Source organism: Amyelois transitella, chromosome 24 (assembly GCF_032362555.1).
Source record: "Amyelois transitella isolate CPQ chromosome 24, ilAmyTran1.1, whole genome shotgun sequence".
Taxonomy (NCBI): domain Eukaryota; kingdom Metazoa; phylum Arthropoda; class Insecta; order Lepidoptera; family Pyralidae; genus Amyelois; species Amyelois transitella.
The window spans coordinates 2550977-2662196 of record NC_083527.1 but is presented as its reverse complement, the minus strand read 5'-3'; the positions used below and the strand labels follow the sequence as shown (position 1 = coordinate 2662196).

General features: G+C 35.8%; 2 protein-coding genes across 2 annotated transcripts; one reads left to right on the top strand and one right to left on the bottom strand.

The window, feature by feature from the left end:
- Window positions 1–3354: 3354 nt before the first annotated feature.
- Window positions 3355–109222, bottom strand: LOC106135818 (inactive dipeptidyl peptidase 10). Its single transcript, XM_060951164.1, has 19 exons — window positions 109076–109222; window positions 93440–93550; window positions 57073–57286; window positions 38352–38446; window positions 35362–35489; window positions 30195–30424; window positions 21133–21275; window positions 19807–19949; window positions 17176–17299; window positions 16449–16684; window positions 16198–16318; window positions 15515–15653; window positions 14753–14925; window positions 10907–11049; window positions 9591–9782; window positions 9122–9279; window positions 7489–7700; window positions 6850–7025; window positions 3355–6364 (listed from the first exon to the last, which is right to left on the bottom strand). Exons 2-18 carry the CDS (start codon window positions 93467–93469, stop codon window positions 6882–6884), a joined length of 2625 nt encoding a protein of 874 aa, XP_060807147.1. The 5' UTR covers window positions 93470–93550; window positions 109076–109222; the 3' UTR covers window positions 3355–6364; window positions 6850–6881.
- LOC106135819 (trypsin-like) lies at window positions 69197–85007 on the top strand. The gene is made up of 7 exons (XM_060951223.1): window positions 69197–69281; window positions 71973–72135; window positions 76137–76233; window positions 76500–76661; window positions 77247–77369; window positions 79903–80343; window positions 84933–85007. The coding sequence occupies exons 1-7, from the start codon at window positions 69197–69199 to the stop codon at window positions 85005–85007; spliced, it is 1146 nt and encodes a 381-aa protein (XP_060807206.1).
- Window positions 109223–111220: the final 1998 nt, after the last annotated feature.

The window sequence follows — 111220 nt, the reverse complement described above, 5'->3', positions numbered from 1 at the left end:
AGTTATACTCAATTGGTAATTTTGTTATTCAAATCACTCAAGAATAAATGAAACGTTGTTGGACCCTAGGATAGTTTTAATAACAATGAGATAAACAACACAAAATTTTTTGAAGCATAAGATGCTTAAGCCTATTTAAAATTACAATTAATTAATCACAAAGCGATTGCACCATTGCCTTTTTATATAATCTGCATTTTGCTAAAACTTTATTTAATCTAAGCCCAGTTGCACAAAGGCCATCGAAATTTAAGCCTTGCTTTCTTAGATGTAAAGTTTAAATTTCAAGGTAATTTTTCTACTTTAAAGTCTTTGTGAGACCGAGTGTTTTATAGATATAGATTTAGCAAAAAACAGAGAGTACCGCAAAAAAAAAAAAGAACTTTAACACGAAACATCAATAAGGCAAAAATCACGTTATGTGCGTAAATGTCATCGTGCGAAGCGGGGTGCCCAAACTTATCTAGAGAAGCACATTTGTTTAACCCACTCTCTCAAAAAAGTAAATTGTTCCTGTTTCCAGTATAATATAAATAGTTCTGAATGTCTTCGTGGATACACTATGAAACACTCGAACAACTAACGAGAAATCTTTATACTCTATAAAAAAAAAGTATTAAAAAAAACTGACGACTCAAATCAATAAAAATGAAACTAATTTATTACCACTTAGGTAATTTATCCAATTTATTCTATAATTGTTTTTGTTTAGCTATTGTTTGTGGATATAGCAATATCCACAAACCATAGCTAAACAAAATTAATTAATTAAATCTTTTTTTAATTTATGTCCCTGTTAATTTTCCTAGTTCCTTTTAATTTGAAAATATATTGTAATTTCTCTTGTCGTCTATGAGAGCGATGAATTTAAAAAAAAATCTAAAACTAAAAAAGAATAGAACAGATATTCATTTGAATTCGTATGGGGCCCGCCTATTCCGTTATATCGGTTGCACATTTGTTCCAAATTCAAGTATTTGCTCGCATGTGCCGCGCTGATTGCCCTAGCGTTTCCAATTTTGGTCATTTCCATTTTCCAACTGTTTGGACTCAAATTTGTGTCCGCTTTTATAGCTACGGACGTGAACTGTCCCAAATGGCGTTACTTACATTTCTTTTATGAATAGTTGTCAGCGGATTTGTCCTTAAAATGCCTTTTACGGCATCGTTTACTGGACAAACAAACGGGATGTACGTACGCTAGATTTTATCCAGCATTAACATTTTATCTTTATCAACTCAAATTATTCAAAGATTCTCAGATCACATTTATCGTTAATATTTGATCAATAGATAAAACAAAATTAATCTAACTGCCAGTAATATTTTTTATATTCGTGCGAGTTTCTGAAGAGACTTTGAATTTGGATTTCACTAAAGACAGTTACAGACTTGCCAAGAGATTACAGTATCAGTCGCGCGACCGCGAAATTCGGTAAGCTTGAGCACTACTTATCTATTTGCTCTTGGTAAAGATGAGAATACACAATCGAAAATGTTCTACCTAAATACATGTTTTTATCACGAAATTTAAGTTTGGTTATATGTATTCTCTTTTAATAAAATATTTATTTTGGAAGTAGAAATAAAAAAAAGCTAATGACTAGAAATACAAAAATATAAAAATTAAATACTGAATAACTTGTAGATAATAAAATTTTCAATTGAAGGTATCTTCAAGTAAACCTCTATTTAGATCTTTGTCTGTAAATAAAAGAAAATAAATTGGATCGAGAGACAAGTAGTTGATATACCCAACAAATATTTTTAACATCATCAGAAATATTATTTTCGGTCGTGTAACCACGCCTTTAGGCTCCCCGCAACTAGTCTATCGGCTTCTCCAGACAAGTTTGGACACTTACAAAATCCATTTGTGATCAATCTTACACCCGTATTGATTGATTGATCCGATAAAATTATTTTTTTCTTTTGAACTTATGCTTAATTATTAAACCAAATCTTTTTAGACATTAGGAGCGGTTTAATAAACTTGTAAAAATGTTTATGAAGTTTAAAAATAACATACCTACTTAGGAGAAAAAAAATACGGGTGTAAAAAAGAAGCAAGAAAAATCACACATTTCTTTCTGAACATGATTAAATCTATGAAGAAAATAATTGTACGCTCTAAATAAGCATGGAGTTTGTGACAAAACGATATTTGTAGAATTATGAGGGTTAGCAGTGCGATAATTTTTTATTTTTAAAATTTTAAAACAGAATATATGTTGTCGAGCGTAACCTGACAGCACCTGTTGAGGTCACACGTGCTTTTATTTTTTCTTTAATTCAACTTTTATTTTATGACAATAAAATCTTTTTTACGCTTTATTCAAGTAAGCGTAAAATTTCACAAAGTCGGTAAAAGTGTTGGTAGGTTTGTCGTATTACAGTTACTCCAAAGTTTTTTTTGCATTACATCTAAATATTACGCATACTTTCATACTACTTATTCAGGCCTCACTTCTTAATGCACTGGAGAGTTGTAAAAAACGTTTTTTAATTCAGTTTACATAAAAATCACCATTTTTACAGAGAAATTAAAACATTAATCGTTGATAAAAGTTCGACTGTAAATATGTCAACTGACTACTTACCTGCAAATGTCCATACACTTTTTCACACTTTAAAAAACTTCGCTTAATCACAAACCCCGCTGCGCCTAAACTTACATTACTAAGAGAAACGTTAAAGATAACGACGCATTTGGCACTTAGGTCTTTGGTATCATTTTCAGATCAATGCATACAATGATTGTCGACTAAAGTATGTTTCTAGTAACATCGTAATAATTCTGCCTATCTTGGAAACATACTGTATGAATTATTATAGAGTGCTTATACATTTCTAAATGACAAGGTTAAGTTTTAGAATTTTTAATATTTTTTTCTTCGACTTAGTATTTCAAAATGAGTTTAATATTCTAACAAAATTAATAAAATAATTCGAAAAAAATTATCTATGTTCCTTTAGGATCATTATTTTTATAGAAATAGAATATCTGTCTACCTACTATATACTTCAGGTCATATTTTATCAAAGAGTAAGTTAATTCATAAAGGTATTTGTTTAGGAAAAGGACAAAGAAAAAATTTTTACAAATTTATGTAACGAAATCTGTTTTGTCATTCAGAAATAACTATAAACAGCCTTAACAATTATGAAATAATTTTTTAAGTTTATGGGAAATTATTTTCAAGTTTAAAAAACTATGTTATGTTGAATAACAACCTGTGCTAAACTGGAAGAGTGCTTATCTTAAGAGGTAATTTAGCTAAGTATAATTTTATTGCTATTTTTAATTTAATTTTATTTCAAATTTACGATTTCAAACAAGTCTAAAAGCGTCAATCACGATACCTGTTTGTAATTTTTATTCTCAAATCAAATCAATTTTACCAAAAAATGTAATCAGGGATTACCTTCATCTTTGAATGTTAACACAAAAATATTTTTAACGATGTCTGACAAATTCGTTGAAAAAACACAATTCAATCAATTGACCTTCATGCGATTTATTTTAATGATTGACCTTTAGGTGAAGGTAAAAAGGTTTATATGAAATGACGTCATTTCATTTTAAAATGATTGTAATCCCCCTTACTTACCGGGTTAGTTTCTCACGTCGGATGAGTACCTCTGGCCACAATCCAGATAAGTTCTCCTGTATGACCTTTATGACTTCGGTAGCAGAGTAACTAAACCCGGCTACAAGTAATTTTAAGACATTCCATAAAAATTTCAAAAAGGTTTCGCATCTTCGCAGATAATGCACTAAGTCTTACATAGTTCAAAATTTCATCTAATTAGGTTTAAACCTTATTTTTATAATAAAATATTTTTAACATGCTATTGGTCTTTAATAAAAATTCTTTTAATACTAATCAATGCTTAAATGGAGACGCTATAGAAACATGCAAAATGTTAAGATGAAAATGAGCAATTTTTAACTTACACGACTTTGAATTAGAACGTCAAAGTTTTTATCTTATACAAAAATATCTAAAAATTGTCGGAGTCCTAATTAAGAACGTTTTTAAATTCTTCCACACTAATTTTTTTTACTATTACAACATTTTGTGTGTGTGGAGAAACAAAATGAAATAATATAATATTAATTCTATAACGCATCGTAAGGTAGAGATAAAAAATATAGCATAAAAAAACACAAAGGTGATCTAAGGAGTAATATATATAGTTTAGAGCCTTAGAATCCCCACCTCCCTTAGAGCGTCCTTTAAAAAAAACCAATATTATTAGGGAGCGAAAGTTAAGGCATAGATATAATTAATAAGTTCTATGATAAACAACAAACGATTTTTTTAATCTGAAAAATCTTTGGAAAACAGAAATATTGAATGCCTATGTAAAACTTATTATCCCTAACTAATACTATGAAAGCGAAAGTCTATATGTCTGTTCCGCTTTCACGGATAAACCGATGGACCGATTCGAATAAAATTTTGTATGCTTACGGTTAAATTCGCGTTCTAACAAATTATTTTTTTGATCAACACCTAAAACATGAAAATAGATGGTGAAAGTTTGTATAAAAGTCGATAATGCTGCCCGTGCGAACCCGGGGCGGGTCGTAGTATGTAATAATTTTAATTTCTTCGTTACAATGTGTCATCACACAATAGTGAGAACCACAGAAATTGGTATAAATTATTAAGATTTCTATGGCATAAACCCTTAATTTAATCATCGAATCTTGATCATTGAATGCAAGATTTTGAAAGCGCATGATTACTTTATCTAAGTCCAAAATATGATTAATGTACAATTATTTGTCGTTTAGAAATTACACTTTACCATCGCCGTACATTAAAATACTTCAAACCTATTATAAAGAAACTCTTTTAATATTTTTCTTTTTAACAACGTAATTCTTAATTAATCACAATTGTGACAAGCAAAATTCACTCACTCTATATTATTACCGCACAGTAAACCCGCCTGCCGGATGTTTACTCTGTGTAAACTAGGAAGATCAGAACCTTTTCATTAAAAAACTTCATTTGTTTCTCTCTACAGCCAAGAACCCATTTTAGCATTCGCTCAAATCTCTACGCTAAGATGATTTACTACTAAGATCACAAAAATCATTGACTAAAGAACTATCAATTCCTTTATTTGTCACAAGATAAATCGATTTCGTTTAAAACTCTTAAATCACGGGATAAAAACTATGTGACATAAGAAATTGATCCAATAGGAGTTTAAAAACAAGACCGCTTTGCCAATCAGCGTCAAGCTGAAATTAACCAATCAGAATGCATCAAATCCTTCGAAACGTAATGTCATTGGTCAATTAATGCACATCTCTGCATGACTCTGTTAAGGCGGTTCTGCTTTCTCAAATAAGAGAGTTTATAACAGTAACATCTTGTATTCTTAGCTAAAGTCAGGTGAAAATATAAGGGTTTTCAAAAATATGAGACACTAAATGGCAGCATTGTGATTTTAATTATCACCAAAGTGGATTCTTCTCTACCTTATTTCTAATAGCATAAGGTTGCAAAATAACCCATCAAAAAATTTGCCTCTTGTAAATGATGTATGGCTTGATATTTGTAACAGATGTCAAAGTTATACTCGTATTTTCACAGATCGCTTCGATCTCGTCATATATCGTCATATATTTTTGGAAACTCATATTCTGCCCCTTATCCGTATCCTCTATGGGAACCCCCATGAAGTGATTTAGCGATTCATAGCGCGGGGGACTCCAATTCTCGCCTTCACATATTATCGTCGAAATTGGGCTTAAGTCACATCATGCCTTGTTTTAACTAGATAGCAATTTTGATCGCGATGATTGCTGCGATCAAATTGCAACGGTAGTAGCCGTGATTGTGACTAACCCACTGTATTCCATAACAAATACTCGACTATCACTTAGAACTTGTGCTTCGAACTCATCATCGAAATGGTCGCTTTTTATTTCGATACGCACATTTTTATTTTATTTGGAAAATAACACATGAAACTTCGTCAAATTTAAAGATAGGACACCTATTCAGTCTACTCTACGAATTTACGACTGTCGTTTTACCGGCCTTAATCTATTAAGCCTTTTCAAGGCGGCGAAAATTGATCCTTATTCCTTTGCGATAGGGTTTCAAATAAAACATTAACTGTAACACGCCTACCGCCTTAAAAAGGATTTAAATACGAAAATAATAACACAGCATTTATAAAGTCGTATAGCACAAATCCAAACAATTAAGTATAGTTATCACAAGAGTTCTTGATGATATCCACTGGCAGTGGATGTGGGAAGGATATGGAACAGGTTGTACTAAGGTTTTTAAGGATTCAATATAACGTTTGCTTGTCTATTTCATTCGATCATTACCTGAAACAAAGTATAATTGTTTTGTATAGCGCCATCTAATGGATTACTTTGGATTAAATATATTTTTTCGCTTGCTTGATAAAATAAGTTTGACTACCCACAAGTAATAAAAATAGTAATTTGATAATTCTTCTTCGTTAGTTCGCTTTGTGTCTTACTTTCGAAAAAGAAAACATGCAATAAATTATCAAATTTTGATCTGAATTAAATACGGCGCATATATCATCTAAACACCTTCTCTGCCTAAGGATTAGTAGTAAAAAATTAATGCCATTCCAATTCGGTTAAATTTAATTTATTTATTCACACCTACAATTAGAGACTTAAAATATACTTGCGTCTTGATTAAGCAGATACAGTAATAGTAAGAGAAACCTGTCATTGGCCTTATAATAGCATAAGATTAATACTGTATTACTATTTAATGTATACGCTGTTGGTTTCTTTAATAAAATAAAATAAAAATTAAAACTGGAAGCCCTCACCAAGAGTACAACTCCTCATCCCTCCACGTGTCTCAGTCGAGGTTTCCCCCATTCCGCAGACCAGCCTTCGTCTCCGGCGGGACCTGTTTGCGGAAGCAGTCGTCCAGGAACGACGACATGGTCCGGTAGAGGTGCCGGCGGACGCCGTCCAGACTGTGGCCCTCGTCTGGGTAGATCTTGAATATGAACAATTTATTTGAACAAGTGAACAGAGGGTCTCGATTCATGAACTCTATCTTCTGTTAACCTCAAAGGTGAGTATGGGAAAATAAGGCATATGCCCTGGCAACATTTATTTATTTGTACTGTACAAGACCGACCGCTCGTACTATAAGTTAGAAGCCCTGCTTAGTTCAGACACCAGTCTCTCATAATTTTAGTCAAAAATCTTCGTAGCATATATATCCCAATTTGAGAGAAAATTGAAGAAATTCTATCATTATTATTAATGTACAGTTACGATTTAACATCACGTGATGGCTAATATTCCCTAATTATTAGTAGCCTCACCTCTCCTTGCGAGTTCTTAGTTCCACCGCAATCCTTGGGGACCCGGGTTCCGCATTTAACCTATTCAATGCCTTCATCAGGTGTCCGATGGCATATTGTCCGTGCTAAATACCAGCATTATGGACTAACCTGTTGTCTAAACATGCTGCCCTGGTTAGCGAGCGATCTCGCCAGCGCCATCGTCTGCTGTATGTGCACATTGTCGTCAGCAGTTCCGTGCACCAACAACAGCATTTTATCGTGCAGTGCTGCCGCCTGCTTCGTGACGTCAGCATCCGCGTAGCCGCGGTAGTTGCCCGTCGCGTTTGGTAATCCCATGTAGCGCTCCGCGTAGGCTGATGCTGTGGTGAAAAGAAAATAAGAAAAATTATAAATAACGTTATTGTTAGAAGAGCTTTGGTGGCCAAATGTGCATGTTTTTAAAGCGTGATGCAAAGGTTGGAATGTACACCGGCCATCTAGTTAATAACTTTAGTATACCTTGACGTATGTATGTACATATGTCTTTGGTTGTCGGTGATCTTGATGGATATTTTTTCTATCATCGGTACGAATTGTTCGGTTATATAAATAATGTCAAATACTAAAGTGAGAAATGATGAGAGATCGGTATTTCTATAAAGGAAAAAATCTTCGTTACTCTAAAGATCCTTCTTTCTTTATATACACTCGTAAAATATCATCTTTCACGAATTCGGTAGTGAGGGTTGTTAAAATAAACTGGTTTTCTAGAAAGTGCAATGAATTCCACGTTCGCAAAGTTTTACTATCAGTTTCATGACAAAAGCAGAGGACTGGAATTTTAAGTTAAATAATTTTATAAAGAATCGTTTGAGTTTCATATTATTATGACAGTTAAAATGTTTTTATAGATGGTTTGAATCTGATTATTAAACTCTTTTGTTACTGATTGGCTGACAGACAACGCACAGCCCAAACCGCTTCATTTGTAGATTTAAAATTGAGCATGCACGTTCCTTGTCTGGTCTAAGAGAGGATTTTCCATGAACTGAGAATTTCCATGGGACCATCGGGGTTTTTCTAAATACGCTGGCGGAGCCACGGGCGTACTCTAGTAAATATATATATACTCGTACCTCTTTCGCGGAAGACTAGGCAGAGTCATCTTAAAAATTTTTACTATATAAATACTTAATTACTTCTTAATATACTTTTACTACTTCTTTCAATTTATCCATATACGTTTTCAGTCCCTTTAGCTCATCTGTTTAGGGTAGGTACTCTTGACCTGATCTTTAACCAAGACGTCGCCACCATTTAATCAAGGTACGTGCGTGTGATCTAGGCCTTTTCCTAGCAACGTTTCTATTCACGCTATCCTTACATTTTTTTTTATTAAAAAAAAAGGAATATGAACATAAAACTTTTCGACATAAAGTCTGCAACAAGTAGCGTGGCTCTCGTTTGTTTAATGACAAATTGTTACAAAACTTTTCCAATGAAATGGTTGAAGTTATAACTGTTTCAGAGTTACGATATTCTTCGTGAAAACGCAAATATTTGGGGCAGTAAATTACATATCATGTTCTTCCAAAAAACCAATAATGTGACAGGAAAAATTTTCCCAAACTTTTCCCTGATATTGAAACAGGAATAATAATTTGAAAGTATGATTCTTATGAAGTATTTTACTTAATTAAAAGTATGGAATTGCTAATAATGATATTTAAGTTAAACAAATCCTGTTATGAATTAATTTGATAAGGGTCAATGTTTTTAATATTGAATCGTGTATTCTCACCATAATATCGCCAACGGACGATGGGCGTGAGGGCTATGCCACAATGGAACACATTGAGGGGGCTTGCCAAAGCCAAAGCCGCTAAGAAGCCTCCATGGGCCCGGCCCCAGACGGCCACGCGACGGGCGTCTATGAAGTGCAACGAGTCGCGTAGATACCTGTGAAGATTGAGAATTGTTTTAGATTTATGATACCCTGGTACTTACGGCAAACATACTAACGGGTTCATGGCATTGGCCCGAATTAATGCAAGTTTATGTTGGCCCTGGAGAGACGCCCGGGTTCGTCTATGATGACAATTTCAACAGTATTTTATATATAGAATATAGAAATATAAAATGTATGAAATATAGAATATAGAAATATAAAATATAGAGTAAGCTAGAGTAGTGTTTCCTCCTGAATTCTCCCATGCAAAATTAAACAAAACCGATCGGGTGTAAAAACTTCAAGTTCCAAATCCACTTACTCAGCCACTTCTAGCTGATCGGCCAGCTCCACAGTCCCCAAGCGGCGGTGCAGCGTGTGGTGGGCCCCTAACCCCCTGCCTCCCGCCCCCCTCGCGTCCACAGAAGCCAACACTGCACCAGCACCGGCAGCCAATGCCCCCCAGTCCAGGGACCACCGTTCTGTGACTAGTTGCGTACCGGGTGCTCCGTGGCTGTTGGTGAAATTTTTTTTCAAAATGAAAATAAATCTTATTTATTTAAACTTTATTGCACAAAAACAAAAATGTACAAAAGGCGGACTTAATGCCGTTTGGCATTCTCTACCAGTCAACCAGCTGACCAAACAGAAAAAACTTTAAGTTGGTGGTGCGATAAAGTGCACATGCATACTTACCTACTGACAAAATACATACATTACAAAAAAAATGCGTAAATACATACAAGATACATAATATACACTATAAATACATAAATCTTCATTGATGCAAAGATTATTGGAATAAAAAATGTGCTCTTGTCATTAAGTTCCCGGTGTCTTGACCGTTTTTTTAACATTGTCAAACAATTAAGCATTTATTTGCAGAGCTTAACAAAACAGTTCCCCGTGTATAATATTTATGGCTACTACCAGTACAACACTACAAGACAAGTTTCAATGCTCCGAAAAGTTTTCAAGAGGTTCAGATATTAACGAGCGAGAAACAACGGAATTGTATTCAAGATCTCGGTCCAACTTCTGCAATTAATGTTTACGGGAGTAGGCGACACTCCACCTTGTGTTTGATGCAAGTAAATGTTGTAAACACATTAATTTAAAGTGGATTCCCGGACTCTGAAGATTTACCGTTAGATGCATCCGGGGATAGATTTTTTATCAGATTGCATGATTATGATTAAACAAATGACTTAAAAAAACACCTATCGCGGAGGTGTAGGCAAAGACTGCATCTTTCTTTCGCTTCATTTTAATTCATAACTTCTGGTAATGCTAAAAGTAAGTATCTTTTAAGTAGTGCCGTGTGGTTCCCGGCTAGAATACAACCACTCCATCATTCCCATTGATGTCGTAAAAGGTGACTAAGGCATAAGCTAATAAACTTGAGATTCTTCTTGTAGGCGATAGGCTAGCAACCTTGTTTCAATCTCAATTCCATTATAAAACCACACATCTGAACTTGGCCTCTTGGTCTTTTCAAGTCTATTGGCTCTGTCTACCCCTCAAGAGATATAGACGTGGTAATATGTATGTATGCCACCTATAGAGAGGTCTTACGTCCATAATGTCCAGATCTAGAATTAATAGAACAAAGAGGTTATTGAACAAGTCTCGACTTACACTTTCAACACCAGGGGGTACTTCGTGACTTCGTCTTCTCTTAGCCCTGGTGGAAGAAGCAGCCTCACCCGCGCTGTGTGGCCGCTGGATAACTGCACGGAGAAAGTCCTTGGGGTAGGCAGAGCGATTGACGAGAGTCGCTCCTGTAAACAAAAATAAGTTAGTAAATTGAATCTGACATTAATGTTTGTTTTTTTTTTATTATATCAATAACAGATAGTCGCCTTTATCTGTTATTGCATGGTTACGCAAGACGGAACGTTTATCAGCAGTCATCTTCCCTACAATAGGGTCTGATTATTCAGAACTGAAGGGATTCTAAGAGATTTTGTAGGAAGTCAAAAAAGGGTGCGCTCTTAGCGTCTTAGCGAGTAAACGTGAGACCAGCGCACTCCTCCCATTATTCGGCTCATATAAACGGAAGGTTTGTAGAACCACGTGTGGTTGTGTGATAGTATTACACCAATAGGTAGGAAAATTTACAGAAATTTTCCATAAACTATAAACAACCTGTTCTCCGGCTAAATGTGCACGAAAGTGGTTTATCAATATAGGTAGATCTCTAGATAATTTTACAAATACCAGGCCCAGAAACATAGTGGTAGAGAGAATATGAGAGAAAAAAATCCTATAAGATTTAAGAACGCTTTGTTTTATGTATTGAAATAAATTCAGAGTTAAAAAAATTAATTTTCGTGGTTATGACTACACTGGTAGGTAAAAATTCTTGCTTAAAATCTATTTTTTATTCAAAACTTGTCAGCTTTCAAACTTTTAAAACAGGGTTGTTAAAACTCGTCGTGCTTTGCATAGTCTTGAAACTAGTGAAGTAAAACAAAGTAGTTTCTCTCAAATACGTGTGATTGTGGAACTTTGGCGTTTGAGAACTGAGAATCGTTTGTAAAGTGAGGAGTTCCTCTGTTTTAATTCACGATGTACGAGTACGTACGTAGGTACGAGCACATTGTCTTCATACGTTTTGTGTGAAACATTCATTTATTAAATACCCAAGTTCTTTTATTTTTAAAGTATGTACATATGTTTCTACTACATATGTATTATTTTATGAGCAATAAAGATAATTTGTATTGTATTGTATAAGATAACCAAATAAATAAATCCTTTCTTTTTTCAAATACGATGATAAATTAGTACATATACACAAAGCCTTTTGATCTATACGCAACTGCCTTTAGCTTAACTAAAACGCTTAGAAAGTTTAGTTATTGCCTTGTGCACCATAATAAACAACAAAATATCCTACGGATCACATAATCTCCGACTTTATTACGTCTAAAGTTGTTTAAATTGTTTAAATTATTATGAGAATAAAAAAATATACATTAACAAGAACTTTTCTAAAAAACAATAAAAAAAAATGTTTCATCAATTTGAAGGGCCACTTACGCAAACAGTCTCAAACGCCTATTCAAATATTTTCTACTTAAGTTTTAATGATTTTATGGATACTTGATTCAGCAAAGGGAAAATAAATTCTAAAGATAAATATAATACTCAAGATTTTCCCTTAAATTTGGGACGCAATTTCTTCAGCAAACAGAGATTATCTCGTTAATAAATATTAAATGTCCTCACAATGATACTCGAAACCTTGAGAATCGGACCTTAATTTTAAGGCAGTTGTACACATTGGCCATCAGATAACGGGGGCGACCGAACGAAGACAGGTAATTCGCTTTATTTTAATGTTATTAAATTTATTATATCTTTGGCGTACATTAAGGGCGAATTCAGTTTCGATTCAATTCAAATTGTATGTCTTTCGTATTAAACAGGAGTCAAAATAAGACCCCGTAGAAATCTTGGCTGCCGCTAAACATGATATGAAAGGCAATGAACTGTGTTCTGAAGACCGGGTAAAGTGAGAAAAAGAGAATCTTCTTCCTCATAAATGAAAAGTTTATTTGATTTTCCTAGATCAGTGAATTAGCAATATTACCAAAGATATCGAACCTACCGTAGCCGTCAAGTCTAGTGACTAATGACTCGGTTACCGCACTATAAGGTTAAAAGAATGACAAGTCTATTTATTTAGTCAAACTATTAATTTTATTATATATTAGCTACGCCCCGATTATTCGCTCTCGTGGTAATTTTAGGTTAAAATAGTACTTGTATGTTATTCCAGGTTATATTTTACCCGTGTATCAATTTCGTTAAAATCTGTCCTGTAGATTTTGCGTGAGAGATTGCATTATAATATTAGTTTCGTTTAGTAAATTAGTACTTTAGTAATATTAGTTAGTTTATATTATTTGTGAACCGATGCATGTCTCCTGTTGGGTTGGGATCCGGTAATGCCTTCAAGATAATGCTTATAGCTATAGCCAACTGTGTAGACCTGCCTTTAGTCAAACAGTTTTAAATTTATGTGGGCTTGACCTTTATATTTATAAATGTGCTTTAACAATGGACGTCTGAACGACAATCCGATAGGAGAATAATGGAAGTACAAATTGGAACGTAATATAAATAATTGTAACCAAAATGTTTTATGATTTTCTTTTCAGACTACAAAGAACAATTTTAACAAGTATCGCTGTTTTAAGATTTATATTTTTGGCAGTTGGTGAAATCAGACTAGCTTTTTACCGGGCCGGGACTCGTATAGATTATTTGTAACATTTCACATGAGTAGACGTCTTTTCAACTGTACTCAATAAACCCAATATGATATTTGATGAAACGCCAAAGAAAAGTACACATTTGAACATATTTTCTTTGTATCATGTAAATAATTAACTAAGGCTTTTATTTGCTACAAAAATGCCCACATACAATTTTATGACTTAAATAATTTCTACTCTTTATATTTCCCCGAACAAAAGCGTTCTTTTCATTCCAGTTAATCGTTGTTTAATAAAAGACTTGACGACTCATCGTTCTATTGTTTGCTTCCTACAAAGCAAGGCTGTCTTCTTTACTCTGTGCTGTGTTCCAATATTTTTTTCAATAAGTCTATCTTTTCCGTAATTGAGTGACTCACATACTGACAGAAAACACACAGTCCAAACCGCTGACATTTGGCATGCAGTTATAGGTTCCATGTCCGAGAGGATTTCCCGAAATTTCACGAGCACGAATAGTAACAAGCATTATTTTCTAGTAACTTCATAAATTAATATGAAAACAATAATTGCCGACGATTTAAATACTCGTATGTTTCGCGAGTTGAATTGCTGTAATAAATCACTTGTTGGAATATGAAAAATTCTTTGAAAATTGAAATGAAATAATCATATCGATTGTAGGTATTATTGCTATCATTTTAACGATTAACAAGAATTGGTTAGAGATAAATTTACCTGTTAAGTAAATGAGCAAAGAGAAATTATGTTAAATTAAATACCTACTTAATCGTTATGCTTTTAGCGTTTTTCATTTTGTGTATTTCATTCCCAAATAGCCGGCATATTATCTCAATCCAGTTGAAGTCGGACTGAAGTGGGCTTCGTGGGATCGTAAGTAATGAAATTACATAAAAGATATCTAACCGAATGAAGTGAGTTTTCTTAAGTTGGCCTCTTCGTACATTGTAACAAGAAAATGACAATATTATTATTTATTTAATTGCAATCGCAGCACCCATACATACATCACAGTATGGTCCAAAGGTTCGACTGACGGAGAATGCTTCATGGCATTAAGTTCATCTGTTGCACATTTTACGTGCATTAAGTTTAAATACACAATGAGTCAAATGCACTAACAGTCTTGGCTCTAGTAATGTTATCTTATGTAAACTGGAGGCCAGGCCCAGGCATGCAACCATGAAGTATGGTTAAGGCGACTTCGTAGCTTCTGAATAAAGTAATGAAAATGTACCTTTACTATAGTGTTATTCTCCAAATGTATCAGCAGTCTTGGCTCTGGTAATGCTATCTTGTGTAAACTGGACGTTGGTACTCCTGGCCCCAAGCATTCAAGCACGAAGTATGTTGAAGTCGGGCTGAAGTGGGCTTCGTGGTACAGGCACGGCGCGTTTGGTGGCATGCCTTCTATCAACAAACGATTGGTGTGAATATTTGTATGGCGCGAAAATAGAAAAGATTACTATTATAAGCGAGATAGCGAGGTATTTTGTTTTTGCATTTTAAGTTTAATGTATATCCTATGCAAGTGTTTAGTTTAGTTGAATATTCCAGGTCAAATTAATCATCCTCCTGTTATCTGCACTGGTTGTTTAGTCCGTCAAGACGATCTTTCGACCGCGTTTGACTACGATTCACGAGAAAGTTTGGTGATTATGTGAAGAGACCACTGTCAGATCTCCATCCCTGTGAATATTGGAGTCTAACCTAGATCATAATCATAATCACATTTGTATTGAAAACTAGACGCATGCTTTGGGTCTAAATATTGTTTCTTCCCCCTAGCGTTAGTCCGGGTTAAATCCTCACCCCTCTAAAGAGAAGCTCGGGCGCACTTTTTTTAACATGGTCCAGGATTGGGTGAGTCAGGTTTTAACAAGAAAAGGACTCCCATCTGACCTTTGCAATCTTTTCAAGGGAACCTTACTCATAATGGATCATAACAAAGGGTCTTAATTTCTTAATATTTAACTTCATTAAAAAACTTTTCCCCCACCCGGATGCTTCCGCTTCTTCTTCTTGGCAGGAGTGGGGGATGTAGCAGCAACTGGCAGTTCCTCCCAGTCTGCGTCCCACGTGCTGTCCCCTGAAGACGCCAGGTTGCCGTAGTACTCCAGGTTTATTGAAGGCGACGGCTATAAAGAAATAAAGAGTTAAGGATTCAAATTAACTTTCCTTCTTAGAGTACATATTTTTAGTCAGGTTATTGTGTAAGCAACAAAGTAACCTACGTGATAACGTGACGAACCAGTAAATAATCTTGCTGCACGTAGAACACGTAGTACATACTCAGCGAGGTTACCCCACTTCTCACAATTTACCTTAGTATAAAAGCTGTTGATTAATATTAATAATTCATGCATTAAATAATTCCCATATCATTAACCGGTATTTGTGGTTTCATTTACCATCGCCATATAGGTCTTGATAGTTTTTCTTCGAATATCCGGCAGCTATATGGGTCGATTATTGCTAGCAAGAACTGGATTGCGGTGACCAAAGATAGAGAAAGTTGACGCAGACACAAGTAGGCTTATGCCATGCCCGGCAGTGGATCATGGAGGGCATGATCAGATTTCCTTTAAAGTTATCATATTAACCAGGCATATTTTACCGTCTCCAAAAGCGGTATGTATTTTCGTATTTCTAAATGTGAGACCACATAATGTTGCAAAATACCTGTGAGTTGCACGTCACGCAGTAAGGCAGTTTCTGAGGCGATCCCGGCCGCGGCGCCTCCGAAGAAACTCTGTATAGGTGCTGTTGCCCTGGTTTCCCTTCAGGAATACCAAGGTAGTATCTACGAAATAACATAGTTAACTTTAGTCACAAGTATAATATTTGTAATCTCTTCAAACGATCTATTAATTTACATAGTTTACCCAAAAATACACCACTTACCTACATGTTTATAATTTTATATAACTCACATGTGCTTATTTGCATGGTCCCACGCCAGGAGCTGTACCACATCGAAGCTCCCATGTGTAAGCGGCAGGGCCCTGGGGCCATGTGCATTGTGTTCCGTCCTCACAATATGGCGGAACAACCCGGCGGGGCCGTCTCTGATCGGCGCTAGGGTTACCAGGGCGCCACCGCCGGCAGACCAGAGGGGCGCCGGTGCAGATTCCACCCAACCTTCTGAGCCTGATGTTATCCTGTACACCTGAGAAAAATAAAAGTCAGTTAAAGAGTCTGAAGGTTGGCTTTGGTGTTTGAGTTTTTAAACCCAATAAATCTTAGCTTGACATGGTCAAGGATAGAAAAATTAGGTAGTAACTATGTTGTAGCCATGATAAATAAATTTAAACAATATTATGACAACTTACCTACCAGAATGACATAAACTCACAGGAGTTAAAATTTTATGAAATGGTGTTACCAGTTTTTCAGATACCACCGAAATTTTGAGTTTTAGTCAAAAGTCGACCACATCACGCAGAATGTTGTAGTCTCTCTTTCATAGGAGCATACTATTTCCTATAGAATTTTCAACCATGTCTACAAATCTAGTGGTTTAATCAACATCTAGATCTATACCTATCTTAACTAAGTTATAATATGAAGGCAAGTTACATAGGTTACCTTTATATCATTAAAATTTTTAAACAGTAATGTTAAATGTACCAGGAAGACATAAATTCTTAAGAGACTCACCTCCTGGCAATACCACATAGGGCTCTTGCAAACGGACACCACTGAAAGATTCTGAGTTCTGGTCAACCACACCACGCAGACTTCCGTCAGCGACACCCATTGTGCGCTTGTGAAGTAGTAGTCACTGCAAATAAAAATTGCATTTTGGGCATAGGCACACGTTCAACATGTATAAGCTTTCATGCTAGCCTGGTAGCGCAGAAAGAAACATGGTGTGTGCCAGCTGCTTCTCTTCCCTTGCAGACCGTAAAAGTAAATCAAGGTAAAGGCTTGGGAACTTGGGATTTTTTAGGCGATGAACTAGCAACCTTATCCCTTACAGGGCAGACAGAGTCAACAGTCTTATAAAGACACGTACAGCTGTATGTCTAAATGATGGAATTGAGATTGCAATATGGACAGGTTGGTAGCCCATCGTCTTAAAGAAGAATCCCAAGTTTATAAGCCTTATCCATTAGTCGCCTTTTAAGACATCCATGGGATTAAAGCGCACATAAGCAAATATTCAGTCTAACCTGACTACAATTGATTAAATCAATAATCAACTATGTTAACTATTAGTTATATCAACACTATTATCTTAGCTGTGCATGTAGTCAAACTGAATGGAACCTACTTGTACATGCAATGCTCTCGCCGATACCACGTTGGAGACTATAAATTGTAGTCTAAGAGCCTTGCGTATATTTCTTCCTCTACATAGGTACATATATATAAAAAGACAATGTAATAGCTCATTGCCTACAAGAAGAATTTCAAGCATATTTAGTCTCCTAAATCGCCTTTAACGTCATCCATAGGAAAGATATGGCTTTAAGTATTAAAGTGCCCGGAACCAGACGACACGATTTCATAGTCGTTTCATCTTATTCCTTCATCTGGTTTAATAAATTACGCCTTACGTTTTAAATGGAATTCGGCACTGATTTAGAAATTCCCACAGAAGCGAAGCTTCGGGCAAAAGCTCGTAATAATATAACAGGTGCGAGTGCTTCTTCATTATTTGAAAATACTTATTTATTTACGCACCAAATTAATCGAAAACATTTTTAATTATGTTTTTTGTTTTTCTCTGTATATAAAGTTTCTTCTGAGCGTTTCATTTCAATTATAATTTAAACTGTTTCTTTTTAAATACAGGAAAAACATCTAAAATTATTCAACCGTGAGGAACGAGAATTTTTTTAATGAAAGGTATTTTCGATCATAATGAATTAAATGTAACGAAAGGGGAAGATGTGCGCGAAGTTAATCTTTAAAAATAACATAAATCCGGTAATCACCCAGAGCAAAAGATTTATCCGTATATTTATTTATCTTAAAATCATCATTGCCTATCTGAAAACCTATGAAATGACCATCAGATGTATGATTTATTGCTAGATCTAAAGATGTAGTTTGTAGATTTACAGGTTGTTGCGTAAATCTTGTTTCATATTTAAGGACATTATAAATATCAAGAACACGCTTAATTTAAACGAGATCAAAATACTCATAAATAGAAAAAAATATCGAAATAGTGCATAAAATTTTAGGATGTTTGGTATACCAAAACAGTCAAAACTAGTCGGAAATAAAACTCACAACTGTAACTTGGACTATAACCAGTGAGCTAGATTGAATTACTGTTCAATGGATGCTATTTCATTATATGTGTTAAGCTAAATCTAAACTACAGTGTAGGTAATATGCATAATAATAAAAATAAAAATGTATAAGACGAAGATGTATGACATATTTAAGCACGTAGTTGATTGACGAAGCGAAAGAAGTACCTGTCAGAATACAGGGAACGTAGGAAATAAAAAAAAATTGTATTTGCGTACTTAGCTGGGAAAGAGGTAAGTATTGCTGATTGACATGCCCTGGCACTTTGAGAAATGATCACTCCATCTCTTTTTCGGGGATTTCATGACTAAGGGTATACGCATCTACACATTATTTTCCCAAACAGACCATCATTTCAGCATCAAACAGCGGTCAAAACAACCCAATTTATCTGCCCTTATCTAACCTTTAACGCAGGAACTAAGTTGTGACGTCACCGATCCATCATGGCGGCCAGCCCAGCTAAATATGTCGGCTGGATTGACGAGACCATCATAATTCACAGGATTTGTTGGGTGCGTTTTGGATTAAGGGTCCTTAACTGGTATATCCTGTCACATTATGCTACCCTGCCTTGGATCATAAGGATTATAAAGATTTTCCATAGCTAAATCCGTCGTTAAAATGCCTTTAAAATATGAGTTACAATTTGGCCAAGGTTTTCCAGTAAGTTGCTAGCTAACATTTCTCAGTAAATTGTCATTCATGGTTTAGAGATAAAAAAAATGTTAATTCAACGATACAGAAGAGCAGTCGTTGTAGCGGAGGTACGTAATACATTTGACGCTCTCATTACATTCAATGCACCTGACTTAGGGTGAATCCGACTTAGGGAGATCTCTATAGAGTGAAACCAGGCCAAACCCTAAGAGAATGAATTTTGTATAATCTAACTACTGAAAAAAGCTTCAAGACCATTACTAGAAACTACTTATCCCAGTTCAAAAAGAATGATTATGATTACTTCATACCAGCATCAACGAATAAAGCTACAACAAGAACACTTTAAGCTATAAAACTTACCCCAGTTCGAGTATAACCTTCGGCGGCGTGAGGTGCCTCGTCCTGATGTGCTTGGGGTCAGCAATGTCTGCCACGGTCAACGTCACTGTTGGGTTGTTGGTGCCAGGCTTCGGGTACCTCACGCTTCTGATCTCCGGGTACGTCTGAACACAAATTTAAGAGAAAATACAATGTTAGAAAAGAGTCTGAAACGAATAGACATTATTTGAGTTTGCTAGCAACACCTTGAACACCTTGCTTACCGTTAGGCAGATTGAGGACAAACGTACTAAAATTTAAAAAAAATAATAATCACCTATCTACTCAAAGTTATCAAAATAGTTATAGGATGAATTAAAAGTTGCAGTACAAATATTGTATTTGTTATTCACGGCGATGTCTTATTGTGACAAATCCTTCGGGAGCGGAACTACTCCTCTAAATCACGGTCTCGGATGAAGACCAAATTAAAAACATTATCTTTCTCAATTTACATAAACTGTGCCAAAAATACCCCAAATTAATTTGGGTACCAATTTGTAAATACTTGAGCTTCCAACCATTTCACACTGACTTGATATTAAATACATGTCAAGTTTATGTGAGCGCGTAATAGAAATGGTTTGGCCCGACCCAAATTGTGTTGGATATGTGAAATTTCCCTAAGACCCGCCATTTGCATGCAAATTTATGAATTGTTAACAAAATTCTGATTGTACACACGTTTGCACGTCACGAAGTTTCTAACAATTTAAATGGTGTCTGGAGATCATAATTTGGATTTAGCATTAAAATGGGGAGGTTGTTTTCGAACTATGCTACATGGCAGTATTATAAATTTAAAGTATGTATATTGTTATATGGCAGTGTTATAAATTTTCAGATTGGTTGGACGACTGGTTAACGTTGGTTTAATTTTAAATGTTTAAACATTCCAAGTTCTCTATTAGATTTAATAGGACCTTATTGTATACATACAAACATTCATATAAACACGTCTATATCCCTTGCGGGGTAAGTAGAGCCAACAGTCTTGTGAAGATTGAAAGGCCACGTTCAGCTGTGTGTCTTAATTATAATCGAGATTCAAAATGTTCACGTTTTCTCTCCGTTCTTAAAATAAACAAGACTTACGCCATAACGTCACCTAATTTTACATTCACATAAAATCACGCCTCTTTCCCAAAGGGGTAGGAAGACTGTAACTGACCCTTTGCCACGATCCCTGCATACCTTTTCAGCTTCATTCGCATTCATAAATCTCTTCATACAAGCTCGTCAGATTCTAGACTTAAAAATAAAATCTTGTCACAAAAAAGGCTTATTCTTTCACATGACAGTACATACCTTTGCCGGGTCATCAGTATCCAGGGCGGCTCCGTACCACGGGAACTTCTGCTCGTGCACCAGGCTATCGTTGAAGGTGGCATACAGGACCATGTGGCCGTCAGCTGACATCCACAGCGCCGTGCGGGACTTTAGGATCTCCTCTGAAACAAGGAATTTTATTATTACCTTTTTCTATCATGTCAATAACTACTCACTACATATTATAAAGTCTCCCTCGTTTCTCTGTCTGTTTCTATCCATTACTCCATATGATCATGTTGCGATATGATCATCCATATGACCCTTGTGGGGTAGACAGAGTCAGCAGTCTTGAAAGACTGATAGGCCACGTTCAGCTGATAAGCTTTATGATAGAACTGAGATTCAAATAGTGACAGGTTGCTCGCCCATCGCCTAAAAGAAGAATCTCAAGTTTATAAGCCTATACCATTTTTATATTGGCCCTATTCTTTTTTAATATTAGTGCCGGGAACCACACGGCACTCTGTCTGTACGTATGGGCTTATCTCGGAAAGTTGTGGACGGATTTTGCTCCTGTTGAAAAGAGGGTTTTCTGAGGAAGGTTTATATCTATTAATGCTGTCCGTGAGAGCCGAGCGGATCGCTAGTCTTCTAAATATATAAAAAAAGACACTGACGAGGTTCTCTAAGAGAGAATTTCGCGTAATTCCTACGGGAAGAAAAATTAACAAGATTCCAATTACGCGAGCGAAGCCTTTCTTTTGATTTTTACTGATTTCGTAATTCTTTGACGAATTGAGTAGTTCTAGCTATAACTTCCATTTGTATATTGTAAGCATAGGAATGAGTTTAAATTATTCCAATTTCTATTTCAATGAACCTAGGAGCCCATTCAACTATAAATAAGTGTTCATTCTTCCAAAATAAAGATATAGAGAGAACAAAGAAAATAGAGTTATGAAACAATCACACAGAACATTTGTTTTCTCAGAATGATACTCGAGGTAATGTACCGTATAGTTCGAATGTTATTGATGGCTTGTGATCGATCTTATATGACGGCGAAATGATACTTTCAGTTTAACGTTCAGATAGCTCTTAACCTTTGAAATAACAAAAGCAAACATATAAATATATAATAGCTATATTTTACGTTTAGACAGAGCCAAATATCTCGTCACAAGACTGATGGATTAGCTGAATGGTTTCATGATGAAATTAAGTGAGAAATTGCTTTTTTTGCTATCATACCGACCTAGGCATAGTTTATGAGTGTATTTCACGGAACACACACACATGTACACACACAGAGAGATTACATCATTAATTTAAAACGCTGAACTAAATTATTAACTAAAATTTCTCTTCCTATATTAATACGTACATATAAAGATACAATACCCTATATATTATTATGAATCAAACTATTGAAAAGACTTATAGGCCACGTTAAGCTACATAGCTTTGATGGATGAAATATATACTACTAATATCATAAATGCAATTATGTTTATGTGTCTTTCGCATCCAAACCATTGAACCGATCTACAAAAATTGCATAATGTGAAAAACGGAGAAGAACATAAGGTACTTTTTTTTGCAAGAGGAGCCGCGGGCGAAACATGAGTGTTTGTTTGAAGGTAGCCTAGTTACCCTTCTATAAATGTATTATTTCTGTGACCCGTCTGCTCTGACGTCACGGGCGCGTCGCATGCGTCAATGCGTTGAGAGGCGCTCATACAGGATGAATTTTCAGTGCAAGTAGGTATTATGCAGCTAAAACTGTTGCAGTATGTTCAAGTGTTTTGATGTTTGAATTTCGAATATTACGTTTTAGTTTTCATACTATCCTAACTTTCGTATATATCTAGAAGAGGTCACTAACTTTGATTGATTATTAAATCAATTATCAGCCTAAACCGCTGGTTCAAGAGATTTGGAATTTATGTGTTGGTCCCTTATATGGTCTAGGAATCAAGAGAGGATTCTCAGAACTTGGGAACGGAAATTACCACAGCGATCCATGATAGAACGAGGTAAGTAAGTATATATAAAAAATGTCATAAGCTGGCGTAGCGTGGTACAATTTGTAGCATCTCTACTCATATATTTTTTAAATTACGTTTTAAATGCGATATAATAGCCCATTTAATGCGTTTGGATGCCAGCCAACGGACTGCAAGTGTTGCGACAATGGATAGCTGGTTGCAGATCAAAATATAGCTTATTCAGGAAAACATGTGTCTGTTTCAGTGGCAAACTGGAGGAGATATTTATTATATGTCTAAACGTGGGTATGTATTATACTGTCACGATTTTATTTCACGCAAAGTGAAGAGACAAAGCCTTGTTGGTTTCCAGTCCGATTTAAATGTGGAGTCTCATAGCCCAATCGGCGTGAGTGTTTTAAGCGCATGAGCATGTCAAGCAACCCCGTGCAGAACTCCCTTGGATGGGTGATCGCAAGTGACACATAATTTACCCAAGTTTCTTCGTGCTTCGGAAGGCACCTAAGCCATTGGTCCCGGCTGTGATCACGAGATGGCAACGTAAAGCCATGTTTAGGTGGCCTAAATCGATCTGACATAGCTTCCAACGAATCACTAATAGAAACCTTATCGACGTGTCTCAAAAATCGAAAAGTTACACAAAAAGAAAAGATATATGACTTATTTTTGTCAATCTTCGTGAAAAGATCCTTAGATCCCGTAAGTCCTAATTTCATTTAAATACCAAATCTTGGAAATTTTAAAGTTAACTTAGTATGACGCTACAAGAAAGGTAAACACATCAATTACTCCATGAAAATTCAAATAAATGTTCGTACATACGCTATTAAAAAGACATTATGTCACTTGAATAAACAAACCCACACTAAATGTAGATCGGCTGATAGTTTTGTTACCTCCTATAGTTTATATGATTAATGACATGTTCAAAATGACATTGTAAGATTAAAGAGGGATTTGATATTAAAGAGTTAATGTAAAGGATAGTTTACATTAATATTTTTGGAATATGAAATACTAACTATCTATTTTTATTTGGGGCTTCGACTCAGTAAAAATTCCCAGAGGAAAAAATTGCTTGTTGTTGATTATTTAAAATTCCATGTAAATGGGTCCACAAGTTTTGAGTTTAAATTATAATAAAGAGATTTAACTAACTAATTAGTATTTTTTACCGATATATAATGCCAGAAAAGACACAGAAATTATTAATGTAGCACTCCGTATATCGTCAAATCAGTGCCAACTTACCTTTAGCAGTTCATTCACTTCGCTAATTTGTTTGGCAAGCTTGGGAGGTATGTAATATGTAAGTCTCCGAAAATAATTAATTATACATTTGTAGATATTTACATTTTACAATCATTAATACTTGACGACCTTTTGGCGCAATGCCTCGGCAAATCATCAGAGAGATGACGATGTAACCATGGATTCTGGATTGGGTGAGTTACGTTTTACACGAAGTGACTCCTATTTGAACTCCCAAACCTTTACAGAGGAATCTAGCCCTCATTGGATCAGGATAAAATCAGGCCTATCAAGGTCCATTTACGTAAAAGTAAAACATACTTTTGCTTACAAACTTATACCTTATTATAGACATAACAAGTACTATAACGCCTGTAGAGCAGTCCTGTCCAATTCTATTTGCAATAAACAACAGGTTTCCTATTGTGATGCGTTGTCTGCACCAATCTTACTCGGAAATCCGGCTGTCGACTCCATTCCTTTATCGTTTCGTTTGAGACATACGGATGTTATAATAGTATAACACTCGGGCCGGGTTATTTCACAAAAAAGCCTACGCATAATTTTTTATAGCCACAAACTGACTGTCATCCGCAAATTGACTGGGGTGAATGACGTTTTCTTTTATTCATAACCAATTCTATCATTAAAGAAACATCATGTTTTAAAATTTGCGTGGCTTTTCAGGAATCAAGAAAAGTAACTAACTGATTGGATAGTAGGTAAGTTTCGCTGTTATTTAAAATGCAAGTTACTATGATCCAAAGTGGATTTAATTCCGCTGCATACGTAGAGATCACATATAAGATGCGAAGGCTTTTGTGAGAACCTGAATTACCCAATTCAGGGAGGTTAAGGTGAACCAAGCGATTGCTGTAATTTGAAAACAGGAAGTTACGACGATATACGAAAACGCTAAAGAAAAATTAGTAAGATACATGCAAAATTTTTACTTACACCATCAGTTCCGTCTATTATGTTTTCTGTCGGGCACTCAATGGTGTAAGTGTTATATTGATTGATTTACTAGCCATTCTTCACGACCGTGTGTAAACTTCCAGCTGCAAACAAAAACCGCTCCCTGCGGCGAACGCGCATTTAAATGATAATTTTTCATTACGAGTAAAGTTTTTGCGAACTTCAAAAAGATGTACTCACGAGATTGTGTGCTAAAGATAAACGGAGAACCTGCCGAGACCCGTTGATAGTGCCAAATGTTATTTAATTTTGTTTTTATCTTTGTTGGAGATTGTTCGGAGGAAAGTTCCGGGAAAAACAGTAGCTTTTTTGAAATATATTCCAAGATACCTACGGTTTGGAGTCTTTCAAAACAGGAGTGAAAAAGAATTATTTGGAATTAATTCCGTGTACCGCCAAGGACCTTACATTGCTTACCATGTATATGTAAAACAATTACTATCATATTGTGCCGACGCCATGTCAAGGTTGGTCAAAAAAAAAACTTCTCATTTATGTCACGTTTTATTATCCCCTACGGGGTAGAGCGATCTAATATTCACAAGACTTCAAGTTTTATAGACGTCTTACACTATTAAAGACCCAAATTAGCTTACACTTTTGAGCATTTTTTCATTATTTTGGGTTGGTAATACTGATCATTTGATCCCCGTTTCCGTGTTTCCGGGGCAACAATGGAAAATCTTATAAAAGCACGGTGACTTGATGAAATGAAAACATTCATTTTTCATAGCGACGTGGGCAGATGACGGCGTGTTCCTCATTTCACTTTAGATTTGAACCTATTTTTATAAATAAAAATAAAATCTTTAGCGCATACTTCCGTGCTGGTCTGGCAGCACTGCTTCTATGTCCGTGCAAATTGTCCGCGAAATTGAACTTGGGATTCTTCTTTTATGCGATGGGCTAGCAACCTGTTACTATCTGCCCATCACTAAGTCAAGTTGATAATGGAATTTGAGTTTGGTCGAAACTAACATAATCTACCCCGTAAGAGGCTAAGGCGTCATATGTACTAACGTAGTTTGCATACTTTTCCTCATTGATTTATGTATATAATAATGTATATAGTTTAAAAATTTTGTATAAATTTTAAAGAATTATCTCATCAGTATCAATCAGAAAGCATTTATCTCATTCAGAGTAAACTCGAGGCGATAACGCAATTAGGACAAAGGGGAACATAACAGAATAACTTCTAAGTCAATTTTAATTTTCTCTGTTCGCCGAAAGTCGATATTTATCGATTGTATAATACCATTTGCAAAATGAAATTGAGATGGAAAATTTCATGGTAATACGATTTTGTTGTTTTTTGACAAATTGTGATTGGTCACGGAAAAAAATAATGGATATTTATTTCCATTTTAGGGAGATGATCTCATTGGTAGTTTATATTGGCAAAATACTACGAAGTATCATAATAGCAGGTTGATTAGGCTACCAAATATTTACATGTTTGTACTAGTGTCAATTATACAGATGAAAAACAAATGTAATACCTAATATCAGGTGCCAGGTAGTCTTATATAAAAGTAAAAGCTGTGACCTGTCAAAAACAAAAGAGTTATTATAGACTGATTACAAAAATACCTAGAAAATCTACTCTCGTACTAAAACCTCACAAGTTAAATGACAGACATAATCTTAGTGATTAAGTTGCCACGAGTAGAACTTAAACTTGAAATGATTCTAATTAACTGAATGTTTCAAGTTGTCACTTGAACCTTACATCAAAGGAGTCATTTGAAATTTTCATTTTGTGCACAGAGCACAGAACAACCCGCCTTGAGTTTGTACCTACTAATCACGCTTTATGATTAAAACAATGTAATTTATGATTTTATGGGTCTTTAAACTGAAAACCAGTGGATTTAATAAAAAAACAATGAGACAAAGTGGATCTTTAAAAAAAATTTACTGACAGCGGATTTGAGTTCCTAAATCCATAGTAGCGGAGGGTGCTACTGGGAACACTTTAAGATGAGTGAGACGAGAGATAATTATCTCTCGTCTCACCTTAAATAGAATAATAGAATATTGTAAAAGTCAGCCAAGGGTAAGGCTTACATATAACATTGGGATTTTTCTTTTAGGCCATGGGCTAGCAACCTGTCACTATTTGAATCTCAGTTCTATCATTAAGTCATGTACGTGGCCTTTGTCTTTAACAAACTGTGGAGTCTGTCTATCTATGGATCTTGATTATATGAATGATTGTTCATCTTCAAGACCGCAGGCAAATGAGCACTACATGTCTGCAATAAATAATAATGTTTTAAGCAGGGCCTTTAAATAAATGTTAAAAATAAAGAAAAAAAAACAAATTAAGAATAATGCGGTACGATGAAAAAGAAAGATCTTACAAATCTCCTATTTAAACAGCCTTAGAAACAGAAATGGTTCTTGAAATCTGGCAACACAAGGTATTTCAAATGAAAGAGTATTGTAGCTGAAAAAGGGGAGTCATTTAGATAAAACTCTATAGGCGAGGAGCTAGCCATCATTTTTACTGAGATATTTTTTTGTTCTATTAACGGCGTTTGTGAGATTTAGTGACCTGGCATTTATTCGTAAAGTGAGATTAAAGCTTTAGGAAGGATTTATTTAGTCAAAAATGTTTTCTTTAAAGTTAAACTCGTCGAAAACAGTGCTAAAAAAAAGGTTGCCTGTAAATCTGTGCAATATTTTTTTCATGTATACATATAATAACTACTTTTAGTAGAAGATTTAACTAGGTTTCCAAGTCCATAGCAGAAATTTCGTATCTACTATATTAAAATAAAATGCATGGATAATTTAGGGATAAAATTTAGGCCTTCGTTTATCGGGGAAAAATTGTCGATATAGTGCTGAAAAGTAGAGTTTCAATGAAATATTTTGTTCCATTTTGTGTTCAAGTACAATGATACGTTTTCTGTATGTTCCGAGTGACACTATTAAATCACTATTGATATATTTATTTTTACAGACTTGACGCCTAATCACTTTTTCCCTTTAAAAGACCAAAAATCAAACGTAAGTTAACTGAATCACATTCAACTTACACATAGTTCATTAAACTTATTCAATTGAACTGTTACCGTTTATTTCTTTTTACATAAAGTAACATTAGCTCTCAGTCTATACAGGTACAATATCTCATTTACAACCAGCTTTAACAGAATAAAATGATCATTGCTTTCAGCCAGCGAGGAGTGTTTAAAGTGACCATTCCAACTTTTCTAGTTGTTATAAATGAGAGATAGGATTTGTGAGTTCCTGGAATGAGAGATATAACGACTTGCAATTTACAAAGCTTTCATGCAAACATATTTTTTAAAATTATACATTTGATTTTCAATCCGTCAAAAAGATTAATTATAACTTCAAAGTGGAGTAATGTAACAGTTAATTTTATTTATATACCTAATATACATGAAGACGAATGTATTTGTTATTGTTTTAAGTTTGTTATTCGATCTGGCAGTGTATAAATGGACAATGGAATTGATTTCATGCCATATTGCACCTATGATATCTAAGGGAAAGAGGTAGAGCCATGAGCATTATAAAAGAAGATTTGCCAATCTAATTGTGTGAATTAACCCTACCTACCTTATCAGCTCCTAAGTATCATATCTTAAATTTCCTTTATATCCTATTTTAGCGTAAGTAAAATGTTGCAATATCATCATTGAATTGAGAAACAGAAACGTGCTTTGAAACAAACCTTTCTCAATATGCTGACAGAGCAGAATATCCAGAGCTCAATATGCTGCAAAATAAGAATGATTTTCTACCTTTATACAACGAGCCAAGAACGCCATTTATGCACAGTATCGCCAGTGTCTTCGGTGAACAGGTTTTTTTCCTAGCAGTTGACTTTGATAGTGGCTGAATCATGGTTGGGTGAAAGTGCTCATTCCCCTTAGTGGCGCATTCAGTAGAAAGGGTAGTCCCTCTCTAGAAAAGTGGGCAGTATATTGTAATACCAGCACTAGGTGAGAGTGCTTATTCCACACACGGCTCAGACGATATCTGGACCACCTTCCATACACCAATTAAGGCGAGATTACATAGCTATCTCCTTAGCTCACCGTACATGCAGGGAAGGGAATAGGCAGCAGCGTCTTCCTAAAGAGCAGCCACAGGTTCATAGCTCGCGATGCTCGCTAATTGTAATTTTTAACCCTCCTCTCCCAAAAAAGGAGGTTGACCAAGTAATCAAATTCAAATTCAAAATTTTTATTCATAATTATAGGATACTATCTATACATCTATATATATTCAACTGCATAAATTTAACTGTTAAGTGATAATACATCTAAAGGATATTTAAAAACGTAAAAAGAAAAATTCAGTATATTTCAGAAAGTACGAAAAAAATAAAAGTATCAAAATCCACGATCCTAAATACGTAATATCACCCCGGCCGGCAGAAAAGCGACGCGTAAGATTCAGAGGTCAACGACACAATGCATTCAGCTGAGCGATCACGACAACTCTGTACTTTACTTGATTTTGATACTAGAAAAATAATTTATTTTTCAGATATTTATTTACATGTTTAGTTTCAAATTCTTTTTGTAATATTGGTCTTAATAAAGCGTGTGACGTAGTTTTTGAGAGATTTTAAATGTGAAAATGATGACGTTTAATTTAAATAAAAATAGGTTCAAACGGCTCAGAAGCATGGGTATAGTCTATGTTTAAAAGGATGCAGTTGTTTTAAATGTCACCCTGTATATCGCTCAATAATTGTCAAATCTTTTTTGTTTCACAACATCGGTTGATGCCAAATAAATTACTTAAAACTAAGTTTACTGCCGCTACCAAGGCGTCAGTGCAGAAGAAGAGGTAAATCAATAATAAACCTACCTTCGTACAACCAGTCAGGCACGCCATTGTGCACAGTCCCGGGCACGCCAGAGTCCGTGACGCGGTACCCGGTGGAGGACCTCGGCGCTGGTCGGTAGTATATGTCGTAGTCCTTCACCGTGATCAGACCGTGGCCTTTAGGAGTCCAGGTGGCAAGGAGAAGGTGTGGCCCTTCGGTGATCACGCCGCCGCCGACCTCGTCTGGCAATGGGGTTAGGGGGTAGGATTCCCTGTGAACAATGAAAAAAATATGTTTTATACACACTTCACTTCTTCACAGTGCCGTGTGGTTCCCGGCACCAATATAAAAAAGAATAGGACAACTCCATCTCATTTCCCGTGGATGTTGTAAGAGGCGACTAGGGGATAGGCTTTTATACTTAGGATTCTTATTTTAGGCGATGGACTACCAACCTGTCACTATTTGAATCTCTATTCTATCATAAAGCCAAACAGCTGAACGTGGCCCGTCAGTCTCTTCAGGACTGTTGGCCCTTTCTACCGCGCAAGGAATATAGACGTGACTATATGTATGTATGTATGTTCAACTCATTTGATGGCTGCATCCTCACCTCTGTTGCCCGGGTTTTGTTGAACTGGGTAAAACAAGTTTGGACACGATGCGACTACCGTTTGATAAAAACTGCAATGAAATAATATGTATTCACTCAGTCTGATTTTACGACATCCACAACGGCACAATCATTTTACGCCATATCTGAGGGCAAAATTGTAAAATTCTAATTCCATGCTTTAAGCACAAAAGCCCTCGTAGGTGTTGTCTAAAAGCGTCATTAGGTTAATGCATCAAGTAACTTTAATAACAAGATGCCGCTGTAACCATTAATATAATATTCCCGAGTGTAAAACATATTGTTGTGAAGTCATTAATTATAGGAAGTTTAGGAGACCTTTATAAATTTAATATCATATGTTACAAGGTGATATAATTCACACCTTTAGTATGAGGAGTATGTATAGGATTGCATAAAGTATCACACATTCATAAACCACGTCTTTATACCATACTGTACCATATAGTGCCGTGTGGTTCCCGGCACCAATAAAAAAATAGGACCACTCCATCTCGTTCCTATGGATGTCGTAAAAGGCGAATAAGGGATACGCTTAAAAACTTCGGATTCTTCTTTTAGGCGACGGGCTTGCAACCTGTCACTATTTGAATCTCAATTCTATCATAAAGCCAAACAGCTGAACGCGGCCTATCAGTCTTTTCAAGACTGTTGGCTCTGTCTACCCCGCAAGGGATATAGACGTGATTATATGTATGTATGTTATACCATACGAGGAAGTCAGAGTCAACATTCCATTCCAGCTTCAAGTTGATGAGCTTATTTGCCTTATCCTTAAATTACTTTTTCATATTTTTTTCCACCTTAATTGGGTGCAATTGCGCTTCTATTAGCACGGCATATACTCGGAATGCCGTGCAAGGCAACTCAACATCCTATGATTTTGTTTGTTTAAATAGAGGGCCATATTTCCCTGCCGTTGAATGTACAGTGATCTCCAAACCTCCATACACAAATTTTCATAGCAAATGTTCCCAAAGTTGTATATGGAATTTTGCAGGTGTACTGTACATTTTCCCTGTCTAACTTGTTAGTGAAATGAGCGTTATTTTAACCCACACACAAAGTCATTATCATTTAACGAATCCCTGTAGGCAGCATTTTGGACCCCAGACATAACCCGGCTTAACGAGTGGTACGTGAAATAACAAAACCTTCCCACGGAAACATAGAATAATTATAACACAGATATCGTAATATTGTAAGACAGTAGAAATGCCATATTTAAATATAACGAACCGTTGTCTGTATTTGAACAATTAATTAATTTACGAGTGTTTGATGGTTTTTAAAAACCCTTAAACAACATGAAAATAAATATAGAAACCGCCGTTCCTTGTTTAATAGAAAAAATGAAAGTTCCTGCCTTTTCTTACCAATTTACCACTTCTATAATCTTATATCTTTCTGAATTCTATGGAAGTGATACTTAAACACTGCGAAAATCGGTATTGCTAAATAAATTAAGAAAACTAGTATGCCATGTGGCTCCTGTGAAAAAGATGCGTGGTAGATAGTGGTGATGTTATAAAGTGCGGGAACCACACGGCATTTCTTTAAGGATCGTTTTTCAAATTCTATTCCATAGCCTCTGCCTACCCCCATGGGAAGCAGTCGTGATTTATATGTGTATTTGCAGATTGAGCTGTATCCGACGAGAGGGCAATCAATATCAGCTTTGAACAGTCTAAGGTCTGGGGGAGAAACCTAGTGGCAGCTATAATTAATCTTTTGATGGTAGATATAGGGAGCTTCCACATCTACTGAAAATTGTGTAATAAATACACCATACTATACATACCAATATCATAAATGCAAAAGTGTGTAACACTTTCACGAATAAACCTTAAGACCGTATTTTATTTTGTTTAAATACCGCCTAAGTACTCGAAACTATCCAAGGTTAAATCCTTAGGGACGAGAGCTGGTATACCTACTTGGTCAAAGGCACATCCTGGCTACTCTCCAGAGAGCTTCGGCTGTAACTATGACTAACGCTAGGAGGAAGAAGTGTACGATTATGTTGATGTGAATAGACCCCGGCGAATCTTACAATTTCATGGCCCAAAAGGCTTTGTTTCGAACAGATTAATCGTATACGAATTTAATTTAAAGTTAGCGTGTGAGATTCTGTGCTTGACGAATCTATTTGATGGGAATTAGATCGTTTCGGAAGCGGAGTGAATTTAATGAGTTCGCTGAAGATAGGACATTGTTTTGCATTTAATACATACATAAATACATAAAAATCACGCCTCTTTTCCGGAGGGGTAGGCAGAGAAGGATTTAATATACGTCTTTATACCTCGTACTTCACCGCACTGTCGTACTTTCGCGGTAGGCAGAGACATTCTTTTTTCCCTGCCACGTTACCTGCATACCTCTTTTTATTTGTAGCGGAAGCGATGTTTCGGGCTCGACCGACACAAAGGGAAGATCTACCACAAAGCTAGGTGTAATGCCTGGGGAACCGCGGATATTTTATTTTTCGTATGTTTTATGTTTTTTTACCAATTAAGTATATCATCTATGTATATTTAATTTTTACATTGTAAGTACGCGTTTAAACCAATGGAAAGATTAAATTTTACAAATTCCACGGGAACTTATTTACCGGGATGAAAAGTAACCTATGCCTTTCTCCAGACTATAATTTCAGAAGCAAAATGCAGGAAGAGTAAATAAAAAAAAACTTATTTTCGTAAGCACGTACTAGGTGCACATAAAAGCCAAATACGAGTAGTATCTGCAACTATGTATTACATTTTTATTAAATTGAAAAATAACTTCGGCAAAAATGCCGCGACTAACTTTTATGCAAATCGTTCCGTCTTCCATTTCTAGCTACTAGGCCAACATAGCGCGAAAGAAGGAATTTTAAGTAGGCTTCGCTGTTTGATGCGGAAACTTCACGCTTCATAAACGTCTGTTTTATGGGAGGATACAAGATGGGACGACCTACATAAATGGATTTTTGAATAGGTTCCGTATAAGTTCAAGAATTCAAATGTTTTTAAAAGGTACGTACCATACCATTTTTATAAACCGTATGGTACATTTATAAACTTAAGATTCTTTTTTTAAACTATGGGCTAGCAATGTTTTTTTTTTAATGTCATATCCATCAGTAACCCATTTCGAGGCTATTAGCTCTCTTGGGTGATGGAGACGTGACATTGTATGTACTATTAAGAGTAAAAAATATGGTGCTTTATCCTATAATATTCAGCAGCTTGTAAATTTACAAGCTGCTGAATATTATTAATGTAATTACATCTAGTTAATGTAATTACATTAACTAGTTTTGGTTGTAGGCAACAAGCAAAATGTTATATTCCTTTCAGAGTTTGTGCACGCGGTATTGAAATAAATTTTAAATTAACATCCTCTATTTCATAATAGTGTAGGGTTAACTCGGTTATTTGTATAGCAACATCGTTAGCACTATAGAATTCTGAACAAAAAGGTCCGAGGTCGAAAGCGGATGTTAAAAGACTACATTTAAATATTACAGGAATAAAAAAGTAGTAAACAAAAGAAGGCTTTGTCCTCATTCAGCTTTGTGTTGTGAACAAACTGTGTTGGTAACAGATATTTGAATAGCTGTATTGATTTTACGGTAAGAGAAAACATCGTGAGGAAACCTGCACGTTCAGTTCAACTGGATGTGTCACAATGATCAAAACTAGGTTAGATTGTGATGCAAGGTTGCGGAGGGCTGAAGGAAGTCGCTCCTTGTGAAGACCTAACCTGAGAAATTTTCTTCCTCCTAGTAAGACCTGGTGACACCCTCGAGATGTCATTGATTTTTAGCAGACTAACTAACGGTTACTAACTAACGAAACGAGCAGGACAAAACATAATGCACTTCGGCTACTTGATTTCAAACATTGTTCCATTTTCACTAGGGATGTGACTAAAACTTATGTTCTAACATCGGTAACAAATAGAAATGAATGTGCGAATTGGCTAAGGCCCCACACGGTGTCGTGGTATATATGTCTGTTCATGTACAAATAGCTCAATTGGAACCCCAACCACGGAGCCCTCATGCCGTGACGTCATTTACTTGGCGAATTACCGCCGTCTCCACGTCAAATGTCACTTTTAGTCTGCGACAGTTTAGTGTAGAATAGTTTTATATGGATGGGGAAGAAATTTTTTATCACGGTTTTTTTTTGTAAATGAAAACGTTGGAAGGAGGAAGCTGGGAGGAACTTACCTTGATTAAATTGGGGACGTCCTGGTAAAGGTTGGCCCAAAAGTACCCAAAAAACTGTGCTGACAAACTTTCATGAAGAGAGTGATGAATGTGTATGAATCGAAAGAAGTATGCAGGGATCGTGGAAAGATGTAGTCTCTGTTTACCCTTCCGGGAAAGAGTCGTGTTTTTTGTATTTACTGGAAAACGTCCATGGCCTTACCCGCTTAATATTCATTAACGTTCCCGTGGGAATTTCGGTAACTCCTCTTTTAGTGCTGCCCTTGAGCACAAGGGAATCCCAACCCCAAAGGAATCTTCATCTATGGAAAGATATGTACATGTAGATATAAATATAAAAAAGGCTACTCACGTGGTCAGTATGTCATAGACGGTGTACCGAGCCAGGTAGGAGTACCGGTGGAGTTTGCGGAGGTTCTGCGCCAGAAGCAGGAACCGGCGATCGGCCGACACGGAGAAAGACGCTGGTTCTAAAACCCTCTGAAACAATAAAAATATTTTTTGTAATTGATCCTCGCATTTTTTGAGTACTTAAGCTGGGTCAAGATAATTACTCTTTTACACTAGAAAATAAAATCCTTTTTGGTGGGTTGTTTTGTGACGTCATTGGAAAGAGTTGACGGTCGCCAAGGTATAACTGTAAATTCCGGAGCGGACCAACATATTTATACTGTTTTAAAACTGGCGACACTTCTAAATTGTATTTAAGTATGTAAATGATAAAAAAATAACAATATTATACAGTCTGGCAACGACGTGCATAGTGTGTCATCAGTCAATTAAATGACTATCAGCTCTATCTACCCCGTAAGAGATGAAGACGTTATATAATGTTTGTATGCAGAAAATATATTTTTTTTTGTTATTTAGGTAGAATTATGAATGTAGATGAAGCGAAAAAAGTATGCAGGGATCGTGACAAGAGGAACGAAGTAATCTCTCTCTACTGCTCTGGAAAAAGCGTGTTTTTATGTAATAAAGATAGGTTTTTACACATTGCATGTTGCATGCCCTATGTCGTGAGTAGCATTAACATTTGCGGTTAAAATACCAGAAAATGCACTTAATGGTATTGGAATCATGTCCAATGTAGTATATTCACGGCTTTATCCCTTATGAGGTGGACAGAGCCAACAGTCTCGGAAAAATTGAAATTTCGCGTTCAGCTGTATGGTAAATTGAGATTTAAACAGGGACAGAATGATAGTCTAATTTTAAGCTTAGCTGCTTGGGCGATGTTCTAGCATACATTCAATCACGTCTTTATCCCTTACGGGATAAACAGAGCATACAGTTTCGCAAAGACTATTCAGCTGTATGGGCAAATGGTGGAATCGAGATTCAAATACTGACAGGCTAGCCCATCGCCTAAAAGAAGAATCCCAAGTATAATAGCCAATGCCTTAGTGGCTTTTTAAGACATCTATGGGAAAGAGATGGAGTGGTCCTACTCTAAAGTGCCGGAAACCACACGACACTAATTGCTATGACTATGACACGACTGTGTGCTAGCAACCTGTCACAATATCCGAATCTCAATTGCATCAAACGTGGCCTTTCACAAATTTTAAGACTGTCGTCCCTGACTACCCTATATGTGTAAAAGGTATGTAGATATAGATTCACAAGACAGTCGATACATAAATACTCAAGTCAATAATTCAGACACCAGAATAATTTAGGCTTATTGATGATAATTAAATATTGATGATAAAAATACAGTTCGTAATTACTAATTCTACGTTCGCATGTCAGACACAGAACACGACTAAACCAAAATAGTATTGTTATTATCTTCAAACACGTCATTGGCTAGATTTCAAAAAAACCCTAGCCAAGTGCAAGACGAACTCGCGCATCAAGGGTTCCGTATCATCCCAATTCACATTTACAAATGCGAAAATCGGTTAAGTAAACCTACCATATATCCAAATGTAAAATTTATAAATCCAATGTTTTGGATTGTGTATTTATATCTCAGTCAGAAATCTGTTCCGTTTTATGACTAGAAAAATCAAGGCAGTCTAGGCCAAAGTTAAACAATGAACCAATAATGTCTAGGTAAAATGGAGTTTCCCAATATTGGACGTCGACGGGATTATAAATTGATGTCCAGCCAACAAGTGGCAAGGCAGTAGTGATGGGATTATTTTTACGAAATATCACACGGCATATATTTGGGGTGAAATACATTTTTTGTATGTAGGAGTATGTATAATTTTAATGCGATAACTTTCGTAAAATTAGTCTGATTTTGATGCAATTTAAAATGTGTGTAGGATCTGTTAAAAGATTTTTTAAGTTCGTAGTTTTTTGTGATATTCAAAATTTTGTGAAAATATGAAGTGTTCGCGAGGCTAAATAAGGTATTCGTCTTTAGAGAGATGAAGACGTGACCGGGACTAACGCCACGAGGAATATAACATTATCTGGCCCAGGAGCACCAGAGAAATAAATTAATTACTTTCAATCAAGTGGCAAACTTAATTAAAAGTAATTAACGACATAAAATATCGAAAATCAAGGCTGGACATTGACCTCGATGAAGGTAGAAGTTTGTTATGGTTTTGGTTTGCCATATGTTATATAGGCATATGATTACATTGTGTCGTTAGTGATTTAGATTATTAGTTAGTTTAGATTATTCCATCTACACTAAGTAAATCCAACTCAATACCAGAGTTTGTAAGTTTGTTAATCTTTCACGCAAGATCTTCTGGACGGATTTTGATAGAATTTGGTGCAACTCGAATAACGTAATTAATACTTTTTATCCCAAAATTCCTACGGGAGCGAAGTCCCCGGAGCACAGCTTGTATTATACATGCGAGAGTCAAAAATGCTTATGTGCTAAATAAACAGCCCGGACGAATGTTAGTCTTTTATCATAACTATAGATCAGTAAATCTAACTTTATAGACAAAAAAATAACCCAATAACTAAGACATAGATTTATTGCTTAAATATTAACGCTTCAAGTGGAATGTTGAAAACACAATGATTTAATAGCTTTGATAGAGACGGCAGGCCATCCCTCAGCCTCGCTCCATTGCGCCTCTTATATATCGAGTGGCCGGCCATTCTGTCTACATAAATAAATGTAGCAGCTCTATGGTCACGAGATCGTTTATATAAGTTCTGTTCAATTAAGGGAAGGGCTCTTTAGTTTGGGATTCTTCTTTTAAGCGGTGGGCTAGCAACCTGTCACTTTTGAATCTCAATTCCGACACATACAGCTGAACGTGACTTATATGTCTTTTCAAGACTGTTTACTCTGTCTATCCCGCAAGGGATATAGACGTCATTATATGCATGTATGAAGGCTAATAAAACATAACTTACGAATGTAGTATTAGGCATGAGCGTCTTCGAAGTCTGGTTGGCTGCAAACATCAGGCTTATGCCGCCCGACGCGTCTCTATACACGTATTCATCTCCTGCAACAAAAAATAAGTATATTGTTTATTAAAAGCCTTTATAAACGCCACACTTCTTCCTCCTGGTTTTAGTCTCGGTAACATCCTCAATTTTCTGAAGAGAAGCCCGGAGTGCGCCTTTATGACCATGATCCGTTATGACCATGATCCTGAATTGTGCCATGTGGTTCCCGGCATCAATACAAAAAAGAATAGGACCACTCCATCTCTTTCCCATGGATGTCGTAAAAGGCGACTAAGGGATAGGCTTATAAAATCCTTTTTTAGGCGATGGGCTAGCAACCTGTCACTATTTGGATCTCAATTCCATCATTTAGTCGAGCAGCTGAACGTGGCCATTCAGTCTTTTCGGGACTATTGGCTCTGTCTACCCCGTAAGGGATATAGACGTGACTATATGTATGTATGTATGTATCCTGAATTGGGTGGGGTCAAGTTACATCTGACCTCCGGAATTTTTGCAGGGGAACCAAAGTAAAGTGGGTTTCTTATCCAGTTACCTCAATGTGGAGGGCGAGGTAGGAATTGAGCCTGTGCCACAGGCATTACTTGCATATTGACCATTCGCATACCGACACTAGTTATTAAAAACACACAAACATCACGTCCTTATCCCTTGCGGGGTAGACAGAGCCCACAATCTCGGCTAAAGCTTTACCTGAACATGTTTGGAATGGAATAATATACTATGAGGTCATAAAAACTTGACTTTGTAGATGAAATCAACATTGTTTATTACCTTTTACGCTGGAAATTGGCACTCTCCCAAAAAAACTACAAAAAGAACAAGTTAGTGCCGACATAACCCGTCCAATTTACATAGTCCAATATAGTGTTGACGCTAGATAGCGTTTCGATAGATTGTCGATAGTTTTAGGAAAACCAATCGTAATTAGCGATAATGTCAAAATATCGATGGTATTGCACTGTATGTTTACGTCAACAATCCATAGCATCGATCGTTAATCTAATTAGCGGTCCGCTACGGCTTCCCCCATAGTATATACATAGCTTAAAACACCCTCGAATAATGTTCGCGTTCACGTTTATGTTCACCATTTTAACGTCCAAAGAATTTTCATGATCGGTTCAGTTTTTCCGAAGATTAACCCTTAAAAATCATTTAAGTTAGAAATTTTACCTTTTATTAATAATATAAGTAAAGATTTCGGAGCTTATCGGTACCATCGATAGTATAAATTGTCTATTCAAGGAATAAATGATTATGATTAATCGTCATCACTTCGGTTATATCGATAGTATTGTTCTTTTTGGTTTTCATTACTTTCGGAATACTAGATGATGGGCAAGCAACCTGTCACTATTTGAATCTCAATTCTATCATCAAGACAAAAAGCTGAACATGGCCTATCAGTCTTTTGAAGAATGTTGGCTCTGTCTACCCCGTATGGAATATAGACGTGACGATATGTATGTATTACTTTCGGTATCGATAGTATCGGCACTATCAATAATATTGCTTTTCCTAAACCTATCCATAGTATATCTTGATTTCCGAGGCCTACTATCTGAAACTGTCGATAGTTCGGCAACACTAGCTCAGTTACTGTAACGAGACTATCGTGTGGGTTGCCATAACAAATTAATGTCGATACCAATTCGTGTACAATAAAAGGTTACTGATAAAAAATTCAATGCAATCAATGGAAGTGGGTTCTGTGGAGTTATATTGTCTGGAACGTAAGAGTTGAGTTTGTTGAAGTTCGAAGGATTTCAATTCAGCGTTTTTATTTATTCGCTAGATGATTGATGCCCACGACTTTGTTCGAGTGGTAGAACGATTTTTATTAAGGTGTACATACATACATATAGTCACGTCAAGATTCCCCGCAAGGGATATAGACGTAACTACCTACGGGATACGGAAACTTGCGGGGTAGACAGAGACAAAAGTCTCGAAAATACCGATAGGCCACGTTCAGCTGTTTGGCTTAATGATAAAAATGGAGATTAAAATAGAGATAGGTAGCTAGCCCATCGCCTAAAAATAGAATTACAAGTTTTTGTTATTGTGTCATTTCTATATTTCTTATAGTTAAGCTGGACCATCATGGCGCTGCATCAGGAGTTCCATAATTGCGATTTTTGTTCTTAGGCCTTTAGGCTTTTCGAGACCGTTGGCTCTGTCTATCCCGTAGGACGTGATTATATGTATGTATATATTAAGTGTAGACTTTTACACGTTACTGTACATCTCAAGCAACTGGATGGACCGGCCTGAAGGCATAAAGATAAGATTCTAAGGACTCACCACGATTTTATGACGTACATGAAATTTCCCGAAGGACAGATTTACTATGATAACATGGTCCGCCCCTATGAATTACAGGACACTTATGACCACGCCTCTTTCCCGGAGGGGTAGGCAGAAACTAAATCTTTCCACTTGCCTTTCCCTGTTCATCCGCTTGATTCATGTTCGTGACTTCCGGTGTGTGGCTTATGTTTGTTTTTTATTTATAATTAAGCTGTTTAATGTAAATATACTCGTAAATCAATAATAAATACAGATAGAAGACTTAACTTCTCTTTATAACCCAAAGGTTGTCTGTCAGATAATGCATTTAACACTGTCCGCCCATTGTATCAACATTATTTGTACAATAAAGTTTAAATAAAAAGACATCATCATCCATCATCATCTCCATCACCTTCTGCTCCCGTAGCATGACAACCCGTTTTTATCGCGTGAAAAAACTATCTCTGTTTCGCTTATTATTATGACGTGAAAGAAGACAGCGATAATTTTTCGCGCGATATAACGGCATTGCGCGTACCACGCTACGGGGCTGGAGTTTGACCCAGCTGCATCTTAAATTTTCCGGTACGGAGTCAGAGGTACATAAATTACCACGATCCCCGATAGGGTGAGGTTTTAATACGAATCTACATCGTCTTACCTCCGCAATCTTTGCAGGGGAATTTAACCCATATTGGATCATGGCTACATATCCAGTTACCTAAACATGCTGGTTTCCTCATGATAATTTCCGTCTTCGTCAGAGCATTGGTTAGCAGTCAAACTAATTCATAAAATATTCCTTAATTTATAACCGTGGTAGAATTTGAATATCACGCTCTTTAGTCGATGCACATGTTACGTTCGTAAACAAGATTACAAAACAATGGATTCGTCAACATTGATCAAAGGGCAAATTGAAACAAACAGACAATCATATTGAATGTATATACAGAACTGAATCCAATTAAAGTACTGACGGGACCCATGCGGGAAAATGTGCTGGAAAAAACAATTAGCAATAGTTGCCCATGTGGACAATTTAATTCTCATAAATGTTGAGAAATACGACTAAGGGAATAACATTCGTGAAATGCAAGCTCTCATGCTAGTCGCGAAGCGAAAGGTAAACATTAATGTGTACCAGCTGCTTCTCTCCCGCGCAGATTGTAAAAATCAATCAAGATAAAGGCTTTTAAAATTAGGACCCTTCTATGGGCTACGAACATGTCGCTATTTCAATCTCGATGCCATCATTAAACCATTCAGACTCCGTTAAGGATTGAGATGTGATATATGGAGGCATGCATGTGAATAATAATTTGTGATTCGCCCAATTAAGGTATTTCTCCTAAACACACTTTGGTCTTGTCACATTAGATCGTAGTGTTTTACTCTTTTTCAATTATTTACAAAATCAGACTCAAAATTAAGATGTTAAATGTATATTTTACCACAGGGGACTTTAAACCCATTTAATAGATGTTAAATTGCAATGAATTTGGGCGAATGCTGCTGTGTAACGATACCCTGTAGGCGGAAAAAAATACGTAATCCTAAAACCTTTTGCAATTCGCTAGATAAGTTTAACTGAATTGGAAAATACGGGAGAGCATTTTGTCTGTGCACGCATGGCGCCATCTATTTATTGCGTAAGGCAATTTTGAGAGAAGGGTAGGCTTAGGGTACGTGCAGCATGTCGCCGACTCCGTACGACTTCGGTCGTACCGATTCGGAGCGAACGTGCATTAGTAAACGGCCCCGACTAGCGGTTGTACCTGCAATGTCGTGATTATATGTGTGTCTGTCTGCTTAGGCATAATCTAGCTTACCACCAGGCAGATTAAGGTTTAACGCACTCAAATTATTACATAAAAAAATAAAACCAAGAAAGACTTTTTTATTTTACGGTTTCACCGTCATTGCTCTTCCTCGCTAACAGCGTTTGTTAGCAATTACTCGCCCGTATTGTATCACCTCGAGGTCAACGACGCGTGAGTATCCCGTTCTTAATTATTCAGTCGTCGCTAAACAGCTTAGCTATTTTCGTGCCGGTCACCGCTTTAACGAGGCCAGGTTCTGTCCTAGTATAATAGGGAACGCTTAGATAGTTCGGTCATATTCAGAGAATGAATGAAAGGTGCTTGAATGAAAAGAGATAGACATCACTAATAATATGTAATAAGCATCAATTCTATCATTAAGCCAAACAGCTGAATACGGCTAAACAGTCTTTTCAAGACTGTCTACCCCGCAAGGGATTTAGACGTAACGTCTTGAAAAGACTGAAAGGCCACGTTCAGCTATTTGACTTATGATGAAATTGAGATTCAAATACCGACAGGTTACCACCCAATACTAAGAGAAGGGCTGTTCTCTTAGTTTTTTACGACATCCATGGGAAGTGGAATGATAATATTCTAGTGTCGGGAACCACACGACACCTGTAATCAGTATTTGGAAATATTTTCTTAAAGCTTTTTGTTCTTCCCCTTAGTTGCATCTCCATCTCACTGGAGAGGAGGCCGGGGTGTGCTTTTTTCACCAAATGAAAGAAGATTAACACAGAGCGTCGTTCGTCAAACCGTGAAGATGCCCCATTAAAATTGCAAGTTCTGACGGGAATCGCTTCCTGTAAAAATCTAACTTACCCAATTCAAGATTATGGTCCAAGCAATGTGAAAGTTTAAAATCAGTGATAAAATTCTTTTAACAGTTTTCATACTGGCCATTATCAAAATAACTTTAGCAATTAAAGAAAACTTATGGCCTAGTGAATGGTAGTTTAAGTTCTGAGTTTGAACCGCAGATGCAATCAATGAGACTGTACTAAATCAGTTTTTGTGAAAGATAATGCGAAAATATAATAGAGAGAATTTTAATACAGTTTTTAATTAGTTATGTAGCTACTAATTTAAAAAAGCTGTTCTTGGTCTAAAAATAATATGATAGTTTATTATTTTGTATTGAGGTCACACTTATTTCTATTCTACTATTTCTTTATTTTATGATATTTTGCAATATAAAAAAAAATATTAAACGATATTTTATATTGTTCAATATGCTGCATACTCGTACAATTCCTATGTAAAATTAATTTCTGTTAAATAAATAAAATTTTCTGTAAATAAAGTTAATTATATCAATCGTAACAATTCGATTGCATTAAAACGTTTCCCATTAAATTATACGAGTACATTACGAGTATGCATTGCATTCCCTTTAAAGCTCGGAATACAAAGTTCTAAAAAAGGAAACAAAATCGGGCGATAAATTAATCTGCCCGCAAACTCTTTTATTGCGTACAAAACTAAGCCACACATTAAAGAATATATAGATTCGACTCCACAGGAAAACTACGTGGAAAATAAGGAAATTTTTATCTGGGATCTTTTTACTTCTCCCGAAAGATTCTGGAAATATTCAATTAGCGAACATTTTCATGCACAATAGTTTCGGACGTAAGTTGTCTTTTTTGTTACTCAGTAACAAAATAATCACTGGTTTTGCTATACAAAATAGTTCTTAATATTACAAAATTTTATTATTGGATTCCTCTTTTAGGCGATGGGCTAGCAACCTGTCACTATTTGAATCGCAATTCTATCATATAATATATGTATATATAAAAATAGATAGAGTGAAAAGCAGTATTCTTATCCTAAAAGCCGTTTTTTTATCTACCAATTATTGTGAAACCTCCATGTTCTCTTTATTTTCTGCATGAGAATGGAATGGTTACAGAGAACGTGGAGAACACATAAATAACCGATTACTATATTGCGGAAAGTTTTTAGCTGTATTTGTACAGGACATTTTATAAAGCTGTGTGTACACCGGGACAAAAAATAGGGTTCCATAGTCTTTGACTGTTTTATTAGGATTTTTATTTGCTAAACAAGGAATGTTGAGGAGATTTTCAGTAAAAAAGTTTAAAGTAAAGGCCACGCGAGGCGTAACGTGTATCGTTATAAAATTTTTAATTTGAGGATTTTATAGAATTATGAATAAATGATGCAAAAATCTACCACACTATTATAAAAATAATAATATCAATCTTATATGAAAAATAAATGGAAAATAATTTAATGGCTGGATAAAGGCATGAAAATGAACAATATTCTCTTTTTCTATTCACAAACATCTAAAGAAGTGAGATATGTGTTAAAATAAAATGTCATTTTAATGCTACTAAAAGCTTTGAAGTGAATCGTAAACGTGACATCAAAGCTGTTTACTGTTTAGTGTGTGGAAACTCGTAAACACGTTTGACTGGGTACCGAGTTTTATAATAAAAAGTGTTAACATCGCCGCAGAAATATCTTCATAAGATGGAAAAATAAAATATTGCAAAGAATATTTGTATTCACATAATTAGATAAAGGAATCTTAATTTACAAGTATGTAATACCTATATATAAAGAAAGATGTAAAATTGAAATTAAAAAGAAACAAAAACGTAAATAACACATTCACATACTCGTATCAGTTTTTATCTCTTACAGCGTAGACAGGATACAGTTACATAATCTTAAGCACTCAATTCGCCTGAATGGCTCAATGATTGAATTGTGATAAAGTGATTGCCATTGCATTGCCACTTTAAAAAAAATTTATACGTTCAAAGTCCTAGTTAGTTTGTTTTCTCATGTGCTACGACGTAGAGGTTGTAGTTCCTCTACGAGAAAATTGAGACAATTTTGCCGTAGCCACTGGCCACGTCTTATATGTTCTGCCCTATTAATATTATAAATGTGATAATGAGTTCGTATATTTGTTAATTTGTCATCGCTTAATGCTTTATCACCTCAGATTCTCTTTTTAAGAATTCAAGTTCTCTTAGTTACTGAGAAGGACTTAGTTGACTCAATTGCCTTTCAAATATAAAATGTACCCTTTGTTCTTGTTGATTTATTTTAGTATATTTAGGGCGAACGAATCTAGCTTTATCAATGATCAATAAATAAAAAAATCGAGTAATCAAAAGAAAATCAACTATTTGTAGACTAATATTGTAAAATTCCACATAATGACTCAGGCCGCCATCGAAGCATTACACATTAAAACTAATATCATCAAACTAAAATAGTCATTACGGGCCCGAAAGTAGCTTATAACGGTCAAACTAAGTCCATTTGGTAGCTTGTGGGGCTGTGTAATAGGAGGTACATTATAGTATTTTAGAATCAATCTTCCAGATATTGTGACTGAAATGTCAACGCAGATACCCAGCCGCTGAGTCTAGACCTTATGTGGCAGCACTTAAAGTGAATTTCTGAAAATTAGGATTTCAGATTAGGAGGACAAGATTATAATTTTTCGTCTCTAACGCGAGTGAAGTAACGAATATTATGTAGTTAAAACATTAGAAGCCTTCGCTTTTAAAGTCGGATAACTTGGCTTTTCTACTACCGACGCTAGATCTTTCTCCTCAATACGATCAATATGTAACGCAGTCTGAATCCGCATGAGGCAATGTGCGTAATAAAAATTTAACATCTTGCCTTCGTGGTAACGATCCCTTCTTTGCGAGTATATTATTACTAGATGTGGCCAAGGTCGTATGAATGTTGTTGCGAAAGAAATTGTGGCGAATAGAAAGACGTAGTCTCTGTGGTCTCAAAGTACTACTCTGTCAAGAAAGTAGCAGGAAAAGATCAATAATACACAAACTGTTTGTTATTCATCCAAATTTATTTTATCACCTTCAAAATATGCTCCTTTAGAAACGATACACTTACGCCAACGAATAATCCAATCATCAAAACATTTTTTAAACGCTGTTTCCGGAATTGAGGTCAGTTCTCGCCGCGAATTCTCTTTTATGTCTTCTACCGATTGAAAACGGGTGCCACGAAGTGGTAATTTGAGTTTAGGAAAAAGAAAAAAGTCGGCTGGAGCCATATCTGGTGAATATGGTGGTTGCTCGATGGTATTTGTTGAGTGTTTGGTTAAAAATTCGTTCACAATGATGGCCTTGTGCGAAGGTGCATTATCATGGTGCAAAATCCAAGAATTTTCTTTCCACAAATCTGGCCTTTTTCGTCGGATTTGCTCTCTTAAACGCCGCATAACACTCAAATAATATTCCTTATTTACCGTTTGACCTTCCGGCAAGAATTCCGAGTGCACAACACCGCGATAGTCAAAGAAAACAGTCAACATGACTTTGACTTTTGAACGACTTTGGCGTGGTTTTTTCGGTTTCGGTTCAGTTGGAAGGCGCCACTCCGAAGCTTGTTGACTAGTTTGCATGTCAAACTCGTAAACCCACGTCTCGTCACCAGTAACAATGCGTTTCATGAATGTTGGGTCGGAATTGACTCGTTCTAGCATGTCCTCAGCGACTCTCATGCGATTGAGTTTTTGAAAAAAATTCAGGTCTTTTGGGACTAGCCGAGCGGCAACATGTTTCATACCCAAATTATTAGTTAAAATGGTACGGATCGACTCGTGAGATACAGAAAGTTCGGTGGCTATCTCTCTCAAAGTTGAATGAGGATTTTCAGTCACTATTTCCTTCACTTTTGCGATGTTAACTTCAGTTGCAGACGTTGATGGCCTACCAGAGCGAGGCAAATCTTCCATCACATCTCGACCGCTTTTGAACGCTTTGTACCACTCATAAGCACGAGTTTTTGATAAAGTCGATTCACCGTAAGCCTTCTGTAACATTTTCAGTGACTCCGAACACGATATTCCATTGGCAATGCAAAATTTAAGACAAACTCTTTGTTCGATGTTTTTATCCATTATGAAATTAGCAATACACACTAGATATGATATAACTAAAAATAGCACTGTATTTAATGTAAACAACAGATGCAACTCAAACTCCGCGCCAAAATGGAAAACAGTTGTGCCAATCTAACAACAACAAAAAAAACAAAAATTTGAATTTGGAACCATAAATAAATAATCCATTCCCGATACTTTTCTGACTGAATGTATTTCCCCTGGGCAATAGGCGTGATATGTATGTATGTATATATGTATGTGACCAAGAAGTTAAAGCGCACCAGATCCCAAAGCACAATGGAGAGTGCATACGTGAAAGAGAGATCGAAAGAGAAGATCTAAAACTTTCTCATTTTAGCCACTTTAAAACAGTAAAAAAGAAGCAAGTTAAACGTAAGTGTAGTTTGACATTTCGTTAATCTCTTGTATGTTTTCGATATATCAATTTGAATAAAGAAAAATTCCTAGTTAGCAAAGTCCAGAGCAAAAAAAAAACAGGTGTAAGAAAAGATTAATTACATACCTTCATACATGTAATACCTTTATTTCTTACGGAGTAGACAGAGCCAACAGTTTACAAAATACTAAAAGACCATGTTTAGCTGTATGTTCAGTACCGATCTTAAAAACCTTTTCTATTTTTACAGCACGCTTATTGAAATGTTGTACCTGTTAACCCCGAAAATCTACTATTTTAGGAAGCTATGAAGACTATTTGAAGTATGAGGGGTCAGGGTAAAAGCGGCAATAAATTTTAATGATAAGCCCACAGCATCCGGAAACGTTCGCGAAATGAGTTATTACAGCGCTGTATTTAATGTTAAAATAAACTTGTGAAACTTTTAGGCGATGGGTTAGCCGACCGACCGATATAAATCTCAATTCTAGTATTAATACAAACAGCTAAACGTGGCCTATCAGCTCAAGACTGTTGGCTCTGTCTACTCCGCAAAGGATATAGACGTGATTGTATGTAAGTATATATATAACAATCAGGGTTCTAGTATCCAAATCAAAAAGCCTGAACGTGCCAATGTACGCGGTTTTGATATGAACAATCCAGTAAGTGTACATCTCCGCTCATACCTCGGCAATGCTCATAACATTTTACACTCTGTTTTACTGTTACCCGTCTCATTCCGAGTCCGTGACTTGTGCGTGAGACTCGATTTTACTATCGAAGTGTTATACGATCCGATCATGATTTGCAAAGTTTGTTGTTTTATTAACGTGTTAGTATGCGTGTTGTCCCGCCGGTTCTTCTACGCTTGCGCTGTTGAAGCGGTAGTAGATTTAATCTAAGGTTGTATTGACGTCATTAAGTTCATTGTGATATTGTGGCCAATTTTGGAAAATTTATATATTTCTAGTTTAACGGCCTCTGTGGCGAAGCGGTAGTACGCTTGCCTGTGACAGCCGGGTTCGAGTCTCAGCTATGGCAAATAAACTTTTCTCATTGGCCTGGATCTTTGATTTTTATATTTAAAAGTATTATAAAATATAGTATCTCTGAGTAAGTATCTTGTAACACAAGTTTCGAACTTGCTTCGAGATTCAATCTGCGTCATTTTCCCCGTAAATATTTATTTATTTCTGGTAATGAAGAAATAACATATTGATTCTTTGTGTGAGTTTTTTTTTCTGGGCAGTTATCTGCGTAAATTGCGACTAATTGGTATATCTGCCTCGTAAATGATAAAGACGTGATAATATTGTATTTTACTTAAGGCGTCTTCCACGTGAGGAAACCTGCACATTCAGGCAACTGGATGTGTATTCAAATATGGATTAGGATTCCTACTACATACATATAATCAAGATTTTAGCCCTAACGGAGTAGACAGACGCCACAGTCTCGAAAACATTGTAAAGTTCGTTCAGCTGTATGAATTAATGATGGAATTGAGATTCAGATAGACTTCACTCTACCGGACTAATGATTTCCTCCGACATACAAAACAACCAAACGAACACTAATGAAATCTCTTTGCCTCAAAGCCGCAGTCAATTATTAAGTAGAGTTGAAAGCTAAACTTTTGGGCAAACATCGTTACGGTCGCGGTGAAACCTTTGATAAGCTTTCTCTGTAAGCTACGCATACAAACACACATAAATACATAAAATGACGCCTTTTTCCCAGAGGGAAAAGACTACATCTTTTCACTTGCCACGCATCCCTGCATACTTTTTTTGCTTCATCCTCATTCATAACTCTCTTCATGCAGGCAGGTCGGTTTCCGGTACTCTTGACCTGATCTAGAACGTCCCTGATTTTGATTCGTAAGCTACACAAATAGCCACAAAGCTCTAGGGTAAATGCAGAGTAGTATTTAATGCACGCATGCATGAGCTTTTAGTGTCAAAAGAATACGTTGTTAAGCTTAAGTCAGTAGGGAAATTACTGGAGTTTTGAAACTTTGAAAGGGAATTTTGAAGTATGCATCTTTAGCTTCACAAATTGAAAAATAATGTAAACCATGTTTTAAAGAACATTAACTCTCTTATCACGTATTAACATTATTATTCCCTACCCCTCCGGGAAAGAGGCGTGATTTTTATGTATGTATGTATTCCCTTACGTTATAGACTGAGCCGATAGTCATATAGAACTGAAATTCAGAAAGAGTTACTGCTTGCTTGACATATTAAATTTATTTAATTTATTGCACTTATGATACTAGTATAATAAACAAGTTTAGGACGTGAATTATATTGTAGGTGACGAAAACTTAAGAGTTACGAGTTTAGTGTAATATTCGTTATACACAAAAAATCACGCCTATTTGCTAAAATGATACTCATAACGATATTACCGATTACAATAAAGTGCTAAAAATAACGATACCAAGACAAAAAAGAATACAATATAATAAGTCCCTGTTGTATCCAAAATTTCTTAACGTGGCAAAATTAAAAAGTGAAGTGAAAACTTCTGGCAGATGCGATGCGACCGCGCAAAAACATAAAAGTTGGTCTTTTAATATTAATCTGATTTACAGTCCGCTCATGTTTAAACTGGGACAACTAGTCATTTTTTTTTTTATATACGGGACAAATTACACAGATTGAGTTAGCCTCGAAGTAAGTTCGAAACTTGTGTTACGAGATACTAACTCAACGATAAGTACTATATTTTATAATAAATATTTATATAGATAAACATCCAAGACCTAGGCCAATCAAGAAAAGTTCTTTTCTTATCATGCCCTGGCGGGGATTCGAACCCAGGACCTGTGTCACGGACAAGCATACTACCGTTGAGCCTCAGAGGCCGTCATCAGTACTGGATCACGCCAGTGGGTAAAAATGGACAAGTGCGAGTCGGGCACGCGGATGAAGGTTTCCATACCAAATATATACACACATAATAACAATACGACTTTCTTCTCAGCATAATGATGAAATTGAGAGTATGAGAAAATTACAGATTGCTGGCCTACCGCCTAAAAAGCGTCATAAGTGCATTTCGTATCATAAACTAAAACGGCAATAAATATGTGTGTTGTACTGAAGACCGGATTAAATATTTGTTCTATTATATTTATCTTTTTCCATTTTTGAATTGATTATTAATTACCTATTAACATTTTGTACATACATATACAAATTACGTCTCGATATTCACTAGTAGGGAATGATATAAATGGGAATATGTTCTGATGTTTATTTGTATCAAAGATTACATATGTATATACATACGATTATTAAAAATACAACTAATATTAATTAATTAATAATAAAAAGGATATATTATATTATATATTCTATACTTCCCAGTTATTATTAATTTATTAATTATTTATTTTTAATATGTTTATTATATGACCTATATGTAAATTATATTAGTTATTATAAGTTTGTTTGTTTGTCTGTTCTTGAAGCGTTATCTACGTGACCGATCTTCATAAAATTTGCTCTACTCAAGTAGAGCATAGTGTATCTATTATCTCGAAAACGTACTGCTCTAGTGGGATTTACTTTAGATGACAAGTCGCAAGAAAAAGTTAAAATCCATTTCTCTACTTAACCCAAAGGTTAACTGTCAGATAATGCATTTAGCATTAAGTCCGCCCATCGTATCAACATTATTTGTACAATAAAGTTTTAATAAATAAAAAAACTGGAACTTAAATAAATAAATAAAAAAATCCAACTGATAGTGAATCTAAACGGTTCGACCAATGTGAACACCAACTTTAAAACAGCCCATTTTGCGGTGGAATATGAGAGTAAAAATGTCTGCGCTTTTTGTATGTTTGGTGATGCACAATGCTGATGTTAAAATTACGTAAAATATGTTTTGAGTTGCGAGATTTTAAATAAGATTATTATAACTTACATCGTTTAATACAAAATGAAAAAGAGTTTGTTTTTGTAGTATTTTTGAACAAGAACACATATATAGTGTATCTGCATATCTATAGGAGTGAAAGAGAAGGAGGAAGAAGTATTATGTCGTCTTTAGAACACATGATAAAATTTGGACAACAGTTCATGATGGAGAGTACAGTGAGCGTGTGTGTCTGAGAGCCGATAAGCCGGAGGGTAAGCAAATCACTACAACATCCATATACTCGTAATGTCATATTAAAAAATATAATTATAAATTTTGTGACTTCTTAAGATCAGCCACTAATATATTAATACTTATGCAATACAAAATAAGAAAACTTCGTAAAAAAATTTTGAATCAGTTATTTTCGTTGAAAAGCATATCCCAAAATTTAACCCAAAAAAGTTGTACTTAATAAATAGGCAGCTAACATAAATTATGCAAATTGTATATCTTCCGAAGACAAGGCAAAGAATTTAATAAATAACGTCCAAGGCTCACTGTCAGCAAGTTTGCTAATTTCGCGACAGTTTTCACATTAATTTTCTTTTCGGAACGACCCTGACAGCTTGTTGCCGCCCGCGATGTACCAGGAGTACAGAACACCTGTAGAACTTTCATGTTGTTTAGGGTTCTTTATAAAAAAAAGTAAAAAATAGAGCGCACCATATTATATATACGTCACAGAGAAAGAAGAAACAAGTGATCCCCTCAAAACCAACAGCCTACATTCCTTCCTCGTGCGCCTCGTATTTTCGGCTATACGTGTCTGTTATTAATGGAATTAATATATATAAATTGATCATTTTATGTTCAAAGAGAGATTAGATAATGAATTTGTTTTAAAAAAATATATGAAAGTGAAACAATGGATCTCGAACCGTTTAGCCACTTACATTTTCACTATGCTTGCAGGTAAAATTGTTAAGATAATTATTTTATTAAAAACTGAACTATATAACCCTTGAAAAATACCAATAAAATTACTCAAATACTTACTATACTTGAAACACAAATATGTAAGTTATTAGAATATCCAGCAAACATTGAATATTTCAGAAGCCGATACAGTAACTCTACCGTTATTTTATGCAAAGTGAAAAATGGATATTTGAGTAAGTTTCCTGTATGAAGCGTATCGGAGGCGGAGTAAATAAGGTTTTCATGAATAAACTAGCACTCAAACTACTAAATAACTAAGATGATATGGTAAATAAAATACTGGCTAAGATGTGAAATGCTTCATGTGAATAAAAAAACATTCCCCTAGAGGAGTAGGTACCTTGAAAATTATCATGTCCCAATACTTCACTTTACCAATTATTTGTTTTACTTTATATGTGTCACCATCATCCTAGTGTTAGTCCAGGTTGTAACCTGTATGTATCCTCTCTTCTCTGAAGATGAGTTGAGATGTAGGAGTGGCAAGTTAAGTAAACAGTCTCGAAAATACTGAAAAGGTCGCTTTCGGTAGGATGGCTAAATGATGGAATTGAGATTCAGATAGTGGCAGTTTAGTAGCCCATCACCTTCAAAGAAGAATCCCATGCTTATTAGCCTTTCCCTTGACTGACTTTTAGAATCCGTAGGAAGAAGTCATGTGAACATAGGAGTTCCACTGACTATGAAATCGAACTTCAAATAATCTGCAAATGTACACATAGTGTGACACTGCTCACTCACAACTTTACAGGTACATTTAAATTAAACTTATTTGAAAATGGAATGCAGCAATGTTGCAGTGAAATCCCATAGGACTGCGGCTGGCGGTGCGACAACGTCAACTACCCACATAAATAAATTATTTTGGGACTACTCCAATGTTATGAGATCCTGGTAGCAGGAAGATTAAGTGGATGTGGTTAAGTAATTTATTTTTTACGGAGGAAGCTTGTGATTTGGCATGTTTGTTATGAGAAGTATAAGGGAGCACAAAGAGAAGAATATTGAGCAATTCCCACGGGAACGGTTAATCGACGAGTTTTCATTTTACTCGGGGGTAGCAGCGTGCATAATCTAGTAAGTATGTTAAAGGAGTGCGATTATATAGCGTCAGGTTTCCTTCGCAAAAAGACAACGACTATTTTATCACTACATATTAGAAAGACCCTAATTTTCTCTGTCTGTATGAGTGCGTTAATTTCGGAAAGCTATGAACGAATTTTTCATGCATACAATAAAAAATAAAGTGTAACGACAGAGTGAACATTTGACATCAAAAATTCCGAATCCAATTCAACAAAAAGCACTTTCTACGAATAAAACTGAAAATATACAAACCCCAGTTTCAAAGACTCATAAAACAAAAAATATCGCTGACGGGGTTTTGCTGAAATCGGTCCGGATAAAACCATTAGTGCCTGTAGCGACTGACATCCATTAAATGATAAGAGAGGTAAACGATATAAATCAAAATATCATTAAAAAAAATTATATATATTTATCTAACTCCTATTAAGATAATTATTTTGGAATAGCTCTTTAATTTTTATTTATTTATATCGCTTTTCTTGGCAAATCTTGACGTGACAAAATGGTACCACCTCGGGGTATCTATCCAAAAAAAAAAACAAAAATCTTCGATTCATAAATAGCGAAATAATAGCATACAAAAAAACTTTCAGTCTTTCAAGACTGTTGCTCTGTCTACCCGCAAGGGATATAGACGTATATATTAGTATACGTATGTATGTATAACGATAAACCTAAATACCTTCGCTAAATATATCCGTGACACTTTAATATAATAACGTGAGTGCCTTTTCATAGGTACCCAATAGCTCACGGAAGCAGTGACCGCCTCGCCGCTCAACTGTAGTACTCTATACTGAATGGACAGGTAAATGCTTTCCCTAGAGTCCCGATTTCCAATAGCTAACTAGTAATAGTTATGTTTGCTATAGTTATGTATGTTACACAATTTTGAATCTAATGTTCTTGACAAGAGTGATTTATTTGGAGTTAGCGAGGAAAATGAATGAACAAGTATAAAATAAAAAATAAAACAAAATGAAAGTTTCTCTGCTTAACGCTTAATGGTAGACTGTTAGATAATGCTATTAGCATTAAGTCCGCCTATAGTACTTTACAAATTGTAATTGTTACAGAATTGTAACTAAACTGTACACAGAATTTATTCTTGTGACTTGTGCCGTATAGATTTTGCCACAGAATAAATGAATAAAAATATAGATCAATATTAAAGAAACAACAGAAGTTATGCAGGCACCAATGTAAGTGGAAACATGTAGTCTCTGCCTACCCCTCAGGGGAAAAAGTGTGATTTCATGTATGTATGTACATACATACATACATACATAAAATCACGCCTCTTTCCCGGAGGGGTAGGCAGAGACTACCTCTTTCCACTTGCCACGATCTCTGCATACTTCTTTCGCTTCGTCCACATTCATAACTCTCTTCATACAAGCTCGGCGGTTTCGGGTACTTTTGACCTGACCCTTTACCAGGACGTCCTTAATTTGATCAAGATGTATGTATGTATGTACAAAGTACAAATGTAAATGTCTACATTTATTTCGCTTACGCAGTGAATTCTTCACCTGACGTAAACCAGCCAAGTGCAAGTGGTTTGAATCGAGGTACATTATCAATTCATGACATTCATCCCATATTCCCGTTTGAACTCCAGAATAGTCTTATGTGTGCTCTTTCAAAGAGTTTTACGAACACTTATCATAGTGCATCAACTAGTTGCATTTTTAACTGGTTTGAAAATTACAAACTTCTTAAAAACTGATGATGACTATGTACGTACATTGTCGTACATCAAGCAAAATATATAAAATTACGTCTCTTCTCACTCCATGTCGTTCCAATGGATGTCGTGAACGACGACTTAGGGAAAGGCTCATAAACACAAGATTCTATTTGTAGGTGATGAGCTAGCCAACCTCACATTATTTGAATCTCAGCCATCCATCTAAACGTCTCCTTTCAGTCTTTTCGCAACTGTTGGCTCTGCCTATCCCGCAAGAGATATAGTCGTGATGATATGTATGTATGTGTGTATATTTCCAAGAGTGGTAGACAGAGACATCATCATTCCTCTTGCACTTGATTTATGGTATTTTTTAAACTCTTGACCTGATATGACCGCGGAGCCGCGGGCGTACTTTTATATAATTGTTAAGTTAACCTGTTCTTATTTATCCACAATGCCTATTAAGAGAAAATATTTATGTGATTGTAATGAACTACTCAACCGATTTTGATGAAATAGACTATTTAGCAATAACAAAGTCTTTTTCCTGGAATTTCGCACGGGAACGAAGCCCCGCGCAATACTACTTCATTATAATACTATTTTAAAATATAGTACGGCCAGATCGGTAAATACGAAGGTTCTATTTACTGATCTCTAAAAATTGCAAATTCTGTAAGCTTCAGGCGAACAATCGTATTTCCTTTCCAATTTGTTTCTTCGCGATTTCAAAGCGAAATTGTTTGAAACGCAACTCTCTGTACTTGTCTAAAAATAGTACGAATTCGAGGAAACACAGGAATAAAACATAAGATGAATGGACAATAGCAACCCGTAAAATTAAATTGGAACAAATACTTTCATTTTCGGTCGCCGAAGTTGTAATTCAATCAATTAGTTAAGTGTTCCCGGAAATATAATACTTTTTGATAGAAATTACAATAACTTTTGTACTCATCTAAGATTTTATGTACCTACTTACATGAATTGTTATAAATAAATATAATCTCGTATTTATCTTTAACAAGGTACGCAGAGCCAACAGTCACAATAGGTTCTATGTCTTTTTTTTATGAAATTGAGTTTCAAATATTGAAAGGTTACTAGCCCATTGTTTGAAAGATTAATCCCAAATTTAATAGCCATTCCATTGATTGACTTTAGCAATACATACATATATAAAATCACGCCTCTTTCCCGGAGGGGTAGGCAGAGACTACCTCTTTTAGACTTTAGCAATCTGCAAAAAAAACTGACTGATGGCTCTAACTACCCCGTAAGGAATAAGGACATAATTTTTTTTTTTTTTTTACACTGATTGAGTTAGCCTCGAAGTAAGTTCGAAACTTGTGTTACGAGATACTAACTCAACGATACTATATTTTATAATAAATACTTATATAGATAAATATCCAAGACCCAGGCCAATCAGAAAAAGTTCTTTTCTCATCATGCCCTGGCCGGGATTCGAACCCGGGACCTCCGGTGTCACAGACAAGCGTACTACCGCTGAGCCACAGAGGCCGTCGAAATATATATATATGTATATATTTGACCAAAAACATACTTACCAGAGATCCAAGTGCCATTCCACCTAACAGGCACAAGTTCGTCGCTCAACAAGTCCTGAATCCTCAGCCTTCTCCCCTTGACCCTGGGTCCCTCATCGGGCGGGGTCAGAAGCACCACGGAGGTGACGATCAGGGCCAGCACGGCCACGATGACCAGCAAGGCGATCAGGATGCCCCTCCAATTGCGCTGGTTCGGCCCGCCGACCACCAACTTCTGAAACGATGGATTATTGTTAGATCTGCTGTTTGGTGGGGTGACATGTTATATCTTATTTCATATCATAGTGTGGCGAAATCTATACGCCACAAGTCACAGGAATCCTACTACTATTATAAAGGCGAAAGTTTGTATGGATGTATGGATGTTTGTTACTCTTTCACGCAAAAACTACTGAACCGATTACCATGAAATTTGGTATGTAGGTAGCTGAAGACCCAGAATAACACATAGGCTACTTTTTATCCCAGAGTTCCCGCGGGATTGATAGGGTTTCCATGCGGACGAAGTCGCGGGCGGCCTCTAGTAAAAAATAATATTACGCGACGCTATCAATCATAAACAGCGAAAAACGTAAATCGCGCAAGCAAATTTCACGAATTGGAGCTAATATACAACCTCCGACACGACATCGTCGGAGCCGCGGTTCCCCAGGCATAACACCTGGCGGTAGATCTTCCCTTTGGTGGCGGTCGAGCCGAATCATTACTCCCGCTACAATAGGATTTCACTCAGCAAGAAATATGCAAGACTATTTTTATACTATATGGCATTCACATATGTATTAGGTTAAGTATTAGTATTTTTTGTGTATTTAATATAGTGATTGTCATAATAAACTATCTGCTCCTTCTTTTAACCTGTGAAGATTCTAATGAACAGGGTCAGGTTCCCCTGCAAAGGTTGCGGAGATCAGACGGGAGTTGCTTCGTGTAAAAACCTCACTCACGCAATCCAGGATCCATGATCAAGGGCTCATCCCGGACTCCTCCCCAGAGTGGTGGGGATGCAACCGGGACTAAATTGAGGAAGAAGATGACCCGACTTTCTTTTAAATTTAAATATATAATAATGATGTGGCAAACTCAAAAATTTTTCCTTTTTGTTATACCTGACATCGGAACATAGCACGGAAATATTTTTCCTATTCCTATTTAGAAAGCAGCATAATGAGCTTATTTGTATTTTAATGTATCCTAACCTACATATGTTTGACAAAAATAAATGCATTATGAATAACTTTCATAGAAAGATTCAATCTTCAAATAATAATGCTGCTTACTCATACTTCTTTTGTTACAGTTTAAAAACAGAGCTATCGATTTAATATCAATGCTTTCATTGGTTACAATGCCACAGAAGAAAATAAAGTTATGTCTAACACATACCCTTTCCCATTGCGCTCGGTTTACAAATAAAGGGACGGCAAGCATTATGAGCTTGAGCAATATATCATCACATCGTATTTCCTCCAGCACTCTTCACCAAAAAGTCGTTAGGATCGGAACAACCCTTTGGTAATGTGAAAAATGAAAAAGGGCAAAGGTCCGGCTGCATTGTTGGTACAAAGTGATAAATTGACGCGCGTGAGGTAGGTGTTGGGAAGGTTTGTGCAAACTTGATTTACACCTACATTTGAATTGCTCCCATGAAAAATATACTGCACATCACCTGCTTCTTGTCCAGCGCAAATTGTATGAGAAAATCGAGGAGAGAGATTATCAAGAGAAGTGCTAATAAATTAAGGATTCTATAATTCGGCGATGGCCTAACCTGCCACTATCTAAGTCTCATTTCAAACTCCAAGTCAAAGTTCATTTATTTGCGACGATAGCTCTTTCTGCCGCTGTGGCGCAGTACGCTTGTACGTTGTAAGGTGACACCGGGAGGTGCCGGGTTCGAATCCCAGGATAAATTATTATTTTTTTCTTATAGATGTGGGCCATGGATGTTTATCTATTTAAGTATTTATTACAAAATATAGATATGTATACTTGTATAGTTTAACACAAGTTTCGAACTTATTTCGAGGCTAACTTAATCTGTGTAATTTGTCCCGTATATATTTATTTATTTATTCAGTATAGATATAAGTGTAGTAAACGATTTCTAGCCTACGTCATTAAAAAATATCTTAAGTTCTTTTACTTTTCTTTTCTCAGACCAGCACGGACGCTCGCACTAAATGAAAGTGCACCTTTAGTCGCGTTTTACGGTATCCATGGGAGAGAGATAGAGAGGTCCTATTCTAAAGTGCCGAAAACCACACGGCAAAGAAACAGTATACCAGTACCAATATTGTAAAAAAAATAATTTAAAACAAAATAGACCCTTCTACTGCGAGTTATAAACTACACCACTATTACCAAAACCAACCATTACGAAGAAACACCCTAGTTACCAAGGGATGGTAATATTCATATTTTTGGACAGAATATAAGCTTGTAGCCATTTATGGCAAATGGCCGTCATTAGGAGACGTTAGCCGCGAACGATAACCGTGTGGCCACGAGGTGAGCGGGGTTCAAATTACGATCTTCATTTATTACACTACATACATACTCGTACATATGCGATGATAAACTTGCGATTAGGTAATGGCCTAGCAACCTCCCAATATTTGAATATCGATTCCATAATTGTATTTTTAAGACTTGACTCTGTCTACTCCGTAAGGGATTAAGATGTGATTATATACGTAAGCATATATACATAAAACTACGCACCTCTGAAAATACAGATGTTTTAAATACTTGTAAACATGTTTATGATAATTCCACTGAAAATTCCTTCTTAATTTTTTTAAAATTTATCGGTACGGCATGCAAACATAATCTTTCCAATTTTTATGACCAATGCATACTACTTTCCTCCATAAACAATCATCAATCTATCTTTTCACAAACAAACACCGCAAACAAATTTTTTTTTGATATATAAAATTTTTATAAGCAACAGACGTACCTAGCTTTTTGTACTTTGTTTAGGAAATCCTCATTTAAAGAGGTAAATAGATGGAGAAAGTTTCAGAATCTAACTATTCGTATAGTTACATTAATCCAGATCCAAAAAGATTATTAATTTTGTGGCCAACCCTTAAGGGTCCGACTAATAACCCGTACTTGTAGGTGGTAATTTACACCGATACCAATATTTTTAATAGTAGACTGGTTGAGAGAGATAGTTAACAGTAATGATGTTTTGTGAAAATTACTATAATAAACAAAATCAATACACGAATAATATTGTACTTGAGTGTGATACCTGAACACGAAAAGTGAAACACCGATGTCTAATATATATATATATATATATATATATATATATATATATATATATATATACCTATATAATATGGCGAACATTAGAATAGGACCACTCCATATCTTTCCCATGGATGTCGTAAAAGGTGATTGAGGAATAGTTTTATAAATTTGAGATTATTCTTGTAGGCGATGGGCTAGCAATCTGTGTCTGTTTGAATTTCGATACCATCATTGAGCAATACACCTTTCGGTCTTTACAAGACTGTTGGCTCTGTCTACCCCACAAGGGATATAGACGTGTATCTATGTATGTAATAAAGAAAAAAAAAATTCTAAACTACACCTGTAACAAACTTTACATTGCCGACTTTGTTTAGATTAAACTTACTAGGGACCTTCTTCAGATTCCGCTCTCGTGAACCAAAAAACTCCGCAAATTTTAGTTCACAGTTCTCAGTCCCAAAAACATTTCAACACAGAAAAGAATTGGAAAAAAATACAGTAAGTCCCTACCTAAAAATTCGGTTACGATTAAAAGCAGCGATGAGTTATGTTTTTGAATACAATTACTGCGAAAATGAGAGTGGTTCTAAAATGCGAAGCAAAAAGTTGACGGGGTTTTACAGGTAGTACGAAACATGTTATTCAGTGCAATTTTGGAAATTCTGTAATTTGCTCGCTGCACACGTGCCCATGTCCTATGAATGACTAAGGAGCAAATCAATTGTTAAAACTGTTATTATATTTTACGGACAGGGAATCGGTTAATCTAAAAAAAATTTTCTTCTTTTCTTTTCTCTCATCATTGTATCATAAAAGCGGCCCTTTAGTCTTGTGACCGTTAAGTTCTTTTTACCGCATAAATAATATGGATATAAAGTGTGTGTGTATCATTGTTAGCAATTAATAGCATTTCTCAAGAACATGATCTAATATATACAAAGATATAATAATTTGTTTATCCCTAAAATCGTCAGTACCAGTCATCATCTTGGTCATTAAAATCTCGTAAACCAGCAAAATAAAAGCGATCCATCACGATCAAAATTAGCGATGATGTTAAGAGATTATGGACGAAGATTCCTTAAAGAGCCTATACGAATCACGGCAAGATTTCGTTCAGATTCGGGGCGTGATGTTATGAGATTTTTACGTTAATACTCGCATTCTCGCATTTGTACGATGTTTAGCTGCTCAAACCATAAGCTTTAAAAAAAACGAGAATATAACAGGGGCTTTTTCAACGTTCTGTCATTAGTCCCGGTTACCTCCTCACCTCTATTTTAATAAGTGGTTTAATATTCCTGGATTAGGTAAGTGAGCTTTTACTTATAGTAATCCCGTCTAACCTTCGCAACAGAACCATACCATAATAAAAACTGCATTAACTGCACTACGCCTTATTCATATAGCCGCCTATTATGACATCACTGATAAAGAGATAGAGTGGTCCTATACTTAAACAGAAGTTAGGTGCTGTGTGGGAACCACACTTCTATTCACACTCTCCTTGTACCTACATACATATAATCTCGTCTATTTCCCTTGCGGGGTAGACAGAGCCTACAATCTTGAAAAGACTGATAGGCTACGTTCAGCTGTTTTAATGATAGAATTGAGATTGAAATAGTGACATGTTGCTAGCCGATCGTCTAAAAGAAGAATCCCAAGTTAATAAGTCTATCCTTTAGTCGCCTTTTACGACATTCATGGGAACGAGATGGAGTGGTCCTATTCTTTTTTTTTGGTGCCGGGAGCCACACGGCACAAACCTTTATTTGCTAGTTCAATCGAATTTTAACATATTTTCCACATTACCAAACCATCTAATCCTGTCATCTTCTTTACATTTTCAAATTCCCTTCAATCAGTTAATAAAGCAGCCTTTTATATAAACCTATCCCATGTAAAAAAATATCTGAACATAAAATTCCTGCATCTGAAATAGCTCTGTTGATCACATATGTGAGCGGTGATGTCGGCAATCACAGCTAGCGAAATATTGGCGAATTATAATTGTGACGTAAACATGACAGATTGCGTACAGAATGTGTTCAATTGTTTACTGAACAAAGCTCGGATAATTTGCTAATAACTTTATTGTTTATGTAACTATATAAAATCTGTTATCAGAAAAATCTATCCCTTGTAAAAAAATATCTGGAAATAAAATTCCTGCATCTGAAATAGCTTTGTTGATCACATATGTATGTGAGTTGTAGGTAATCACAGCTAGCAAAATATTGGCGAATTATAATTGTGACGTAAACATGGAATGTGTTAAATTGTTTACTGAACAAAGCTCGGTTAATTTGCTTATTACTTATGTTTATGTAACTAAAGAAAATCTGTTATCAGATAATATTTATCAAATTTCTGTGCGGATGTAGTAAATTCAAGGAGATAATAACTATGATGCTGTTACAATTATCACGACTTGCGCCCGAATAAACTCTGAACGTCTAAATTTAGTCATAATTAGTCTAGTACCTTTTGAGTGTGCTCATACAATAAATATAAAAAAATTAACATATTAGGTACACTTATTTTTTTACATTATTATTTAGTAAGAATGAACCAACCTTCTCATTCATTCATTCATTAAGCCAAATAGCTGAACGTGGCCATTCAGTCTTTTCAAGACTGTTGGCTCTGTACCCCGCAAGGGATATAGACGTGACCATATGTATGTATGTACCAACGAACGAATACGAATAAGGATAGATGAGACACCAAATCAATGATCAGACGACCACATAGTCCCATTGGAACGTACTTATCGCAATTGATCATATACCTTTAGTGCCGCTACGTGACAAGGTCGGGACAGGAACCGGGACCCGCCGGGACTATGTCAAACATCTTGTCAAGACGTGATGGCTATTTATAATCCATTTTTAGGCAAAGCCTGTTTTTTTGCAAAACAAGGGCAAGTTCAGATGCTTTATTTATTAAAGTTCACTTAATGACGTTAAACTTACATACATACATGCCTTGCGGAGTAGACAGAGCCCGTTTTAAAAAGATTGAGAGGCTATGGCTTTATGGCTCAATGATGGAATTAAAATTTTAATAGTGTCAGGTTGCAAGCCCATCGCCTAAAAGTGGAATCTAAAATTTATTAGCCTTTTCTTTCAACGCCTTTTCCGACATCCATGGGAAAGATATGGAGTGATCCTATTCTGAAGTCTGAAGTGAATTCCCTGCACACGGCACGGTATGCAAAATACCCGTTTTAACATTGATACCTTAGATTTCGTCAAAATCTTCAGATTACTCGGCCTCTGTGGCGTAGTGCTAATTGCCTCAACAAGGTTCCGGTTACAATTCCCGCTGGGGTCAATATGGAATATGATATGTTCCAGGTTGATTGGTTTGGCCTGTAGGGCCTTTATGTCAGCTATGCCGATTTCGGAAGTCTGGTTTCATGTTGAAAAAAAAGTTAAGTAATTTAGTACTACTATTCTTTTTTTACTTCTTCTAATTCGTATAACTAATTACATTTTCATTGATGAATTCCCTGAAAGTTCAGGTCATGAGAAGTTAACGGACGAGCTTGCAGAAACAGAGTGATAAAGGTATCTAGTAGAGCAAAATAAATTTGCAAAAATCGTTACTATTGTGGATATAACTTAATTTGTGGGAAAATACTTGACTTCATTTGACAAGTAACCAGAATAAAAGCTAGGAGATATGATATAAGGTTGATCCCGGTATTCTGGGTACGAGCTAGCTTAAAGGATCCGTTTCCTATGACCAGCCCCTGCCGCAAGGCGCGAAACACTATCACCTTCCCGTTTCACGTCATAATATAAAGCGAAACAGCAATAGCTTAACGCGCGATAAAAACGGCATCGCGCGTGCCATGCTACGAGGGTAGGTTACAGGAATGGGTCAATCAGGTAATTAAATTGCAGTCTTAAACAGCTGACTTTAGAGGTTTACCTTTATAGCAGGAAAATCGTGTCCCCAGTGGATAATTGTTACCAAATCCTGAATTTGCAAGTCTCCTCACGTTTCTTCTCTCGCCGTAAGAGCATCGGTTAGCATTCTTGACTCTTAAAACGAAGTCTCATCTACTTGAGAGCTACTTATCTCTCGCTGTAATGGTTCCTTATCTCAAGCTTCTACTTGAGACGAATTGAGCAAGCTCTGATAGATTTAAAGATCTATCGTTATGTGATGTGTGGTAAAAACAAATTGTTCACAACTAGAAGTTTTCAGAAAAATAATGTTTAAAAAATAAGTCTTATAAGACAGTTTTTCGAAAACATCACCACTTATATGTCATGTAGGAAGGTACTAAAGGGCAACTTGTTATCAGGCAAACAGCCAATTACAGAAATCATTGCCAAATCTTTCCACATCATGCATTTTTGCATCAGATCTTAATCTAAAAACGAATCACCCATCCAAATTTGGCTGTTTATCCTGTAAGGGTTAAAACATGTGTTATGTATGTTAACAGGACCCTGAGATTTAAAATCAAGAATGCATTTTTTTTTTAACAGAACAAAATAGGTATCTTCAAAATTCTTCAGAGCAACATTTCAAAACTTTTAAGTATTTATGAGAGCGTCCACTTCTAAGAGATTTAAAGTTGACCGGGTGCCCGTTATGGACGTGGCCCTATTTATATAAATACCCGACTGCCTCCCAGAGGACTATAAATAAAGAATTTTAAATAAACACCCCGACCCAAGAGGGTTTTGTAGTGATAAAATTTAATAAGGTCGTTTTTCACACTGAATAAACTATGAAGGTAATCAATAGGGAAATTACATATTTTCCGGTACAGTAACGTTTATAACATAAACATCCATATGTGATTTATCACGCACTTATCCCCTACGGAGTAGACAGAGCCAACAGTGTCGAAAGAAATGGAAAGGCCACGTTCAGCTGAAAGGTTTAATGATGGGATTGAGATCAAAAATATTGTGACAGGTTGCTAAATTATCACCTACCAATAATAGTAAGTTTATAAACCTTCCCTTATTCGCCTTGTACGAAATCTAATGGAAACTATATGAAACACACTTTATAATTTTTACTTCTAAACCACCGACGAGGCTTGACTTCACCGTAGCACTGTTTAATTTAACCAACTATTTATTTTAAATAAGTTAATTAGCACGTTCATCTTGTGCAAACTTTCATTGAATATTCCATCGAAGAAAAATCAAAGTGGGAGCCAAACTGTTTCTCCTCCCGCGCAGATTGTAAATCAATCAGGCATAAACTTGTGATTCTTCTTTTAGGCGACGAGCTAGAATTGGCAGTCTGTCTATATTTCTAAATCTAAATTCCATCATTAAACTAAAAAAACTTTGTGTCTTGGCTATTGTCTTGCCTATTGGCTCGATTTACCCCATACGGGATAAAGATAGAATGAGTGCTGACCATAACACGAGTTTTTACTGCCCGTTCTGTAAGTAACTTTCATTTTACTTTATGCCGTAACATCAAATCATACTTAATCAACCCTCAAGTACTTAAAAGGCTAATTCCCAAACTTTAAATTATTCAGATGAATTTATTCCCTGGGTTTATTGCAAAGAAATGGGATTATTATTGTCACCAAGGGCGTAGCCAGGATTTAGTTTAGGGTTCGGAAATTATGGTGAACATAAGCCAAACAAAATTGAACAGGAGAAAAATATAGAGTAAATCTGAATAAGAGGAGAAAGATTGAATTAAACAAGAAAACATGAAAAAGAAAGATCATCTTCCTCCAGGCTATGGTACATCCTTAGCATATTAAAGAGAAGCCCGGGGTTCGCCTTTAAATATGAATCCTGCATTGGACGAGTCAGGTTTTCACACGAAGCGATTGTGAAGAAGATGGGAGTGAAATTTGGATATAGTAGAAGAATCATGAAAAGTGAAAATCGGAGGCAAAGAGAGCTTTTGATTGGTTGATTTTGATGATTTGATATGCGAACTTTGTGATGTGACGTTGTGAAGAAGACAGAAAAATACGACCTCCCCTGCCTTAGCTACGCCCATGATTGCCACCCATTATCACTGGCAGGTAAAAGATTGAATAATTGGACTGTCTATCGATTTTGCGGATAATCAGACTGGAATAAAAGAAATGTAGAAGTAGTTCGCCCGATTGAGTGGATTGGTTTCTTACGTAACAATTAGCTATTGGTAAGGCTTTTATTCACTAGAGGCAAGAAATATTGGTTGAGTATTTAGTAAAGATGATCTTTTTTTACCAGGAAATTATAAGTGACATGAAAAACTATTCTTTATATTCGTCGAAGAAATTATCGAGAGTTGGTATTTATAAAGACCACTAGTTGTGCCCCGAGGCTTTGCTTCGGTAGGAATTTCGAGATAAAAAGTAGTTTTTATGTTATTCTTGTTAGTAGATTTTGCGTGAAAGAGAAGCAAATATACATTCACACCTTAAAGACTTTCGCGTTTATAATATTAGTAGGAATAAATTATGTAGAATTATAATAAGATCTACGACTACACGTCTCTAGTCGTAATTCATTTCATCTTCCTATCTAGGGATATCCAAAATAAAACTACTTATTTGTATAAATAAAACATTCAATTTAACTATTAAATAAACGCTTCACTTGACTGAAACTTTTGGGGGAACTTAATTAAATATAGTTCTGCCATGAATTTTGTTAATTATTAACAAATATTGCTCCACCAGTGCTTCGCCGAAATGGACTGAGAAACTTAATTAAACTTCTGTCAAAACTTGTTACGCTTCATCAATACAAAGTATAGAACAATGTTGTTATATCTGTTTATTTTAGGGTTAATTCTTCTGTAGGTAGCTTTCATAGAATTATTTATTTATTTAAGTAAGTGAAGTATACGTTCTGGCAGAATAGTACCCGAAACCGTTGAGCTTGCATTAAGAATGTTATTAATGGACAGGCAAGTGGAAAGATGTAGTCTGTGCCTACCCCTCCAGGAAAGAGGCGTGATTTGATGTATGCTTGTAAATGTACAATATATAGACTTAATGCCGTATGTTAGCGTCTGCCAGTTTTACCTTTAAACCAAAATTAAAATGGATGTAAAATAATGAGTATTTCTTCTAAGGTTATAATCTTGGGATTCCTCTTTTAGGCGAATAGCTACATGACACATTTAAATTTTAATTCTTTCATTAAGCCATCCAGCTGAACGTGGCCTTGTAGCCAGTTAGCTCTGTCTACCCTGTAAGGGATAAAAATGTGATTATATGTGTGTTTATATGTATGTATATATTTATTCTTTACCCTTTTGGTGAGGCAAAATTAACGAATCAAGCAAATCTTTCATTTAATGAAGAAAAGAGATCATTCTAAACCGTTTCGTAACACATTTTATGAATTTTACGTTTTGATTTACAGAGTAAAAATGATCGTATGAACTTTGTGTTTCCATCTGAATGCCTACGGGCAATAAAATGTATCGAAAAATAACACCTTTAATATTTTTTATCTGCGGTGGAGTCTCACCTGAGGCGGAAAATGATACGAGAACCACATTTCATTTTCACACATAATTTTTATTCAAGTCCTGTATTTTTTTCTTAAGGAAGTCAAGAATATTCATGTTACTCTCATCGTGCGAGAACTATTGCTCCGATTTTAATGCGGATTTTTTTATTTTTCCATGAAAATAAACCTAATGTACAAAGATTTCCTTTTGATGAAAAACGTTTCCACGAAAACCTGTTTTTGTATTTTTAAGGTTTCACTATATGTGAGTCAGTTATAGCATTTCATTTCTATTTATATGTTGCCTTCGTGCTGACTTTGTTCGCAAACGGACTCGCGGACAACAGCTAAGTTGAATAACAGTGTAAGTTATTTTATCCCAACTAATTCTTAATATGAATGCGAAAGTAAGTTTGTTTGTTATCTCTTCAAACGTTATCTTCTGAACCAATCTTCTTAAAATTTTCAATAAATGTAATTAAGCATAGGATACTTTCATCCCGGTAAAAACGTGTTGTCAACAAATTTAAAAAAAACGTTATTGAAATCCGCGTTGAATCCTAATGCGGATTTCACAATGCGGACGTGTGAACTGCGCCTAAGGGCGGCGGCTCGTTTTCGCTCGATTTCTTCAAATCGCTCGCCGCGTTGACACAAACATATTTGGCGGAGACGAAAACATCCGCAGTGGTGGATGTAGACCTAATAATCATTAAGAGGCGGCATGATTTTTTTTTATAAAGTAAACAATTAAACACATCGAACTTGATCGAAGATTCATAGAATCCCAAATTTGCAGTTTCCATTAGAATTTTCAGAAAATAATAAAACAGATTTTGATTAACCTCCAGCAACGAGGCATGATTTATTTATGTAGGTTTCACCGCGGATTATTAATTAAATTTTTTTATTAAAATTGGTCCAGTTGTCCAGCCGTGAGTACGTAACAGACAGACATTTTCGTACCGTCCACGTATGCGTGTCTGCTGTACGAAATGGCTGCAAAAAGATGTACAGTAATAATTGACTAATCACACAGAGGTCAAAACTTAAAATAATTAAAAACCTCTCAATTTATTAAGGAAGTGAGTAAATTTAACTCTTTTATAACACTTATTTATATTTTTCTTTTGAAGAAAAAAAAAATAAGAAGAAGTGAATTATTAAACCCTCATAATTCACTTCTTCTTCTTAAATTTAAGAACTAACTCATGTGGGTGGAGTAAAGTCTACTTTATTCATTAATAGGTCACCGAGTAGCCTAATTATTGTTTTAAATATTCCTTGTGTAACTATAGGTAATATCTGACCATTCATAACTCTATGGTGCTATGAGAAATGAAAAATTGCTCAATCGATTCAGTCCCTTTCAGTTGAAACCTGTATCAATAAGCAATAACATGTGGAGACTGGTAGGCCTACTTATAGCCATCTCTTTCTGTCAAGGAGAAGGGAAGCTTGCGAGCGAGCAAGATGAAGATTCTGGTAAGTTTTTATTAACAAAAAAAATTATGGGACATCGTTGATTGCTGTACGAAGTTTTTATCATATTTTTGTATCATTTGAAGTTGTGGATTTTTTTTAACTCCGACTGGATATTTTATCATAATCCAATATGAGTTAGGTTCCCCTGCAAGGATTGTAGAGGCCAGACAGTCGCTTTGCTAAAAATTTACCCAATACAAGATCATGGTTACTGCACTTCGGGTTCCTCTCCAGAGAGGTGAGAACGCAATCTGGACAAACGCCAAGAGAAAGAGAGTGTGGTATAAGTTATGTTCTCCAAAATTTTGTTTAAGAATGATTTAATCAAATTTCCCGCACGGACAAAGCTCTGGAAACGCCTCTTTCCCGGAGGAGTAGGCATATTTTATTTGCTTGCCCTTCTTTCATACACAAGCTAATGGAATGGAATAAAATCAAAAAAATTATCCTAAAATACATATACCTAGATAATATCACGCTTCTTTCCGGAGAGGTAGACAAAGACTACATCTTTTCACTTGCCACGATCCTAGCATACTTATTTCGTTTCATACACATTCATAATTCTCTTCATATACGCTCGTGGGTTACGAATACGCTCGACCTGATCTATTGCCAGGTCGTCCCTGTTTGATCAAAGTACGTTCGTCTTCGCAAACCACGGTTCCCATATACTTGCCATAGTTGTTTATGTTGCAAATAAATATTCTGTTTCTACCTAAACAACTGTTTGTGCTATTGAATTAATTTTATAAGCTCTTCATGTCACGCTTCTTCATCACCCGCTAAGAAAGTAACTTGAAGCCTCCTCCTACATTGATGACCTCCAATCCAAAAATAATGTTTCTATTTCTGACGCCTCATAAGCCCCCAAGGTGTAATGGAATCCTAATCCTAAATCCCATGGGATATCTCTAAAAAGCGAAGCGGTAGTGAGTAATTCTATACTAAAGCCAAAATCTACATCTATATTCACTTATTTTGCGTGGGGCTCTGCTGGTGTGGGAATTTCAGAAAAAAAATGTTAGGTACTATTAAAAAAATTTCTAACTCTGTGCCGCATTTTACGAAAATCTATTCAATTATTTGGACTTACGTTGCCGCGTATTGACAAAATATGTGTGCTATCTTTTACAGCAGAGTAAAATAAATTTTTATTGTGTTTGTGTTACATTAGTGGAGGCGACTACAAACAAAATATTTAACAATACATTAATTAGTGCTTCAAAAAACATAAACAAAAAAAGTATTATCCAACGTTTCATAAAAGAAATATTCACTCTTATTTCAAGTAAAAGTACCAGGCACCCATAAAACATTGGAGCCGAAGTGGCAACGGCGAAGTTTACAATAACAAGTCGTTGAGCTGTTGATCAAACAACTGCGATAGCGTGACTAGCTGTTGCTTCTGGCCGCCTAGTTCTTGGACTGAAATTGTAAAAGGTTGCGCTCCACTTATATAAATGAAATTGCGCTCCACATAATACGTAAATAGAATCAATCACGCCTCTTTCTCGGAGGGTTAGGCAGAGAGTTCATCTTTCCACTTGTCCCTACTCACTTTGTACTTCTTCTGCGCTTTACTTCAGTGCAACATTGTTCAATGTTGGCAATTTTCTTTTCAATTACCTACCTAATAATAATACCCAATCATACAAGAAATATAAACAATCCAAATAAGCATTTCGTATTCACGCTCATTACTCTACAGTAGGTAATCTAATTTCCATATAGAACACACAATCATAAAATACAATTAAATGAATACAGATAAATTTAATCATATCAAAGCAGATTATTATAACCCAATAAATAACCTTTCCTGAGCCGAAAGGGAATCCGTGATTAGATTTCATTTCCTGACATATCGAATCGAGAGTGCTCTCAAAAGGGTTTGTTGCGAGTAAGTACGTACCGACTACTGACAAACTAATTTTATGTAGTGCGGATTGAGGAAATACGATAATATTGCTGAGAGCTTGAAAATTACGTAATTTACTTAGTTCTCAATTGAGATTAATGTAGATTGAAGTACCTAAGTACTTAATGTATGTACTTACGGGTACATACTTCGACTAACGATTGATGTAATTTTTGTGAGAACTTGAATGAACGAACTATGTATATTACTAATTCTTATTAATATTATATGCGAAGGTTTGTATGAATGTATGGATGTGTATATGTTTGTGACTCTTTCACGCAAAATTATCTGAACGGGTTTTTATGAAAGTACAGATCTAAAGGCTAGTCATGTTATAGATTTGTGTGTAGATATGCCATTTTTACAAACTTTTTTGAGCCTTTTTCTACATGTCGACATATAGAAAATAAAAAACAGATTAGAAAAAAAGAAATTAAGTGTTTTAAGTATATTTTTAGTTCCTTGATCGGCATAGGCCTATCAAATAAGTTCATCAATGATAAACAATTACTATCAAATTCAACCCTTCGGTGCTACAGGTACTGCCAACATAAAGGTGGTAAAACAAAATGAATATTCTTTCCTGTGGCGTTAGTCCAGGGCACATCTTCACCTTTGGAAGCGCCTTTGACTCATGTCAGCCTGGATTGGGTAAGTCAGGTGTTTACACGAAACAGCCCCAGTGTAAACTCCGAGAACGGCCGCTAATGGGCAAGAGAAACCTTGCCCATTATTATTTTCATGAAAATGTTCCTTTTTGTTACCAGGAGATCAGGATATAGATGACAGTAGCGAGAAGATCGGTCCAATAGTGACCCAGATCTACCAGCACCCGTACGCCGCTTCTCTACTGAAGAACAACACCTACTTATGCAGTGCTGTGATACTGAACACCTACTGGCTACTCACGGCGTCCAAGTGTTTTGATGCGTGAGTATTTTACAACATATTTAACTAATAAATTTAACAGTGTGTGAGGAGGGAATATCAGATTCCTATTTCAAGAACCAACCCACGGTTCATCATAAAAATTCGAATAATTCCCATTTCTATTGGCTCTGCCAACCTAATATGACGAGGCGAATAGCTTTTGGTTTCTCATAATTAGCTTGTACATGAAAGAGCCTCCAAAAGGAGTACGCATATGTACATGAAAGAGCAAGCCATCGATGCTTACCAGATATCCTTGTGAAAATGAAAAAAATTAAAGAAAATAAATACTTACATAACGCATGTTTCCTTCTGCCAAAGATATGAGATGAGATATTTTTATTTATTCTTTAGAGCAATGCGTTACATATGAATTAATAAGCCTGATACATAGGAATCTTGTCTGGCATTGCAATGGGAAAAGGGACAAATATACCGATCTAAAAGAACTAATAAATTTATAGATTATCATATTTCTCTTACATTCTGACCTCTCCATAAAGGAGCCATCCTATCCTACATTTATATTTACACTCGCCATAATTACTTAAATACTCTCAAAGCATAATCTTCAGAAACAGAACTCAATTCCAACGTTTAACTTAGTAGTTAAGATCCAAATTAACGATACCCTCGAAAATTAACAGAATTGCAAATTGACTTCACTTTATCTCTCTCTAATTGCAGATAACTTGCGATGAGGGAAAGAGATAGATGTAACTAATGACTATATTAATTTATATTAGAGTATAAATGTTAGATGTTTGTTCTAAGTAATTATTGTAATACCAAATTCACATTATTGTATTAAACAAAAGAATAAAGCGTCCTTAAAATCATTAGCAGAGCCTTAAATAAGGTTTTCTTGCGAACCAAAAATTCAAACAAGCCAGTAAAATTTAAAAAATACTGGCATGCATTTTGACTAAAAATAATTACCAACTTCAAATTATTCATCCTTAAAAAAGTGATATGTAATTTACAAAACATTATTTCGATATTTTTTAACTAAGTGGAAAAGCATATTAAAAAATACAATGGAACGTGCATTATACGTATTTGAAAAAGATTCCAAGCGTATACACCACACAGTTTAATTACTTTTTTAATGAAAATCTTGTTGACCTGAACACATTTAAATCTCGCAATGTATCACGCCTTTTTAATTAATGAACGTTTTAATTTGCACCGTTTAAGTTCCGGTACGTTTTCTGAAATTGAGAGAGATTTAAGTTTGAACGGTACTTATTTGAACTTATAATTTTATGTAAGTTAAATCTTGGAACCAAACTAAGATTATTAATATCAGCTTATGTATGGGTATTCGCTTCTGTGGAAATTTCCAGATAAAGTATCATGTGGGCGTGAATGTGTCTCTGCGCTAAATATCATCAATATCGGTTTAGTAATATTTCAGTTTATTTTTTACAAACATAAATGAAGTCGATTCGTTAAGATAATGTCAGCAGCAAGCATTAATATTTAAATTATTAAATGTGCATGTAAAAGTTATTATTTATCGTCGCTTGAAGTACGTCAAACCTACAGGTTTTATTGTACTTACTTTATTTCTGGAAATTACCCTGGGACCGAGAAGCACAGCAACTATACTCTCTCCAATCGATATCCTTCTCTTTTGAAGTCGGTTAAATTTCTTAAACCTTCTAAGTGTAAAAAACGTTTTCCTGAAAACCACATCAAAATCGGTTTAGCGGGACGCGAGATAATCGCGAACAAACTAACATGCATTCAAACATACATACAGGTCAAACTGAGAACCAATTTTTTTGAAGGCGGTTAAAAAAGTAATGAAAAGTTTACCTTTCCCTAACTGAAAGTAAATACATTAAAGCAGTCTTTTTGTGTCTACATGTAAGAGTTCCCGAGGGTTCAAACGGAAAAAGAGCGTTTGACCCTTTCCCTTAATTTGGGCACCTGCAAATTGTGGAAGGGCCTTGGGGAGTTTGTTACTTGATACGCCTGTATAAATATAGATTACCAGCTGTTTACCCGCGACTTTTGTCAGCGTAGAACAGTTACAAGAGTCAGCATTTTGAGTTTCATAGTAAAATGGCAAAATAGGACATGGTATCATCATGTATAAGTTAGAACTCTTTACTTGTGCTTTTAGAACGCATATTTCATAATATAACATAGGTAAAGCGATTGATCCCTGAAAACGATTTTCATACAAAATTTCACCTCTCCTTTAACCTCAGGGGGGATGAATTTTAACTCCTTAGTAAATAAACCAATTATTGATATGTTGTTATTTTTCACAAATTTCCCTTGAATAGAAGACAGCTACTGAAATTACTAATATAAACTTGAGATTTAAAATCCTAAAAGTGTCTGATCTGATTTGTTGGAAAAAGCCCTATTGTACTTTGTACCCTAGTCTAAGAACTTTCAGACATAAGAAAAGATTGCTGAAAATACTCGTATTTCACCGAAACTAATGTTATAAATCAGTCCCAAACTCAGGCCAATTGATAAAGTACGTTGTATTTATCTAATTTATAAGATTACAGAAAAGGTTCTTGTTTGCCAAGGCAATGTATGTTTTTTTCTCAATAGAAGAAAAACCGACCAAGTGAGAGTCTTACACGTGCATGAAGGTATGAAATTGAAAGATTTGGCATAAAATCGATGTCTGTTAATGACAAACAGAAGCCAGAAAGAACAGAGCCAGATCGATAAAATTTCTGTCTGTATGTTCGCATTCGCATCACGTAAAACCATTGCTCCGATGTTATTTGAATGCGGTTTTTGCAGATATGTTAGACTTGGTCCAACTTAAAAACTAGTAACTTAACAGCTTAAATACTTACAAAAAAAATTCCGCCGCATCTCTAAGAGGCAATATATGGGGCCAGTTTTTTCAGTGAACTTTAACGGCAAATGAGGTAGCGGGTGGACATAGCTTTCGAAACTAAACCTGTGATGTAAAAAAATACGGTGGCAGAAATAGAGAAGGCATGCTTAGAAGGTTTGGTAATGCGGAGAGGATGAATGAAAGCAGGTTGATTAAACAAATATACAAGAAGAGTGTGGATGGGAACCGTGAAGTAAACTTCCTGGCAAAAGGACAGAACAAGGTGACCCGAAACTGGCGAGCTTGCATGAAGTGAGTTATGAATGTGGATGAAGCGAAGGATGTATGCAGGGATGGTGGCAACTGGAAAGATTTAGATTGACGACTACTCTGGGAAAAAGGCGAGATTCTATGTACTTACCTAAAGTAACCCATAAACGATGTAACATAGAAATCGTCGTTTGGAGTTTTTATCGAATGTGTGATAAACCATTATAATCGACTACGCGTACGAAATCACGGACAACAGCTACTTTTTACAACATAATTTAATGTACAATTGTACACTACTCATATGTTGTACACACATGTGTGAAACTAATACTGTCATCTTGACACGAGACAGAATTACAGAGTGCCTATCACTTTTGTCTCTATTTCCCCGAAACACTAAACACACAACATTGATATTCTGAGAATAGATGCGCTATATACCCAGCTGTCTACCATAAAGTGTAAATAGACATATTGGTTTGAGTGTTGATGATTTAAAATGTTAGCAAAGCATTGATTCATTGTAGATAAATATAGTTGCGAAAGCAGTCTTGTCATTATTGATTTATTCATAATGTTTTTTTAATACAAAGTCCAATTATTTGTCTATATTTATATAATCTCTTTTTTGGCAAAATTTCATAATTAAAAACTATAGTAAGATTTTGCGTTGAAATACCCAGAGAGGAGTCTATATAATTGCTGAAGGTTTTGTCTGTCTCGGTGTCAAATATCATCAAAATCGCTCAATACGAATAAAAATAAAAATCTTTTCTCTTTAAATATATTATAATAATAACTAAAATCACGAATATATTTTTTGGAAAAATAATTTCGGTTAACCGCATCTATAATTTTACATCAATGGCGGCCACCCTCCCTCGATCTACCTCAACCTTGGTCTTTGTTCCAGGAATGTGATATCATCGTACGTCACCTATAAGAATCTGGGGGACTACGCCGTGAGGGTAGGCAGCTCCTTCAACAACAATGGAGGTGATATAAGCACGGTGAGTCATGAGGTGACGGAGGTCAGACCTAAACTAACTAAAAGATTGTATCTTGGTAGTTACACTGCTATAAAATACTTTTCTTTATTATTATATAACACTTTTAATAATATAGAAGGAGAAATAGGTATAATTAAAGAAGAGGAAGTATGTCTGTGCACACGATAATTAAGAAAGAATATTGAAGGAAAATCAAAATATAGGCTGAATTTATTTTGAGGCAATCTGTGTAATCTGTTCCGTAAAAAATATCACTTCTTTTCCAGATAAAAATGCTGATCAACAACTTCGACAGGCGAGTTTCTGCCATCAAGCTTTCAGCTCCGCTAGATTTCAATGCGAGGGTCAACTCTGTGAGCCTGCCGAACCCTGAGGAGGAAGTGTCGCTAGGGTACCTCACCTCTGCCATGGCATGGACTCCCAATAACGTAAGTCATTTCATTTGGTGCCAGTCTTTTGCTTCACTACCAAGGAACTTAGAAAGTTTGAAAGTAGCATACTGAACGACTGGCGTGGAATACATACATATATAAAATACCATCTGTGACTTCCCATACATACACACGTATATAGAGTCACGCCTTATTCCCGGAAGAGTAGGCAGAGACCACATCTTTCCACTTGCCACGATCTATGCATACTTTTTTCGCTTCGTCCAGATTGATACCACTACACTACCCCTCCGTAAAAAACATATTATTTTGCCGGGAACCACACGGCACATACACACTTTAATTTTTATAATATTAGTATTGATGTACCTATGTGGTAAAAAGCCTTTTTTTTATTTTCATTCAATATTGGATTAGGCATTTGTCTTTCATCTCACCTGATGGTAAGTGACAATGAAAACGAAGATGTTACATGCCTATCCAAGAGATACCCATTTATTCTACTTTTGAATGTTCGCGGACAGTAACAGTCTGGGAATATAGACGCAGGCAGTTTCACACCTTAGATACTCGAACTAAAAAGGAACTATGGAAATTAAACTAGTCGCCGTATTTCCACAGCATATTCGCCTGGTAAACATGCCCGTGATCGACCCATCTCTATGTGAGCCTTACACCAAAATGTTGCCTGGCCATTACATATGCGTCGGAGGTGTGGAAGACCCCAACAGACACTTTTGCAGGGTAAGTACATCTTCATTAAATATAGTATCGTTCTTTAATTCTAAAACAAAAGATGCGAATTTTTTGGCAGGTTGCTTAATCTGTTTGCAAATTACACTACATTTCATTCTCGTATATATTTATTTATCTATTGGGAATGTTATATTTACATATGGGGACAGGAAGTATCTCAATTTCTTCATCATCTTGCTAACGTTAGTAGTTGTAGACGTGACTATATATATCTATGTCATATAACATTTTCTTTTAAAATTTTTGCGGAAATATATAGGTACTCTAACATTTACGAAATTACAATGGATTCGGTTCATCCGAACCATCTTTTCACATTACAATTCCTTGTATATTCGCTTAATTATTCTTTAATCTAATGAATCCTCGATCTCGCCTACGCTTCGTAGTCTGTAATCCTTTCCATTTACGTCAAAGTAAATCTCAATTGTAATTTCTAATCGCTGTAATTTCAATGCTAATGTTGACGTTCCCAAGTCTATCCCTGGAATATGGAATGATGAATGAGGAGTGTTCTACAGTTTCTCCGTCTTACAGAAGCAGGGTATTCAATTAAATTTCCTAAAAGCAGTCCATAATTAATTTTATGTTTATAAATAAGATTAGCAATTACATTCTTGTAAAGTGCATGCGAAATCATAACGGCAATTTTTATTTTCTTTCCGAGTTTTCAATTCTGAAACCTGTGACATAAGATTAAAGAATTGTATTCCTTGGTGTTATGCATTTTGTAACTAGCTATCTGTTTTTGTAATAAAAAAAATATACGGTTGTAATTCCAAATTCTAAGAAAATAGATAATATCTGAGCTTGTGTGTACCTACCACCAAAGACCTTATCTCACCATCAGGCAGATTTAGGTCAAATCATAGTCAAACACACTCAAATTTCGATTGCCAACACGATTAAGCAAGACGATACCAAAACAATGGCCATCAGAAAAATACTCATAAAACGCAAATTTCAAAAGGAACAGTAAAGTTTAGTGGTTTAATTGTATTTCCACAATTACGATGGTACATCAAAGCTGTTTTACTGCAGAATAAAATCCGCAAACAAATCAAATAAAACTGTCTTTAACAAGGAATTACGGGTGCAGTAAACATCTTGATGGGTTGGAAATGGTCACGAACCAGAGATTGGCTGTTCAACAATCAAATTCAAGTCTAGATATTTTAATTTTCATTTTTACGAATTACTTATAATGTCTTGAATTTTTTAAAAGTCTGTCGAAGAATAAAAGTCTAGTAAATTAAATCAAGACAATAGCATGACAGAGAGGAAATCAACTGATAAGCTCAGTTAAGAGAAAAATGAATAAATTTAGACACACTTGAGCTAAATATTTTTTTTTAAAGAAACATGCATATATGTATGTAAATACAGCATACATATCACGTCTTATCGTTTAGCTAAACTAAATCAATATATTATAAAGTCCCCCTATTTCTCTGTCTGTTTGTATGCGCTAATCTAGGAAAGTTATGGACGTATTTTGTTCCTATTTGAAATGTTAGAAAGAGGATTTTCTGAGGAAGGTTTATAACTATATATGCTACCTGTACGAAGTCGGGTACGGGTCGTTAGTGGGTTCATAATGGAAATGATATTCAAGGATTTGCTAGCCTTTATAACACAAACAACAACAAACATATAACAAAATATAGTCTTTGTATTGATTTTTACATAAATATAAAATATGTATACACATTTCGCACATATAATCTCGTATTTCCCTTACGGGGTAGACAGAGCATGCAGTCTCGACAAAACTAAAAGGCCACGTTTAGCAAAATCTACGACTACAAATAAAAAATAAACGACATGATATTCATTTTGGACAGCCAATTCTTAAACTTTATTTGGATTACTTTTTCTGCGATTTAAAATTATGTCAAGTTGCATGCAAATTCCAGCGACACTCGTAAAGTTTAAAGTTTATTATACAAACATCTATTTTTATGATCATGAAAAGAACTAAGTTGTTGCTTTTAAGGTTGTTTTAAGTAAACGAGCTGTTGCCCGCGACTTTGTGCCCGTGAAAAAGTCTTGTATACCTAGTACTGCACAACGTGTTCTATTTATTAGAATGAAGAATGAATTATATCTATAACTTAAGGTATACAAAAAAATCATCAAAATTCGTTCAATAGAGTCCAAACGGTCATACATCTCTTCAATATTTCATACATGTCACTTTATTTTATTTATTTATTATCACAAATTAAGAGAATACAACTTAGAACATATAATAAGATAAAAAGTAAAACTGGAATCAGATCTGGGTTGAAACAACAATTATACATAGTTAAGTATAGTATACGTTAGTATTATGAGAAATATATGTATAAAAAATATAAATATAAGTATAAATATAAAAATATACTTCGTTACAGTTTATATCGATAACGATAATAACTTGTTTTTCGATGTACATGTAAAAGACTTTAGAAGGTTTAGCGTTCGATACCAATAACTCTGGACATCAGCAAGTTCTAATTGATTAACCATTACATTACAGAAAGACAACGGCGGTGCAGTGATACAAAACGACACGCTGATTGGCATCTCAACGTTCCTCCACACCTGCGCAGTTTACAGCAAAATCCACGCCTTCCCGAAAGTCTCCGGCTTCGCCCGCTGGATAGACTCCATCATTTGGGACGAAAACAACAGACCGACCACAGAAATTACTACACAAACTACTAAATTAGTCACACAAAACGCAACCGAACGACCGGAACAAAGCACTGTCTTCGTAGACCCCAGACAATTTATGCTAACGTTACCTTTCGACCCCATCAATGTGCCGTTGGAACCCGCTGAAGATAACTCTGTAATACCAAGAATGAGTCTTTACGAGTCATATTTGCAAAGTATAAGGGCGAAAACGTCTACGACGACACGTATTCCTGATAAAATGTTAGAAAAGCAAAAACAGTGGATTAAAAACATGAGGAAAATGCCGGGGTATCATATGAAGAGATATGACAACTTTGAATACAATTAATATAACTGATGTAAAATTTTGTGGATCTATTACTAAGTAGTCTTAGATTAAACTTAGAGATATATCGTACCGAAATTTTAAAAATTATTTCTTAAATAATACAATTAATATAAGGAGAACTGGTGTAAAACTTGGTAGATCATTACTACTAGGCAGAGTCGTAGTTTAAACTTAGAGACCTATTGCAATGAAATTTAATATATATATTTTTGTTATTGATTTATACAAAGACCAGACGGCACTCCGATGCTGCGAAACTAATTGTTGCCTAATGTAAAAAAAATATTAACATAATGTTTAATTTGTTTTTAAATAAATGATTTGAAAAATTGTATTCATATTGTGTCCCTTTTCAACAACAATATTTTTTTTTTGTCTAACCAGCGACTTTGTCTGCGTGTACTTCACAATTTCATTTATATAATATGAAAAACACTTATATTAAACTCGTTTAAAAAAAATGAGAAAGTAAGCCACGACGGGCGCAGATATTAAATCAAAAAGTTCACGTGCATTTCACCTCGAACTTTTATTTACGAAAACATTTTTCGCAGTTCTGCCAACTGAAACAACGTGGGGTAAAACTTTTTTTTTTAATATTCCGTAGCATAATCTCCCCGTAGCGTTTTTCGTTTCAATTTAAACTCTAAACAGGATGTGACACGCGGCACGAACTGCAAAACTAGTTAATTGATCAAACTTTCGAGCAAGCAATTCAGGAAAGATCCTTTTATTTAAAACACCATATTTCTTGGCTGTGTACATTGATTTAGGTAAAAAAATTCATGTTATGAGATTGCTCCGTTTACACGTATACTCCATAGTAACAATCCATAATTAGTACTTTTAACCCGAACGGAGGGAAAGCCTCACGGTGCAATTAGTATTAAAATGCACTAATTGTAAGGATACGTGGATGTATATTAGTTAACTCCTTTACGCAAAATCTTCCGGACGGATTTCAATGAAAAGTACAAATTTACACGATACAAAATATAAGCTGGAATAACATAGGAATAACATTTAAATTCCGAAATTCCCGCGGAAATTGGGACGTTCTGGCAAAAGTTTAGGCCAACGAGTTTGCACGACGCGAGAGTTATGAATGTGGACGAAGCAAAAGAAGTATGCAGTAATCATGGTAAAGGAAATATATACCCGTGCATATATAATAGGCGTGATTTTATGTTTGTAAGTATTTATTCCCACGGAAGCGAAGCCTCGAGGCGCAGCAAGTGTAAGACGAAGCCAATTTACTTGGTAGCGTTGTTTGATGTGACGGAACATCCAGTTAACTTTAAATTTGATAAAATTAGTGTCGTGGAAAGTGACGAGCTAAGTTTCACAATGTTTCCCTTGTTGCATCTACTTTCTTCTGCTCGGGGTAGGAAAATTACTTGGTAAGTTGCTCTATTATACATACATATAATCACGCCTTTATCCCTTGCGGGGTAGACGGAACCAACAGTCTTGAAAAAACTGATAGGCCACGTTCAGCTGTTTGGTTTCATGATAGAATTGAGATTCAAATAGTAACTGCTTACTAGCCCATCGCCTAAAAGAATCCCAAGTTTATAAGTATATAATAATATCTTTCCCTTAGTCGCCTTTTACGACATCCGTGGGAGAGAGATGGGGAGGTCCTATTCTTTTTTCTATTGTTGCCGGGAACCAAACAATATTCGTTACTTTATTCATAAAATCCAAATCTCTATTTTCTTAACCCTGTCCTTTCAAAATAATTCAATTAAAACAGTGTGTTTAAAAAAAACCTGATCTTCTTTATTATGTAAGCTAAAAACCCTAATTCTAAGCTTCGTCATCGTCGCCAAAAAATAACCACAGCCATTTTAGCAGGCCACAATAGATTTGTTCCGCTGCCGTCGATAAACAGTGATAATTGCTCCAGACCGTTCTCGTTCGCCAATTAGGGAACGCTTGCAGAAACAGGGATAGATTTGGGATTGGTGCGACTGTAGGCGAGTTTCTAAAAATACAGGTTTATTGTTCAGGGTCATTTTTAATTAACTGGAATCCTTATAACAGGTAAATTATCAAATTGGACAACTTCTTTTATGAGACCTACCAGGAAACTGCAAAAATAAAATCAGCTGTTTCAGACGTTTTGGTTGCCTGTGCGTGTACTATTGGTTTGGTATCAGATGATAACTTATTCGCGTTTTTGAAGTTGGTTATAAAGTAAAAATTATAAACAGTTTGGTATACTAAATTAACCTGTTAAAAGGTATTAGATTTTCAAAAATAATTATTGAAATTGCCCTGGATGACATTGTGTGTTGTACTTATTTGTATTCTCGGGTTTTATTTATTTCTGGCAGATATTAAAGGAGTTTTGCTCCACTGCCGTCGATAAATAAAAAAAAAATATTCCATGAAAGTCGCTTACATATAGGCCGAAAAGGAAAAAGGAAATAGATGGTGCAAACAAAAGTTTTCTTTGTTATCTATGTTTTGTTAGGAATCATTGACACGTAGGTGTTATCGTGAGGAACAAGAAATGGTTTCAGATGATTTATTTCGTAATGTATCTATTGTATTTGCTTGATTAGTTTTAAGTTATGTAACTACGTGTTTTTAAGATTATTTGAAATGAAATTAGTTGCACTCACAAAAACTTACTTAGAAGAACTGCTTAGAAAAAGTATGTAAATAAATAAGATCCGTAAACACTTTTGTCAACAAGATTTATTTTTCCGTATAGAATGGGAAAACCACGATGTTTTCAATTATTATCTCAAGTAACATACAAGATAAGGAAATAGGGGTACGCCATAAACAAGAAAAGATACAGCTGAGAAAGCAAAATAGTTTTTAGAAGTACCAGGCTACCAGGCTAACATAAGAGGCTTTGCGTAAATCCTCCCTTAGGGCACGTACGGATATAAATCTCCATCACACAATGTTTACTCTATTGCTTCATGTTGTCTTAAGAATAATGGAAAGTTTTACCTCAACCGCAACTTTAAGATTATAATTTTAATGGGCAACCTACTATTTGAATCTCAATTATTATACAGCAGTCTTTTCAAAACTGTTGGCTTTGTCTTCCCGCAATAAATATAGACGTGATAATATGAATTGCATTTATTTGTTTTTTAAAAAAGTATCTTCTATGCAGGGACAAGGACAAGTGCAAGTGAAATTTGCCTTCCCCTCCAAATAATTTGGCAAAATAAATAATGAAAAGCGGTATTTATTACATTTTAACGCTTAAAAGCCTTTCCGTTCTCTCAATAGAATTAGTTTGAAAAATGGCTTTTAAGGCATTCGTTAAGCCGGCCTAATGGAAGCGTTTCCGAGGCAAGTTCAAGGACAAACTAACGATTTATTTGATCAAGTGACGTAGACCTTAACAGAGAAATAAAATTTTCTCTAATTGATATTACGGTACGGATGATTCAATACGAATCATCTCAAAACGGAATGAAATGACACTCATGTACTATTTAATTGATGAGCTTGAATTTGATTTCTTTATAATAAAATAAATAAATAAAATAAAAATCATTTATTTCAGACAATTGAGTCCATACAAATACAAATTATGTCGAAAATATATCAAAATTAATAATAAATAAATTGAAAAAATTACATTAAAATAGAATTATAAAATTAAAATAAAAACGAAATTATACATAAAAAATAATTTAATTTAAGGCTGACCACTCCGGCGCATGGAGGCCAACCCATCTCCGTAGCAGTGGCGAGTCCCATCGATCCGAGAGGGCACCGAGAATGCTGTTGCGACTGCCGCGTAATCGCCTCATTATAGAGGCACAGCGCGCGCGCATAATAGCCGCGAAGCTGGGTATGTTTGATACCGCGAACATGGTGGAGGCGCTGCAGTAGCGCGGCAGTCGCATCAGCACCCTGTACGCGTTGTTGTATTGCACGCGCAGGTCGCTGTATGTCCGCTGCGTAAAGTTAACCCATAAGCTACACGTATAAAAAGACTGGCAGTACGCTTTAAACAATGTTATTTTGACTTGCTCAGTACATCGTGCAAACCTCCGGGCCAACATATTACATCGGACAGACAGCGCCCTGCGCTCCCTCTCCATGTCTGTACCATCGCTTTGGTCTGCGGTAACCCAGTGACCCAGGTATTTAAATTTATCCACTCTTTTCAACGTTTCTCCATTGAGAGTAAACTGCGGGAAGGTTGGGTATCTCTGTACTGAGGCAAAAGTGAATCTATGGTGTTCAGGCTTATTAGGCCTAAACATTACAAACTCACTCTTCCGAGCATTATACCTAAGCCCATGGGCCACCGCATGGGACTCACAGATCCTCAGCAAGCTCTTGAGGGCGCCACTCGAGGGACTCAGCAGCACCATATCATCTGCGTAACTAATGTTGTTGACGCACACTCCGTTGATATGGCAACCGATATGTGTACTGCTGAGCTCCTCGATTAGCGAGTTAATGTAGAGGCTGAAGAGCGTGGTAGAAGTTATCCCCCCCTGCCTCACACCGCATTCCAACCTGTATTCATCAGAAAGCGAGCCTCCCCATTTTACACAATTCTTCTGGTTCCTATACCAATGCTTAAGGAGCGATATAACACAATTGGGCAAGCTAGTCTCACATTGTAATTTTTTCCACAGTATATCATATGATACTAGATCAAATGCCTTAGACAGGTCCAGAAATATTGCATAGACTGGGGTCCATCTCGCGGTGTAGTACTGTACAGTCTCCTTAAGGCAGAGTATGGCACTTTCGCAAGAGAGCTCAGGTCGGAACCCGAACTGCGCGTCGTGCAACCTAACATGCTGTTCCAGCTGCTTGCTAAGGAGACCGTCCAACACCTTCGCGATGATTGTGGCCAGAGATATCGGCCTGTAGTTGTTGATATCTGATGGATCACCAGTCTTGTCTTTAGTGATAGGTACAACGATCGTTCTCATTAGGTTATCCGGTAAATATGAATGACATATACACAAATTAAAAAACATAGCTAAAACCCTAGGTAGATGGACTCCAGCGTGTTGCAGGTGTTCAATGCTGAGCCCGTCATATCCTGGGGACTTGCCCCTAACCATACCATTAATCACATCACGCACTTGCCCGGCTGTAAACCTCAATTTATGATCTGTACTGTCAGTCTCAGCATCGGACACCCACCGCACCGGCTCCAACGGAGATTTAACATTAAAATGATTTTTGAAAGCATTCGCAATGTCACTAGGCTCACAAACCCCGTTTACACTCACAGGAAGGCCCGGCCTGTGATTCAGATTCTTAGTTGTCTTCCAGAACTGGCGAAACTTTTTATTTTGGTGGTGTTCAGCAATGATATCCATTTTGATTTGTTTTTCATTGTCTTGACACCACTTCAGCTTCGACTTAAAAACTCTTCTGGACTCACACATTTCCCTATAAACAGTACCTGACCGTGGTTTCCCTTGAAGCACCCAGTTCCGAAAAAACAGCCGAGCCCCGACGTGAGCATCACGAACATGCTTGTTCCACCCCGCCACATTGCCACGCTTTCGTTTTTTATTTACACTGACACAGCGCTCCGCGGCCTCAGACAATATACACACGATATCCTGATACATCCCATCTATAAGCTTTTTATGCCCCGAATCACTACATGTACCGTCACAGCATTTATCAAATTCTATAAGGAAGTCAAATTTGCGGAGTTTCAAGTGGCAAGCATCAAGATATTTCTTAATCCGAACCGCGTCACGCTCCCCCCATATAACATTGTTAATATAATTATGACCAGTTTTAATTTTCGCTTTAGTAACATTCAGATCAAATTCAATGCAAATAGGTAAGTGGTCAGACCAAAAAACATCATGCAAAACAGTACAAGAAAGGACCGCAGGGTATGCCGAGCTAGTCACTACACAGTGATCAAGCCACCTGTGGCTACCGTTAGCTTCACTCACAAATGTATACGTATCCGGCGGCATAATGTCAAAGTCTATACACGACCAGGACTGTTCAGCGCAGAAAGATAATAGTTCAGCAGCAAAAGACTCACCAGGGTGCGCGTTGAAATCCCCCAGCATGATTACCGATTCCGTATTATGACTTTCAATTATGGCCGAAATTTCACTTAAACAGTTTGTAAATTCCACTAGGTTATCACTGAGATCTGTAGGCATATACACTGAAAAGACTAGCACACATCTATCACCTAGCTCTATTTTTATCGCGGCTAATCGTACACTGCTACATTGCACAACCGTAACATTAGGAAACGTTGACTTCCTCCATAGTATGGCCACGCCTCCATACGGCCTACCTCGCAGCACTCCCGCCGAAGTATCCACCGCAGACGTACCAGTAAAGGCGAAATCGTCACTAATAGTTCCCAAAAACGCCAGGTCATGCGGCAGCAGCCAGGTCTCCTGCAGAGCCACAAGGTCAACCGCCGCACACAATCTCCTCACGCAGTCAACAGACCTTACAATATTTTTGCAGTTAAAACTTATAAGTTTCTTGTTACTATTCATATTTATTGCGAGTGTCTACTACCACGTTTCCCAAAGTCGATAAAACGACGATAGGCTACCCCATCTGGCCAAAAGTCACAATTTAAAAATGTTTCCAGTTTAAGCTTTGGCACAAAAATTTTATATGAGTCATAGTCTTTCTCCATTCTCATACTTATCTTTTCGACTTTCACCTCAAGATTGGTTTTTTTCTTTATGTAATTGAAAACATCCATTTCGGACAGATTTTTAACGACGTTATTAATAAAAATCGGAATTTTTGTTTCTGCAGCCTTAAAATTGGAGTCAGGGTCCAATGCTGCACTTCCTCTCTGTCCCTTAAATCTGTTACGCAATCTTCTTTTTTGCACTAATATCCAGTCCTCGCCATGTTGTTGAGGTTTCCAAGTCCCGTCACGAGCAACATCAGCCATCGATTTTGGTTTCGATTTCGTAATATCTCTTGTTTTCAGTACAGAAAGTTTTTCATTTGAGTGCCCAACGACATCGGCGACGCAAGTGAGATCGTCTTGCGACAATGGTAGGGGCCCGGCTATCGTTGCACAATGCACTGGAAGCGGGCGATTATGACTCATCGCTAACGGTACTGTCTCGCTTTGTTCATTAGTATTTTGCAAACTCGCACTACTACCCTCCATTACCCGCGTTGTTGATTGAATATTTCTATAAGCTGGTTTTGAAGACGACGCTTGAGGTAACAACCAGGTCTCCTGTTCACCATGGGACGTGTTGTCCTCAACATGTATGGGTGGCAATCCTATCGGTCCACTAGCACACTCGAAATTGTCCAACATATTGTTTGCACCTCGCTTTGTATTTATGTTTTGTTGATAATTATTGACCAAAGACATATTTTTGAGAGTTTCGATGTCATTTTTTACTGAAATTTATTTTAAACATGTAAAGTTTAACATTGTTTATTGATATATCTCATATAATTTTGCAGATTGTTTCGTCTCACTAGTAATTTGTCAAACTGCATATTTTTCCTTGGAGTGAGGAGAAGGTAGCCTGCAACAGGCTTTTGCCTAGCTTAGGCACTTTGTTTAATGCAATAATATTACTTGCAACCTTATTAAACCTGTTGTTATTGTGTGCTTATTTTACATAGATAGAACTGAAAATATTATTGACAGCTTTAAATGCGGCCATAAATTACCTATGTGGGTAGGTGGTAGGAAATGAGTATAGTTCGGCTATTTTATTCTTTGAATTATCATTTAATACTGTTACTTTCTGCGCCTTATTTTGGGCCTCCTGTGCATCGGATTTCGATAGAAAGTTCACTTTAATCTTACTTATACTATATAAGTATGCAAAATTCTGTAAAGATGTCTGGATGTGAAAATGAAAACTTGAAAATCTGAACGGATTTTTATGAAATTTGATACACGGGTTGAATAACACACATTTTATCTCGAAATCGTGCCGTATGGTTCCCAGCACTTTAGAATAGGACCGCTCCATTTCTTTCCTACAGATGTCGCTAAAACGACTAAGTGACTTAGGCAATGAGCTAGCAATCTGTCACTATTCGAATGTTAATTCCATAATTTGCTCAACATAAGAAGAAGTATGCTTCTTGCTAAAAGTTGACGTTTAGCTGTATGCAGCTAAACGTCAACTTTTAGCCTTTGCGAGACTGTTCTGTCTACCCCGTAAGGCGAGATTATATTTTTGTATGTTCGTTTCGTGTCTGATTATCCGAGACGTAGATTTGCCACAGATGTATCAAATAAACAAAGAAATAACGTGATGAATGGTGACTAATGATTAGGGGTGACTGACATCAATTTGAGTAAATATTATTTATTCTTCTCTCTTCTTTGTATCTTTTTGTTTGTTGTCTCTATCTTTGTTCTCAACAATGTACTCACATTCTGGATTATTCACATTATTTATATATTATACGACAAGGAACTAAAGAAAATCTTTGTAAAAAGGCACTATAAATTTTAAATTTGATAAAATTAATGTGTGTTTATGCACAACACAAGCATGGCCGCCGGTGTCGCAAGGTATATAACTTGTTATGTCATGTCTCTGTCGGCCTTATATATGTATATAATCTTATAATTCTAATCTCTATAAATTTTAACTTCTAAAAATTTTATTTTTCCATATAAGATGGGTGATGGTCAGCGTGTTTACTACTACACTACATTTTTTACTGAAAAAAAAATATATTTTTTTTTGTTGGTTTGGTTGTGGTTTTGGAAACGATTAAAAAAACATCGGACTGTACTATTATAATTGACAAAAGGTTACAACAACAATAAGTCAATTGAATTCCCGCAAACCTCTCCGTTCCCGCAGAAATTCCCTACAAACTTGAGGTTGCGAGCCTCAAGCAATATTGCAGGGTTCGAATTACTCAATATGCAAATCCGGATTCCGGATCCCGGATCCGAGAACTGGGAGCTAAAATATGCTCGCATGTACTTAAGGAATTAGAACACTCCTAGTTTAAAATTTAGGCATGGTACTACTTTATCTAAAACTAAGAAGTTACTTCTCTGGTACATATATGTTGACATCATCATATTTTGAAAACAAATCTATTTCTATATATATAATCACGTGTACCTTTAATGGGATAGACAGAGCCAACAGTCTTGACCCTCTGTGACATATAATATTGGTAATAGCGACTCGCCACCGCTTCCTCGTAGTAAATTTGAGATATAAAACACGCAGATAATGTATACCCTTTTAAACAGTAAAGAATTTTCGCGATTGATTCTGTCTTTCTCTTCTTCCTCCTGGCTTGAGTCCCATTTGCATCCTCACCACTCTGGAGAGAAGCCCGGGGTATGCCTTCGACCATGGATCCTTCATTAGGGGAGTCAGGTTTTTCAACGAAGCGACTCACGCAACCTTTGCAGGTAAACCTAACCAGTGTTGGATCGATCATGGTTACACCTATTTGCCTGAATGTGCAGGTTTCCTCAGGATGTTTTCCCTTACCCTAAAAATTCAATACAGACATATCATACGAACTATACTTACTAAATTGTACTGCTTACAATTTGGAGAGGATCAATAATAAACGGCACTAAATCGGCTCGGACACAGATTGACGTAGTATGACTTTAATGTGTGTGTTTAATCGTCAGCGGTCGTCTCTATGTTTGTAGTTTCACATTGTATAGACTTTGATTTTGTAAACAAAGCTAATGGCTTGTCTTATAATCGTGAACTGTTTGTGTGATTTTTAGGGAACCGTAGCTAGTAGAGGAAACACTATCGCTGTTTCGCTTTTTCTTATGACGTGAAACGGGACAGTGATAGTTTTGAGCGCGATAAAAACGGTGTCGCCCGTGCTATTCTGTGGGGGCTGGTTATGTTTTCTCTAGGGAAGGCCCAGGGTTCGCCAGTGATCACGATCTGAGTGTGCAAGGTCATGTAATTATACGGAGGGTCCCCGTAATTTGTCGAAATGAACTGTGGTAAAACTCGACTGTAGAGTCGATTCGAGATTATAATTAAAAGATAATTTATTCCGAATACCTTACAAGGAAAAGGTCAGGTCAAAAGTATCCAAAACCAATGAGATTGGATAAAGAGATTGATAAATGTGGATGAAACGATACAAGTATGCAGGGACCGTGGCAAATGGTAAAATTAGTCTCTACCTACCCCTCTGGAAAAGAGGCGTGACTTCATGTATGAACTATCAACATTCCCGGCTTCTATAAAAGTTGCACATCCAGTTTAATCACGACCTGAATGTGCAGATTTTCTCACAATATTCCCTTACCGCAGCATGTTACCTATACAATACCACAGACGTGTACAAGATGCCGTATTGTACAACATAATATGTAAAGATGAACATACAAATGTCGATCACGTAACGTCTGTATGTACGTACAACGATGACATGCCTACTATGACAATTATATTTTAGCCGCGGGGGAAAATAATCCAATCCCAACTAATAATATAAATGGGAAACTGAGTTTGTTTGTTTGTTGTCTCCTCAAGCGTTATCTACTGGACCAAACTTTTTAAAATTTTGCGTGTTAATAATTAACAGTCTGGAGAAGAGTACTTTTTAACCTGGTAAAAACTATAGTTTCCGTGGGACTTGCGAAAATCCTGTATTGTTTTGTAGCTGGCGCTACACGATATAATGTGAATGGCGTTTGTATACACGTCTATGTTTACATCGCGCTTTCCGTCAGCCAAGCGCTGAGTTTATTTTCCTATAATCTTTAGAATCTCTATTATTTATTTATATTGTATGATTTCCGAAGAAATAAATTTTTATTTAGGCACGTACTAAATTTTTACACGTTCTTCCATACTGTGCAATAAATATTATAAAGATAAATGATATGAAAATATAGTTCTGATATACTTATCGTTATCGTTCCAGCCAATATAAATTTCACACAGTGCTTAAGCCCCATATAAATAGTCTTCGCCTCTAGAACAGCTATAAATACTAAATTATATTCATCTGGTCATGCAAACGCAGTTTCGCAAAATGTCAAGCGCTAATTTAAACTTCTGGATGCGTGAGGAATATATAATCTATTTAACACCCAACGTAAAAAGGAGGTATTAAAATTAGGCCATATTTAACTTGAGATCATCCAGCTAATAAGCGGAGACTTCAAATTTTGTGACTTTTGAGTCTGTCTAATCCGTAAGGGATTAAGAAGTAATATGTATATTGAATACGGTTTATTGCTATCTAAGGTTTATTATTTCAAATACATGGTTTTCTTTGTAAAAATTCGAAATATAAATTTGTGCTTCATAATGAGAACTTTTCAAATGTTTATATTTTTAACTGACGACCAAAAAGAGAAGTGTTAGTTTTTAATTAAATTTTAATCGTAGTTTCTTTCGCAATATTAGTTATCTGCGAATCTCCTTTTTCCTTTTTCCTCGAGCCGCTAGTCCCGAATACATCCTTATCTCTCGGAAGGGGAGCCCGTTTAAGCTATGTTGAATGAACCTTTTAAGATCTAATACTACAATAAACGCGTGCGAAGTCGCGAGCAAAATCTAATTTACAACATTACAGTAGAGACAACTATGATAGAGACAGTTATAATTGAAACATCAACTTTTATCATTAAAACAACGTGCCCACCCAAATTACTTTGTTCAAAGCCTTCATCTCTATTCAACTAATTATAAATTTAATTACTCTACAGCGCTGCGTTGAAATTTCAATTAAACCAACTAAAAACGTAGATGCAAAGTAAGGGTTGCCAAGCGTCCGGATAAAACAGGACATAGGCCTTTTAATCACCTACTTCTCCATATTGGCATTGGTCCTGGTAACATCTTCACCTAGAGAGGAGCCCGGGTTTCGCCTTTATGACCATCCTGGAAGGGGTAAGTCATGTTTTTACAAGAAACGGCTCCCAGCTAACCTACACAATCTTTGCAGGAGATCTTACCCCATATTGGAACATGGTTACATATCCAGTTATCTGAAAGTCACCAAAGCATATTTACTGTGTGTGGTGAGCGGGGAAATTCGCGCAGACTTAATCATGTTGCCATCTCGTAAAATCGTACTAAAAATGATATGTATTTGAGTGCTACTGTCTCTCGTGCCCGTGTCTGCCCGATAAATACTCAACAAAAGTATGTTAAGAAAATCTTGCATGTCTTTCCGGCCATTAGGATGGCGATCTGACAACCCTAATGCCGAGTGCAGACGGCAATTATTACAATGAAATCTTGGCAGAAACGCTTCCTTTCTAGTTAGTTTGATAGTTAGTGGATGTTTGTGTCGGGGCAATTTAAATTGTTAGTTTTCTAAAGAAGTTGGAAAACTTCAGCGTTGCCAACACGGGCTGCTTTTGATTTCTTTTTCTTTTTTTAAAGTCGAGAAATTTCTAGAATGTGAGTATGATTTGCACTGTTTCTTTCAGTTACATAACTTACCCCACGACTCTGCCTTCGTGAAAAGATCTTAATATCTTTCTAATTATATATGTACAAAATTTCGTGAAACACGTACTAACAAAGACACTCTCATATATATAATTAGTATTGGGTTTGTCCCTCTGTCTCTTTCATATTTTACCAATTAGGAAGAGAAGAATGGAAGTAGAAGCAATATCTCTTTCTTAATCGTATTGGCCTAAATTTGAAAAATATCACTTTGTAGTTATGCCATTTCTGTTTCATTACTTTTCCCGGTTATATCTCTATCACTGCACCCCGTAATTTGAACTCGAAATAGAAATAATAAGCGGCTGCACTCGATTCCGTTTTAATTCCACAGTTCCACGATGCAGAAAATTGAACATAATTAGTTTATCGGTCAAGTTAATAACTGCATTGCTCCACTCTGAGCTGATTTAAAAAGTTTTCGTGAATTTTTATTAGTGAATAATATATATTTTAATTATTGTTATAGGTATATAGGTAAATAATTCCGGAAGACCGAAAAAAAGATGCAATCACTCTTTTTTAGGGATACGCACCTCAAAATCATCTCTTCATGCCAAATTGTAACACGGGCGAGATGGGAGAGAATACTGGAAAATCTGAACAAAAACTTCAAAAAATGATAAAATTACCTCATCATCAAACGCGTCTGGGTCCGCCATTTTATATTAGCACCAAGCACTGTCACTAATCACTCGCGCATAGCACTTGTCAACAGCCGTCACTCGCGCATTTCTGGATCACTGCAACAAAAAAACTTGTATTTAATATGCAAAATAAGTAGCTTACAAAGTTTATACAGACACTTCAAAATATATAATCCTTACTTTTCAATATACTATATCATAATGACATTGGTCCTCAACAGAGCACGAGGTTCGCGTATCTATGATTATGAGCCTGTATTAGCTAAGTAAGGTCTCTGAGCGCTCTTTGCGTCACGCTTTTTCATAGACCACCGACCCCCTTTGGGTTAAATATACCTAATTCATTTAAAAGGAAAGCTTGCTAGCCTTATTATAATATAAAAACAAAAGCACCGTACAAGTACCCCGTTTACGGAGGCCGTAAAAATAAAGTTCTTAAATGAAAGGCTAAAAATAAGGGATATCGCCCCGAGGGATTTAATTAAAAGAATTAAAAGGAGACCTCAGAACTCGGAGGAAGTAATCTTGTAGATAATATGAATTTTATGAAAACCTTCTAAATTATTATAGGCTTTATACCCAGATAGGCTAACAACCTCGGGATTCTTCCTTTAGGCGACGGGCTAGCAACCTGTCACTATTTTCATCTCAATTCCATTAAAAGCGATACATGAACGTGGTCTTTTAGTTTTTTAAGAATTTGCTCTGTCTGTCTGTAAGGGATAAAGTCGTGATTATATGTATGTATGTACGATCGCGTTCATATCTGCAGTCATAGTTTTAAAATTCTTACGGGTTAAAATAGCGTGCACTGTAGTTCCACTAGATACACACACACACACATGCATCTTTAAAAAGAATAAATATTCCATCAAATGAATACGGTCTTTAATACCAATGATTACTAAGTAAAACAGTTTATTATTCTATGACATATAACATAACAAAACAGAAAGAGAGGGTAATTAACGATGGCCGAACTGGGCCCGATAATTGTCGATCGAGATATCGTCGTCTCTCATTATTTGCATAAGATTTGCCTATAGAGGGAAGCCTGCGACTGCCAGACTTATATCATTTCAATAAGGTTGAAAGTTTGTCTGCACTCGACTCTAACATAGGTAGTGGTTCCTATAAAAGTTATTGGGTAGAAATTTTATTACTTCGTGTGAGCAAGTGAGATCTAAGATGTATTAGATAATCTCGCTTGCTCACACTCGCTTGTTCTAGTTACTAGCGTTACTTGGATTCCGAAGTTAATCAAGGACTTTTTGCCTACTTAAAAAAAATTTTTTTTGGTGTTACTAAAAATTTTTAATGTTTCAAGGTGCCATTTGATTTAAGTAACTGACTGACTAACTAACTAACTGATATCTAAGAATTACAATACCCGTGTCTTCAAACACGGAAATCAGCAAGAAATATTAAACAAGAGGGAGCAAAATAAAACATTCAATAATTAAAATTAGTAACTTTTATTGAAACAGTTTGCCTAGGTATAGTTTTGTTTACATATTGATGATTATATAAAGCTATACATACAGCATATTACACTAATTGTATCATCCACTTATCTCCTGTTGTTAAGGTTACAGCTTAATTATTCGTTTTCATAAAAAAAAGATATTGAAGCTGTCCTTAAAATACTATCTAAGTAATTAGTATTTTTAATATAAACTGGCAGATGCTTTCACGCACTATTTGGACTCGATGCACAGGGCAGTTGTCTTGCACAAATGATATTGTTGGCATATCATCAATCGGATAAATACACCGCACAGTTGGTAACATGGTTTCTTCCAGCACTTGCACATAATGAGCAGCTGTAGCGCGTCCTGCTATCCACACCTGTTCCCCAGGTCCAGCAGCACTCATCCAGCCCCACATATTTACAGATATGCGTCCAGACTCCATATTTGGCACAATATTTTTTTCTTCATACCTAGTTGCATTTCTTCGCCATAAATGAAGCCTACCGTGTTGCGATGACGTAAACGAACTTTTCGTTCGTAAATATCGCTTTTTTCCAGTCAAAATCCAAATACCGCCGAGCAAATTCTATACGTTTTTGGTTATTTATTTCGGATAAATACGGCTTTCTTGCTGGCCGTTAGTGGTGTAGTCCCTCACGGTGCAAACTTGACGAATAGTAACCACTGATGTGTCGAACTGTTCCGCAAATTTTCAGGTCGGTATGAAGCCATTATTTTCGTACTGTTCCACCATGGATCTCCGCTGTGTGGCGTGTCGCTGTGTTGATAAGCGGACGACGGCCGCTGCGCGGCCCATTCTTACACTACCCTCATTGATGGCGCGTTACCCAACGCTTCACCGCTTTTTGTTTATTGTGTTATTTGTGTGAATGTGTGAGTGATAGCGGTGAGTGCAAGCTATAAAGTTTTGCGAACTATGACTGCAATTATGAACGCGACCGTACATCCAGATTATAAAATCCTCATTCTTCAGATAGAGAGTGGTGAATATCGATAAAGCGAAAGAAGTATGCTCGGGGATCGTGGCAAGTGGAAAGATGTAGTCTCTGCCTACCTCTCCGAGAAAGAGGCATGGTATTATATGTATCTTTATCCTCCTGGCGTTTATCGATTCGTTGGCCCCCTTGAAACTGCTTTTTTCCTTAGTTGGTTTCCATAATTTTTATATACGTTTTAGTCCTATAACATACCTCTAGCATATTTTCCTGACAAATCAATTTGGTTCATTTGAAAATCAATCACATAACATATTCTTTCTCCAGATATTAAAAAGCATATATGCCGTAATATGCGGTAACATATGTACATAAAAAATAGAATTGAGAACCTCCTCCTTTTTTTAAAGTCGGTTTAAAATAATTTCCCAACATAAAGTATTACTTGGAAACTGCTCGGGAAATATGTAATTCGTGTAAAAAAATCCCCAACCATTAATCATAAAAAAAGATGAATCACTAGGCCGGAATGAACTATCGATTTAATACCATGACCTGGCTAACTAATTCTATTAAAAACGGGCCGATAAGACGATTATGAAATATTTTGTAATGGAACTAGCGTGTGCGTGCAGTATATATGATTTTGAATAATACCTACTCGTATAAGACTATGGAAGTTGTCAGTACCTACTGATGAATGTTACGTAGCAAATTATAGTTTTGATGACACTATAACGTTTCATATTACACCTTAATTTTGAGATTATTTTGATAGCTTTAAAACTGTGCCAAAAACTGCGTGTGGTATAAGATGACGAATCATCATTAATTATAATCTTTTCTGCAGTTTCAAGTCCAATATGCGTTTTCTAATTACACCGACTCTCTTGAAATTATTAAGTATCTGACAATTTAATCACAAATTACCTTTAAAGTTCAAGAATTACAAGTGTATTAAAAGTTTCAAGATTTTGGAGACTTTCTTTACGCTCACAAAAGGTTAAAAAGATGCTAAAATTTGAATTAGGCTATTTGACAATTTAACCAAAATGTGCCAAAAAAAGGATAAAAGTAAGTCGTGACTGGATTTGTAAATTGTATAAGATCCTACTGTCGAACTGGTGGAATATACATATACATAGATATATATATAGTCACAGTCACAGAGTAATCAGTCTCGAAAAGACTGAAATGCCACGTTCAGCTGTATGACTTCATGATGGAATTGAGATTAAAATAATAGTGACAGGATACTAGCCAAGAGGAATCCTAAGTTTTATAAGCCTATCCCTTAGGCGCCTTTTACGAGATCCATGGGAAAGATATGGAATGGTCCGATTCTATAATGCCGAAACCACACGGCGCACACATATCACGTTTTTGTCCCTCACGGAGTAGATGGAGCCTAGGAAGAAGTCTCAAGGGCCACGTTTATCTGGCAGGTCAAAACTTACTAGGCTGAGCAGGCTGCCAGGAATATACAAGAGTTACATTATACTGCCATCAATATTACTAAAGGACTGTCGCTCTTGTCTCCCAGGAATATTTTATTCATATACCAGGAGCGCAGAGACGATGTAGATCGAATCAAATCGGTGGAATGGAATTTGTGATACGTGGAATTTGGAATTGATGCAGGAAAATGTTATTTTAAAATTCAAATTGTGAACGTCGTTTCATTCTAATAAAATCATAATAATGTGGAATATTTTGTCTCTTTCAATTTAATAATTTCTACGGAAAATGTGAAGTATCCGTATTTTGGTACTTTTAGGTAGTATTGTAAGTAATTATCTTGTATCTTTAAAGCGATGGGCTATCATTAAGCTATACACCTGCACGTGATCTTTCAGTCTTTTCAAGACTGTTGCCTCTCTCTACCCCGTAAGGGAAAAAGACGGAATTATAAGTACCTACCTATGTAAAGACTAGTAGACAAATGAAAATCTATTATTAGTCAGTAGATTTTTTAGCTGTCGTTGTTAATGAGTAAACAACTTTAACAGTTAAAAATGAACCAACAGTGTTAACTTTAAAGTTACAATTTGTTGGGTGCACGCTTACCTTAGCTGCCTGCTAGATTCTAGTAAACTACGATCATTAAATTAAACTGCTCAACTCTAACGAAGCATCGATTCTCTGCATTTTTAAACTTAACCCGGTGCATGAGAATGGATTTTAAATGAAACTAGCTAGTGTTTGGAACATCGCTCCCGTGGGAAATTGCAGAAAAAATAAGCCATGTGTGACCTCGTCTTATTAACCATTAAATGATCAGTCAAGGCGTTCCTTTAAAAAGTAACATATGGACATTTGTATTAAATACTAATATAATATAAGAATGGAAGTAAGTACCTACATAGAACTGGTCAATTTAAAATAAGTACACACCATTTCAAGTCTTTATTTTCACATTAAGACTGAGACAAAGCTAAAAATTGTTAGCTCTAAGAAAATCGCCAGCCCCTAATACACTTAAAGAAACTTGTTGTAACTTATACTCACAAATTTACAGTATGGAACCAACCCTCCATTATAACTTGGTTTATTCAGGTATAACTAATTCAAAGTCAGATTCCACCCGGATGGCTGCTCAATCATGCAGCATCTGAACTGGCCAAATATAATATTGTTTGGTTGGATTTAGAGAGCGCCGGTAGTCGAAGGGTTAAAGTGACAGTCTAAATTGGGCAAGAAATGCTTGTGGAACTGGTTCAAATCCTACTACGACCACATGGCTGAGGAACATAACTCACAAAAGCAAGAAAGGTGTAGATATAACCGGGACTACCGCCAGAAAGAAGAAGAGATAATATTGTTTAGTTCTACAAAATTAAAACTTCAAATACCTAATTAAAACTTAAAAACTAAAAACACACATTTCCTTCTAACGTTAGCCCCTATAAGGCACTACCAGGAGTTCAGACTCTTAATATTTTATGTTATCCTGATAGCTACTAATCACCATCAACCTCCTGCCATCAATCCCGGTAAGATCCTAACCATTCTGGAGAGGAGCCGGGGTGCTCCTTTGATTATGATCTGTCTAAAAGGGGCTTTAATGGCGGACAAAATCGCAAGCAGCACCTAGTTTATATAAAGAGTATGAATGTGAAAATTTGTAGGCAAACACAGATAATGTCCCAGATTCAACTTGTTGCAAACTTGCGGCTTGTCAAATGCGCGCTGAACTCCTAAACTTGTAATTTTCCAAGCACCAAGTTCGTAAGCCACTTAGCTTAATGGGCAAACACGTTGATTACAGGATACACTGTAATGCCTTGACTACATATGGGAAGTATAGGGAGCAGATTTAGAGCGTTGTGGGTCAGGCCGTTAATATTCTTAATCGGGTAATGCGCAAGGAGTCACAGAATATAGACCATTTATATTTTTTAGGTGTGAAATTATTCGTAACAATCTTGATACGTCTTTGTGTTGAACTTGAGGTGAAAATACATTTCTTGTATGTATGTATATTGGTAACGCGATAACTTGAACTGCTGGTCTGATTTTCAAGAAATTTTATAGATATAATAATATGTACCGCAACAGCATTAATTAAACACTTTAAAACAATGGGCCGTACAAATTACAGGGCAGTATTTTACATTGTGGGTAAAAAAATTGAATTTCCACGCCGTGGAGATGGTAATTGCGTTATTTGTAACTCACAATGGATTTTTTCAGCCTTAATACGATGAAAACCGAATTATTAATTAGGCCTGAATGCGGCCCTGTTGTTTCATATTGTTGAATTAAAAGAGACTTTAAGTATAATGTGTTTAAGGTTGGTGATTGGTTGAAGACTATTTTTGCGGTCCATTTCATCCTCACATAAAATCAGACAGGTGACTAAATGGCGAACGAGAAATATACAAGATTTTATGATTTTTATGATTATTTTAATATATTGGGTACGTTCTGGCACACCAGAATTTGAGCTAACCTTATGATTCGATTCGTGGGTCGTAGAAGCTTTGGAATACAATAAGAAATCCGATGTTACCCAAACTGAAACCTGCTAAGTTTGGGATGCGAGATAACGTTACATTTAAAGCCATTTGAAAAACGATCCCACGATCTTCAAAGTTATATTAAAACCATTGTTATCGTATAAATCTCTGATCATTTCAACCAAGTTCAAACTACTTCATTTAGAAGATCCTAATTCAACGTCATTACATAGTACTGAATAAAAGATCTGTAAATGTCACTACTGCCTACACAGAGTTCATTTTAAACGTAGAGAGCGCATAGTCTCGATTGCGAATATATATGTATATATTTATTATTGCCGTGTGGTTCCCGGCACCAATACAAAAAAGAATAGGACCACTCCATCTCTTTCCCATGGATGTCGTAAAAGGCGACTAAGGGATAGGCTTACAAACTTGGGATTCTTTTTGAGACGATGGGTTAGCAACCTGTCACTATTTGAATCTCAATTCTATCATTAAACCAAATAGCTGAACGGGGCCATTCAGTCTTTTCAAGAATGTTGGCTCTGTTTACCCCGCAAGGGATATAGACTTGACAATATGTATGCATGTATGTATTTTTTATTATTGACGTGTTTTTTATTTAGATAAAGCCCAGAAGAGACCAAAATTGCTAGTCGTACACCAAGAACGTTGACCTCGCGATTATTTCCAGCGCCACTAGTAACAAACTTCTGTACTACAGTCATATATTTAAACATTATCATTAATATCTTGCAAACTTTCGAATCTATTTTAACGCCTAACCAACTTGAAAATTTGGAATACCTTATATCTACCAAATTTCATCAAAATCAGAAAAGCGGTTCGGTATTTTTAACATACATACAAAAAATATATTTTTGCCCTGTTTCATTTGATTTTAATTGCAAAAATTAATTTATTGACTATTCGTAATGCAATACAACCGCCATCTTGTCTCGCTCATTCCTTTGTAGCCCCATATCAAAAATTTCCTTTTCTTGAATTTTCAAGTCAAAAGCGATTCCAATTGTCGGAATGTTTGATCTTTAACTGATTTAGCCTGACTTATTAATGAAAGTTTATCTTGATTCAACTTCATACAAATTTTGTGTTATGATGATGCCAATTTCCTTGAAATTGCAAATGTTTATGTTTAGTTCAAAGAAAGGTTTATACTCTTCTTCAAAAAATGATGATCAAAGATTGGGATACCATGTTTCTTTTTTTATAGAAAATGGACAGTTGACCTTTCACAATGCGCGTTCTCCTTAAGACAAAAGTCTCTCCTCTATACCTGCTAGGGACAATGCAGTGAGTCTAAACATGAATTATTTATATTTTCTGTCCCATTTTCGCAATAGCAGACGGCATAAGGACCTCTCATTCACAGGTTGTATAAACAGACGCGATCTCAGAGATGAAACGCTTCAGTTAAGACTTAAGTCATTTATGAAGAGAAATATGAATGACATTGGATTTAAGAATAGATTTGAAATATCCAAGTTAATAAAGCTTTTTATCTAAGTTAACTTTTTTATAATGATAATTTTGGTACAAAGTTTGGATGAACTACCATTTTAAAACCAGCTTCATTTTATATAAATTCTTTTAATAATCAAAGCAGTGACCGAAAATCTGATGTCCCTAAAATTTATACATACATGTGAGATGTCTTTCTTCAAGCCAAGTCACGAAAAGGTCAAAGGCCACGGTCAGCTGGATGGCTTCGTGATGCAATTGAGATTCAGATAGTAACAGGATGCTAGCCAATCGCCTAAACGAAAATTATGAACCAAAACAAAATGCAATATAAAATTTCATTTTACTTTTGGTGGACCCTGGGCTCCTCTCCAAGAACGATTTAACCAAAATAAAAAGCCAGGCGAAAAAATTCTTTTATAATATACATACAGACAATTGGCGTAATTGTTGTGCGCTTTACCGGAGAGGTAGGCAGAGACTACATCTTCCCATCCCACTTAGCAAACAACAACGATATGTGTATTCAATAAACAATTTAAAAAATTATTCATAAGCCCTGTACTGTAAGTATTCCATGAAAAAAATAATAATCATTCATGAACCTCTAAATATTTATACAAATTGTGAGAAAATGAACAGTTTTTCCGAGAATTTTCCGTGAAACCGTTACCTTTACGTGCCGGGGTTACCTACATTTTTGAGGAGGCCCGAACTTAGTTTATTTTGTATCGGATAATTCAACTAGTATATTATTAGTCTTTTTACTTTATGAGCAATGTTCTTCCTGGTGTTAATGTCAGTTAAATCCTCAACTCTCCGGAGAGGAGTCCGGAGTGCGCCTTTTGATCATGGTCCTGGAGTAAGTCAGGTTTTTACACAAAGCATCTGACCATCTGACCTCCGCAATCCTAACTATATAAGATTATGGTATCTTTACGCCTTTTACGGAATCCATGGGAGAGAGATTAAGTGGTTCTACGAGTATTCTAGGTTCCGGGAACCACAAGATTAATATGTGCATTAGATGAAGGTGCCTCGCTCTCTTAGTCGCCTTTTACAACATCAAGGGAGCAATAAAGTGGTCCTTTCTTAAGGAACCACACATCGTTCGCCAACGTTATATTTGCCAAATATAATAATAATACTTTCCCAACGATAGTCGAAGTGGCCAAAACAAAATTATAAGGCCTGTTATCGTCGATAAATAACTCGTACAACTTCGGAAGGGCACATAAATTGTATCGATAAAAGTATGATATGTTACAAATCGGTTTGTGTGAATACAACTTAATGTTTTGATCAAGCAAGTATTTTAATAATAAATTCATCCCTTTTATTTATTAATTGTTATTTATTTAAAACTTCATTAAGCTTTAAAAGTCAATAGGTGGACAAAATGCTAAATTACTAATAGCATTCGCAACCTTTAGCAAATAGCAAACCTATAAAAAATTCGGTGACAATTTAAAGTGTTTAATCTCAATTCTATCTCTAAGCCGTACAGCTGAACGTAGCCTTTCAGTCTTTGTGAGACTATTGGCTCTACCCTACCCTGTAAAAAGACGTGATTATATCTACGTATAGATACATATATAAGTACAGTCTCCATAACAAAACTATGCAAACTCCGCCTTTCGACGCCGCTGAATTATGGCTAAAGTTGGAGCATCCTGTATGTGGCTCAACTAGAAAACAAGCGTTATTGCTTCATACGTTATGTACAACATTTCTCATTATTTATTAACTGGGCAGAAAGAGGGTAATGGATTTCGGATGTGTATTAATTTCATATGATTGCTAGTACGAATATCACATATATAAAATCACGTCTTATACCTGGGAAAGCCCTGTGCGCGTATCTCCTTAATCGCCTTTTACGTCATCGGAGTATTCTTCTTCTAAAGGTTCGGGAACCACACGTTTCAGATTTGCTCGAAACCCCGCTAATGTCTCAAAGATATTTTAGGATAGTTTCGCAAAGACTGATATACCACGTTCAGCGGTATGGCTTAATGACAGAATTGAGATTAACAGATTGCTAATCCATCGCCTAAAAGAAGAATATTCGTAGGCGTCATCGCAGCGTCATCGTAGCTTTATCGTAGCCACCTCGTAGCACAGGGGCTACCGTAGCACACTTGCGGCCGCTACACTTGCATGTTTACTACCCTACTAAAATTATAAATGCGACAGTGTCTCTGTCTGTCTGTTACGCCTAAAGCCCGGAACCGATTTTGATGAAATTTGGTTGACCAGAAACAGAAATAGAGTTGACCCTGAGGAAGAAGATAGGTTATTATTATTATGAAAAAATCCCCGCAAAGTGCAAAAGCTAGTTGAAAATATTTTTTACTCGGTTTAGGTAAGTTTAATCGTTATTTTTAATGCATTTGGCAAAAGCGGAAAAAACGGGCAATTTATAAACATTGTATACAAAAACTGTTTAAGTCGCAAAATTTTATGATATGGGAGTGTCCACATTTGTTATAATTTCGTTATAAGAATGAGTGTTTTTAAATTATCAGAAAATTTTCTTATAAAAGATAATAAAAAATATCTAGTATCTTTAACCTTTGCGACTCCATTGTAAGTATACAAAGGCCTATTAATAGATTTATTCAGGTGGAAAAAGGTCCAAGTCATCGAAAAAGATGGCGCATAATATAAACCAATAAGTAGTATCGCACCTAAAACACCGTCCGCCATTTTTTTCATAAATCTGATCGTAAATAAAATAAAACTACGAATGACTATCAAAGATTTATGGATAACTATAGCTCATTGTTATTCTGTGGAGATCCGAAGTCAACAAATAATATCGAATCTCTTTCGTTGATCTCAAAAGCTGGAATATCCATCACATTCATGTGGGCCTAGTACATAATACATACAATAAATATACAGTATTTACTAAGATAATCTGTGGTTTTTAATTAAATTTAGACAAATTTTAGCATTGTAAAGAAAGACTTCGTAAAATATCACCCTATGAAAGATATAGGTAACCGTATCCCATTGTTATTTTGCGAATAACTTTCTGATCTCTTTCGTTGATCCTAAGAACTGAAATATCCATCACATTTATGTGGCCCTAAACTTGCAGATTGAAAAATATCTTATCTGCTCCGTTTAAAATAATACAAAGAGTTTAAAGAGAAAACATTCTATTTCGAACTGCATTACGTGTTGCGAATATCCATCCAGTACATAATAAAGGTCTTCTGTGGAAGTAAAACAATTGCATAAATCGGAACAGAATCGGCTTATATTTTCACTCTCTTTCTATCTCTCTGGTTAACCCAAGTTAGAGAGAGATAGGTAGATGGAGTAAAGCAACTGCATAAATCGGAACCTGAACCGGCTTATATTAAATGCGGAAAATCCGTTCCGGCAAACCGGAGACCGGTTAATCCGCCCTCCATGAGAAAAGTAGCGAGCTTAGAAAATATTTATTTTCTTTGGATAAAAATATTTCTAGTAAGGACGCAACCGACATGGCGAGGATGACGACAAAAAATAATTTATTTCGGACGCTAAGATTGGAACATAAAGGAAGAACGTATCAATGAGTACCCGAAACCGACGATTCTACATGGCAAACTGAAAAACAATGCAGTTATCGTGATAAGTGAAAACATTTAGTCTCTCCTACCCCTATGAAAAAGGGGCGTGAATTTATGTATTTGCATGTCAAATACAGAACGGAAACGGGAGTAAAAGAAAATACATCATCATCATCCTCCTCTTAGCATTTGTCCCAAGTGACAGTGATCGTGGTCAGCCGAAGACCACGATCCAGAATACTTAATTTAATCTTTTGTCATTGTTCTATATCTGGAATTCAAATTGACACCTAATATTCCATCTGTTTGTCTTTTCCTCAAAGTTTTATGCTTTAAGCTTTAAGTCCAGCTGTTGTATCTTTATGTTTCAATATAGTTTTTAATCCAAAATATAAACTAACATTAATGTTTGTAACTTAGTTGGGCTATCTTCGAAAATCTAAACTGACCATGAAAATTATTTCACCGTTAAAATGTACAATGTGTTTACCACGGGCGAAATCGTGGCGGATCACTAGATAAACTCATACATATAATCACACCTTTTTCCTGAAGAGATAGGCAAAACCTCTTTCCATTTCACACCTCTTGTAACTTTTCCAAAAATAGCTTTCATTTCGCAAGAAAAATATCCATAGCCACTAAACGATTCCACGTTTTGTTATTGTTGTTTCTTTATTTCTCATAAGGAAGTTATTGTACAAATGCCCGCATTCCGCCGTGCGAGCGTCGTTTGTCATACGGTCGCTCATTTCGTATAAGATTATTGTGTTTTGACTCCCTGCCTAACTGTGTTTTGAGGTTATGTTGTTTTGTTTTGTTCTTGGCTTTATGCTCAATAAATATACGAGTATTTATTACCCACCGACTTCAAAAAAGGCGTAAATTATTTATGGTATAGATATTTTTCTTCCTCCTGGCTATAGCCCCGGTTACATCCACACCACTCTGGGGAGGAGCCCGGGATGTACTCTTGACCATGGATCCTGGATTGGGTGAGTCGGATAATTACACGAAGCGACACCCATTTGACCACCGCAACCTTTACAGGGGAACCTCAACCCAAATTGGACTCAAGCCAAGAAAAGAAGAATCACATCTTTAACCCTTACGGGGTAGGCAGAGCCAACAGCCTCACAAAAACTGAAAGGCCACGTTCAGCAAAGATACATGATGAAACATACATACAAGTCGAATGCAGAACTTTCTTTTTGAAGTCTTTGAATGAAGAGTAAACAACACACCTTTTCAATTTTAAAAACTAAAATGGCGGAACGGTAAATGTCGGGTCTGAAATACTAACAAAAGAAAACCCTGACACTAGGGGTACCTATCTACATGCATACAGTACTCGGAATTTTGCATTCAGTCGGGATTAGTACTTCAACGAAAAACTCTACATTTTAGGGCTCCGTAGTCAAATGGCGAAAACGCAGCCCTTATAGTATCAGACAATTTTTTGAGAACTCTCTAAGTTTTCCGAGTTATTACTCGTAAAGGCATGTGTACTATAAACCGTATTATCGCTACAATAATATAGTATGATTTAGAAAAAAAACTATGTTACTAAGCTTACTTTTTAATAAGTTTTTTTTTTTTAATTTGAATACCAGTCTTAAAGAGTTATTTTGGGGACTTCGTAAATAAAGCAGTTTTGATGTGACGGTATATTTCTTTTAAATTATCACTTCAAAACTATTAAAAAAGTTTATATTTCAGTCATGTTTCCACCTGCCACTATTCCTGCCTTATATCCCAGCACAGATTTTTTACCCAACCACGTCGAGACAAAAACTAAACAATACCTCCTTGTTTACATATTTCACGGTAAAAACTTAACACTTCTTTTGACAAAGTCGTGTAAAAAGTGGCCATTCATTATTCATAACTCTGAATGAGCATAGCAACTTAAATGGTAACATACCGCTTCCAGAGTTCTATTGATTTTCTTTCGTCCGATTTTGATGGATTACTCTCTGTTTGCGTAGGACCGTGAAAAAAAAAGTTACGATCTTATTTTACGTTTAAAAAAAGATAATCTAATACTCTCATATACATATAATTATGTGTGTGTCCAACAAATGTATTGTGATAGTGAATAAGGCTTTTAACTGTCTATCTACCACATTGACTTATACTATCTGAACGAGAAGAACACGTGAAGTCAATAAATCCTTATTAATAACTATAAGAATATGTTTCTCACGGCTAAATTTGAAAAGTGTTTTATTTCGATCATGTAAGGCGGGATATCCCGAAATTCCTTCGAGAAGGAGATATTTCATTTCACGTGGGCGAAGCTGTGGGCTGAATATTAACACTGAATGAATAATAAGGTGAGTAAAATCTCAATTCTGGACTACTCAGAAACAATTACTGTCTTCATTTTTCTTATCTTCCTACAGATATTATGATTAGCCTAGGGTTTACTATTTATTCCCCTCTCAGAACTAAATGAAATTTCATTACATTACATATTAATGAAAAATAATATTCTATGTTACTATTGCAATCCACTTCAAAGATTACTATCATGTTGTATAAAAAATATATTACTTACACGAAGTTCCTTTTACAGCACAAGGAAAATGCATTTCACATCCAAAGTCCAATTTTAATATAGAACTAAATTGACTTCAAAGCTCAATGAAAGCCCGACTACATTTCTCGTTCGTAGGAAGCGAAAACTATTTTCTGTTGTGCACCCGAGGAAAGTTAATTGCATCTTGCCTCTTCAAATTTATGGCAGCCTGGTAGCTGCGAGAAGGGGGTGGGTCGTTTTTCACACGCCGTGTTTCCCTACAGGAAGCAATTACGACCATATACGATGCTTTGAGCTGTGTTGGGCTTGCAGCTCTCTGGATCTACATAATTTGTGCTGCCCTAGTATTTCGCATAGTAGTAAGTATAACGTCTTTTTAGTTAGGGAGGTTGATAAAACTAGACGTTTCAGAAGTTTTAAAGATTGTGGTCAGTTTTTGTATGCTCAAATTTGCAATTCGCCATTAGTTGGAGCTTTTCAATGAAAACTTACAGCATATCTCTTAAATATCATGCTTTTAATCTAACACATAGTGATAGAGTTTTTGCATATGGTAAACTAGAGCATGTCCGCGGCTTTGCCGGCGTACATCGAAAAATCCCGTTTCAGTGAGAATTTCGGGAGTTACAAGAACAGCAGGAATGATTTATTGTAAATAGGTTAATAAAGTAAAACAAAATCGCCATTTAATCGGAATCCCTTAAATAATAGAGACAAGAAAATGGAACTCCAAAATAATTCTAACAGGCATTAAAAAACAAAAATAATTTTGCATTTTAATAAAGCGCCAACCTAAAGTGGTTTCCTAATTTTGTTAAAAACTTTTTGATCCGCCCGAACTTAAGAGTGTTATTTTTTTACTCAAATTTCGGAGTTTCTCGCTGAAGTGTGGCAACTTTTTAAAATATTAATTACTAAGCTTTTTCCCGCTAAAGTCGTACGCGTGGAATTAACTTAGTATACATATATCTAAAGTATATACTAAATGGGATAAAACATACGCGTGTTCTATATACAAATACAAATACAAAATTGAAAAGTGCCTCAAACCTCCGGAAGTTTTGGTGATGTGTGAAAAAAACATTATATTTATTCACACATTGCACCTTTCCTGGAGAGGTAGGCAGAGTATATGTATTTTGTAATTGGGTTTTCAATTGATTATTTTTCGTCATTGTATTCATCAGATCTTACTTTTCACAGCTTTTGAAAATAGAATACTTATAACTTTCTGAATTTAAATTAATACTCGCTATTGAATGTTTATTTAATTCCATTAAAATCATTTGAATAAACATTAATCAATATACATGCAATCTAAATGTAGATACTTTGACCTACTAATTTGGCACAGGTTCATGATGTGAAGAATTAGGTCTATTTTTGATTTCAAATATTATTAATTTCTATATTTAATAACAAAATTTCTCGAGTAGAAAATGTTTATTTTAATACAAAATTTATTTAATAGTAGGTACCTATGTTACGCTATTACCTTATTTCAAAAATGGTCAACTGTTTTCCGTTCATATTTCAGTTCAAATTAAAATTATTTAAAAAAAGAAAGACAAATAGGTTACATTCAACACAAAACATTTTTCAACTCGAGAAATACCATAAATAATGTAAGACTATCACCTGCCCAATGTTCAGCTAACAGCCTGTTTTAATATCCCTGGATACGATCCTGTGCACTCATCACAACCTAATTTAAAAATAGAACGAAATTTACACCGAAATTTCTAAAGTTTATTTACACGGTCGAAATTTTACTGTTAAAATTGGTGTTCGATTTGGACCGAATTTTCCGGTTTTTTCTAATAACCGGACGCGTTTCGAGCATGAGCTCCGGCGGTCGACTGACGGCAGAGAGCGAGCTAGCTCGGTTCCCGGTTTTCGGACGATGTTGCAAGCGGGGAAATCGATTTTACAATTTTCCCGGTTTATTGTTGATACAGTTTTACTTTTAATACTCGTAAATAATATTTCAATATTAATATAACCGAGCGCTTAACAAATTCAGCAAAGGAGTATTATACATTTCAAAAAATTACTTAGTAGGTGTCTGTTCTTAAAAATTAAGGCCGTCATAATATTCTAAATATTTTTATTGGGTCGATTCTAAATATTTCGGTTTGAAACCAATTTATATGAAGCAAGAAAAATAGCATGTCATTAAAATTACATTTTAATCGCTATTATCGAATTTTCTGCCCTCTCTTTTTAAAGCTCATTCTCGTCTACAGCTTCATGTTTGGGTTTTTACCTCATCATTTAGTAATGTTTTCAATGTCTGTTAAGTTATAACAAGTTTATCTCCCCAAAATGCGGGTGATTTTCCCAGCTCACGTCGTGACCCCGAATCCTTTGTGTAGTGTGGAAACTGTGAACATACTTTCAGTGCCCTATTGTTTTTCATTTCAGCTGTACACACCCTTATCTGTAAAACGCCATCCCTGTCTTGCGGTCTGAGATGCATACTAATTAATTTAATTGGTTTATTTCATTATTGTGACGACCTTAACTAAGCTTGCTTCAATAGTGTCTGGTAATGTCTAGTAATGAAGATAATAATTGTGCGATCTGAACGCGGCCTTTCAATCTTATCAAGAATGATGGCTCTATCTACCCCGCAAGCGATATAGACGTGATTAAGTATATGTATGTAGGACGTGCTGTTTTTCTTCCCGCGCTCAATAATTAAATTCAATTATATACGAATCTTGTCTCTATTGACTCTGTAGACTCCGTTAGGAATAATGACGTGATAATATGTGTTAATTTTTCGGAGGGATAGACAGAGACTTCTTCTTGATAGGTACTTGCCACAACCTCAATAAATTTATGCTTAAATTGAAATAGCTAACAATTTTATTCTCATATTAACGCATGACAGGAAGCTGCAAAAAAATAAGATTTCTGTTACAATTACCTGAACTCAGTTCACCGTGTGAAATTTAATTAGTTCGTTGCGTTCATAAACTTGGATTGGAAGTACAGATTCAAAGAGATGCCTGGTGCCGCCATTACCTTACGGTTCCAATTTCAAATACGAAATTAAATCGTTGCTGAACTTTTATTTAAGCCAGTTTTCTCGCTAATGACCTACTTGATGTTTATGTATTCCTAGTGCATATTTTTTAATAGAGGCTTTTTCTCTAATGGACTTTTTTATATTGCTTAACTCTCTCTCTCTTTCTCTCATTTATACGTATTGTAGCTTGTAATTTTTTCATTAAAATAATAAACATTGGAAAAGGTTTTATATCTTCAAAAGTTAATTTTACTACTGTAAGGGATAATCTAAATATCTTCACCTATTTGATAAAATCAGGGATTCTTTTCCGGAAATGATGTTAGGCAGAGACCTATACATCTACATCATTCGACTTATCACTACTCCTGAATACTTGAATCTTTTCACATAAGTTTCTCGGTTTATGCTCCTCTCGGCCTAACCGTTTTGACATTCCCTTCCCTTTTACACTTGCCTTGTCAATTTCCCCCATTATCGTAATGAGAACTGGATGTGAACCTACCAAAATATAAGAAATCTCCACCACTGTTGAATGAATTTGAACTTGAAACAGAAACTTGATACAAAATCTTACTACTCTTCACTCGACGACGACGACAAATTTGCACGTTTCAATTTACAAATTCAAATAAGCCGCCTCGTAAAAAATCCATCAAAATCAGTTGAACAGTTTCACGTCATACTTCCTTAAGGTTTTATGTATTGTAACCTTTCTGGTCCAAAACATAAGATCTAGAAGTTGAGAT

Bases quoted from the DNA above. Each gene is read 5' to 3' on its own strand.
- LOC106135819 (XM_060951223.1), top strand. From the start codon at position 69,197: ATGTGGAGACTGGTAGGCCTACTTATAGCCATCTCTTTCTGTCAAGGA. The intron at 72,136-76,136 runs GTGAGTATTTTA...TCTTTGTTCCAG, and splicing joins GCGTCCAAGTGTTTTGATGC to GAATGTGATATCATCGTACG. The intron at 80,344-84,932 runs ATGCCGGGGTAT...TCCCCATTTTAC, and splicing joins GGATTAAAAACATGAGGAAA to ACAATTCTTCTGGTTCCTAT.
- LOC106135818 (XM_060951164.1), bottom strand. From the start codon at position 93,469: ATGGCGGACCCAGACGCGTTTGATGATGAG. The intron at 16,685-17,175 runs GTGAGTCTCTTA...TATTTTTCTCAG, and splicing joins CTATGTGGTATTGCCAGGAG to GTGTACAGGATAACATCAGG. The intron at 14,926-15,514 runs GTGGGGGAAAAG...GTTTGTTGATAG, and splicing joins GAAGAAGCGGAAGCATCCGG to AAGGCATGCCACCAAACGCG.